Here is a 142,249-nt window from a genome sequence, read left to right on the forward strand (position 1 = left end):
TCCTTTGTGCGTAGCAGTGTATCGTGTCTTTCGTGAGCGCGTGTGAAGCCTCCAACACGCGCTTGAACGCACGCTCGCAGGGTAAACCATCGAACCGACCAGCATATCTAGTTTGAGGTACTAAAAAAAACGGTAGCCGTTTGGGCCGTTTGTGTCGCCGCGATCCCAGCCAACGACCGACCGAACCCCCGTGAGTTCGGATGTGTCAATTGATGTTTGTGCGATTGATCAGCTTCATGTACCGCCATCGTTTCGCTTAATTGATTCGAGCGCTGTGCGTGCGTACGCGGCATGTCGGTCGGTGCGTTGAGTGCGTCGTTTTTTTTTCCGTCCTTTTTTTCCACCCTAAATGCCTCCGCCACCGAACCGTGCCGTGCAGTTTAATGATCATGATCGCGGATCGATCCATCTCCATCCACTTCGTGAGTTGTCAGCGCACGGTGGCCACTTAATGGGTGCTTGAAGGATGCCTCTTGGCATGATCAATCATAAAGATGCTGCCGTTAAAGGCGTGTATTACCATTGCGTTGATCCGCATGCGATCGTTGCGTTGTGTTCAGGTGAAAATCGTTTACTCTGTCGCACTGCTCGACCAGCAGCAAAACGAACGCTAACGATTGTATGTAAAATATGCGCATGCTCATGAGAAAACAGCTCAACTGATAATGGGTTAGGAAAATCTCTGGTTTGTCTTGTAGCGTGTGTGTAAGATAGAACACGACATCTTAGGGGGTTAAAATTCTTCACTGCATTGTACAGTGATTGCACTAAACATCCAGCGAGCAAACCGCTGTCAGGCTGGAATGCTCGTAATTCTTGCGATCCGTTAACTAGCCTCGTCTAACCAAACCGTCCTTCCATTGGGTTTCGTTTTGTCCGAGACGCCACGAGCGCAATCCCCTGGTTAGCGAGAGCTGTCCGTGCTGTCAAAGTGTGCCTTCTGCCTAGATTCATCGCCCTCGCCCGCGACGTTGCGTTTAAGCGATCTAATCTATTTCACTATTTCAATTATGCAAATTGCACTTTTATCGACCACGATCCTGCCGCCCCGTGTCCAGTACGCTTTCTTGGCTGGCACCGCCACTCCTGCGAGCGCGTTCCGAACGGTCAAGCCGACAGCTGGTGGGAAGGAATAAATTATGTTAAATGTCGATATATTTCTCTATTAACCGGTCCACTCCCGGTGCTGGCCGCTGCATGACCTAGCGGGGATGCCTCCCTGTGCGGATCCCAAAATACTGCACGGAACGATGCCACACCGATGTTTGCCGTTAGCCGCCGAAGCCGGCCAGAGGTTTTTTTTCTCTCCGCTCCAGCAGCGTGTATATTCATCGCACATCGTCCCGTCACTTTGCGGGGGCGTTTTACGGACGCGCCTTCGATGGGCAATTGCCGGTTGAGCCGTGCGCGTCTAACTAGACACCGGGCGTACTAAATTAAAATAGATGTTCATTATTTTGCTCTACGGCCGACGCAAGATCGGCGGACTCTGGCGGTCCCGAGTTCATCGCAGCGCCTGGGAAGAAAGTACGAACCCACGCCTTGCGGTTGCAAATTGCAGATTGCCTTGCGGGATAAAAACGCACGCTCGTATTGATGCGCCAGGTACGGCGTGATTTGTGAATTTCGCAACCCCTGACAAGGGCCGCATAAACGTGAGCCCTCGTTTGTGTGGTGAATGGAATGAAAAATCCACCTCGCGAAGGGAGACGAACGAAATATCGTGCCACAAAATGTTTTTTTATGAACTCAAAGTTCTTCAGAGTCGCCTGAACTTCGATGCAAACCGATGGAATGCTCCATCGTCCCCCATCAGGCTTTATGACACGCATCTATCAACAGATTTGGGCTTCATTAGGGATCGGGATTTTAACGGTCGTGTTTTATGCGCATGCCATGCCCCGCTCTGATACGTCTAGATGTGGTGTTAATTTTCCCTGGAAGCTCTCCCCAAGGGAGATCTGCATCGGCCAGCGAAGGGCAGGCGGACGGTTTTCGATCGATGCACCGTGAATTGAAGCTGCATTGGGGTGGAGTTTATGAGGGCGCGTCCCGTTAGACCTCCCGGTGGTCGATGATCATCTGTGACCTCATAATTCGTGTGGCACCCAAGATGGGTTCTGTAGCGGGAATCGAGCTTCAATTTCTGCAGTTCTACTTGCACCCACCGTGCGTCGCGGTCGCATCGATCGCACGCCACCATTTCCTTCGCGATCGTGTACCATGCTTATGAACGGACCGACGGGTAGAAGCGACAAAAAAAATAAGAAGCTGTAATAAAACTAAACGAAGTGTGACGGAAGTGGACGCTGTGGTGTCGGCCAGGATAATAAAATACCGTTTTATGGCGAATGTCGCGAGGTGCTTTTTATCACATTTTATTATCTTCCGCAAAGTTTCTAATGATGCGACCATCACAGCACTATGCGGGACTGTCCGCGTGTTGAAGGTTCTATGGCGTGAGATCGTAGCAATGAAGGTGTTGCTTGCGGTAGTGTGACCTGAAGTATTGACGTGTTTTTTCTCCAGCTCTTTGCTATTACCTTTTTATGGCTCCCGAGGATATATTATCCTAGTTCTGGTTTGATTGTTTTTATACGTATATTGTACGTTTGAATTATATATATATGTATATAATATATATATATATATATATATATATATATATATATATATATATATATATATATATATATAATATAATCTATTCTACATTAGCTTAATATAAATTAAATATAATCTATTTCTTCATTAGCTTTATCGTATATTCTTCATAAGTGTATAAAAACATCTGAATTATCAATTATCAAACAATAATTATTACAACCATCATCGAACCATACACGATTTCATGTAAAATAAAGTGCTGTTTTGCCTTTCCTCTACGCGTGTCCATTTTGTCATGTTTTATTGGCAGGTCAGGTTTTTTTTACCTCATATCGATATTTTTTATTATCTTTATTAATATTGTTATTTTGCTTTAATTCAATCAATTTCTCCCCATTGTTTACTCTGTCGGCTGTTATGCGTTACATTTCATTTTCATACCACACGCTCATGCCACACCTCGCGCTCTACACCATACTTCCAACATCGACGTATCTGTCGATACGTCGGTTTTGCTTTCCTCTCACCTTCATTTTTCCACCCCAGGCGGCTAAATGACCGCATCGAAGACGATTAAAACGCTCGATAATTTGCGAGCGGTTGGGCGGGCAGTGGGAAAAACGAGGAAATCGGCCTGACCTGCCGCGAAACCCTGACCATCGGTCGGATCCATTCGTCCGCCCCGGGGCACGAGGTGCAGGGAAAATCGTTCCTCTTACATAATTGATCGGCACCGTTTGCAATTTTCGGCAGCCACGGTAAGGTCATTGGACGAGCGAGCGTACTTGGGTTGGGTGGTTTTTTTATGCTTTTCGTTTCTTTTTTTTTCATCATACATTCGTGGCTCGTTTTTTCTTGCGATTCTGCTGCGTTCAATCGTTTATTATTCCCCGCGTAGCGTAACTTTCGGCAATTTCTTTCATGGTTGCCGCACTGTGCACCGGCAAATCGATCTTGAAGCTTTGGTTTTTACTCAAGATACCGCCCGGTGCCGGCAACAGCTCAAACGCACCCCGAAGATCGATCTGAAGGCCGGTACTGATCAAACACCGGCCGCGAACATGTTGTATCACACCATCGCTACGCCAAACTGTGTCATTTAGCATAGACCATCGCCCGTACGAACATTGTATCTATTTTCGGTTCTATTTTCAGAAATGGTTTGTTGATTTTGTCTGCACGTGCAGCAAGTGCATGTTATAATTTAGGAAATTATTGTAGCACACTGTCTGCTGTCAGCATACCCATAATATACGATGGGCTCTGGAAACAAGATGTAATTACTGGCACATTGTAGCAATTGAAAATGTTTGTATAGTTTTTTGTCGCTGATGATCTGCATCTTCTCCATAGCAAATGGTTCGAAGCTATACGTTCGAATCCTATTTCAATTTGCCAAACCAGTTCACCTTTCCATGCATGGTTTTTGCAACTGCCGTGCGCTTGTTCGATAAATTTAGACTAGCTAATCGGCACCATGCTTCAGCATTTGGAACGCCTCTTTTGCAGGCAAGGCGGTTGCCATTCCCGTTCATTTCTCAACGCGTGGCTTGGCACTGGCCGCGAAAGTGTTCCGCAGCCCAACTGCAACGGGAACGTTCTTCGCGGCCAGCCCCTAAATCGAACAATCGTTTGGCCTGTCGGGAAGCGTAACACGAAACCAGTCGCGAGTGAAAGGGAAACCAAAACTTAGAAGCAATGCTGTTCACAGTTTTGACAGTTTACGCTTGGCGCTTGTTGATCGACGTGTGAAACAAAACAGACTCTCGTTTTGGAGTATGCTGTCAATAGTGTCCGCCGACGGTGCGCGTTGTTCTTCAATTCTTTCAAACAACGAAGCGAGGGCAATTTCTTGGAGGGCCCCCGAGGTGGCAATCTTGTAGCACTGAGATGGTACTGCAGCCCTCGGTTAGGGTCTGGTGCCGATATCGCCTAACGCCTAATGGACGCAAGCATGAATGTTTCACACGATCGTCAGTTGGTTTTGTTTTTGCTTTCGAGCACTTTAAAAGAATCGCTCGGAAGTATGATCTTCTGGGGTCGGCTATCGTGACCGAACGTGATAAACTCGTGCCATGTGTTCGGGATCTGAGCCATAAGCCAAGTTCGCCAGCAGCTAGTGCGATTATCCTACAGCATCCAACCTCATAAGCTGCGTCGGCGGACACGCACTTCATAATGTGGACATGTAAACTCAAGCGTGTCGCTCGCAGTGTTTACTATTGCTTTAGTGACCTCAGCGACGGTTAAAAGCAGAGTCAAGGTTAGTTTGCTCACCACTCCGGTCAATGCTTACGATTTCATAAATCCTCCGATTCTACGCTATCCATATATAATTCGTCGAGCGATGCTAACCCTAGGGCGATAGAGGACACACCATCTGTTGGCCGCATTTTCCAGGTCCCTATTGGGCCGGCTTGGTGTTATGATACACTTTTAGCAATCGAGCTAGTAAAACTGCTCAAACCCTATTCTAATGGGTGCACATGTTGGTTGGTGTGGATCTTTGAAAATGGACGCTTCCTGTAGAACGACGTAGAACGTTCGCGATGTAGCACATTGCCTAAGCAGCAACATTGCTTCCCTATCCGCCTCATGATAAAGCTCATTTGGCAGGAAAACATTAAAAAAAACTCAGTTTTAATTAACGCAACACATGATAAATGGTTCACGTGCTGAAGCCGATCGCGGATTTGATCTAGATTCCATCATTATGCAAAGCAAATCGCGCCATTGAATTTGAAACATAAAACTCAATCCGGTCTGCGGGTTGTTGATCCTCGCTAATGTAAGACCATAAGTCAAATCCCGTGCGTTCGCTTTGGCATAATCTTGTCAGTGAATTTTGGGAAAAGTTTAGCTCACCAGCGAAATCTCTGCTAATGATCACACCAATCAATTAGCGTTTCCGGGCCACCGAAACAAACATTCATAAAACGAAACAGCAGGCGCGAGAGCGAGGCGCATGAATCATAGATCTATTCTATGAAAGGTTCCTGTGTTTTTTTGTGTGCCGTTGCTAAACCTCAGATCAGTTGTACGTGACTTTCCGTGGTTTCGCACTGTCGTCTTTAACAAGTCGAGTGCGCACCTGGACGTCCCGACCGCGAAGTGGTGTGCAAGGATTTGAATAAATGGCCGCGCTGCGGGAAGCACTCCAAAAGTTGGAGCTGTTTTTTTGTAGCTCTTTTCCTTATTTTTCTGCATTTCATTCATACAGTTTTTGGCGCTCCGTCAATTCATTCAAACACTAGCGCGATCGAAACGACTCATTCACATTGGACCGCTGAGCGTAAAAATAAGCACTAACTATATGTCCGGTGACGGGTGACTTGGTGGGTGTAGGCCGCGATGACGGCAGTGGCCCATGAATGGTGACATAAAGGAAGCTCCAGCGGAGTGGTGTTACTGATCGTGACCGAAGAAATACGTAAGAAAAGAGAAATAACACATCGATGGTTCGAGTCGCAATCATTAGAACACACCAAAACGCCAGAGAAACGGAGAACCACACAAAAACATATTTCACAATGTTACCTAATTGGTTGGTGGATGGATTAACTGGGCTTTCAATTAATGTGGCGATCGTCCCTATGTTCGTTGGACATTGTTAGCTTGATTGGAAACAGCGAATGTGGGAACAATCAGCACGCGATATCTGTAATGGTTTCTTTTTTGGCTTTGTTGAAATGCAGCAGTTGATCATTATTGGTGAATAATTTCCGATAGTATTTGCATGTCGTTCAGCTCGCAAACTTTGTATCATTTTATTTACGCAAATATGACGCATATGTTCAGAAAATTGTACCTTCTGCTATTCATGCACTTTGCGGCCTAAAATAGCCTATATAATGCAGCTTTTTTTTGCGGTCGTGAGCAACGGCAATACTAGAGCCCTAGAACGCCGGCCTGACTTCGTGGTCGATTTGCACGGCAATACCATAAGCCTATCTACGTTTCGTTCCATTTCGCGTTGCGGTTTTGCCGGTTCATCGCTTTAAGCATCATTTATCGGGAGCTTCACTCACAAAGCCAACGTGAAAGGTTGCGTCCGCAAAAAGGGTCATCCGAGGGTACACACCGCGTCGCAACACATTTCTTAATGGTCCCAATCCCGCCGACGAGAGATGCTAAACTCTAGATGCGCCAGGCAAACGCTGTTTGACTCTTTGCGTAAATCCTACCACACAAAGCGATGTCCTGTTGGGACGTCACCGCGATCGGCTTTCGCTGTTCGTATCATCCGACCAGCATTCGAAACCGCGAAATGTCGACCATGCTGGGCGAGTTTGCTGCGATTCGCAAGTTCTGGCCAAGTTCGCTATCCCTGCCCAATACACAGTAAAGCAGGCTGACAAACCCTCCGTGAGATCGCGCTCTGTTGTGTTTTCGCTTTCGCGCGCATCCGCCACCCTCACCATCCACCATCCACCCTTATACGACGCGCTTTCCGGTTACGATCCTGAGCCGGCGCGCGCGCGCGCGCTCTTGAAAAATGAACTTGAACTTGACTGGCGCTGGCGCTGGGAAGGCGCACTCGCGGCAAGCGAAACGTCAACGCACTCGCACACCGGCCCGACCGTCGTCTGGGTTGACCATGAAAATTTCACTCGCGATCGTGTGCGATCGTTCGACCGGTGCGCGCTTCAAGGTTCGATTTGTCGGGCGGAGGATGAAGCCGCCAGGAAGGAGCGAAAAATCTCGCATCTTTACGGAAACCGCCCTCCGCGCAGTGGCTGCGGCTGTGTGTGTGTGTTCGTTCTAATGCCGTGGTTCGCTGGGGCGCTCGCACAGATAATTGATTATTAATTGGCGCGGAATCGGTTTCTTATGTTGCGGACGCAGGACGGAGCACAATGGCTGACGCGCCGGCGTGGGACGTTCAAAAAAAAGGGCGCCCAAATCGCGCTCGCGGGCGAATGTTTTCTGGCACCGTTTGCTTTTTCCTTCCCTTTTTTTTTTTTGGAGGAGGGCGATAGACGCCCGGCGGGCATGCGATCGCGTGTTACTTCATTGTAATTCTTACCGCGCCGAGCGCTCCGAGCGTGGTCGAGTTTCTGTTTGTTTATGCCTTTGGCCGCGAACATATTTCAGGGCGCAACGGCGATCTCAATAACAGGCGATGGATCAATTAGAACGTGCCGCCGATTCGCCCTTCTCGCCGGGAAGCGGATCGTTACGAATCCCGGGCCCTTGCGGTGTGGAAAACCTTTCGCCTTTCCAAAAATACCCCCACGCTGGACAGCGGGAACCAGCGGGCTGGATCTAAACAATTCGAAACATTTTTCGACAAAAGCGGGCGGGGTTTGTAGTCGTTTCTCGGCACCAGTTTCACCATAGCAGAGCTTCCCAATTTAAGACGATGACGTCTCGGCCGGTCTCCCGTCGTGGTGGGGGTAAAATTTTGCTCTTGGTTGGGTCGACCTACTACCAACTACAACAAGGAACAAGTGGCGCCAAATTGAGTGCGATCGGGACGAGTGTTGACGAGAGTTTCCACACGCACCGCTGGAAGAGAAACGCGATCACGAGCCACGAGTAGCTATCAAATTGCCAACAGTGGGGTGGTAGTTCGTGATATTGTTCGCAGCCAACCGGCTTGCATGATGGCATTGGATTCAATTTCTTCTAATTATGAATCGTGATTAGACGATTGCAAACTGCTGTGATGAAACATGGGGTTGTTTTCACCTTGCAGTCATTTATTGGAAGTGTCGCCATCGTAAGTCTGCACAATTAAATCAAAACGAAAAAAATTCGAAGTACAAAATTCGTCTAAAATTCATACTGAATTCTGCCTTTAATCCTTGGTGACCTACATCAACTCAGTCTGCCCTAATTAAAACCTATTCGCTAATATTCCTTGTCGTGTTGCTCACACAACACGGCTCGATGAAAAATGATTCCGAGATGCAAATGTATCCGCCAACATGAATTATCCTATTAATATGCGATGAAAGATTTCGCTAACCTGCCACCGGTTGAAAATACGCAATTGCACTTAAACCGAACCATGCTCTCCTGTGTTGCGAGGACAGTTGTTTATTGGATGAATAATGAAGACGCTTGTCCCCATTTGGAGCAAGCAAAAGAAAAATCCATGGAAAGTACGTTTCCACGTCATGGGAAAGATTTCACCGAATGCTTCCTGTCGTGGCCTAGACCTTTCCGTTGCCGATGGTCCTTTGTTGTTGTGGCGACGTTGCAGTGGTTTTCTTCACCGGGGGAAAAAGACATTTTTCCGCTGTGAGTCTAGCTCTCACACAAGCTTCACCGACGCTACGATGAGGGGACGTTTCGGACACGCTCTTGGGTCCTTTGAGAGGATCGTGAATCGCGCAAAACTGTGAATCGTGGAAAACCTATTTTCGTGAACCTTTGCTTGTGCACCATAGTCCGCGAGACCGAGTGTGGGTGGATGTGCTAAAATGGGGAACATTTCGGATTCGAATGGATGAGTTTCCACGGCATCGCCCGGACGGTTTGCTCAGCTTCGTCCCAATTACTAAGTAGAGCATGAACGGGGACATTTTCTTTTTTCGCTCATTTGACATGCGGATTTGACCTGCACTGAAATCAATTTCCTCCTATATGACACACAGTGGGGCGATATCGTATTTATTCCACATTTTTGATGGTCGTGTTTTTTTTCTCTTCTCCATATGTCTTTGTTTCAGCTCCTTATAATCGCGTGGAAAGCGACCAACCGCCGGCCTACGAATGCAGAAAGCGGCACCAATAATTAACAGCAGAGTGAAGACGGAATCGAAACGTTCGCCACATCCGGTGACAGAGTGGACAGTTCCTAGTGTCTTGCTGTTCCCGATCGGGTCATGCGAAAAGTGACGCTTGCCAGTGTTTCGTTGCGATATTTTCGAGGGATCCGCGTGCAGAAAATTGCTTCCACTGTGGCAAAGGTCGCCTCTGAGTGGCATTGAATCGCGTCACGACCCGCGCGGAGAGTGAGTTTAGTTTTTCTCCTATTCAATAATCTCCTTCGATGGGAGCTTCCCGTCGTCCTTAGTGAGTGCAGTTCTAGTGTTAAGTGGCATTCCTGAGTGTGTGCGTTTGTGTGTGTGCGTGTGCGTGTGTGTATATGCTAGCGTACTCGCTGTAGTACGCTGCTATTAGTCCCGTTTGGCTCCGGCGTCCGATTGCCTTACCCGTGGTAGTGATGACCACCCGGTGGCACTCGATCAGCAGGAAGATCATCTTCCTGGTCCTGATTTTAATTATCGCGAGCATCGCCGCCGTGGTACTGCTGGGTTTCGTTATGAACCCGTCGGAATCTTCCGCGTCCGACAGCTGGCACCATCGAACCCCAACGAGGTCGCCGAATGAGACGCCACCGAACGATGCAGCGCCAGGTGGCAATGATACCTTCAGCGGTAAAGGTAAGCAGATGCATTTTCAACTAATTTAAAAGGATGCAACTAAGTTGTTATTTTTTATCCTTTTTGAGTCGTTCACTGCGGGTAGCAAGCTAAAGTCAGAAGTGATGCCGAATAATGTTGAATAGCTTCAGCCAGCGCTGGCCAAAGAGACATTGACATTGAGCTTGAGTTAAACAAAACAACATAAGCACGCGCTCGCTTGGTCACAAACTCTTACACATAACGAGACCCGCCCGACAGGTCACAAAACGTCGTTGCAATCAGCGAAACGCAGATCTTAAAGGACCGCATTTAATTGCATTTCCTCCTGACAGCGGGCACTTAACGGCGATTTTCAACCTGTCGCCGTCGAGCCACAGGTTTCCAACGTCTCAACGTGGCTACTATTTCGTCCAGCTCCGGTGTCGCTCGCCCGAAATCACTCATCGCGCGAACCATTTATCTTCCAAATGCGGCCCATTCCAAGGGCTGCGGCTTGACAGTTTCCCCTTGCGGATCGGTCCACGGTCGGCATCGATGTCTTCCGCGTATGCTCGAAGCCATTAGTAGCACAAACAGTGAGCCCGCGACTTGATTGGTGCAGTTTCCCGGCGTACTCGCACGCGGTGCATCGTGGTGACTGATTTATGCGGCAGGGATATACGTTTTATTTTTTTTTCTCTCCTTCTCTCATCCACAATCATCCTACCCACCGCGTGTAGCGTAGTGGGGTATGCATCTGCGGTTTATTTAATTTTTTTTTGCCAGCATTCCTTCGCTCATGCCTGCAGCGTACTCTTTCTCTAACACCATCGCCGAAGGTGCTTCCACTATTCCGTTGCCTTCGGAACCGGCCAACGGCCATTCCTGGGGCAGCACGTTTGCGTGACGGAGCATCATTTTATTGATTCATTAATCTCAATCAAACCGTCAATCTTCGGTCATTTTAGACGCGCACGTCGGTCGTGATTTGAGCAATCATACAGCGAAAAGGGAAGAAACACGAAAATCAACAACCAGGCGTAACGTAAACAGAATATAATCAGCAAGCCACGGATCCAATCATACCAGCGATCGATAACGGCTCAAATCCCGAACCTGTGACTTCCTTGCACGCAAATTTTTGTTGCGATCTGCCGTTGCATTGAGGAGGAAAAAAAATCTAAGCTAATCATCTCTGCAAACTGCAATAAGGAAGTATCTCTTCACCAATGCTCTGTGTAGTCGCAACGTGAAGCAATATTTTTTCGAACGCTCAGAGTCAATGGCTCTTACGAGAAGGATATCGCCTTGTTTTGCCTCTAAGATCCATGGAAAACTGTAGAATAACGAGCGGCTATTTCCAAACGGATAAATTGGAGATGCTTTTTGTGTGTGCGAATTTTCTGCCCATTGCTGCATCTCCTGGGCTGCTTGTGAAGGATCGTTAACGAGAGCGAAAACAACATTAACAACCAAACAAAGCAGCACTTGGCAGCAAACCACGGTCAAGCGCAAGTGCAATTGCAGTTTCTCAAAACGGCTTGAAATTTCCTCCACAAAAAAAAGCTTCCCATTGGCTTGCCGCGGTACGTCCCAAAGGAACGGCCAAACAATGATAAACATTCCTTACCAAGCCGAAAGCGCGTTTCGTGTTGACGTGACGCTCTGATTTTGCAACGAGCTCGTATCGTTTCGAAGATTCGTGCATCATTAAAGCATCATTTTCGAACCCTTCGGCCATGCGCGGATGTTTCCTGGGCTGTAAAGTAATCGCCAAAAACGGCGCGTAGTGGCGAACTGCATTCTTTCGGTTCCTCTCCACCTGTTTGCGTACGTCCGTTCCGTTTAAATGGGCTTTCTTTTCTTCGCCACCAGCGGGGATAGGGTAAGAAACGTATTGTGTATAATATTCGTTACCATTCCGTCTTGTGCAGCTCAATGTTGCACAGTTGCAAATTGCTAAAAAGCAAATCAGCAGTTTGTTATCTCTACCGTTTGTTGCTTGTAGCATGCTAAGCAGCGGACGATGTTTCGTTTAGCTTCAAAAGAATGATGTTCTTATATCGATTTAAGTATTACCATCAGTATGCAGGAAATCTACTCAAATGGATTTTAAGCAAGAACACAAGAAAAAAGACTACATTTCAGCGTGAACCTAAAATACAGACGGTGGCTCCATTCCTTTTGGGATATTGTTAGGACCTTTGCACACTGAACATATTTTGCATGTTTTTAAACATAGCGCTGCAAATGGGGCTTAATATATGTGATTCGAACGTCCGGACATAATTGCTAATAACTGTCATTATGTTATTTCAAACAAGCCCATGTTTAAAAAAGAATGTTCATTCTGTGTAACTATTTCACAAGGAATATGTTCTTAGAAAAAGATCATAATACGATCATTTGTGCCGGCCAAAGATAATACCACCATCTTGGGTATAGTTTGGCATTATACAAAATTCTTATTTTTTTTCTCTTGGAGTAAATTTAAGGTATCCAAAACAGATACCGAACAATGGAGACCCTGGGGCTAAAACAACCATGAATGTCACGATCGTTGAGAGCTTCGCGATGTATCTGGAAAACTGGATTTTCATTTAAAATTTTTATACCTAAATTGAATGTTAGCCAAAAGTGGCGATAGGTTAATTATGTATCCGATATGCGGCAAATGTTTGTCAAGTTAATGATGGACACTTTTCGTTTCTCTTATCATTTCTTATCTTCGTATTCTTATTATATTTAAGGCGCTTACCATGAGTCAAATAACAACTAAAAATTGTTTTGAATATATTTCCCACGCGCACTTCTGTCGTCGGGTTGTATCGCATTCGGCTGCACTTTCCATTATCCACGTGCTGATGTTCTTCACGCAGTGATTTGTGCAACACCTACCAGTTCACGGTTCTCCAATTTCCGGTTTAGGCGAGTGATTAAAAGTCTAAACCACTATTTATCACCGCTAGCAGCAGTGCCGTTGTCCGCTGCATGCTACTCCCAGCATGTGATCCGTACTCCTTATTGCCATGTGGTCACTAACGCCGCTCCGAGCACTGGTTTTCGAGCGGAAATTGGTTTTGATTTGTTTATCTTTCGCTTGGAGGTAAGCTGTGAGCTTTCTCTTTGTGCACTTCCCAGTAGCTATCTCGATAGCGACGCCTGGTTCATCTCTGCTTTGCCGTAAGTCATATATTTGGTTTCTGAGGTTTTGATTTAAGGCGGCGTAATTTAAGTCTGGCCTGCTTCAACGATGGTGTGGATTATTGGAAAATTGCTCACCACATCGGGTGCTTCGGATTTCATAATCCGGCCATGTGGAGAGTACGAAAAAAAATGAACATTTCTCCCTTGCCTTTCTAAGCGAACACCAAACACGCCCGCTCGATCAATCGTTTCATAATCGTTTGATTATGGTAAACTACATTCCAACAACACTGCTTCTTTGCAAACCGTTCCAATAGCTGTTGTGGCAGAAGCACAAGTTCTATGAAATCGTAGGAAAAATGTAGGAGCACGGGGTTTCAATCAAACCAACCATTACACTAAACATCTATGTTGGCAAAACTATGTCGATTACAATATCAATTGCCTGTCGTCTGAAAACAATTTACTCGCTTTGCTGTCTTTCATCAGTACGGAACTTCACTGGTAGGAGGTTTACTTCTGCATGGAAAGCCTTCTCAATTCGTATTTCATGTTTCATTAATGAATAGCATTCGTTTTTGCTAGCGTATGTGTCTTTCTCTACGAGTGCCTACTGCTGATTCGGCAGCATAAGCATAATCCTCGTATTTGGCTTGTATCGTTTCAATCCTCTTCGACTTTTTGCGCACTTCGAATGAGTAGCGTCTGCTTGGTGTTTTGTTTTTCTTGCCGTCCACAGCTTTTATCGATCGCCTCAGTTTTGGTTGGGATCTTGTGGTTTTTTTTTCGATGGTTCAATACTTGGAGCGTCGGCTTCTCCAGCACCACCGATTGTGGCGACGGTGAAATTTGAGCCTATTTCACAATGCCAACGTCGGTCATGTTCGGGGCTTGGCTAGTAAGGTATCATGTGTTACAGGCGACTAGCAGCATTAGATTGGAACGGTTTATGATGCTTCCGTCAACTAGCTAACACTCACCGCTGTGACAGTGTATTTCATGTGACATTTGGCTTTTTTCTACCGGAGTCGTGATCTTGAAAAGCTTCCGAGAAATATCCCAATATCTTTGTTTTAAATGTCTAGATGAATACATTAAAATATGATAGCTATATTATCTATATATTTCAACGACTTACTACTGCAAATTGTACAGAGTCCCATAATTATTTCCAAACAACGAATGAAATTTTGTTCGATAAAACTTCAACTAGTTTCGTTTCGGTTGAAGCGGTTTGCACTCTTAACCCCCATTGTCAATTCAGCTGCCTACAATCGCTCGAGGCGATAAAATCGATCAATCGATCAAGCCATGATGTAATTTTCGCTTCAAACCCATAAAATTCGACCATCAACAACCAACGCATCAGAATCATTCGATCCCCCCCCACCCGAAGATGAGCTCATAACTTTCGCTCCGAGGATGCCGCACGCTCCCGACATCTAATGTTTCGTACTCTTAGCGGAGAAGACCACCAACGAGAGTGGTTCTGTGCAAGCAAATTCCAACCCGTTCTACGCGCGGAGGTGTCGAAGGCAGAACCTCACCACACATGTGCCTGGCAGGATTGCAAGAATTCACACTTCACAAAACGCCCTTGTCAAATGGCAAATGTCAGATCCGGGCACCGTGAGCCATCAAGAGGCATCAATCCAGTGAACGAACACGTAAATAAACAAGATCAAACGGTCGATATTGCGGAGGTCGCTGCGTTGCGTCCGCCTCCGGTATGTGGAGGTCCGTTTTTGGAGGTGGCGATATAGGCGAAATCTTCAGCACTTCAGCCATCCATATATTGCACGTGAGGGGTCGCCATTGGCCATTGCTTAGATCCCAATCTCCGCACACGACCGGGTCCGTGGGGATACGAGGGGTGGGAGAGGGGGGGAGGCGAAGAGAAGAAACATAAAAACCTCCATCTCGGCACCCGCGTGCGGTATCCGTCCGTTAGACGGCTCGGCAACACAAATCATTCCACGCGCATCGCGCGCCCTTAAAAAAAACCGGTAAGGAAATATGCCGTACGCCCAGCCAAACGCGAGAAGACCCACGGCGATTCCTAGCGACCGATTAGCTCGCCGGTGTGTTGCTCTCGCCGGTGTACAATTATCACTTTGCAGAATTTATCGATTGACAGATGGTAATTTATGGAGCGTGCGGTGGAAACTTCCCGCCAACCAACCACAGTGGCTAAACCACCACCGTTACCGGGTGCGCGCTCCGGTAGTTTGAAAAATGGTTCGCACAACGCAAACGGGCTACCTCTTGGAGCCTGCGAGCCTTTCAAGCGGCGCACAGAAGTCACGCCAACCACCGTCGTTACCACCGTCGCCGGGCAGTCTGCGCCTACGAAAAATCGAACGGCTTGGAATCCCTGAGCCCGTCCGGACCACCGGCTAATCCTCGGCTTGTCGACTCGCGCTGGAATGATAATTTATTACCGGTCTCCCGTGCACCGCGAGCTGCACCGGTCGGGTGCACCAACGCGATGCTAGATATGCCCACCGATGGTTGAGGAGCCGCGTTGTAACTGCGCTTCTATCGCCTTGAACTTTGCTGGTCCAAGCGTTAACTCTTGCGGTTGCAACGAACGAAGCGTTCCGGCGGTATCTATCGTGGGTTTCGTTGAAAATTGAAAATTAATTTTAATTTCAACATTACTAGCTCTCGAAGGGTTCAAACCCATCCCCAATGGGCAGTGGCTGCGAGCAGAGCGAATGAAAAATGCGTCCACTTCTGCTTTTGCCCTGACCACCACGGACCATGTTAGACGGCCGTTAATTGCGATTAACAATCAGATGTCTTCTATCGATTTGGTGCAAGCACGTCCCAACAACGACGGCTGTTACCGCGCCCTTACTCGGCTGTAAAGAGATGCTGATCAGCAGTGTCTGGTGCAGCTAGGGCATGCGCTCAGCTCTGCGTAAAAGCGCCACCATGCGACGGGAGTCAAATACTACCTACTGCAGACGATCGAGCTTCTAACTCCCGGGCGTCTAACCCAGATCGTGATAAGCGCACCGCGCAAGACCTGCTTCTGGCCTCCATGCTGGCGACGTTCGTTATAGTTCGAGATTATTTATGTCTCGGTTGTTTCGCGCCACGCACACCCAACCCTGTCTGGGTATGTCCCGTGGGGTCATTACGATGCTACACCGTACTCTGCCGAACGTCGACAGCATGGACTGTTGCTTTTCGAGCTTCACCTCCACAGATCAGACCTCACTGAAGCTCGTGTATCTGAACCAGATTAGCGGGCACGGGGACCATGCCCTGTGACTCGTTGGGATTCCAACGTGCCCCGGAATCTCGTTAATCCAGGGCACGACCAGGGGCCGCATTAGCACGCGTGACTTAAGCGAGAAAGTTCGTCCAGCATGTAGCACGCCTGGTGCTGTTCCATCGCCCTCTCTACACTGCTGCAAGAGGTTTGCAGACGTGCACGCCGGCGTGCTGGAAAGCGGAAGAAAATCGCTGACCATCGCTAAACTGCCTACGGTGCAGTTGCAGCCCGCTAAGCGTGTAGATAAACCTCCCTGGCATCGTTTTCCCTGGCAACGGCTCGCGAACCCACTCGGTTTGCGCGCAGTTTGTTTTCCAATTTCCGCCACCACAACGGTGTGTGCAGCGTTGCAGTTTTCCGCGCTGAAGTAAGTTATCAAAATAACGCACGGAATTTATGGGACGATTGCGTCGATGTGTCCGGTGTTTGTTGGGGTGAGCGTGTTGTATCACAAATTTGCAAACCCGGCTACTGGGTTGGACTTGCGCCATAACTCGCCCACCGAGAGAGCTGCCATTCGGTGGGCGTCTCCATTTTCTACCACCATTTTTTTTGTGTGTGCTTTCGATCGGCAAGATCGGCACCTGCATGTAAGCTGACAAGAATCAGACCACCACGGGGTTGAGCTTTGTTTTAACAGCATCCATCGCGATGTCGCTCCTGCCGCGGTTGCTTATTTGTGCAGGTGCGGGAGAGATAACACGCTCCAGTGTCCGTTGCAAATCCGGCCAGAACTTTGTGTTCTAAAAACACAGCTGCAGCATGACTTCATCAAGTTATGATATCTGCGAAACCGGGCGCATTCCTCTCCCCGGTCTAGAGCTCCAGCAGAGCAGCAACATGCTCTACCAATCGCTCGACGAAGTTCTACGTTTTCAAACGACCGACCCAAGCGACGACGCGCCTGTTCCTTGGCCTTAATTGGTTATTGTTTCTCGTCTGGCCGTTTCACCGTGCACCAGTTAGGGCCGTGCTTCCATTGGATTGAATTCGACGCTTTATAGCACCGTAATCGGGTTGTAGTTTATTTTACGAGCCAATTTATAACCGTTGCTTGTCGCCCTGATTCAACTAGGATGGGTTACCATCCTATCCTCCTGTCTCTGTCAGGAATCACTTACGAGGGGCGCGTTCGCATTCTGATCGCATTCCGTAATCCCGCAGCCGTCTCGGCGGCGGCGTCGTGCCAAAAGGTGGACAATTTGCACCTCATTTCGAACCGAGCAACCAGAACGAGCTTAACGCGAGCCTCCCGGCGACGCGGGCCGCCAATCTTATCGAAGGCGGGCCAATTTTCCGGTAGCCCCGGGAGCTTATCGACTGTGGACGGTGAATAATTCCGCCTAAGCGCCCCGCATCATGGGCAACAATCAATCTAGCTTTCTGATCCGATTAGCGTGGTTGGTGTGTCTTCCGGTAAGCGGCCTACGGCGCTTAATTGATATCACCTTCGCATGGAGCGCCGCGCGTAGGCATGAGCTTACCCAAAGGCGGCACTCGAGCGAACTATTAACGTTAAATCCTCCTTTCCGGCGAACGGATCGGTTTATGAGTGAGAGAGGCGTTGTCGCGAAATCGTCACGCTTGGGGTGTACGAAAAGCTCTGCCAACATCGCGTTTTGACCGGGCAAGTACACTACAAGCCAAAAGTGAGTTTTCTTGTCGTGACAACCGTGAGAGCGCCCAACAACCGATTTGCCGTCAGATCCCGAGTCCCTATTGGGTTTTGTTTGATCACCATGCGCAAACACAGCACCACGGCAAGGCTAAGCTGCGATGCGTCGAATGGTGATTACGATCGTGGACGAAGCCGCGTGGTCAAATGGTGCAAATCCTTCGCCAAATTGCAACCTGTTGACAATCGGCAGACCGCTTTGGCCCTTTTACCTTTTATGCCGCCCGGGGTCAGTACGGGGGCGATCGTAGCTAATGGATTTATGGTTTGCTTTGCTCGCGATCGAGTGGAGGAGTCAGCAGGATAAGTGTGAAAGATTAGCGGCTGTTTATTGTTCGCTCCGAAATGGGTGAGCTTTGTCGCGATGGCGGCATGAACTGGGCGTTAGTAGGATTTATTTTTACAGAATTGTCGAGAAGATGTTCACGAATACTGAACGGTGACGTGTTTTCTTTAGCCATTTTGATGAAACCGAAGTGTAGGTTTTGATTCATTTAGGTTTTAAATTGTCTTGCAAATTTATACTTTGTTGCAAATTTATAATTGAAATAGACTTTTTTTCACAAAACTTTAAGTAAAATCGTACAAATGAAACCATCCTAAACGTTCGTGCTGCACCGTAAAGTGCATTCTTAAGCTTGTACAACGTAGACATCCAGACATTAGCCATCCCACTTGCATCCTCTGCCGTCCACCAGACGCTGTCGTTCGAGCGCATGATTGACGATCGTCTCGTTTCCCGCGCAAGAGTAGCACATCTCGCGTTTTTGCTAATCGATCAGCGAGCTTGTTTCTGTCTCATCCGCATCCACGTTCCCTAGACGGCCGACACTTTCCCACAGACATCGCAACCTGGCTTAAATCACGTTTCTGGCTTTACTTTTGTTTTCGACGCATTAGTGCGGCGCGCATCCTTAAGTGGGGTCCTGCCGCCGCAACGCGCTGTGAACTGGCTTTGTACTGTCTAAGAGCACGGCATACACGACGATTTATCAACCACGGCACGTTCGTGGTACGTTTGCATAGATGCCGGGCATGGTACAGCGCACGCTACAGAAAAAGCCGGCACAGTACAGTGCACAGGATTTGGCCGGTTGCGTGGGGAAGAAAATTTTCACGTAAAATTAGCCGCAACTGGAGGACGCGCTCCAATGACAAGTCTAAACATTTATCTTGCATTCCAGCGGTCGGGGGCTCTCTGTTACGTTCGTTTTCGATGCCTGTATCGGGTTGTCTGGCAGAATTAATGGGTTGTTGGTCGATTTGCGCGTGAGGATGCAACGCATTCATCATTACCCGCTGCCGAAGTGGGCGAGTTTTATGGAAAAGTATTCAATAACAGCTCATAAATGTCAATTTGTCTTTAGCGCGAAGAAGAAGTTCGCACTACATCAAACAATGGATGGCTCTGGCTGGACAAACATGCTCGTAACATTATTCATAACAGTATGGAAAGGAACCACGAATAATGAATGGGTTTTTTTAAGGAACAATGCTGATGCTCCGGAAAGTTCGAGTATTTCAGATCGCTTTTTTTTTGTTGCACCAACATGGTTACCTGATATGAATCGCTGCATCGATCGGGTCGCTATTTTGCATAATGATGTCAATCTATAACAAATTGCGGCTCGAATCGTTTAAGACAAAATGTTTCGTTGCCGAGCCATCCGAAAACAAGAAATCAGCCCCCGTGTGCTCGAATCTGCAGCAACGATCTGCATAACAATTAGTCGGCGGGATACCTCTGGAGCGTTTTGCCAATGACCGTTGCGGTGTGTAGCTACCCTGCAGTATTAATGCACTCAATCGGATGCATTAATTAGGCTCATTGAGAACCTCCAGTCGCTCTAATTAAAACAGAACAAGATGCTATCGCGTTTGACATTTTTCAGCTACCACCCGTAGAGGCTTCGAACACGGAGCTCTGATTTCAATGTCAAACACATATATTTGGCCGATCATTTTATTTATTATCGCAAAAGCAAAGGACAAAATAACCATATATTACTACTCGCGAAGGCTATAAACACGGTGGCAGAAAAAATTAACATTTGCCACGATCTCATGGAATCGCACGATTCGTTTGCAAAATTTTAAGGGCGACATATTTTCCGTATCCTACGTTTTCCTTCTCAAGACCATGAAGAGCTCACGGATCGAGGTGTGTTACTTGCCAAGGAGCGTCTCATTCACGACAAAATTTCCTACCCAGTCAGGCCCAACCGACAACGTTAGGCAGCTAGCGTCAGGTTTCTTTATGCGTTCGGTTTGCAGAACACCTTGACATCGGCACACTGCAATTGTGCATAAACTTCAGCGCAATCTCGAGAATTTTCAATTGGTTCGAACGTTTTGCACAAAATAAGTGAACCAAAACGTGATAACTTCATGCTATCTTTGGATGATCGTTCAGGCCAATGCCACCGCACCTACTTCGATTTACCACAAACCAGCTGCAATAGTTGCACACATTCCTGCCGGCAGTACTTACATCAATCACGGCGCCATTAATGTCAGTAAGAATTTATTATTCAATTATCGGAATTAGAGCTACTTGATGCGGTTATTTATGGCCACCGGAGTCAAAGCGCCCGATCCGGAGCGTGGCAAAAGCCTTACGGTACGATTGAATGCAGCACGAGATTAAGTGCACGCACCGCCTGAGAGACGTGATGGGTCTTAACACTTCCACATACTACAACCGCCAGTAAATGTGTCGATCGCGAGCGAAGTATCAGTTATTAGCCAAGGGGTCCTGCTAGCTACACTTTCAAGTGCCCACTTAATGATCGACTTCTCTTTCCGACACCGAGTGCAAAAGCAACTCCTGAAGCTCTATGTTACACTCATTTCTGCTGAGAAAGCTACAGGTAGCCATGAATTATATTTTTTAATGGTGACTTTAGAGTTATAGATTTTTCGTTACTACCTCATGCATGTTGGAGAAACCACACGTGCTAGCATATGAACGTAACAATTCAGTATAGAGTCACGATAGACAGCAACAGTGTTTACCTGTCAGCCGCTGAGTGGTAGTCCTGTTGAATTGTGTATTAGATGTTACTTGGAAAGAGATTTATAGACCTAATTTTCTTACCACAATCTTTCCCTGGGAGAAATCAGAACTTGCATCAACGTTTTTGTTGGAATGCAACTAAATGGCTTTGCGTAGAAAGACAAACGATCCTTGTTTAGAGAAGAGAAATTAAGAGATTGGATGCGGACGGTCAAAAAAATTGTTTCAAGATAACGAATCCGTTTCATTAGCATTTAGGAGTTAAATTAGCCATACATCACATTCGGTCCCTATTTTACTATTTTAATCAGCCTGTTAGCTGTAGATTGAACGGCCGTGAAAGTTTTTCCATTTTCGTTTCCGCTCTTGGATTTGGTTTGGTGCAGTGATGGTTCGAGCGTTTGGCTCGGTTAGGTTAGAGTTTTATTTTCTACTTAGTAAAATATAGAGCATGCATCAGTTTCGGATCTCCTTCTAAATAAATCTTCTCATTCTCTGTCTTCTGCAGGTACGTACATTGCAGTAGCTGTCCCATGGTCTTTCAATCGGAACACATTCAAGGCTATCGTGGAGCAATATTACCAGCTGTCCTAACTGGTCCCTTTCATCAATAATTCTATAAATTTACACAGCTGTCCTTCGTTGTTCGGAAAACTTCTAACAGGCAACGACTCATGCTTGTTTTGCTTCCACAGTCTCTAATGGTAATGTTGATTATTTAAGCTTCTTGCGAGTGTCGTTCGCGTGTGATCGATCGTCCTGTCTCGCCTTTTAACGAGTCAATTACGCCAACATATTTGCATTCGTTGCGCCTATTGGTGAATGGCTGAGGTGACTGGATGCATTTAGAACTTTGCCTTGCTTCCCATAAGGTAGCTCATGGGCTATAAACCAACTAGATAGTTGAAAGAGTCCGAGTTGAAAAGGGATTCTGTGCTCGGAGCACCGGACACCATTTTTGTGACGAATATAATTGGCAACCTCGGCATGCTTACGGAAAACATATCGCAGTTGATTTTATGCCATAATCATGTACTGTTACAAATGTCGATTTCTAAAATATCTTTCAAACTTGGCTATAAACGAGAAAATAGTGTTTTAAATTTGTACCATTTACGTATAATATGAACGTGCGAAACCAACAAAATGCTACATCGTTTGACTATGTGTTGCATGTTTTGAGTTGCAAACGTGGTGTGCAATTATGCACGATAATGTGATTTATTTATAGAAGCAAAGCGTGAATGACTCTCTAAATCGACGCAAAGTCGACGTAATTCTCCGACATTGAATCATCGTTTGCATAAAAATAGAACCGCTTTTCTACCAATCGTGGATGAGACACATGCAGCATAGCTCATGTTGCTACTTCGTCCAATTCGTTTGCTGTACCAAGAGAATGCACTCCGCGAATGTGGTGCACTCTAATTAGCAAACTGAATGACTGATTGTTGTCTAGCAATTGAAGTTCACTGCTCCCGACGTCCTTCGACAAGTTGCCTGTGCGTGCTGAGTTGCATCGTATTGACTATCAATGAAATGAATTGCATTTGGTAACTCAAGCAGGCTTTCAATAGCTGCAAATTTGTTACCTTTAAACTCGACGAATCAACCTTGACCTTTGCAGTTGGATCGGCAACGACTACCACGGAATTTGGCAATTCGATCAGAAACAGAATGCAAGCAAGCATGCTATAAATTGAATTCAAATTAGTTGCAATTTTGTATATCCTCTACCGCTTAATTTTCATAAACACAAGATCTAATTCAAATGGAAATTGAACAAAAATTTGTTCAATTATTCATTTATTTATTGAATTCTGCTCATTTTTTTTACATTTTCAAGATGCTTTGTAAGAAATGTTCATAAATAGTTCAATTGTGCTTGCTTAGTTAGCAAAAACACACTTCTTGGGAAGGAAGAATTTGACGGTCTTTGTGACCGACTTGTTGCTCATGTCCGGGTTGACACCCTTGCGGATCTGTTGCTTGAAGAGCTGAGCAGCGGAATCGGTAGCGTCACGGCAGTGCACATCAACGTATTTCTGGATCTTCTCAGATGTCTTGCACTGAGAAGCGCAAGTCGGCAGAGCACGGTTGGTGAAGCAGATCTTGCCACCCTGTTCGATGTACTGAACACGGTGCTGCATAGCGCACTCCTTTTCGGTGTACTGCTGCTTCTCGAAGAAATGCTCACGGTGCTCCTCCTCCGAGGACGAAGAGTTGGAACTATCCGATTCGTCCGATTCCGACGACGACGATGAGTCCGACAGATCAAAGTCGTTGTAGTAGTAGCTGTAACGCTGACGTCCAGCTTCCTGCTCGCTGATAACGTTGCCGTAGTAGTACTGGGGCTTAACACAGTGCTCCTGAGCCTTCTGGTGGTACTCGGTGTAGAACGCCTGGGCGGGTCCGCTGCAGTTCATGCCGGTGAGGGCGTATGAGGCAGCAAAGTATTCGGGCTTGCGCATGACGCACTGGTCGGGGGTGATGAAATCGTCCTCTCCCTCGCCGTTGTTGGTTCCGCAAAGACCGACGAAGTTGTTGAAGTACGACTGGTCAGCGAAGAAACGCGCACGGTATCCGTCGAACACGATCTTGATGTCGTCGTCGCGGAAGCTGATCTCCAGCTCGTTGCCAGGGAGAGCATACACGCGGATCAGCGGCTGATCGCCACCATCATCGTTGGTGTACATCTCGACGGCGTACTTCTCGTGGATCTGCTGGGGCTTGCCGTTGATGTAAACCATCGGGAGCTCGTGTCCGTGAGGAACGATATCGATGTTGTAGTCGTTCTGCTTGTACTGTCCGAGGATAGCCTTCAGGTGGAGCTGGTTATCTTCTCCGTGGCGAGCCAGAATGGTGATCTGCTCGTCTTCGCCGAAGCCGTTCTTCCAGTTGTACTCGTAGTCAGAGTTCATGAAGTGAGAGTCCTGGGCATAGAAGTAGTAGTCGGGCTTGACGGTGTGCAGCACAACATGCCAGCAGTTGCCGAGCTCGTAGTCGTAGGTCCTACCGTCGAAGGTGTTGACGAACTTGTTCGACACAACGCAAGACGCTGGAATGTAATGGTATGGATAAATCATGTTATTCCCGACGTTCTGTCATTGTCATGTCACAGGGTTGTGTTACTTACGATGGTAGTTTCCGCGGTAAGCGTAGTTGAACATACGCTCGTAGTAATCGAAGTCAGGATGGATGGAGAAGAAGTAGCGGGCGTACTCGCTTTCGATGGGGTAGTTCTGGATGGCGAAGCTACGATCGTATCCGTAGAAGGAAGCGTTGTAGTAGTCGAAGTACGGAGCCAGCTGGAAGTCGATCTGGAACTGGTTGTGCTTGCCCTGGTAGAAGTAATCCTCGCTCCAGTACGGGAAGGAGAAGTAGCGCGCGTAGTCGAAGAACTGGTAGGTCAGGTTCTTGGCGTAGTTAGAGACATCCTTGTACTCAAAGTTGAACGAGTACTGGTCGAAGTATCCGGCCTGGCGGGTGGCGTTCTGGCAAGCGGGCAGCTGGAAGTATCCCTTATCCATCTGCTGTTTACAGCTCTGGCCAACCTCCGAGATGCGCAGGAAGTGACGGTAAGGCTCAGACTGGATCAGCTTACCCTTCATGGAGACGTGAGCTCCTCCCTGGCACTTCTCTCCGTACGACAGTTCCCAGTTCATGGATCCGATCTTGTCAAAGTTGAGGGCGTTCAGGAAGTTCAATTTCGGCAAGTTCGGGTACTCGTTCGTGGCCGAGAAGCACATCTGGAATTGCTTGCCCGAGAACGGGATGAACTCGTAGAAGGCACCCGACGAAACGTACGGGCTGAAGGACAGGAACATCAGCAGGCGCTCCTTCTCGTCGACCGGACTGTCGGCGTAAGCAGTGGTGAACACAAACTCGGCCTTCTGCTGCTGGCCCTCGAACACGACACCAAAGTCGAAGACATTGACGTCACTGTTGCGGATGCCGGCTCCAGCGTTGCGCATGAACTGCTCCTGACGACGCTGGCTTCCAGCGTAGTAGACGAAGGGCTGGGCGTAGTTGAACTCGTTGTAGTATCCGGAGAATCCGTGACGACCCTTCGGGTGCTTCACGTCGGCGGTCTGGAAGTCCTGGTCGTAGTCGGCCTGCTTGTGCTGCAGAACGAACTTGACGTTCTTGACGCTGGTGCGCTGCGCGTCGTAGTACAGGTTCAGCTGATGGTAGTGGTAGGTCTCCGAGGCGAACGGATAGACCAGGGCGGACCAGTAGTCATGCTGCTCGATGTGCTTCATCAGGTAGGCGTAGTCGATAAAGTCCTTGTCGTACTTGGCCTGGAAGCGCAGTGCGACACCGGTCATGCTGTGGCCGAAAGACTGCTCGAAAGACTTGGTGGTCTGCTCGCGATCGTGCAGGATGTGCACGCTCGGCTGCTCGGCCATCGGGCGCAGGTCAGTGATGTCCTTGTAACCGGTGTACGGCCACGAGCTCATGTGGAACAGCAGTGCGTCCTTCTTGGGTTCAAGCGGCTGCACGTTCACTTCGAAGTCATTGTTTTCGAAGTCAAAGCCAAAGTCGAAGCTGAAGGGCAGGTATCCCTGCAGCTTCTTCTGGTAACCGGCAACATAGCGCTGGTGGTCGAAGGGCGTGATGAAACCAACCTTGGCGTCAACCAGGCGAGAGTAGCCCATGTTCACGTCCGCGGATCCGTTGAACCAACGCGGCATGTGGATGAAATCGTCGTACTCCTTCTCGGGGTATCCAGTCGGGGTCTTGTAGATGCTTGGGTGCGTAGTGGCGGTCGCTTCGAACTCGAATTTCACCAGCGTCGGCGTCTTCAAGCTGTACGTGAACGGCAGACCGGTCGCCAACGGGAAGGCCATGGTGACCACATTCTGCTGGTAGAACTTGGTAACGTTGTACGCGAAACCATCTTCGAAGTCTTCGAAGTACTTCTTCACCAGGCTGGGGAACTGCTCGATGGTCTGGTTGTTGAAGGCGAAGAAACGCTCACCGTTGAAGATCTGGAACATGAACTGGCCCTCCAGCTCCTCAGCCTCCTCGGGGTCGATGTTCAGCAGCTTGGCGATGCGGGTGGTGGACCACTTCTGGAACTCCTCCTGGTTCTTGTTTCCGAACTGCTCGTAGTAGTCGTTCTGGTACTTGTGGTTCTTGCTGTACTGGCTGAAGTAGTCCTTGAACAGGGCCGGGTACTGCTTGTAGTACTTGTAGTAGTAGTCGTTCGACTTGTATTCGGCGTGCTTGTTGTAGGAATCGTACTGCTTGTCGAGCAGGTCGAAGAACGTTTCCATGCTCGAGATCAGGTAGTAGAAGGTCGAGAAGCGCTTCAAGCCACCCATGTTCTTACGCAGGTGGAAGAAGAAGCCACTCGGGACGTAGTGGTCGTCGGCAGCGATCTGCGAGAAGTACATACGGTACGACAGCTCCAGCTCCTTGAAGGCAAAGTCGCGCAGATAGGTTCCAGAGTACTGCAGGCTGAAGTCACGCGGGTTCAGGTGCTTGATGGCGGCCTGGGCATTCTGGGAGAACTCGTAATCGTCATCGAACTCATCAGCCTCGGAGGCGCTCTCCAGAGCGGTCTTGACAGCGGCACGGACATACGTGCTCGGGTCGTAGTGGGTCTGCTCAGCCATACGCTGGAGCATGTATACCGGGGGCTTGGTGCGGATCAACAGATACACTGCAGCGCAACGCACTTCATGGGCGTCTCCGGTGTTCTGGTACACCTTGAACAGCACGGAGCGAGCCAGACGCGGATAGTTTTCGACCAGACGATCGAAAGCGACAATGAAGGCCAAACGCTGGAAGTGGGTCACCGGGATCTTGCCCTCCAGGTACGGTTCAAACACGTTCAAAATTTCGGGGTGGCCCAAGTGGCCCAGGCAGCGGATGTACACCTGCACCTTCACGCTATCTCCGGCCTTGACGGCTTCACGCAGCTGGTGCGAGAACCACGGCACAACCTTGTGGGCAACGATCTTGTAGTCGGCGTCGGACAAACGGCCGAAGCTGTGCACCGGGTAGTAGTTGTAGGCCGAACGGTTGTTGACCTGGGCGCGGTTCAGGAAGTCACAGTACGAAATGAGAGCCGTCGTGTTCAGGTACTCCTGGTGCTGCACAGCGTTGGAAGTCACCAGCAGGAAGTACTCGTGCATGAGGGTCTCGGTCGGGTAGCGGATGGTCTTGGGCAGGGTGGCAACAACGCTGGCGGCTTCGTCTCCACGGAGTTTCTTCTCTTCGATGAGCTCCTTGATCACCTTGAATGCAGGCGGGGTTCCGGCCTGAGCCAGAGCGTCACGGAAGGTGTTCCACGCATCGACCTTCTTGGCGAACGACGCGCTGTGGTTGCTGCCTTCCTCGCGCTCCTTCTGCGAAACGAACAGCTTCTGGCAGACGTCATAGATGTCCTGGTAGTGCATGGTGCGCAGAACGCGAGCCAAGATGGTGAACTTGTTCAGGGTGTTCGATTTCGGGACCTGAGAGAAGTCCTGCATCTCGTCGGCGATCTCGTAGGCCAGCTTGTAGGCATAGCGAGACGTATCGACGTTATGGGCGTACTGCACGCTGTAGCCCTTGTATCCGGTGAAGAACGGCAGGAACGGAGTCTGAGGAGCCTCCTTCATGCTCTCCGGGATGGGTTGGTAGAATTCTTCGCTGCTCAGCGAATCCGAATCGGATTCGGAGCTGCTGTAGAAGTCGTGCTCATCGGAATCCGAGGAGGAGCTGGACGAACTGGTGGACGAATCATCGGAGCTAGACGAGTCAGATGCGGTGTCATTCTGCTTACGCAGGCGGTACTGATCGCGCTTGTACGCCTCGTAGTACTGCTTCTCCTTGTAGGCGTTCAGATCACGACGGTTGCGGTTTCCGCGACGCTCGACATCCTTAGCCTGCTTCTTGTACTGTTCGGCGGGGCTGATCTTGAAGTTTTCTTCCTCTTCCGAGCTGGAGCTGGAGTCCGAAGAGCTGGAAGACGAGTCAGAGTCGGAGGACGACGACGAAGACGAGGAATCGTCGGTCTCGTTGGCCGGGCGAACGAAGTTCTGCTTGTCGTGAGCCATGTTGTAGCTGTACACCAGATCGACAAACACCTGACGATCGTCAGCCGGACCTTCTGGGTACTTGTTGTAGGGCGTGATTTCGTTGAGAGTCATGTTCACCTGAGCGTAGACCATGGCCTTCTGGGAGTTGACCAGGGACGGGCTGACGACAACCTTGTTGACAGTGGACACCGACTGGATGGTGTAGTTGTACCAGTTTCCAGTCAGGTACATCTGCGAAACCTCCGACTTGCTCATGATGTTGCCCATCTGGTTGGTGTTCGGCTTGAAGTCACTGAAGCCGCTGAATCCGAAATGATAGCCCATGCGCTGCTCGCAATGGTCGAAGTTGCGGGTCTTCACGACGTGGAACACGTGCTGGTCTTCCTCGAGCCACTGAGGCTGGGGAACCCATTCCTTGTGGGACTGGAAGTGGAACTCCGGGACGGCATTCACATCATAGAGGGTTTCACATTCGCCGGTCACCGACGGTTCCATGGTCTTGAACACACCGGTGAGAGTGTTGTTCTCCGGGAACTGGTTGAACTCCGATTTGATCACATACGCGCCCTGAGTGTCCAGCTGCAGCTGGCTAACCCAAGCCTTCATCATGTTAACCTCGTGGTTGGGGACAGTCTTCTCCACGTAGAAGCCCTTGACGGCTCCCTTGTTGTAGTAGATTCCGAAGGGCTTCGAGCTGAACGGCATCGGCTGCCATTTCAGATTGAAGCGCGCCAGTTCGGTACGGTATCCGCGGGGCAGATACTCGTTGAACGCGGCGTACATCGGACGGTCAATGTAGGCGACGACGTAGTTGTGATCCTTCGGGCGAACCACAAGGTAACCGTGCGTCACAATACCGGTCCAGTAGTCCTCGAGGTCCGGCAGGGCGGTCATGGTCTTCGACGTCACGTTGTACACATACTCCCGGTTCGGTTCCCAAGCGCCAAACTCGAAGCCGGTCTTGTTGAACGGACGGGAGTACGGGAACTCATACTCGTACGGGTATTGGAACGCCGCACACAGCCCCACTGCAACACAAACAACAAGGAGTAGGGATTAGTTATACTTCACTTCAACACTTTTTCTAGCACTTTTCGAATTTTGCACTGATCCTTTTACGGCTGATGACTAGCACTTACCGAACGTGAGGAGAAGTAACTTCGCGATCATGGTTCGGTCGGTCTCAGATGCCCGGATATGCTTTGATTGCACTCCGAAGCTCGAATGTACCTTCTGCAGCATCCTGGAGTAGATTTTATACCTGATTTTTGCTGACTGCACATTTTTCTTATCTGTGACCTGATTCAAAGAAGCTGCGCGTTTGATTGTTTAGAAATTGCCTACTTTACAATCTCACTATCAGTGCCTCAACGTGATGCCTCGATTAACGAATTAAAGCCAATGCTTGCATATGGTTAATGAAAAGCTATGGAAAACATATTTTTCATAGAAGTTTGCTGCGTTTCTTAACATTTTTCGATTCAAACGAATGTTTTGCGTAGTTTTTTTTAATGTCACTGGCATTTTGTCTTTTAATTTTCATCCCTGTATGATCTTTTCATTTTCGAATGATCTCATTCATTGTACAAACCCATACATTCCAAGATCTTGAAATAAGGTTGATCTGCTAGCTCTCTGCTTTAAGTCTAACAACATTTTCAGTGTATCTGTGCATGGGTATTATGCGCATCATCTGCTTAAAATAGCTCCCAAATGCCAGGGGTAGAGTTCTCTTGAGCATTTTCCTGTCCACGCCTGCGCATGAACCTGAACCATGCTCTGAATCGGGAAATGTGTCGTGCATCCTCTCAATCTCTTTTGTTGCCTGTCTCGTATTTTCTGTCGTTGGCTTTCCTGTTCTATCACGTTCAGCGAGATTTTTCTCGACGCGCAAATTTAGTGTATTCGAGTTCGCATAGCATAAAAGATTGGTTTTTATCGATACTGGGTGTTTGTGACATTTCATAAAAATATTTCTAAAAACGTTCTAGTTACATATCATTCAACATTGTGTGACAAATCTAACTCCTTGAGCGAGTCCAGGTGTACCATCCGCGCAGCGGTCATCGCAACAGCTGTTCAGTGATAACAAAACGTGATAAGAAATCATCTCGGTCGATGGCCTAGCTGATTGCAAAGATCGAGATCAATCTTCGCTTATCAATATTTCGTACGACCATTGGCTACCAGCAATTCCGATGGCATCCGGTTCAGAGGCTCAGTTTGTGCAGTCGCTTGATGAAATGCTGCAATGTATGATCTGCTATGATCGTGTCAACGACCCTAGGCTTTGCGCTCAGTGCTCAAAATTGTTTTGCCACTCCTGTCTGCGCCAGTGGCTGCAGAAAGCACTAAGTGAAAATGGCAATCCGGCATGTCCTAATTGTAAATGTTCGGGTCAAATTGAAGACTTTGTGCCCATGCGAGACGGTAGCATGATAGGCGCATGTAAAGCCTTCGTTGACGAGAACATTGCATCGGATCGTTCGGACGTCGATGCAACACAACTAGAGCACGCAGACGCGGAAAAGGTTCAGCAGCGGCTGCGTAAGCTGCTGCTAGAAACGGAAGCAGTGTACATTGAATCCGAACATCGCGTTACGCACGAACTCGAAAAACAACGCACACTGTTTAACCAAGCCAAAAACAACCTGATCAAAACTATAAACATCATGGTGCAGCAGGAGCTGAGAGAGATACATCAGCAAGGCAATAAAAAAATTGCCGAGATCAACGCATGGGAAGATATTTTGACAAAAAAGTTAGATAAACACCAGCTTACACTTCAATCGGTGAAGCAAGCTGTCGAGCATGATTCGCCGGAAGCTCTGGTGCCAAAGCAAGTTGAGCATGAGAAGACATGTAAAAAGCTTTCAGACGATTTGAAAGGGATCTCACTCAACGTCAAACCACATACTTTCAAATGGTAATCCACTAATACGCGACTTTCATATGCTGTCATGTGTTGTCATGTTGAACCACTCTTAGTTTTGGCTCCGCAAGACTCAGGTTCTTCAGTTAATTGATCTTCCTTATCCACTCTACTTTATGTCGCAGCCATTTGATTCCCGAACCTCTAACATGGAAGTATGCCGTTCATAAATATTCAACGGTGCGACGTACGAACGAAATTCAGTATTCCGACTTTGTGACAGACGAAATTGGCAACGTATGGCGGCTAGAGGTACATCCGAACGGGTACGACGATGCCAAAAACACTTCGCTCAGTATTTTTCTCCAGCTGTACAGCGGCATCGAGGGACAGTATCATTACTCGTTTGAGCTCCTCAGCATCACTGGTAATCATTACTACGAGGATGAAACCTATTTTGAGCTACGAAAAGGCTGGGGCCAAAACCATTTCATCGATCTCAAGTCACTGCAGGAATCGTTCCTAGTGGACGATGGGTTTGAGCTGAACTTTAGCATTCGTTCTCTGAACCTAATCGACCAATATGAAAAAATGAAAAAGCGTGCCGATCTGTTGGCAACCGAAGTTGAGCAGCTGAAAAAGTGAGTTCTCTGCCAAAAAGATGCTCGCGTCTACCAGGTTAACGTCGTTTATTATCTTTAGGGTGTCTAGGCCAGATTGTCTGGCCCAGGTGGTCACCCTGCGCAATGTGGTGGAAGCAACAAAGTCTGGCACCTGTCTTTATTCGGATGTTCTTAGCGACGATCTCGGTGGACGCTGGCGGCTGCAAGTCTACCCGGGTGGCAATGGTGAATGCAAGGGTCAATTTGTTAGCATTTTTCTCGAGCTCTGTGCAGGCATTCCTAACAAGTAAAGCACTGGATTCAAAATGGGTGTGTCAATAGCCATAACCTCTAACTTCGTTCCCGTTCATAGGTACGAGTTCACCGTCGCGATTCTGCATAAAAATGACAAAAAAATTGTGAGAAAAACTCTCGAGTACTGCATTCAACCGACGCTACCCTTCGGTTGGAAAACGTTTCTGGGTCGCGAAGAGTTTATCAACAGTGGGTACATTCAGAAGGACGCGCTTTCCATTTGTCTCACGATCAAACCACCCAGTGCGTCCCACAAAATCAACTATCTTCGACAGTATTTTGAGCAGACCCCAGACGCTGGCGTGCGCCAAGAGCCAATGATCGATGTCAGACCTTCAACCTCGCAGGAACCGTTTGAATCACGGCTACGAAAAACTTCCATTAGTTTCGTTAAAAATCTTTTCACTAAATCGTCCAGCACTGATCAACAATGAGATCATATGTAGCGTGAGACAAATGTAATAAATAAAGGCCATCGCTTACAGGTTGTAGCTTCATTCATAACCTAATCATCACATGCACCTAGTCTCATGTGTTTGAAGTCTATGGTGATAGATCGTCCACGTGAGAACTATTATGGCGTCATCATCACGCCCACCGTCTTGATTTCATTAAACTTGTTCGTACGGTTCTCATAAGACTCGCTATCATTCACTACGTTCAGAAATACGTATGCGTGTTGAAAAACGGCAAGACGGTGGTAGAACGTGTTTTTAAACGACCTGTGGAATCTGAGAAGCGTAGGCATCTTAGGCGTCACGATTTTTGGCTCCTAATACGCCGTCCGCCCTCAGACGATACTTAATCATCAGTACGGCGTCTGTAATTATGTCGCAACTTATGTCCAAATCGATCACGATCGATCACCAACCAAAATATGGTGCCGATAGAGCGATGTACAATGAAAGATCGGAAAGCACACGGCTAGTGGTCGTTTGGGTTTGCAACTTTCGTTCAAAGCAGAAGACGTTTTTTTTCTCTCAATCCTCGAACTGTTATTATTCTAATGTTTGGCCTGCCTACGATAATTCACAATGTATGGTCGTAATTTTGTGTTTATTCTCATCGTGTGGTATAATCAAAACGCAAATGGTCACGAAGGGTTGAAGAATTCAAAATATATGATTTACAATCCATACTCAATTCTAACAATTTCACCTATCATTACCTCCGAGATATTTTGCAACTGGCTCTGGGCCACAATTCTCGTTCCTCGGGTGGCGCCATTGTTTTTCGATGCAGTAGAATAATTTCTTTTATTATTCCACGAATTGTATCTGTCAATTCTTCATGCATTGACATTGACAGCGGCACGGAAAGTGAAGCGGGTACGGCTGGTCAGCTATGAGCACGAATCGCTTCATCTGCTCATTGATGTGTATGCAAATCAAATGTTTATTTCCACACGGCCATAATTCCGCACCGCACATGGAACGGGGCGGACGGCTAATCCGACGGTCACAACTCGATCATAAATCAGCCAAGATATACGTTTGGCAGCGCATACGATCTTTGGCAGCTTTGGTATAGTCACGAACTGCGACGTCGAGTGTCACATTCGTTCGATTCTGCCCAGAACTTGCTAGAATAGCGGTTCGTTTCCTGAAACTCGCCCGTCGTTTTGCGCTAATGCATCGCGTCTTGCGTGATTTACTGACCGACTTTCCGGGTGTCGAGAAAATCACGCCATACCACCATCGCTCAGGCAATCAGTGGCTTGGCGTCTGAACCGTACCGCTTGGCCTCGAAGCTCAGACCCTGGGGACTGTTATTTCATTTCCTAGTTTTAGTTTCTTCGAACAATTTCCGCAAACCATCCGCTCAAACCGTCCCGGGAATTTTCCGATTCCTCCGGGAGCGACAATCGTAGCCCTTGGTGCCAAGATCCTGGCTTTTGGTGCCTCGCGCAGAAGCAAATGACAGTGATTTGTGGTATAATTGCATCCGTTTATCGTGCGCCTCCGAAGTGACACACAGTCCTACTTAGAATCGGCATCGATCTGCAAGCCCCATAGCGACACCTGTGCAGCATCGCTGTCCATGATTGGCAGCATTCCCGAGACGTGGCGGCTCGATTAGTGGCCCATTATCCGTATTAACACCCAGATCTGCACAGCGCAGTGTAATTATCATTATTTTCTCCTGCATCAACTGCGGCTTCATTAACCGCATCGGTAAATGCCCGCGTAATGCTTCCTGCTCCAAGTGAGCCAATATGAGCGGTTCCATGAACATGTTCTTCCCCGGGCATACCGAAGTGATCGGCAGCATCAAGTTATTTATCTGCACGCCAGCTTGGACGCTGTCCATTCGGCCGTTCATTCCTGGACGTTGTCCTACGTTCGGTAATTGATACTTCGACTTCGATGCCTCTCGAATTGGTTGATCTTTGAGTGCAGGACCTCGGTTCTTGTGGCCTTATCAGATCGAAGTATTTAAATGTGAAAGCAATCTTCAAGCCATGCGAGAGCCGATAATCGGAATCGATTAGTGTCGATTATGAGGTTGAAGTGAGCACACGCGAAGTATTGCTACGCTTCTTATCTGATCGGGTTCATGGGTTAAAGCCCAAGCGTCCCCAACGATTAAGCGTTGGCTAATTTTGGAGTTGATATGATCAATATCATGATTCTTGAAATCCAGCTACCAAAAGATCTTTTCTTTCTTCCGTTTCTTTTAAGGGAATAGCTCAAACAAAAAACCGAAGACTAAGAATGTGTATTCTATCATGAGAAATTTTAAAAGACTAATTAAATTTCCCTACAGTAGTCTGCTCGACTGTCTGTCAATCAATTTCACTCATCCAGCGCAATAAACTCCCGTTAGCAATGTCAAATGGCAACGCCATCCTCTTGTGGCTCGATGCAGAATGTGTAGTTGAAAAGGAAATCAGCATTGATTCGGGGCGCCAAGAAATCACCGATGGCGACAGCAGGACTTGACGGACTACTTCCGCAATCCTGAGCACATTCCTTTCGGTAGAGAGAGAGAGAGAGAGAGAGAGAGAGAGTGTTACGCCAAACAGAACAATTTTTCTTGACTGTGAATCTTCATCCCCCAGAAACACAAACTCACCCTGGCCACGAGGGCATAAGGTTAAATGGTAGCAGCATAGCGTTTCTCCGCTGCTATCGCGGGAAACCAAACAGAAAGCTACCATTTGTTTGCAAATATGGCTAATGTGTGAGCTTCTCTTTTCCGGCCAGTGCCCGGCGGGCTTCGACTGCTTCGACTGAGCTTCCCGTCCATTATGAAGGGCTGTTCGCTGACGCATCGGTTACCTCGCTAAATCAATAATGGTACTGATAAACGAGCGGCGGTAAAGAACAGACCGATAAAAACAAGAGACATTTAAATTGTCAAGAATCCGTCGTGGCGCCATTCAGTGTGGGGCAGTATCGAGCAACAAAGCGGTTCGACAAGTGGAGCCTGCTTACTACGAGAATGGACGGCTTTTCTGCCCCATGGAAAGGTGTTATAGAGTAAACAGTCCAACGGGTAGCGAAGCACCTCATATATCTCGCCACCCATGGTTCGATAGCTGTTGGCCCGTTCCCTGCAGCACGTTGGGCTGTTGATCCGGGAAGTCCACACAAATGCAATCGACCGCGAAAGGATGGCTCTTAGCGGCACTGCTGCATCGTGCACCGGTCGCGTGCAAACAACGGCGTGGGTCAAGAGAGCAGCCCACAACGGTAGGGCAAGTTAAACAAGCGATCGCCGATCGTAGGCAATAAAATGATCGTAAAAAAGGCAAGAGAAAAAAATGCTATCTGTCGAAGAACAAGAGAGGAAAGCGATATGAACGAGGATCGAGAATCGAGCACACGTACAGGCAGATACCGGCACCCTTCGGCGGGCGGAAGAGAAAACAAATCAGTATCAATTAAGTACAGCCGCACGCCGATAAGCCATTAACGCAATTAGCATAAACAATATTGGTTTTCGATTTAACAAGCTTACGATCGGATGCAGCTGTCGCGTTGTGGTGGAGTGGTCATAGCAGCAGCAACAGCACCATCTTGCACCCCTTGGTCGTTCGACGAGATCGCAAAGTGTGTCGCTTGTTTTGCCCGCAGGTTATGGGTACTCTGGTTTTGATCATTTTAAAATTTCTGCTGCAAGGGTAGGATGAGCATTTGTGATTTTATTTCTTCGAACGTGCAAAGAATTTGATTGATTTGATATAAGAAATATTGGGAATAGAAACATTCGCATTTTTCAGAGTTTTGAATGAATGTCGAGAAATTTATTCGATTGCAGTTTACCGATAAATATTGAACAGCTATATACGTACATTTTATTTTGTCCCTTTCGAATTCAATACGAGGTATGAAGCATTTGATTACGTTATGTATGCTTTAAACGTTTTGTATTTAAACGTGTCTAGAAGGATGCCAAATAAGAATTAATAATATTACTTCTACTTACCTTAATATTTATTGGTACTAAATGAGTGACCTTTCATTTTTCCAATGCCACAAAACTCTAGTCCTTGACATATGTTAATATTATTTCTCGTTAAATCCACCAATCCAGTCCACCTTGTTGAATACCAGATAAGAAATTAGATTAGACTTTCTCATGAAATTTAAATAGTTTTCATGGCCCTTAATATAATTTTTCATACATGTTTCACTCTTCATTTTCAAATATATTACTCTTCGAAAATCTTCACGTATCTCACACACCCAGCTGCTCATGGAGCACATAATCAAGAGGTTAATTAATTTTCAACTCTATTCATTAATATTCAACAACCTGTCAGCTCGTCTGACTCAAACCTATTAAGTACAGCCGATGAATGGATATACTGCTGTCGTCCAGCGCGTCCTTGTACACTCGGGTTAAGTAGGCAGCAGATTTTGCTTTCCATTTATATATATGACGCTCATAATAATTCCGCCAGATATCAGTAAGTTTGCAATTCATCTCAAAGGCTCTACACTGGCTTAGTTTCTGCCTTATCCAGTTCGTTGCATCATTTTAATATGCTTTTCGGATTCATTTACAACGGTTTGTGCCAGAACCATGGCGGATGGTGAGAACTCAGCATCGACAGCAAGCACATTATTACGGTGCTATTTTCGCTCTTTTCTTATTTTCACTCCACGTACGATTGAGAATGCAATTACGCATTCTTGTGGAATGCACGCAGACGCCTGATCATCGGCCAGCGAACCGTGATAAATTGAAAATATTAAACGCAGCGCAACGTTTAGCGTTTTAGCAGCGCTTAGCAAAATTATTCACCCCAGGAAAAATGCCCCATTCGTCGGTCCCTCGGGAAGGCGATCAGAGAAAAGCCCATTTCGCAGAGCTTCTTTCCGCCTCTTCCCAGTCGCGGTAGGGCTCACACGCGCCCTATCCTATGACGATGGTGGGTGGGCGTGATGAGGTCGGTGTGTGGGAGCTGCCCTTCTTGAAAGGCTAGAAAGCAAAGGCACGGCTACGGCCATTAGCATGGTTCTGCCGTCGGGCCGCGTAGAACTGTTGTGAAACCGAAGCCGAGACACCCCATCACCTAGCCGGGCCACAACTTTGACCCGCAGCAGGAACAGGAAACTCGGACGATGGAGCGAATGTGGTTTAAACACGGGCTCAAATAAACACGGCCAAAACGGGGAAAATCTATCCCAAGAAAAACGGTGCATTGCTTATGCCGCTGAGCATATTGTTTACGGTACGGTTCAAATGTTGTTATGGTAATAACTTAAAATGCATACAACGCTGCATGCCATTTACTCCTCCTGGTGCCGCATTTCGAACCGGTTGCACGTTTTGTTCCACATTTTCTCGGCCCATCGCTAACGCACAAGTGCAATCGCTGGAGGAGTCGCAAGGCTTGAGGGTGGTGTAGCTCGTGAAAAAAATAGGCAAACCACTAGCCCGTGCTTGGAACCGTGTCTTGGGGTCCCATCGGGACGCTTACCCATAATCACGCACCGAGAATCCCATCCGTTCGTGTGGGTGAAGAACAATGTATCAATTTGCTTTTAAATTTGAAACCATCAATCGCCGCCAGGACCCCGCCCCATTGGTTGAGCGCTTCGTGTAGCTGTTCGATTATTCGCACCAAATTAGCATCACGCTTTCTTTGGCTTCGGCATGATGCTAACTTTCGTCATGGGCTTAGCAAAATACATTCCTGATGAGAGATGCCAGAACACATCATCGAAGGACTGTCCATATGTAGATGGAACACACTAATGGTTAGGAGTCGTTATAAGAGCCGTACTAATGGACTTGTCTCGTGTAAATGGATAGAACTCTACGCTTGTATAGAATGTGAAATTGACACCCTTTCGCACTCACTCAGTCGGATACATCGTTTCAATGAATAAGCTAGTAAGCTGGTGCATTTTCATATTACTTCAACTGATCTTAATTGCAACTGCTTGCGTCTGTTAATATGCGCTCTTCATTTCAATAATGAAAGTGCCTATAAAACTTATTTTCATTAATACCGTCTGCATTTTACCGCCTGTACGCAAAGTTGGATAGCTGCAATTTAATTCCTATAAACCTGCTTAAAGCCATTGATTCGCCACCAATGACTCACGAATAAATGGCCAGCCCTTGCAGTGTAGCAGCCCACCCACGGCGTTTAGCCATGTTATTTGCTTCTTTTTTGCAAATGGCTACTTTCACACTAACGATTTGACCTGGCATTGACAGTTTTTCTATATAATGGAACTTGTGTGTTTCTTGGTCTCATAAACTACCTTCTATCATCTTCTTTAGTCATTAGCAACAGTCTTTATGTTTGATTTATGTCTACGTCCACTGTCGACTGTTGTTTTATTTTATTACTATGCATGTTATCCCGCATCGGATGTGAGCTTCCCCTGCAATGGGCTCTAGCTAGTTGCGATGAATTTGTTGCTGCCAACGCAAGACCACCCAGCAGCTTTGCTCTTGTCGTCCTCCGTTTGTTGTTCCATCGGTGGTTTCCGATCAAATGCCGAGACAATTCAATTTGAATGCATCATTAAGCATAACTTTGCCTGCCAACCACCACCCAGGGTGCCCATTAGTGCGCCGCAGTATGGTTTTGTCTTCTGATTGTGATGTTTGTCTTTTTCCTAAGCCAACCATTCGATTGTTGAGACTAGTACCGAAGGTATGCTTCAAAGTGGCATGAATTCCTGTTCATGCGATCCATTCAAGCGACTGTTCCCCTTTCGCAATGGTTCGCTAGATGCGACAGACGCGTAAGCAAAGGAATGGAAACCATTCTGTGGTCGGAAATAACCACAGACTTTCAACATGATGGTAATGTGCATATTATGCTAATGATCATGTTTGTCTAATTGTTTATTGTTTGCTCGCTTTTCGACGAATGCTAGTAAGCTGTAGCTATTTAGTTGCAGGCGTGTCTGCTGGTCTACGACTGAATTTAATATTATCACTGATCATTTATTTTTAAAATCAACATAGTTTACTTGTAGTATGATGATACTGATGTCCACTTTCATGCATGCTAGATTAAATTGTCTAGGCTAATGTCGCGAATTTCACTGCCGTAAACTATTTCAAAATGATGCATAAAAATGCATCGAACACTACTGTACCATCTATTTTGAAGAATATATTTCTCTCACATGAAATAAAACGAACGTCTCTGATGACAATTTGTTATGGATCCAATGCATTTTTGCACTGCTTAATTGACACTAACGCCAATCCATTAGCGTTCGTTTAGATAAAAGACGTAATTAAACAAACACTTCTATCGTCTGTGACACAATAAAAAACAAAGATCCACCTCAATGCATTTGAATCCGTCGCGGAATGCACTTTTATCTTAGCGGCAATTTGCCAATTGTAATGCAGCCGCACGAAGATGAAAGAAACGATTAATTTAACTGTCCAGCTTGTGCCTAAATTGGCCATTTTTCGCTTGCACTTTGATCGGATGGACGATTTTTCATTTCAAAACGTATTTTTTTTTTCATCCTTTTGTGCAACTGCCGTGGTTTTATACGAGACGAACTTAATCTCGTCGGGCCGGCCCGCTGAACCAACCACCGTATAAGGATAGGGGTGGGCCGCATAGCTTTGCTTAATTTCAAACTTCACTCCCGGTGAATGATAGACCGTGATGGTGTTTTAATTGAGTAATGTTATTACCGCTTCTTCCTTTTACACAAGGCGCCCATTGCCGTCAACGATGATAGCTTGGAGTTCAGCGCCTCTATCGTCTGCTTTTATTCTTCGTCCTGCATGCCCCTGGCAATAGTGCTGTTGACCTCTTGTGTCAGCGCTTAGATTTGAAGAGAAATAAAAAAAACGACAAAAGGCTCTTCTTGTCAGATTCCTGGAAGATTAGAGCACCTAATCTGAACGTGAATGCACAAGATATGTTCGAGCGAGAGCATCTTTTGCCATCAGCTATTCTCTTTCGGGCAAGGGAACACAGTTTGAAAGCAATGCAAGGTATCTTCTTCTGTTTTTTTTGTACATCGACGTGCGGGCCTCGTTGTCAGATGAGCTGTGAAAAGATGCTAATCCGCACATATATTCTCCTTCTGTGGTCTTGTTCTTTGGGATTCTGCATTCCACTCGTTCACGTTTGGCGTGCGAATCGGTTTATGAAAGCTGCGAAAAACAGAATCGCCAAACGTTACACAAGAATGTCTATGCAGTCTTCAATCCGATTCATTCTTGCCTCTCCTTTAATGGTCGGTACGCTTAAAGCGCTCCCAAATGCGGCGACCTACATCAAATCCATTAAAAGGCTTGGACAGCCCGTGTCGAGTCGTAAATCTCACCTTTTTCGGTTGTTTATTCTTATTTAAATTATGTGCTTATCATACTATCTTTCAAATGAATCATGCGACATGGAAAAGGTTTTTGATTCAAAAATATGCATCACCGTTGCACTTGCGCCAAAAAGTGTATTTTATTTTGTATGTTGTGAGAAACCTCTATTTTACCAAAAACAAATATATCATTTACATCTTGTTTTTTTTTTACAGAAACTTCTACGAGGGAACCCACGGTGCAGTTTCCCGGAGCCAGCGAGGGCAGCAATAGCACTAGAATAACATCATCAGTATCTGATGACCACATTAGAACCAATAGTATTATTAGCGATAATCTAGACAGTAACGATACGTCTCGAACGGCCGAGTATGTGACGATTAAAAAAGTTCTGCGACCCTTGCACCAAGATGATTTGCTGTATGCAGCCAAAGCAGGTGAGTTGATCCAACAACTACTAACTAAATATCCCTATGTTGTTTCATATCAAACAAGGACACATGTTTAAATTCACGAATTAAATTCATCAAATTTACGAATATCAAACTACAACCACTTAGCGGTCTTGGTCGTCTCCCAATTAATATAAATTTATACCAATATTTTACATACTTGTCAGAATAACAACAGCGGTACTGTAACCGCAAATGTTTTCTCCATCAACGAGAAATAGCATTTGCAAAGTGTTTCCATCTTTCGGATCGCAACTTAATAATAACTCCGTGTGCTTCGTTTTGCAGATGGTTCCGACGGGATGGAGACGGGTGCGTTTCGAAGTTTATCATCGAAAATATGGGATCCTCATCCGGAGTACATATTTGATGCATTCGGTACTACCATGCATTTGAAACTGTGGCACGACAGAGAATTTATTCCGAAGGATTTGAAGGTAACCATGTGTCAGACGTTGAAAAAGAAGAATGTAGCAGTGTTGGGTTTTCGCTAAGTTTAGCAGAAAATAAGTAACGTCCTAACATGCCAGCTTAGCAATTGCTGCCACTGTCTCGACTCTCATCACTGTTTACGTTGCGTAAAACTATTCATAACCATAACAAGCTACCATGTGCAGCAAAACTGCAACCAAACCCAGACCACCGGATGCGGTTTTACGGTGAAATGTGTAAAACATTTCAACGATCTGTTTATTATTAGCAAGAATGTTCCCTCCCGAGCGATTGGTAGGCGATAGGCATGAAAACAGATCTGGAACAGTTCCAAAAATCAACAAAACCTCAGTCCGCAGAAACATAATTAACATCACCATGTAACTTAGTGAAAATTTGCAAACCCTTTGCTACATTGCGGTTAACTTTTATCGATTTTCTCCGCACAGGTGACTCACTTTTGGCACAACGAAGCATTGCGCAAACCAGAGGATCACGACGAGGCAAGCTTACTACAGGGTTGTTATTACACCGGATCCGTCGTCGGCGACACGAAATCCTCCGTGCGGGTCTCACTTTGTGAAGGAATGGTAAGTAAATGCATAATTCAAACAAACGATGCTACCCGTATATTGGCTTTGATATCTAATGTTTCAAGATAAGCATAAATTACATTGCTGCTGTTGTCCTTGGGATTGGCGGAACTCAATATAAAATAATTCCAAATTGTTGGCATCTATTTTTATCCGATAAGTGGTGAAATCTATTTCCAGCAACTGGGTAGCAAAACTGTTTATGCTTTAGCTCGACTTTTAAACCACCATTTCAGGTGGGAGAGCACGATGAGCATGGCTACATGCGGCAATTTATTGCGACCATTTACGCCACATTCCAGTTGCACGGCTGTTCGCTTATCATGCTGCTACACCTGTTAAGCAGCTCAACTGGCGCTTCAATGTTTGTTTACAATTTGCAAATCCTATTTTTGCTTTTCCGTCGGCACAACTCCTTCCTACAAAACCCAGCCTTCGTCACAAGTCGCTCGTTCCTCGCCTTGTCTGAAACACCCTCATGTTTGCCACTGGACTGCCCTTGGTAACTGAAGTAGCCACTTGATCAATTGATAGATTAATGGCGCACTGAGCTATTGTATTTCCCAGTATTTTTTCTCCCTTTCACTCAGATATTTTAATAAATTTTGCATGGAAAAACATATCGATTATCATTTGCCTAATGCCCTAAGCTGCAAATTTATTACATTTCAAAAAATTAAATGCTTTGTAAAATAGGTTTCGTTAAACTGAAAGAGGAGGGATTAATATTTCCAGATGGCTACGAAAATAACTTATGCGAAAAACGTGTGGTACGGTAGGTCAGGCGAAAGTGCTTTGCAACGAGTGGGAATTCTATTTCTAAAAGTTGAGTTCACAATCACCTCCAAAAACCATTTTTATCATTACTGCTTATTCATTTCATGTCAACGAGCTAAACAGATATGAAAAAAAACAACACTGCTGTTCAATTCTATGCATAACTGACACTCATTTCTAAACATGTCTACGTTTTTACCAGTTATACTAGAATGCTACTCTCGAAATCCGGCCACCCTTGAACTCTAGTGCTTTTCAGCTCTATTGTATGACCTTATGCATGGATTGATTCTCTCAGAGTGCCCTTGGAAAAAACAGATGTTTTCTGTAATACAAACCACTTTCTCTGGTAACGAAGAACTGCTTCGGTTCTCTTCATCTTCAAAAAATCGTAAAGATGAATGCGAATTTTCAAAAAAATAATACAATGACAAGGCTATCGGTAATTTGGTCAAGTAACATCAGATTTCTCAGCGATTTTTTTATTTCGCTCATAAGGTGGAATACGTGTATAGCGAGCCAGATTTTCTTATCGGCAATCTATTAACATACTATTTTGAGTGATGCAAGTCTAAAAGCATTTTTTTTTTCAAAATATATTTTATTATAAATACTCCTCGATTTTTTTACATTTTTTCTGAATGCTTGATTTTACAATTTGACGTATTCTTTGGGTCCAATATCATACGCTAGTTCTCAGTAGACGTGCACGCACTTCTTGGGAAGGAAGAACTTGACGGTCTTAGTGACCGACTTGTTGCTCATGTCCGGGTTAACGCCCTTGCGGATCTGCTGCTTGTACAGCTGAGCCACGGAGTCGGTAGCGTCACGGCAGTGCACATCAACGTACTTGGGAACCTTTTCTTCAGCCTTGCACTGAGAAGCGCAAGTCGGGAGGGGACGGCTGGTGAAGCAAATCTTGCCACCCTGTTCAACGTACTGAGCCTGGTGCTTGACGGGGCACTCCTTTTCGGTGTACTGCTGCTTCTCGAAGAAATGCTCACGGTGCTCCTCCTCCGAGGACGAAGAGTTGGAACTATCCGATTCGTCCGATTCCGACGACGACGATGATTCCGAGGAGGACGAGTCCGACAGATCAAAGTCGTTGTAGTAGTAGCTGTAACGCTGACGTCCAGCTTCCTGCTCGCTGATCACGTTGCCGTAGTAGTACTGGGGCTTAACACAGTGCTCCTGAGCCTTCTGGTGGTACTCGGTGTAGAACGCCTGGGCGGGTCCGCTGCAGTTCATGCCGGTGAGGGCGTACGAGGCAGCAAAGTATTCGGGCTTGCGCATGACGCACTGGTCGGGGGTGATGAAATCGTCCTCTCCCTCGCCGTTGTTGGTTCCGCAAAGACCGACGAAGTTGTTGAAGTACGACTGGTCAGCGAAGAAACGCGCACGGTATCCGTCGAACACGATCTTGATGTCGTCGTCGCGGAAGCTGATCTCCAGCTCGTTGCCAGGGAGAGCATACACGCGGATCAGCGGCTGATCGCCACCATCATCGTTGGTGTACATCTCGACGGCGTACTTCTCGTGGATCTGCTGGGGCTTGCCGTTGATGTAGACCATCGGGAGCTCGTGTCCGTGAGGAACGATATCGATGTTGTAGTCGTTCTGCTTGTACTGTCCGAGGATAGCCTTCAGGTGGAGCTGGTTGTCTTCGCCGTGGCGAGCCAAAATGGTGATCTGCTCGTCCTCGCCGAAGCCGTTCTTCCAGTTGTACTCGTAGTCGGAGTTCATGAAGTGAGAGTCCTGTGCATAGAAGTAGTAGTCGGGCTTGACGGTGTGCAGCACAACATGCCAGCAGTTGCCGAGCTCGTAGTCGTAGGTCCTACCGTCGAAGGTGTTGACGAACTTGTTCGACACAACGCAAGACGCTGGAATGTAATGGAATGGATAAATCATGTTATTCCCGACGTTCTGTCATTGTCATGTCATTGAGCATTGGGTTGCGTTACTTACGATGGTAGTTTCCGCGGTAAGCGTAGTTGAACATACGCTCGTAGTAATCGAAGTCAGGATGGATGGAGAAGAAGTAGCGGGCGTACTCGCTTTCGATGGGGTAGTTCTGGATGGCGAAGCTACGATCGTATCCGTAGAAGGAAGCGTTGTAGTAGTCGAAGTACGGAGCCAGCTGGAAGTCGATCTGGAACTGGTTGTGCTTGCCCTGGTAGAAGTAATCCTCGCTCCAGTACGGGAAGGAGAAGTAGCGCGCGTAGTCGAAGAACTGGTAGGTCAAGTTCTTGGCGTAGTTAGAGACATCCTTGTACTCAAAGTTGAACGAGTACTGGTCGAAGTATCCGGCCTGGCGGGTGGCGTTCTGGCAGGCGGGCAGCTGGAAGTATCCCTGATCCATCTGCTGTTTGCAGCTCTGACCAACCTCCGAGATGCGCAGGAAGTGACGGTAAGGCTCAGACTGGATCAGCTTACCCTTCATGGAGACGTGAGCTCCTCCCTGGCACTTCTCTCCGTACGACAGTTCCCAGTTCATGGATCCGATCTTGTCAAAGTTGAGGGCGTTCAGGAAGTTCAGTTTCGGCAAGTTCGGGTACTCGTTCGTGGCCGAGAAGCACATCTGGAATTGCTTGCCGGAGAACGGGATGAACTCGTAGAAGGCACCCGACGAAACGTACGGGCTGAAGGACAGGAACATCAGCAGGCGTTCCTTCTCGTCGACCGGGCTGTCGGCGTAAGCAGTGGTGAACACAAACTCGGCCTTCTGCTGCTGGCCCTCGAACACGACACCAAAGTCAAAGACATTGACGTCACTGTTGCGGATGCCGGCTCCAGCGTTGCGCATGAACTGCTCCTGGCGACGCTGGCTTCCAGCGTAGTAGACGAAGGGCTGGGCGTAGTTGAACTCATTGTAGTATCCGGAGAATCCGTGACGACCCTTCGGGTGCTTCACGTCGGCGGTCTGGAAGTCCTGGTCGTAGTCGGCCTGCTTGTGCTGAAGAACGAACTTGACGTTCTTGACGCTGGTGCGCTGCGCGTCGTAGTACAGGTTCAGCTGATGGTAGTGGTAGGTCTCCGAGGCGAACGGATAGACCAGGGCGGACCAGTAGTCATGCTGCTCGATGTGCTTCATCAGGTAGGCGTAGTCGATAAAGTCCTTGTCGTACTTGGCCTGGAAGCGCAGTGCGACACCGGTCATGCTGTGGCCGAAAGACTGCTCGAAAGACTTGGTGGTCTGCTCGCGATCGTGCAGGATGTGCACGCTCGGCTGCTCGGCCATCGGGCGCAGGTCAGTGATGTCCTTGTAACCGGTGTACGGCCACGAGCTCATGTGGAACAGCAGTGCGTCCTTCTTGGGTTCAAGCGGCTGCACGTTCACTTCGAAGTCATTGTTTTCGAAGTCAAAGCCAAAGTCGAAGCTGAAGGGCAGGTATCCCTGCAGCTTCTTCTGGTAACCGGCAACATAGCGCTGGTGGTCGAAGGGCGTGATGAAACCAACCTTGGCGTCAACCAGGCGAGAGTAGCCCATGTTCACGTCCGCGGATCCGTTGAACCAACGCGGCATGTGGATGAAATCGTCGTACTCCTTCTCGGGGTATCCAGTCGGGGTCTTGTAGATGCTCGGGTGCGTAGTGGCGGTCGCTTCGAACTCGAATTTCACAAGCGTCGGCGTCTTCAAGCTGTACGTGAACGGCAGACCGGTCGCCAATGGGAAGGCCATGGTGACAACATTCTGCTGGTAGAACTTGGTAACGTTGTACGCGAAACCATCTTCGAAGTCTTCGAAGTACTTCTTCACCAGGCTGGGGAACTGCTCGATGGTCTGGTTGTTGAAGGCGAAGAAACGCTCACCATTGAAGATCTGGAACATGAACTGGCCCTCCAGCTCCTCAGCTTCCTCGGGGTCGATGTTCAGCAGCTTGGCGATGCGGGTGGTGGACCACTTCTGGAACTCCTCCTGGTTCTTGTTTCCGAACTGCTCGTAGTAGTCGTTCTGGTACTTGTGGTTCTTGCTGTACTGGCTGAAGTAGTCCTTGAACAGGGCCGGGTACTGCTTGTAGTACTTGTAGTAGTAGTCGTTCGACTTGTATTCGGCGTGCTTGTTGTAGGAATCGTACTGCTTGTCGAGCAGATCGAAGAACGTCTCCATGCTCGAGATCAGGTAGTAGAAGGTCGAGAAGCGCTTCAAGCCACCCATGTTCTTACGCAGGTGGAAGAAGAAGCCACTCGGGACGTAGTGGTCGTCGGCAGCGATCTGCGAGAAGTACATACGGTACGACAGCTCCAGCTCCTTGAAGGCAAAGTCGCGCAGATAGGTACCAGAGTACTGCAGGCTGAAGTCACGCGGGTTCAGGTGCTTGATGGCGGCTTGGGCATTCTGGGAGAACTCGTAATCGTCATCGAACTCATCAGCCTCGGAGGCGCTCTCCAGAGCGGTCTTGACAGCGGCACGGACATACGTGCTCGGGTCGTAGTGGGTCTGCTCAGCCATACGCTGGAGCATGTATACCGGGGGCTTGGTGCGGATCAACAGGTACACTGCAGCGCAACGCACTTCGTGAGCATCTCCGGTGTTCTGGTACACCTTGAACAGCACGGAGCGAGCCAGACGCGGATAGTTTTCGACCAGACGATCGAAAGCGACAATGAAGGCCAAACGCTGGAAGTGGGTCACCGGGATCTTGCCCTCCAGGTACGGTTCAAACACGTTCAAAATTTCGGGGTGGCCCAAGTGGCCCAGGCAGCGGATGTACACCTGCACCTTCACGCTGTCTCCGGCCTTGACGGCCTCACGCAGCTGGTGCGAGAACCACGGCACAACCTTGTGGGCAACGATCTTGTAGTCGGCGTCGGACAAACGGCCGAAGCTGTGCACCGGGTAGTAGTTGTAGGCCGAACGGTTGTTGACCTGTGCGCGGTTCAGGAAGTCACAGTACGAAATGAGAGCCGTCGTGTTCAGGTACTCCTGGTGCTGCACAGCGTTGGAAGTCACCAGCAGGAAGTACTCGTGCATGAGGGTCTCGGTCGGGTAGCGGATGGTCTTGGGCAGGGTGGCAACGACGCTGGCGGCTTCGTCTCCACGGAGTTTCTTCTCTTCGATGAGCTCCTTGATCACCTTGAATGCAGGCGGGGTTCCGGCCTGGGCCAGAGCGTCACGGAAGGTGTTCCACGCATCGACCTTCTTGGCGAACGACGCGCTGTGGTTGCTGCCTTCCTCGCGCTCCTTCTGCGAAACGAACAGCTTCTGGCAGACGTCGTAGATGTCCTGGTAGTGCATGGTGCGCAGAACGCGAGCCAAGATGGTGAACTTGTTCAGGGTGTTCGATTTCGGGACCTGGGAGAAGTCCTGCATCTCGTCGGCGATCTCGTAGGCCAGCTTGTAGGCATAGCGGGACGTATCGACGTTATGGGCGTACTGCACGCTGTAGCCCTTGTATCCGGTGAAGAACGGCAGGAAGGGAGTCTGAGGAGCCTCCTTCATGCTCTCCGGGATGGGTTGGTAGAATTCTTCGCTGCTCAGCGAATCCGAATCGGACTCGGAGCTGCTGTAGAAGTCGTGCTCATCGGAATCCGAGGAGGAGCTAGACGAACTGCTGGACGAATCATCGGAGCTAGACGAGTCAGAGGAGGTGTCATTCTGCTTACGCAGGCGGTACTGATCGCGCTTGTACGCCTCGTAGTACTGCTTCTCCTTGTAGGCGTTCAGATCACGACGGTTACGGTTTCCGCGACGCTCGACGTCCTTAGCCTGCTTCTTGTACTGTTCGGCGGGGCTGATCTTGAAGTTTTCTTCCTCTTCCGAGCTGGAGCTGGAATCCGAAGAGCTGGAAGACGAGTCAGAGTCCGAGGACGAAGACGAAGACGAGGAATCGTCGGTCTCGTTGGCCGGGCGAACGAAGTTCTGCTTGTCGTGAGCCATGTTGTAGCTGTACACCAGATCGACAAACACCTGACGATCGTCAGCTGGGCCTTCTGGGTACTTGTTGTAGGGCGTGATTTCGTTGAGGGTCATGTTCACCTGAGCGTAGACCATGGCCTTCTGGGAGTTGACCAGGGACGGGCTGACGACAACCTTGTTGACAGTGGACACCGACTGGATGGTGTAGTTGTACCAGTTTCCAGTCAGGTACATCTGCGACACCTCCGACTTGCTCATGATGTTGCCCATCTGGTTGGTGTTCGGCTTGAAGTCGCTGAAGCCGCTGAATCCGAAATGATAGCCCATGCGCTGCTCGCAATGGTCGAAGTTGCGGGTCTTGACGACGTGGAACACGTGCTGGTCTTCCTCGAGCCACTGAGGCTGGGGAACCCATTCCTTGTGGGACTGGAAGTGGAATTCCGGGACGGCATTTACGTCATAGAGGGTTTCACATTCGCCGGTCACCGACGGTTCCATGGTCTTGAAGACACCGGTGAGAGTGTTGTTCTCCGGGAACTGGTTGAACTCCGACTTGATCACATACGCGCCCTGAGTGTCCAGCTGCAGCTGGCTAACCCAAGCCTTCATCATGTTAACCTCGTGGTTGGGGACAGTCTTCTCCACATAGAAGCCCTTGACGGCTCCCTTGTTGTAGTAGATTCCGAAGGGCTTCGAGCTGAACGGCATCGGCTGCCATTTCAGATTGAAGCGCGCCAGTTCGGTACGGTATCCGCGGGGCAGATACTCGTTGAACGCGGCGTACATCGGACGGTCAATGTAGGCGACGACGTAGTTGTGATCCTTCGGGCGAACCACAAGGTAACCGTGCGTCACAATACCGGTCCAGTAGTCCTCGAGGTCCGGCAGGGCGGTCATGGTCTTCGACGTCACGTTGTACACATACTCCCGGTTCGGTTCCCAAGCGCCAAACTCGAAGCCGGTCTTGTTGAACGGGCGGGAGTACGGGAACTCATACTCGTACGGGTATTGGAACGCCGCACACAGCCCCACTGCAACACAAACAACAAGGAATAGGGATTAGTTATACTTCACTTCAACACTTTTTCTAGCACTTTTCGAATTTTGCACTGATCCTTTTACGGCTAGCACTTACCGAACGTGAGGAGAAGTAACTTCGCGATCATGGTTCGGTCGGTCTCAGATGCCCGGATATGCTTTGATTGCACTCCGAAGCTCGAATGTGCCTTCTGCAGCATCCAGGGGCAGGTTTTATACTTGATTTTTGCTGATAATAATTTTCTTTCATCGTCTAATCAGTTTGGCGAGATTCAGCAGTTTATTGACTACTAGCGGAATCAGGCTTTTTTATTACTGCTATCATGTTTAGTAACTTGTTCTTATCAATATTTTTTAACGGCCGTTCATCTTTTTCTATGTTACATTTTTTATTATAGTTAACCAACATTTTTACTTCTTAGTTTCTAAAAGTTTTTACAGTATTTAATGCAATCATGGTACATGCATAATACGATATTACTGTATATAATTGGTAAAATGTTCATGTTGATTTGTCGAACAAATATTTTAAATTATTTTTATTAGCATATATTTAATTACAGTTTTTGATGGTTTATCTTACTGTGTGTATTAAACGAGTTACGCTAGTCATTTTTAATAATCATTTCGCTATTTTATAATCTAATGTAATAGTTGATTGACTCAAGCAAGAGTTGTTGACTAGGCGGGTTACATTTTTAACACCGTTTGAGATCATCAACCTTCTTGTATTATTTAGCTCATCCACATTCCGCCGGCGCATGGGATAACGATTTGATTAGTTTGTGTCGTTAATCTTGATTGAGAGATTATATTCTGCTTAGTACCTTTGTTTATACAAGATGTGTTTCAAAGTAGCTTCGTTGCTGATTGTGGTAATCAATGAACTAACATGTTGGTGTTTTCAAATAAGTCGGAAGATCTTTTAGCTCTGTGCAAAAGTAACTTAGAGACTGCATAAAAGTACTCGCTTTTTGCAATTATTTGAATATTTTGGGTTTATTTCAATGTATCAGTAGAAGTTCGTTAATGTCAATTTCATTACATTTTATGCATGGCATTACATTACTTCTCTTTGGATATGGTAATTAATACCAATACAATCTAACGACAATTGGCGCTTGACAATTCATTGATAAAAATAATAAGCGATTTTTTAAAAAGTGAAACGCTAACAGAAATATTATGTTGAGCTCGTTTATATTTTTCTTTTTTTACAATCATTGTTGACTGTGCAAATTTAATCCCATTATACAATTCATTCATATGATTCGTTCGTTATTTGTTTATTCATCTGATTCGTGATGTTTAGATTTTCATAAAAACTAATTCATTGAGAAATCAAATGGTTTTTGCTGTGAGCAAAGACATTTTTAGAATGTATTTATTGGTCATTGTTGATTTGGTTTAAATATAGTTCTCTTGCATTACAATATTTTCTATATGTGTTGTTATGCAAGCTTTATATGCGAGTATGCTGTAATTTTTCTTCGTAGGTAACCAATCGTTATATATAAAAACATTTATTTGTTTACACAATTTATTCACGTTGATTTTTGCTTATTTGTCACATTGTCATTGATCTTGTCATTTGTTATTAAATATCAATGACAATGTGTCATCTGCATTAAAGTATTATTTAGGATCATTCGTCAGATCAAAATATTAAAAAAGTTAGTTAAATACCAAAACTTTACCTATCTTGGGCCAATAGTCAGCACCAACAATAGCATTTAAGTTAAATTACGCGCAAGGGTTCTGGCAGCCAACCGGTTATATTACAACCTGAGGAAATTTCTGTACAAAAAATACCTGTCGCGACGACTGTTTCTGCAACTATATTAAAAATTTTAAGTTCCCGTACTGACATACACCTCTGAGACATGGACTATGTCTAAAGCCGACGAAACCCTCTTAGACGCGTTCGAGAAGAAGATGCTCAGAAAGATCTTTGGCCCTGTATGTGTGGAAGATACAATGACAAGCTCTACGAACTGTATGATAGCCTCACTATCGTGCAGAGAATTAGACTCGCCAGGCTCCGATGGGCTGGCCATGTCATAAGAATGGCACCGGACGACCCAGCCCGTAAAGTTCTTTTAGGCTGTCCATATGGACAGAAGGAGCGTGATATTCCCAAACTGAGGTGGAATTATGGCGTGGATGCGTCCACCAAAAAGGCCAGGATTAGCGATTGGTAAACGACGGTGCTCGACCGCAAGCGGTACCGGTTTCTCTTTGAGCAAGCCAAGCGCGTTAAGCGGTTATAGCGCCTGATAAGTAAGTTAAATACCGTCAACGTCGGTTTTCCGGCATGCTTTATATATTTTTGTACGTTTCAAAATGATACTGAATTACAATATTGGTTCAGATGAGCAAGGACTTTCTAGCAAGAAATCATCTATGTGACTGTAATGTAATGTGTAACTCAATCAATTCCTTATACAAAACCGTCTTCGTCAATTAAGACTGTTATTTTCTTATTGTACCATAAACGAATTTTTGTTTAAATGCCCTAATATGTTATTATAAAAAAACAACGGAAATTGATTCATCAACATAAAAAATATAAATAATATAAAAAAATTATAAATACATAAATTTATTACATTTGTTCTGAATGCTTGATTTTACGATTTGACGTATTCTTTAGGTACAATATCATCTGCTAGTTCTTAGCAAACGTGAAAACCCTTTTTTGAAAGAAGAACTTAATGAATGTCCAACTCAATCAATTTCTTGTACAAAACCATCTTAGTCAACTAGGACTGTTATTTTCTGATTTAACCATGAAAGAATTTTTATTTAAATGCTATAATATGTGATTATAAAAAAAAAACAAATGATATTGATTCATCAACATAAATTTATTATAAATACTCCTCGATTTTTTTACATTTTTTCTGAATGCTTGATTTTACAATTTGACGTATTCTTTGGGTCCAATATCATACGCTAGTTCTCAGTAGACGTGCACGCACTTCTTGGGAAGGAAGAACTTGACGGTCTTAGTGACCGACTTGTTGCTCATGTCCGGGTTAACGCCCTTGCGGATCTGCTGCTTGTACAGCTGAGCCACGGAGTCGGTAGCGTCACGGCAGTGCACATCAACGTACTTGGGAACCTTTTCTTCAGCCTTGCACTGAGAAGCGCAAGTCGGGAGGGGACGGCTGGTGAAGCAAATCTTGCCACCCTGTTCAACGTACTGAGCCTGGTGCTTGACGGGGCACTCCTTTTCGGTGTACTGCTGCTTCTCGAAGAAATGCTCACGGTGCTCCTCCTCCGAGGACGAAGAGTTGGAACTATCCGATTCGTCCGATTCCGACGACGACGATGATTCCGAGGAGGACGAGTCCGACAGATCAAAGTCGTTGTAGTAGTAGCTGTAACGCTGACGTCCAGCTTCCTGCTCGCTGATCACGTTGCCGTAGTAGTACTGGGGCTTAACACAGTGCTCCTGAGCCTTCTGGTGGTACTCGGTGTAGAACGCCTGGGCGGGTCCGCTGCAGTTCATGCCGGTGAGGGCGTACGAGGCAGCAAAGTATTCGGGCTTGCGCATGACGCACTGGTCGGGGGTGATGAAATCGTCCTCTCCCTCGCCGTTGTTGGTTCCGCAAAGACCGACGAAGTTGTTGAAGTACGACTGGTCAGCGAAGAAACGCGCACGGTATCCGTCGAACACGATCTTGATGTCGTCGTCGCGGAAGCTGATCTCCAGCTCGTTGCCAGGGAGAGCATACACGCGGATCAGCGGCTGATCGCCACCATCATCGTTGGTGTACATCTCGACGGCGTACTTCTCGTGGATCTGCTGGGGCTTGCCGTTGATGTAGACCATCGGGAGCTCGTGTCCGTGAGGAACGATATCGATGTTGTAGTCGTTCTGCTTGTACTGTCCGAGGATAGCCTTCAGGTGGAGCTGGTTGTCTTCGCCGTGGCGAGCCAAAATGGTGATCTGCTCGTCCTCGCCGAAGCCGTTCTTCCAGTTGTACTCGTAGTCGGAGTTCATGAAGTGAGAGTCCTGTGCATAGAAGTAGTAGTCGGGCTTGACGGTGTGCAGCACAACATGCCAGCAGTTGCCGAGCTCGTAGTCGTAGGTCCTACCGTCGAAGGTGTTGACGAACTTGTTCGACACAACGCAAGACGCTGGAATGTAATGGAATGGATAAATCATGTTATTCCCGACGTTCTGTCATTGTCATGTCATTGAGCATTGGGTTGCGTTACTTACGATGGTAGTTTCCGCGGTAAGCGTAGTTGAACATACGCTCGTAGTAATCGAAGTCAGGATGGATGGAGAAGAAGTAGCGGGCGTACTCGCTTTCGATGGGGTAGTTCTGGATGGCGAAGCTACGATCGTATCCGTAGAAGGAAGCGTTGTAGTAGTCGAAGTACGGAGCCAGCTGGAAGTCGATCTGGAACTGGTTGTGCTTGCCCTGGTAGAAGTAATCCTCGCTCCAGTACGGGAAGGAGAAGTAGCGCGCGTAGTCGAAGAACTGGTAGGTCAAGTTCTTGGCGTAGTTAGAGACATCCTTGTACTCAAAGTTGAACGAGTACTGGTCGAAGTATCCGGCCTGGCGGGTGGCGTTCTGGCAGGCGGGCAGCTGGAAGTATCCCTGATCCATCTGCTGTTTGCAGCTCTGACCAACCTCCGAGATGCGCAGGAAGTGACGGTAAGGCTCAGACTGGATCAGCTTACCCTTCATGGAGACGTGAGCTCCTCCCTGGCACTTCTCTCCGTACGACAGTTCCCAGTTCATGGATCCGATCTTGTCAAAGTTGAGGGCGTTCAGGAAGTTCAGTTTCGGCAAGTTCGGGTACTCGTTCGTGGCCGAGAAGCACATCTGGAATTGCTTGCCGGAGAACGGGATGAACTCGTAGAAGGCACCCGACGAAACGTACGGGCTGAAGGACAGGAACATCAGCAGGCGTTCCTTCTCGTCGACCGGGCTGTCGGCGTAAGCAGTGGTGAACACAAACTCGGCCTTCTGCTGCTGGCCCTCGAACACGACACCAAAGTCAAAGACATTGACGTCACTGTTGCGGATGCCGGCTCCAGCGTTGCGCATGAACTGCTCCTGGCGACGCTGGCTTCCAGCGTAGTAGACGAAGGGCTGGGCGTAGTTGAACTCATTGTAGTATCCGGAGAATCCGTGACGACCCTTCGGGTGCTTCACGTCGGCGGTCTGGAAGTCCTGGTCGTAGTCGGCCTGCTTGTGCTGAAGAACGAACTTGACGTTCTTGACGCTGGTGCGCTGCGCGTCGTAGTACAGGTTCAGCTGATGGTAGTGGTAGGTCTCCGAGGCGAACGGATAGACCAGGGCGGACCAGTAGTCATGCTGCTCGATGTGCTTCATCAGGTAGGCGTAGTCGATAAAGTCCTTGTCGTACTTGGCCTGGAAGCGCAGTGCGACACCGGTCATGCTGTGGCCGAAAGACTGCTCGAAAGACTTGGTGGTCTGCTCGCGATCGTGCAGGATGTGCACGCTCGGCTGCTCGGCCATCGGGCGCAGGTCAGTGATGTCCTTGTAACCGGTGTACGGCCACGAGCTCATGTGGAACAGCAGTGCGTCCTTCTTGGGTTCAAGCGGCTGCACGTTCACTTCGAAGTCATTGTTTTCGAAGTCAAAGCCAAAGTCGAAGCTGAAGGGCAGGTATCCCTGCAGCTTCTTCTGGTAACCGGCAACATAGCGCTGGTGGTCGAAGGGCGTGATGAAACCAACCTTGGCGTCAACCAGGCGAGAGTAGCCCATGTTCACGTCCGCGGATCCGTTGAACCAACGCGGCATGTGGATGAAATCGTCGTACTCCTTCTCGGGGTATCCAGTCGGGGTCTTGTAGATGCTCGGGTGCGTAGTGGCGGTCGCTTCGAACTCGAATTTCACAAGCGTCGGCGTCTTCAAGCTGTACGTGAACGGCAGACCGGTCGCCAATGGGAAGGCCATGGTGACAACATTCTGCTGGTAGAACTTGGTAACGTTGTACGCGAAACCATCTTCGAAGTCTTCGAAGTACTTCTTCACCAGGCTGGGGAACTGCTCGATGGTCTGGTTGTTGAAGGCGAAGAAACGCTCACCATTGAAGATCTGGAACATGAACTGGCCCTCCAGCTCCTCAGCTTCCTCGGGGTCGATGTTCAGCAGCTTGGCGATGCGGGTGGTGGACCACTTCTGGAACTCCTCCTGGTTCTTGTTTCCGAACTGCTCGTAGTAGTCGTTCTGGTACTTGTGGTTCTTGCTGTACTGGCTGAAGTAGTCCTTGAACAGGGCCGGGTACTGCTTGTAGTACTTGTAGTAGTAGTCGTTCGACTTGTATTCGGCGTGCTTGTTGTAGGAATCGTACTGCTTGTCGAGCAGATCGAAGAACGTCTCCATGCTCGAGATCAGGTAGTAGAAGGTCGAGAAGCGCTTCAAGCCACCCATGTTCTTACGCAGGTGGAAGAAGAAGCCACTCGGGACGTAGTGGTCGTCGGCAGCGATCTGCGAGAAGTACATACGGTACGACAGCTCCAGCTCCTTGAAGGCAAAGTCGCGCAGATAGGTACCAGAGTACTGCAGGCTGAAGTCACGCGGGTTCAGGTGCTTGATGGCGGCTTGGGCATTCTGGGAGAACTCGTAATCGTCATCGAACTCATCAGCCTCGGAGGCGCTCTCCAGAGCGGTCTTGACAGCGGCACGGACATACGTGCTCGGGTCGTAGTGGGTCTGCTCAGCCATACGCTGGAGCATGTATACCGGGGGCTTGGTGCGGATCAACAGGTACACTGCAGCGCAACGCACTTCGTGAGCATCTCCGGTGTTCTGGTACACCTTGAACAGCACGGAGCGAGCCAGACGCGGATAGTTTTCGACCAGACGATCGAAAGCGACAATGAAGGCCAAACGCTGGAAGTGGGTCACCGGGATCTTGCCCTCCAGGTACGGTTCAAACACGTTCAAAATTTCGGGGTGGCCCAAGTGGCCCAGGCAGCGGATGTACACCTGCACCTTCACGCTGTCTCCGGCCTTGACGGCCTCACGCAGCTGGTGCGAGAACCACGGCACAACCTTGTGGGCAACGATCTTGTAGTCGGCGTCGGACAAACGGCCGAAGCTGTGCACCGGGTAGTAGTTGTAGGCCGAACGGTTGTTGACCTGTGCGCGGTTCAGGAAGTCACAGTACGAAATGAGAGCCGTCGTGTTCAGGTACTCCTGGTGCTGCACAGCGTTGGAAGTCACCAGCAGGAAGTACTCGTGCATGAGGGTCTCGGTCGGGTAGCGGATGGTCTTGGGCAGGGTGGCAACGACGCTGGCGGCTTCGTCTCCACGGAGTTTCTTCTCTTCGATGAGCTCCTTGATCACCTTGAATGCAGGCGGGGTTCCGGCCTGGGCCAGAGCGTCACGGAAGGTGTTCCACGCATCGACCTTCTTGGCGAACGACGCGCTGTGGTTGCTGCCTTCCTCGCGCTCCTTCTGCGAAACGAACAGCTTCTGGCAGACGTCGTAGATGTCCTGGTAGTGCATGGTGCGCAGAACGCGAGCCAAGATGGTGAACTTGTTCAGGGTGTTCGATTTCGGGACCTGGGAGAAGTCCTGCATCTCGTCGGCGATCTCGTAGGCCAGCTTGTAGGCATAGCGGGACGTATCGACGTTATGGGCGTACTGCACGCTGTAGCCCTTGTATCCGGTGAAGAACGGCAGGAAGGGAGTCTGAGGAGCCTCCTTCATGCTCTCCGGGATGGGTTGGTAGAATTCTTCGCTGCTCAGCGAATCCGAATCGGACTCGGAGCTGCTGTAGAAGTCGTGCTCATCGGAATCCGAGGAGGAGCTAGACGAACTGCTGGACGAATCATCGGAGCTAGACGAGTCAGAGGAGGTGTCATTCTGCTTACGCAGGCGGTACTGATCGCGCTTGTACGCCTCGTAGTACTGCTTCTCCTTGTAGGCGTTCAGATCACGACGGTTACGGTTTCCGCGACGCTCGACGTCCTTAGCCTGCTTCTTGTACTGTTCGGCGGGGCTGATCTTGAAGTTTTCTTCCTCTTCCGAGCTGGAGCTGGAATCCGAAGAGCTGGAAGACGAGTCAGAGTCCGAGGACGAAGACGAAGACGAGGAATCGTCGGTCTCGTTGGCCGGGCGAACGAAGTTCTGCTTGTCGTGAGCCATGTTGTAGCTGTACACCAGATCGACAAACACCTGACGATCGTCAGCTGGGCCTTCTGGGTACTTGTTGTAGGGCGTGATTTCGTTGAGGGTCATGTTCACCTGAGCGTAGACCATGGCCTTCTGGGAGTTGACCAGGGACGGGCTGACGACAACCTTGTTGACAGTGGACACCGACTGGATGGTGTAGTTGTACCAGTTTCCAGTCAGGTACATCTGCGACACCTCCGACTTGCTCATGATGTTGCCCATCTGGTTGGTGTTCGGCTTGAAGTCGCTGAAGCCGCTGAATCCGAAATGATAGCCCATGCGCTGCTCGCAATGGTCGAAGTTGCGGGTCTTGACGACGTGGAACACGTGCTGGTCTTCCTCGAGCCACTGAGGCTGGGGAACCCATTCCTTGTGGGACTGGAAGTGGAATTCCGGGACGGCATTTACGTCATAGAGGGTTTCACATTCGCCGGTCACCGACGGTTCCATGGTCTTGAAGACACCGGTGAGAGTGTTGTTCTCCGGGAACTGGTTGAACTCCGACTTGATCACATACGCGCCCTGAGTGTCCAGCTGCAGCTGGCTAACCCAAGCCTTCATCATGTTAACCTCGTGGTTGGGGACAGTCTTCTCCACGTAGAAGCCCTTGACGGCTCCCTTGTTGTAGTAGATTCCGAAGGGCTTCGAGCTGAACGGCATCGGCTGCCATTTCAGATTGAAGCGCGCCAGTTCGGTACGGTATCCGCGGGGCAGATACTCGTTGAACGCGGCGTACATCGGACGGTCAATGTAGGCGACGACGTAGTTGTGATCCTTCGGGCGAACCACAAGGTAACCGTGCGTCACAATACCGGTCCAGTAGTCCTCGAGGTCCGGCAGGGCGGTCATGGTCTTCGACGTCACGTTGTACACATACTCCCGGTTCGGTTCCCAAGCGCCAAACTCGAAGCCGGTCTTGTTGAACGGGCGGGAGTACGGGAACTCATACTCGTACGGGTATTGGAACGCCGCACACAGCCCCACTGCAACACAAACAACAAGGAATAGGGATTAGTTATACTTCACTTCAACACTTTTTCTAGCACTTTTCGAATTTTGCACTGATCCTTTTACGGCTAGCACTTACCGAACGTGAGGAGAAGTAACTTCGCGATCATGGTTCGGTCGGTCTCAGATGCCCGGATATGCTTTGATTGCACTCCGAAGCTCGAATGTGCCTTCTGCAGCATCCAGGGGCAGGTTTTATACCTGATTTTTGCTGATAATAATTTTCTTTCATCGTCTAATCAGTTTGGCGAGATTCAGCAGTTTATTGACCACCATTGAGATCATCCTTTTTGTTACTATCATAATGACTAATCTATCGTTATCAGTTCCAGTGAATAGTATGGAACCCGTAATATACTGGTTTCTGCCATAAAGCTGTATTTGATTGTTTTTTGTTTTTAGGGATTTGGTGTGTAATAATTTTCAATACATTAAAAAAATAATAGAACACGTAATATGTTTATAATTGGAAGTTTTTGGTAAATTTTACATATTCTATTTACTATTACTTTCCTCGTTAAACATTATCGTTTTTAAAATAAGTTATACATACTTGATCTTGAAAATTTTGTTGTATATTTTTACATTTTTGCAAGTATTATTATTAACACTTTTATCAAATAATAAAAGTATGCAAGCTACAAATATACGAGATACAAAAAAGCTGCCCACATGATTCCTCTCTCAAGGACAATATTTCTGGTATTTCGATAAGAAAATGTCCGTGCATGAAAATGCACCCTAGCATAAATCTTTGCCGAGACAGACGAAGTAACATCATTGTTTTGATTTATTACCGGAGTAAAGGCTAATTGCAAGTACTCGGCTTCCCGTACGCCCCTTATATATCGTATGTTCGCCAGCTTGTACTTTTTCTCTTCACCTCCTTTCATAAAAAACAATCTCACGATACACATCGTTGGTTTGCCGCTTACGACTCCCGTGGGTGTCATTGAATGTCAAACTGCATAAACAGCCCCATTCAGACGATTGGGTTATGGTGTTAGCATGCACATTACCTTTGGCAATCACCATTTACGACAAAATTTGATCTCTTCCGTAATAAACCTTTTTCCCTCATCTATCTGTTTGTCATTTCCAGCACGGCTACATTCAGACCTCTAACGGATCTTACCTGATTAATCCGGAGAAGAACTCATCGGACAACGATACCAATATCTTACACCGTATTCAGCGGCTCATGACGGACACGCTCAGTTCTGGATCAAACGTACGAACAACGGTTGACGGAACTGGCACACCGGCCGAGGATTGCGCCGTTCGAACAGACCATGAAGCTGGTAAGTAGTCAAGGTAATAAGCTCCCTCACTTATCTTCCCAATTGTGTATGACAGTTCTAGTAATAGCGGTAATTAAATGTGTGTATTATGAAAAAAAAATATTAGAATACATCAGTAAAGCATTTGCGTAAAATCTAAAGCTTTGATCTATGCTGCAGCATGAAATGTTAGTCAAAATAGCTATGAAACATGTTACAGTCGCTTCAGTATGTCTGGCTCTCTGTCTGTTGGTCTCTTTGTTCATCTCTGACTCTGACGCTTCTGAATGAATCCTATTGCACCATTCACAAGTAGCAACAACAGCTCTATCTCATACAGTTGTTGAAGTTTTGCTGGCTCGCTGCAAGTGCATTTAAGTCAGCGTACGTGCCACCATACTGTTCTCATTTTCATTCACATCCAGTATCAACGGTTGGAGTGAAACCGCTCGGTCAGGAGCTCCTGTAATGAGATCGTTTCCATCTGCAACTGCAAACGGTGCATGTAGCCGCCGCGCATACTGGCGCTTCCCACCCATACGTAAAGCTGCATCAGCGGTGATAGCGCAGCTTCCGTCGGTTTCGTCGCACGGCAGAGCATGATTGATTACGTATCATTTCAAGTACATCAAACTGTGGTTTCTGCGCCACGAATCGTATGTCGCTAGCAACGGCACCATACGTTTGGAAAGCTCCCGAAAGGAAAGGTACCTTGTAAGAGCTGGATACGAGGTACAAGACGTCCATAAATCATGTACAATCTGTCAACAATTTATCGAGTCAGTCATAATACAACACACACGGTGTGGTGGTAAAGCTGGTGCAATTTTCTTCTCGCAGTATGCACATTCTCAGCGCTTGCAGAATCACCCTGGGCCTTAAAAACGCCTTCTCCATCAACCGCTGTTTAAGTTTTGAAATCCCGCTCAAAGAATTGGTATGTTTGCTTCTTCACAACCATTCGAGAAAAATGTGTCACGTCACGTAATACCTTGATGATTCGGTTATGATTAATTTGCATTCATATGCCCCCTAGTGACTAATGTTATGCTTCTAAAACGACCGATCTATAACGAACACGTTACAGTTCTCACATGAAACCAATCCAGTAACCGGTATGTCACGTGTACGTCCATAGAACCCGCCACCATTAAGACTTAAGTTGTCACAATTCGTAACGGTTTCGACCATTGGATGCAATAAATCGTTCTGTCCGTCGAATTATCGACGTTTGCACGTCGATATCGCTGGAAAAGCTGCGCTCAAACGAGGTGTCGAAATACCGCGTCGAGATTCATTGGCAATCGAGCAGCTGCAGCCATCCAGACGGCCTCCCGAACGGTTGTCTGTGTCCGGGGGCCGCACACCGACAGCACATTCGTTATGCAATTCGCGCACGGCTACGGTGCGTGCGGATCGATTGGTGTTGCAAAATTCTTCCCGCATCCGCCAACGATGCTCATTCTGCTCAGGTGCGACATTGCGCTTAATCTCAAATCAGCAACGCAACGATCGAACTCAGGACCTACGGTCGCAAGAATATGGCCCACCGATTCACCCTGTTACGCGGCCCGCTTATAACTGGCAGCAGAACACGGCAAACAGGTATCACAACATGCATTGCTAGCTCATTAGTTTGTATCACCTCCGCCGATCGTACGATCGAGTGATCGATATACCACACACCAAGGAGTTGCTTTTTTTTCTGTTTTCTTTTTTTGGAGGGGGGCGAATGTTTGGACTTGAGCTGGAATTCTTTCCATCGCCTCTACCGTCGGGCTTCTGCTTTCGTTGCATCGTGAAATAAAGGCAATCTTCTTAAACTAGGAGAGTATTACTCACCCACAAACATCGGGCGGAATGTAACAGGACTGGCTCGGAATGCAGCACTTTGTTTACACCAGCTATCGCCACCATTATCATCATCATCATCATCATCATCATCTACCCTCGACAAACTCTTGCCCTCTATCCGTTTTCCATCGCTCTCCGTTTCTAATACACTCGTTTTGGACCTCTTCTATGTTTACCAAACATTCAATGCTAACGGCCTCGTGGTTCTGTAGATTTTCGTATTTGCGCTACCTCGTACCTCCCGCAGGTTTAGACTCGCATCGAAACTCGCGTGCCTTCGGTATCCTTTATTATGCTTCCGACAAACCCCCGTACGTTCTCCGCCAGACGCATTTCGCTAGGAGTGATTGAGTGAGTGTCCAAAACCTCGACAAACCTTTTGCGCGTCTAATCTACTTTCGATGGCAGACGGTATTTCTTTTAGCTATTATTTCACGATCGACTTCTTCATGTCGGCAACCTGCAGCAATATGGTGGAAATATTGGGTAGTTTTTGGTAACCGCTCTGGTGGCGGTAATGAACATTAGAGAAGAGGCTGTTTAAATTTGGTAACTGTTGGTTTAAATTTTGTAATCCCAAAAGATAGCACTGGTCTGGTCGTCTACATTCCCAAACCCGATTACGATCGGCACTCCATCAGCTCGTGGTTTATATCGCAGTACTCTACATTCCATTTTCAACCAAACATTCATCGCTCTATCTACAACATTGTAGCGCCGATGGGAAAAACTCCCCCAGTTTTAACCTTTCTCCAGCATCAGTTCGCTAGGATCGGGCCACAGTCTAGACGATGGGAAGCCCGAGAGAGAAATGGTAGTTATCATAATTAAGCTAAGAACGCCCTCTCTGTGCGCCACCCTTTGACGGTTCCTGCGGTACGCCCCACCACCCATCACCAACTCCCTCCCATCCGCCAACTGCGGGTTTGCGGGGTGGCTGAACAGCAAAACAGTTGTCAGCCACCCAAGCCGGGCGGTGCCAGGCGAGGCGTTCCATTACATGGCGCAGATTATCAGCGACATGATCGGGCGCAGCCAATTTATGCTTATTTTTTAATTTCGACCCCGCGGGCGAACTCCTTCCGTCCCGAGCCGTTCGCGTGGTCCTCCGCTCGCTTCCGTCGTCACCGGGACCAGATGCAGATAATCGACCGATAACCGCAAATCGGCATCCCGCGGCACTGGGCGGGTTGTTTTGTCTTGCCTCACGATCGCACCCTTATTTGCGCCCTCCCACCCCCTCATGCTTCGTGTCGCGTATGTAACGGGAAGTTTCCGAACGTCGATCGTAGGTGAATCTGATTCGAACATCTTAATCAAGCTCGGATCTAGCGGAAAGATCTCCTTTCCCCTTGCTTGCTGGCTAACCAATCAGCAGTTTTGTGTGGCTTGGCAGCAATCAGCTCAACAAGCATGGCCTGTCGTGAACTTGCGCAGTCTTTGTGTGCAGATGATTTTGTTAAGACAAAGCAACCATTTCGAACTGCTCTGTGAACAGTGTGTATCGTATTGTAAGAGAAGTTTTTTGTTTATTTGTTATCTGTGGTTATTAGTTGAAAAATTTCTATTCATATATTCTAATATATATTTTTAATTCGATTTATTTCGATTTTTCTCAACTAACTACTAGCTTAACTGTTATTGTTTTAGAAGAATTCCTAAAATTTACTTATTGCACATACTGTGGTGTGATGTGTGCCTGCTACGAACATGATTTATTGCACACGAGTTTTTACGCCTTCAATCAGCCTGCGCTACCACGTAGTTACCCAGACATGCTGGCGGCGTATTTGCATAAGAAGATTAAATGCCTTCGCCTCGCCCGCCATGAATTGTCAGACCGTCACGAGCCCACGCAACGTCTCGTGCTGAGCAGTGCGTTTTCATTCATGCCGTTCGGTTTCACTGCAGACGTTTATATTCGTTTCAAGAACCAACCCTCCAGGATACTGCACCTTCTCGCTTCTCGTGTCTTGCTTGCAACTCCAACCTCGTAGATCTCGTGATTCGCGAAACCTAGTCATTTGCTATCATTTAACTTTCCCTACCGCAAAGTTTCCGGCTCTTCCTTCATTACGGCCCGGGCAGCTCATCCCGCACGTCAACGCCACTCGACCATACCCGGCTCCCCATCATTCCAAGGGCTGACGAATGGTGGTGGGCCATATTTCTCGGCCGATTTTGCACGCTTATGTTGTGCAATTTGCATACTGCAATGGGCATTGACGTGCACGCGCGAGAGAGTGAGAGAGCGAGAGGATTGCTCTTTTACATCGCCGTCTCACACTTTTGCTTGGCAGCCGAAAGCCATTATGCTGAGGAAATAGGGTTTCCACCCGTGTAGGAAGCTGCATCCTTACCGACGCCCACTCGTCGCGTGAGGGTGCGTAGCGATGATCTACCCGCGCACATAAAAAGGAAGCATACTCATTTCATGCTCCCTACGAACGGCTCACCTAGCTGCAAATGGTTTCGAATGTGATTGCTTCGTTAACCTAGACCTGAGTTTGTCAGTGCTATTTGACTGGGGTCGGTCGAAGCTTGCGTAAAACCCCCACACGGTGTTGCTTGTAGCTCAGCATGTGTATAAACTAACTCCTTTTATGAACTCATCAGTTTTAAGTTTAACGTGTGCTAATAAGGCCATATAGTACTATCGTAGTCTTCCTAAAAGCCCCTTTTGTGATTTTGTTTAAATGGAAAATCAACAAAAACCATTTTCCCCGTCAACCAAACCTGAATGCTCAGTATTGACCCACAACTCCTTCAATTGATCGTCATTTCCTTCGGCCAACAGATAGCCTGATTTTATTTGCGAATCAATCCCATGACCATGCATGCAACGAGCCACCCATTCAAGGCATCCACCGAGGTCAGCTGGCAGGATGGCCTTTTCATAATTTTCACCTACGTATATGCCTTGCGCATGACCCACCAACTCGCGCCTCCACGTGTCAATCGCTCAAAGCCCTGCCGTGGGACGCGTTTCGATGCGCCAATCGCGCACGTCCCTTCGGGGTGGTTTCATCAACGGCCCCACAACGCGCGAAGAAGGGGCGTTTAGTTACGCTTGTCAATCATCATGCTGATCAGAGCGAACCCAGTCGGCGACACCGGCGACAGAGCAGCATAAACCCCGTGCGTCTGTTAGAGCGACAAAAATTGATAAGCAAACAAATTGCGCTACGCTGGAACCAATTGGGCTGAACATAGCGCACGATCACGCGCTAGGGGTGCGCGTTAGGGGGTCGCTTTCGATCATCGGCGTTCGAAAATTTGCCAGAACGAGACGAGCGAGGCATGTGCGCCGCAGCACGCCTAGATGATAAGTCAAACACGCTTCATCCAAATCGCCGCCGATCGCCTGTTTCGTTCCGTTGACCGGATGGGGCATGAAGATGTCTTCCACCCCGAAAACATGACCTTCGAAACATGACGGTGTGGCGCATCGACCGGGTGTTGCTAGCCGTTGGGCAACCCTTCGCCAAACCAAAGGGTTATACCTTTGGGGGAGACCCAACCCCACGTTTAAAGGCAGCCCCGGTCTCGCACGGGGCGCTGTTTCACGATCGCTGTTGATAGGCCGTAAATGTTAAGGTTGATTAAATAAACCTGCTCGAAGGGCTGCGGCTCACGTTTGCCACCTGTGATGGGCCGCAACCGATGGCTATCAGCACCTTCGCTCTGGGTGAGCATCTTCCCCTTTCCAGCTTCCCTGCGAGCATAAGGGCGACCCTTTCGTAGCACTGAGTCGCTTACCGGCGCAAGGTGGCCTTTTGCGCAAGCGCACGACACCGTTCGGTGACCGATCAAATCGCATACCACTGGCAGAGGGGTTCCCTGTGTGCAGGGAAACGGCCACAAAACCGGAAAACATAACACCAAACCTATCAGTACGTAATTCATCGGCCGATTATTAAATCTCGCCGCGCTAATTGATGATAAAGTTAGCGTCTTCGAGCGTCGTTTGTTATTTAGATCTGCCCGAAGCGGGCTTTTCTGATAGCAAGCGAGATGGGCAGATGGGTTTGTCTGTCCTATTTGGGCCTTCCCAAATCGACGGAATGTATCCTCCTGCAAGGGAGCTCGCTTCGGCAGGCTCATCAACCAACAGATCGATCTGTCAAGCCGCTGCCACGGACGTATCGATGCGAGAACGTGTTAAAAATTAATTTTATACATTTTTGGAATTCTCGTGCACGATCTCGGGTTGAGGCGATCGTTCGCGCTTCCTTCGGTCGCTGCCTTGTAAGGAATTTCATTCACGACAGGTACCTACCGCACTTCCACCGTCGCACACGCGATCCTTCGCCGCCCCCGAATGTGACGGGGTGTCGTAGAGTGAAACATGAAATCTAATTATGTAAATTGCCTGCTAAAAACTTTGACTGACGTGTAACAACAGTGTTCCCGGGGTATGTTGCTTTTTTAGCCTTCCTGTGTGCTCCTTCACGTGGTAAACGTTTTTTTTTTGCGAACTGCTTGGGTTGCTTCTTCCTACTCCCTGGTTAGTGTGCCCCTTCCGTTGGAGAATAGCAAACGAAGAAAAAAACAAACGAATGGCAAATGAAACGGCACTGGTAAACTTTCCGGCACTGTTGGCGAGCAGCGAAAATTCAGAACGTGCCACAAACAAACTGGTTTCCACGAATTCTATGATTGATCGAACCTCCCCTGGTCGTCAAATGGCCGGCCCCTCCGTCAGGCGATCGACGGTGTGATCGTGCCCCAAACGAATCCCGTTCGTTCGAGTGCCTTGAAAAGGATAAAAAAAGGGATAAAGGAGATTGCCGCCTGCGCCCGGCTACCAGCTGGCACACGAACAACATCTCCATTAAGCAATAGCCACGCGCTATAGCCGCGGCAATAGGCGAAATGGTTTCACCACGTTCCTCTGCCACGAATGTCACTCAAAATGGGCGCAATCACTTTGATGTGTCAATGATCCAGAGAGTGGTGCAGAAGAAAAATGCATTACTGATACGAAAAGGATAATATTTTATTTCATTTTTGGTGTGCTCATTTTAGTTCTTCAATGTAGAGTTCTTAACCTACATCGTTAGCAAACGAGACGTTTATTTAGCTCGCAATTAAGATGATTTTTTTAGCCGCCTCCTGCGCATAATCCTCGATTGTACGCCCCGTCATCTTGATCATCATTCATCGCATGATCTTGAACTACTTTCGGCGATGATTACTGCGACCGTGAATTTCCGCCCTGAAACATGCGAATGAGATCATTTAGAGAACTAACGCGTCTGCTCTCGGTTTCGTTTCCACACGCGCGCGTTCTTCTTCAGCGTGTCGCAAAGCCAATGCTCGGCATTTTCTTTCCACCATCGGTGTCCCACGGGGACTCGTCCCATTTAGCGAACACATTACCCAAATCCACCTTCTCCTTCCGACGTCATTCGTTTTTCCCACCAAGCGCATGTCGCGCATGTTGAACCATCGGTACGGAGCTCCAAATTAACTGAATCAACCTCCTCACTTCGCGTTTTTTTTTTGTGTGCCGCCATCTCATTCTTCGCGACCCTCCCGGCACTCCGCCAAGGTCGAGTTCGCGGTTCGCGAACTCTTTCGGCAATCAAGATTAATGAACCAAAATATTGGTCCCTCGCCAACGGTGACGCACACGATGGCGGCGAGTACGAGGGTTTGGGTTGCGAAATGGCTTCTTCTTCTTCTTCGTTTTCGTTTGTCACGCGAAAGGACCAAACCTGCTCACAGCTAAGCGCTGACGTACTCCGTCCATCAATGAACGGCTCCGACGTTTTAAGACGACACGGAACGGTATCTCACGCCACCGCACGGAGCAGAAGCTCAAATCCGCCGAGCGGAACTCTAACAACACCCGCAAACAAGCCACCGGCTCGAACGGAGACAAATGTCCCATTCTTACTTCCGCGGCATGATTGCGTAATTTCTCGCAAGGCCGTTCCGCGAGTGATGAATTGCTTTATTTGCTTCCGCCATATTGCGGACCGTTCTGCCGTCCGGCGATGGCAGATCCTCGACGATCCTCCCTCCGACGATCCTGCCATTTAAGTTGCTGCCCTCCCGTTAGCGTCCGCATTCGCTTCCCTGTATCAACACTTCTCGCTTGCTGATAGTGTTTGCCCGGTGCTTGGAGAGCCAATAAGCGCTGGAACAAGTTTGTTGACCGCTCCAATGTAAACAGCGCCAGGTTACTGAAACAAAAATCAAACCCTTACCCATTCCTGCCTCGGGTGGGATCAGCGGCTGTTAATCCCGCGCGATCGAGGCGGCCGTTGCATGGTTGTTGCATAAACAAAATCTCATAATAATCGATGCGATTTGAACTTGATTGCAATTTGTCTACCCTCCTGCCTTTGCAATGAACAATATTTCGTTCCCATGATTCACGCTTAACACCTATTCCTCCTGAGGCAAGCTGGGCTGCGCTCTATCTCTCTTTCTTTCTCTTTCTCTAGCAGGCAGTTTAATTTACTCGCCAATGAACTGGCGCATAAATCGTTCACACCTCCGCGAGCCGACAAATGAAAACATAATCTAACAGCCCTGATACAAACGATCTTGCCGCGCTTCATTTCAGCCCATTAAGCACGGGTTTCAGGTTGATGTACTTGGAGCGCTCCGCTCGCAGCTCGTAAAACAAATCGCCCTTAAGCCGGATCGCACTCATGACAAACGAAGGGAAGCTCATCCCACACGCCCTCGGTTTTGGGTTATGTAAAGCGAGCCTACACCGAGCGTAAGCACCGCAGTTGACAAACTGCATCGCACGAAAGATGCGAATGCATTAAACCGAACCTCCCAAACACTAAGTGCGCCCATGGTTAACCCGTCTATCCAAGTGCACAGAGCTCGCCGATCGTTTATGGGGGCTGCGGTTTTACGCGCGTCAGTATCGCACCTACACCTTCGCATCGGTGGGTAGTGCATGTAAAAACTGAACCACGGTGACACAATTTCCACGCTGCATGAACTTTTGTAGACACAGTTGGCGCACGTTTGTTTGACTTAGGATGTGCCTCTCATTTTTTCTGATCATTGGTCAGCACGATCGCCTTTATGTTGGTTTTATGTGCTTCGAACTACCCTGTTTTGGATGTGGAGATGCAAAGAAAACTGATTTTTGTGACTGCTTCTCATCGACGAACAATTTGCTAAATCATTCTAAAGCGCGTGGGTTTTATTTTTTTTAGTATTTATTTTCCACCTTCCTGTTTCATACATATTGAAATTATCCGCTCACCGACAACCATTATGACCCATAAACCGGTGGGCTAAATTTGACTGTATTTCATGTATTATGGCGTTTATTTTTTCTTCATTCAATCTGCCCTTCCTTTTTTCATGTTTCTCACTTTCATTCACGCTCGTGAATGGCCGCGCAACATGATCTCAAACGAGTACCGCACCCATTGCACGATTCGTGTATGTGTTGTTTTTTTTTTATTTTATTTGAATTTATCTCGCTGTCACAAATGTCCCCCAGGGAGGTTCGATTTTTTCTCCATTCGATTATGCTCAGTTCCTCGCGATGGCACTGTACCGTGGAATGAGTCAGAGACCCCCGGGAACAGGTTGCTTTGCCGTCATCGTGTCTGCAAGCGACGAATTGGTGGCCAGTGGTGGATGCTGCCTGAATCGTGGCACGAAGCAGGCGAAGAGGAAGTTGTTTTGTGGTGGTCGCTATTGAGCACGACTAATTTGCATAAAAACCATCGAAAAAAAACGCTTCTCCCCAACTCGTTCTCTATACCAGAAACAGTGCTGCTGTGAACAAGCTCGGAAGGTATGTTGAACGGGTTTTTTTGGAACCGAAAGAAGAACCGAAAAATGTGCCATTTTATCGATGTTATTCTCATATCAGGCCAGCAACATTTCATTTCTTTCCCGAGTGACACAGATTGAATGAAAATTCCAATAGCTTTGATTCTTTGTAACAAATATGTCTAGTTCATTAGAACAAGCACCCCAGCAGTCTAATGTATGGCAAAAACAAACCCAGCTATACCTAACCCATACGCCAACTGCTTGATAACAAATCGGTTGCTCATTTGCATAGAAGTTAGATGTATTATCTCCATGGCGGTTGAACTCCCTCCACATAAATTTTATTAGATTCTACCTATTAGGTAAGGTCTTAAGATATTTTAAATGCATAACTTACCCGCATTTACATCCAGCGATGTCCTTGCGTTGGTCCGGTTATTCGACCGCGTCAAACTCGCACTCGACGTGCTGAACGAAACCCCATAAAACCTTTAACGAAATGGGCTACATCAAATAATCGGAAAAAAAAACTTTACATCTTGGGCATCGATTTTTGAGCACACGGTTGAGGTCCAGGATAAGCAAATACAAAACGGTGACGAGTGGTGAATCTGCGGGCCGGTTAGTTCTGATTCGTCGTAAAAGCTTCGGTGATAATTTACGAGCGATATTATCCGATAGCTCATTAAACGTCCATCAGAAGCCTCGTCTTGATTTTCATATTCTTGATCTATAACAACTCTTGTGCAATCGATTCAATATCATCGATGGCAAATAGATTAAGCGATGATTTATAACACCCCTTCTTTTTTGAATGGATGAATTGTCCTACCGTTTGATCACATTTTGATAACCAATTAATGTCGTGAAGCATCTGTTTCATAGCATTTTCAAACAGCATGAGCAAACTGTTCTCTTTTCGCTGTTTCCTTTCAAAGCCTTCCTTTAGCAGACATGTGCTAGATATTTGCACCGTACTTCTCATCTCCTGACCTCTGCCGGAAAACGTGAGAAACATAAAATTGGCTGCCCTACGAAACTCGCTTGCAGCAACGTCTTGACGAATACCATATGCTTCGAAAACACGGCATTGCAATTTCCAGATGCCTGTTTTGCTCCCTGCTCTTTCCCTTACGATCCCAGCCTGTTTACAGCGTCCCTTGCATCTATGCTTGTTGTAAAATGCCTCCTCGTAAACTATTGTGGATACACACACCGGCAATGGGTTAATTTATTTCGAACAGATTGCTTTTGCCGTCTATATCCTATCCGATAGGAAAGTAATTGTTGCCCAGGTGGTGTTTTATTATTGAACGGCCGGGCTTCAGCGTGCTTGAAGGCGCTTTTACGCCGCTGTTCGAGCATGGTTTAATTAATTTCAACATCGTTAAACAATTGTACAGCGAAAATGCTTTTCGTTCAAATGGCCCACGCCGTGCCACGAACCTATTTCGTGTAGCGCTTTTCGACAGCGATGGGCGCTTATCGCTATTGAATATCTTCAATAAAGGTGTTTTACAAGCGTTGTTCCTTTTTAGTTATTTCGTATTTTATATATTGAGTCGCCCTTGTGCTCGACGCTTGTAGATTGAAACATGCGACACGAATTTGCCCATTGCAGGCCAACAGAATAACACCGATCGGCGGTGGTAATGGATTAACTTCATGTGATTAATTAAACTGTCGATAAGCTGCTTTCGTTCCTGTAACCATGCGGTATCTGCCTCAAAGAACCGAGCGAACCAGTCTGCTGCAAACGAGTCGTACGGCAAGTGGGGTTCGTGTCTTACTCGCGCGTTCAAGTCTTTTGTGCATCGTGCCCATTTCGATGGTGCAAACATAATGTTTCTTGCACTTTATTTACAGTTTTTTTTAGTACAAATTACACTGTTTTCGTTATTCTGCAGTAGCGAGCAAATTTTCCGAATATTCAAATTTGAAGCATTGGGAAAATTAATTGAACCCAGCACTATTTGCGAAGGCAGTGGACAGAACAACCAGAGAAGCATTGACCGCATTTTCCCACAATCTCATTCAAAAGCCACACAGATCGTTGTCCGCATAACAATGTTACCGTATGCTAATAAGGAAAGGCTCTACATAACCTGCTCACGATCGACAGTCGATCGGTATCTTGTTTGGCGAATGGCGCGTTGATCGGTGCTTTCAATCTCGCTAAATGGGACTTCTACTCTATCATTTCAATTACACCCCAAACAGCCATTTAATTCCATAAGCGCCTGTCAATACCACTGCGTGCCTATTAAAGCCAACAGCGTTCTCATCCCCATCTGGCCGCAGCGTAGCAATTTACACGTTCACGAATCGTTCACCGTCCGCCCAAGACAATGTCCGCAAAATGTTCTCCTAGATGCATCTTAATTATACACCGTGTCAGGTGAGGCCAGTTCATGGTTCAGCTCGCTTGTACCCTTAAGCAGAGGAACAGACACATCGGGCACGGGTTGGTGAAGACGATGACATGAAAAGTCCATTTCAAGGACATCGGCTCCAGTCAATAATCGATTGCTAAGCACCTCAGTAGATAGGATGGGATGGGCCAACGCTTCTTTTTTTATGCTTAGCCCTCCAATCGTGGGCTCCTAGACCACGAGAGAGATATTTTGCAAAGTGTGGACGTTAAGCTGAACGGAGAAATCTCCGAGAGCTTCCTGTTTCACGTAGGAAACAAGAAAATTAACTGACGTTTGAACATGCAAAGTAAGCATGCAAGAATTACCTCGCACATAAGCTCCCACGTAGATCGGGAATGCAAATATTTTCCTCGATCAGCCTGTTTGCATTGCAACGTCGTGGAAGAGCCCTTAAACTGGGTACACGATGCAGACGCTTTGATCGGTTAGCATCGCTGTGATAGCATCCAGCCAGAAGTGTTGATGGTTAACGTCCTCTGGCACTTCGACAGGCAAATGATACCGCGCGCGTGGAAAGCGGTCTTAACATTGCGTGGCACATAAATGATAAATTACCATCGGCGCCTACGACCGGCAAATAGCTGTCTTCCTGGGCTAGTTCAGCTTGGTCTGGCGTGGCAGTGGCAACACGGGGTTTCTTATCGCCCGAAGACGCGCCGCTGTGCGGGTTGTACCACGCTTACCCCCGGCCATCCCTGCGCCCTGGATCGATAAAATGCACGTACCAATTAGCTTAATCACCAATTAAAACCTAATCAATTTCTCCGCCCGGACAGGGTGGCGTGGCAGGCGTGAGCAATGCGTATCAACGACCGTGTCGCCAATTAGCACGATTTATCATAGGACGCCGACATCACGACATCAAATTACGCTCAGTCTAATCGCTGGAATGCCCTCAAACGTAATCCCACCGGCGCAGGGAATGTGGATTTATGTCACACACACGGTGAAAGGGACTATTTCTTTTTATGTTGTTGTTATTCCATCCTTCATCCATCTTCGCCGACAGCTCTGGTGCATTAGCGCATCGAGCGGGGCAGTTAAAGGCCGCACATTTGAGCAACAAAAACGAAAATGTCCCCCTAAGCGCGAATCGCTACGGGGACGTAAAAAATCATCTCACTCGTTTGCTTACGCCCCGCAGAGCAAACTCAAAGACCTTCCTATTCATCTTAGCAGAAGCGTTTCGTCCGCACCGTGTTGGCTTAATAGTGCCGGCGTGTGTGTTAATCATTTCGACGCGGGAATCGTTCCCATTCATCCACATTTCGTCACCAGCCTAAACAGCATTCTTAGCCGCTGCAGGTCGCATAACCCACGAGCATCCGTCGGACCGTGGATGATGCGCTTACAGCGAACGCCCATATACCCTCATTGAGCCTCGAAAAGGCGCTGCAAGGGCAACGTCGACACCACGCCGGCACTATTTATGCAGCGTGTTTGCCGCGACAGGTGACTAATCGTGCGCCTCGCGCAACCCTTCGCGACTTGCGCAACCGCAGCGCCCGAGGCACTCGAAAAAGGAATTCGAACCCGCAGTCTAGCTGGCATCTCCAGACTCCCTGGCGCACTCGAATCAAGCCCCGGTCAACCGACCGACGGGAGATTGACAAGCCGGTTTTTTAGCAAATTCACCGACCCCGAGCAAGCCATCGCAACGATACGCAGGTGTGCGCAAGTGACAAAATCAACACGCACTCATAAATAATCTATCAATCGCACCAGCGGGGCACACACACCGTTGGGACAAATCGGTCGCTCAAAAACAGCCCAACAACGCGCCGCTGCACTTCTGCTCCACTGCAGGACACTGCAGGACGTCTGCCCCACGCGCATGAGGTGTCCGGTTGCTGGCGCGTTTACCCCTTGTGGCAAACAGCCGGCAGCAAATTATCTAACAAAACAAGGCGAGCCCGCAGTCAACGAGCCTAATCGCCGGCGATCGGGGCGGGGAAAGTGACCCACCGGTGGACAGGTTGCTTGGGTGGTTACTCCGTTCGCAGGAAGGGAGGTTTTTTTTTTGTTCCAAATCACCCGGACAGGAGGCGGACAGCTCGTCATACGCTTTTTGTTTTTCTCTCGCCTGCCCAGCGAGTGAACGAGGGAAAGGTGAACCTGCACGCGGATCGCCGGTGTCGGAGATGCTAAGCATTAGAAATCATTAATTTGATTAGCATAATATTTTAATTTTAAAGAGTGCCACTTGGCTCGTGTCGGGCAAACAGCAGCACGGGTTAGAGCGGGTCATGGGATATGGTGCTGTTGCTTTTCAGCCCTCCGGCTTGTGCAACTAGCGCGTGCGGCGGTGTGGCTGCCGGTAAGGCGCTGGCAGGTCGATCGAGCATAACCATAATCGATGCGACATGGCTTTGGGGCTTCTAAAAATAAACAATCCGACAGCAAACACGAGCTTCGAGCTGCTGGCCTGCCGCTTGAAGGGCCTCGAGCTAAATGTCAGCTACGGGTGCCACATTTATCATTTCGCGTAGCTCAATCGACCGTTCTACCGTACTAAGCGCAGGACTTCTTGAGAGAGTAGAGTTGCTTAGTTCTCGAGTGTTTGTACTTCAACACAAGTCTCTAACAACTCACGCGCAGGTCTTCCTCGCCCTACTAATGGTTTAATTTCGTTTTTTTTTTCTCCACTCAGCTGATCCAGGAAGCATCTTGGAATCAACATACCCAAACCATCTAGCTCGGCTTATGCGACCTAAGCGCAGCCTGAATCACTACTCAAACAACGAGTACATCATGGAGGTTATGGTAGTTGTCGACAACAAAATGCAGCGATACCACGGCCGTCACCTGAAGTCCTACGTTCTAACGCTGATGTCCATTGTAAGTAGCAGCAGATAATTTTCTTCCCATCTCGGCATTTAAAACGCCTATTTCCAACCACACGAACGACATGAATTCCGACACTTTCGGCTCGGTCTACTCCGACACCTCCGTAATTGCATGTCGCCGATGCTTATCGATCTTAACCGTACACCTTCAATGAACCGACACCGCAAGCGCGGCAAAGTGTTCGCCCCATGCACGCTCCCGTTAAAAGTGCAGCCTCGGGTGGTAAACGTGTATCGGCGTGCAAAAAAGAAAACACTCACACACGCCGATTGCATCGATCAATTTCCATGTAGATAGATTATCCCATCCAAGCCGTGCTTCCTCCCGACGGTGGATCGTGGTGAATATTTCATCCCTCGCGTATTCAATTACGCACCGTTGAACCTTCGGTAAAGGGCGTACAGCCCACCGTACCCAGCCTACTAGAGCCATCAAGATATCCTGCTACGAGCACCCATTTGCGCTCCCGGTTGCAGGCAACGGAGCGCACTCCCCTTTTTGAAGATCGGGCGCCTGATCGGGAGCCATTTTCCCATGGCAGCCCTACGGCCTGGAGGGGAACCCACGATGCATTCCTGAACAGCCTTCGCTCGTGCATGGAAATTGAATTGTTCTACCGGAATGCGGCGCAAAACACGAGCTACTGCACGCATGGCAATGCAGCTGCAACGGGCACCGGTTTGGCGTGCCGTCGATCGCTTTGCTTATCGAAATTGCTTAATCTTGTGCGTCATAAATTATGCTTCCGTTATTACACCGCCAGGGGAGTCTCCGTGGAGGGGTAGTTTATTAGGTTTTATTACTTTTTTTCACTTTGCCCGCGCAGACACAGTTTTGTTAATTTATGTTCTCCCGTTCATCATTACAGGTTTCCAGTGTGTATGCCGATGCTAGCATAGGTAATTCGATAAAGATAGCCGTGTCGCACATAATGTACATCCATCACGATCTAGATGCACAAAATAGATCCAACTGGAAGGGTCTTGAAGGTAAGTTCCAAGCCGCAGTGACTTAAAACCTCGTAAACGGTGTGCTTTTCCAGCGATTTGAAATATTTCACGCTCGCTGGTCGCGTCACACTTACCTCAAGACCGATGGGGGGCGAGCCTTCGTCGAAGATGCTGATCTTCATGTCACCTGGCCCGCATCACCGTACACACGACCAACCGCCATATTGTTTAACGATTGCGGGCATGTTTTACAACCGCGCTGAAGCGGTAGCATTGGCTCCCTATTTCTCACGCAAGCCCGCAAACCTTTGCGAAGATATCCTTCAGCTTGCGAAACGACGACGACGACGAATGCTCCTTCTCCACGGGCCATCCCTTCGATTACCAATTGCCCCGAAGGGATGATGGGGGTGGTGCGATCCACCCCTGACCCCATGTGAAAACTCTATTACCCCCAGTGTCCCGATGACAAATGGGACAACTCTTGTAAACATTTGTCTAGCTCCGGGCTCTCGCGCAAAACCCACGTTAGAATGTTGCACGCAGCATCAACAGCTGCAGGGTCGCCGGTGTTGTCGAACGTTGCTGCCTTTTTTTTTGCCTTACTTCAAAATACAACCATTGCGCCATTTGCCGCGCCGCTGCGTAAAACAAACTATCCTACCAGGCAGGACGGGGCCTGTTGCGAACCCGGTGCCTTGTTTCGTGCGGCGTGTGAGAATTTGATCAATGCGCCACCGCCGCCGCTGCCCGAAAACCGGCCGCGTGGACTCCTGCTGCGGGGCTCGATGCGGGACCTGGGATGAATATTGTTTGCTGGAAGGTAATTAATAAAGCAGCTGGCCCATGCGCTCCCGCGTCACCGCTGGGGGTAGCCTGGCAAATATTCGAGCTTGTTGCAACCCTAATCACGCCGGCGGGGGTGGCTTAGCAATGCAGTTTCTCTCCCAACGGCTCGTATCTTTCCTTTCCCTGGCCTCGAACCGAACGACACAAAGCATCGTTTAGCTAATCTATCGCGGGTTGGGAGGAAATTAATAAAGCCATTGCTGTCGATGTGCCTTATTGGCGGTTGTTCTCTCATCGCTCTCTAGGGGCGGAGGGGTGATGAGGGGTTGGGAAGGGTTGCGAGGGGTGCCCTAGACTAGAACACCTTACAACAATGAGACACTAACCACTTTTTCTTCTCTCGCCCCAAATGCCACAGGAGTATCCGCCTCCAACATGCTGCAGGACTTCTGTAAATTCAAGCAAACGACCAACTTCGTCCACGACGTCGCACTGTTGCTGACCCGCGAGCAGATCTGCCGCAACCCAGAAGAGAACAACTGCGACACGCTGGGGCTTGCCGAGCTGGGTACGATCTGCGGGAAAACGGCATGCGCCATCGTGCAGGATAACGGACTATCGGCCTCCTTCACCATCGCTCACGAGCTCGGCCACGTGTGAGTATATCTGCCAGAGTGTGGTGGGTTATCCGAGTTCATCCGTTCGCCCGCCCGGTCGATGCACATCCGCAAACGAGTGTCCCTTGGCCAATCCACGCAACACGAGCCAATTACTCATCGGTGTGCGCACCTCCAGCTCACCAAAGGGGTCCCACATTAATCGGATCTTGAGCGCATGACCCGTAGATTGCGGCGAGCCCGCTTACACTTCCTAGACGCGAGCTTGATAAATGGCGTGCGCTTAGTCCCGACCACCTTAGTACAGACCCCTCCGTACACACCGGCTAACCTGGAAAGCAAAAAGGTTCGCGAACCACGCGCCCTACAACGACGCGAAGAAAAAAAAACAAGCTCAGACGGGAGATGAAAAATAGGATGCACAATGAAATTTATTAAATACCATCCCGAACACGAAACCGCGCAATGAAGCGCACGCGTTCCTGTGCAGAACCAACCACGGATGTTTCGTGCCCGTCGACCTGGACCAAGTCGTGATGGTCACGCATAAAGATCAGCAACAAATTGGATCGCTCAGTGGAGAAGTGCCTGGGCGCAAACCGGGCGGGCACTTAATGCCCAATGACCAATTGTGGCGAATAGTGTCGCGGTTCAAGTGATTCCCGGTTGAAGTTTTGCGCAAGCGCCACGATGGAGGGAAAACACGTTTTGCGGAAGAAGGGCCGACTGTTTTATGGGCTTTTGTTCTGCTACCGTCGTCGTCGGGGTGTAGTTAATGGGGTGGCCTGGCACCACCCCTTTTACGAGGCGTTAGTGTCAGCCGGCGCCACGTCCAGCGACACCCGGACAGACAGAAGCGGATCATTAATTAGCTAAGGGCCGCGGATCATGCGCACATTGTAACACACACGAGCGTGATTAACCCGCGACGTGTCGGCGTGGGGCTTGCTGTATGTTCCGGTGGGTGCCCGGTGATTGATACGGTGGGTTTTGGTGCTTCTGGAAAGTGCCAGCCGTTGCTCACCCGACGGACTGCTACGAGATCCTCCATAAAACATCCGAGCGTATGTGTGTACCCGCGACTCGTGGGTTGATGTTGGCAGTTAAGCATAGACAATGCTGATTGTCCACAATTTTTATGCGCTATTTTTACTTCACTCGTAAGCTGCAACAGTAAATTAACCGCAGCAAACCTTAACCGTCTTTTAAATAACCTCAGTCTTTTGTAGCCCTTGTAAAATGTTACCCAACTGTCTCTAAGTTATGTTTCTTTATTGACGAGACCATGAGCTACAACTGTTAGGATGCATTCAATTTGTTTTGAACACTCCCCGTAATCAATAGAATCTTAGACAGTTGAAATGAAGGACAAATTATATGGTATACGGCAGACTACACCCTGACAACAACAGTAACCAATTGCTAGCAAAATAGATATGCAGCATATGGAGCTCCGAAGTGATTTAGCCATTCGCTCATAGCAACAACACACGAACAATCGAAACGCGCACGTGCAATTAGCCTGGCCCCTATAAGTCTCCCGATTATATGTTTTGCCTGCCGCTCGATCGATGCCTCCAGTGCGCTAATTCGCCATTCCCAGTTTGGGCACTCGCGCGCTGAATATACCGATCCCAACCAAAACCGAGAAGTTACCATGCATCTAATCGCCATCCATCCGGATCCGGGTGATTTTCTTGCTCTTTTCTTTCCATTTCACGCTTCGCACACTCATCCGTGATCCGTCGATTGGCCCTCATTCAACCTGCTCTACACAGATTAGGAATGCCCCACGATGACGACAACCGGTGCCAGCGGTACCGTGGCACCCTGCACGGAAACAATCGAATCATGTCACGTACGATCGACCACAACACGCATCCCTGGCAGTGGTCCAACTGTTCGCGACAAATTCTCACCGAGTACCTCGAGTAAGTAGAGCTTTATGGAATGATTACCGTCAAGTAAATGTCTCCCATCGCTTTGGTTTCATCTGTCAACGGATCGAAAGTCCTCGATTCGCACGTCAGAAATTAGTGGAACGGAATCCCCAGGTGTCCTGCTAGATTTCAAACATTCTTCAATCTGTCTGCAATCGAAAGCTGGCCTCCGATACGCCAGAGTCTTCGTGCAGTGCCGCTCGCACAACTCGGCACGCTATAAATTATGATATCGGCAGATTTATCGACGATCAAACGCCTCACGCCGAGAGCGACCGCTGTCTAGCTTGCGATCGTGCCCTAACCGTGGCGGTCCATTAATCGCCAACCCACACGGAGACCGGACCGAAGACATGCTGCCGAACTACCTGATGTTGCCTTTCCACTCAGGTATTAGGAGACGATTTGCCGACTGTCGTAGCGCCCATTCAGGGTTCCAGGGTTTGGCCTTTTTTTATTATGCATCATTTGTGCAGTTCCTTTCTATCGAACAAAAGTCCGCGCACGAATGTTTAGATGGCAGCGCTGGCATGGTGGCATGCAAGGAAGGCACAAAAATTATATACGCACCCGCGGGCTGCGTCGATTTATGGTCGTTCGATAATTAATGAAATTAATTTACTGTCGAAATCGATGGCCGCCCGGGAATAAGCAGCTACAACAATATGAAGAAACGCTGCGGGATAGCCCGAGATCCGCACCACGGTGGATCTAATTCGGCGCTTCGCCTTTCTCTTTGCCTTTGGCCTGAAATGGCTTGTGAGAGGATTGGCAATCGTGAGTTCCCTTTTTCCCGCACGACACAATAACACGTCAACTAGGCGTCGCCTTATCAGAGGACTCTTGGGGTGCCTTGAGTCAATTCATCTGTTTCTAGCTATAAAAAATAACGGATATAAGTAATGACCACACACATTTTTAACTACCCTCCAGGACCAGGACCTCCTATACGTTGTCTGTGATTTTATATAACTAGATAGTTTACTTAGCATTAAAATATTTGAGTTTACGTCAATTTTAGTCAGTTTTTATTTTCCACCTTAGTCGGATTGTGCCTGGAAAAAAAACCATTCACTAAACACCTTAAATATGTTAGTACACCACACAATAAATAATCGGACGGTTATCTGCAATGATGTCGAAATTTGAAAGCCATTCTTTACCTCCCAGTGAGCAGACGAAGTCTTTAAAACCATGTGGAGACATCAAAGTGATTATTAGTACATACATTTTTAACAGAAATAATATCAATCATATAAAAATCTGCTTGTTGTTTTGTTTAAAAAAAACTACTTGCTTTTAGACAACCTTGTTTTATTTTTGCCAATTCCTCTTCGAAGACTCCATCAGACTTTCATTAGGAATCAGACTTTCCTCTTGTCGTCCACACGTGCCCGGTAATGTTTAACTTATAGCTTTGTTCCTGTTACGATTATTATCATCGTTGTTTTGTTGGAAGAAAGGATCAACATAAAGTCACTGGCATATTTATCTTCTTGTGTGGTCCGTCGTACTCTTTTGTAGATAGGCAACATAATGCATGCTTGTTGTACATACGTGAAGTGAAAGTCAACAGCACAAGAACATAACAAAGGAAACCTGAGCAAATGTTCTGACCAAAAACAAAGGCTACTTCTTTGTTATCAATACTTCATCCACGCGGTCGACGGGGTGGTCCCGACATGTTGCGTCCCTTATTGACGCTGTGGCATAAAAGGGCGCAAAAGTGGCTTGATTTATGCCATTCCTTGCTCGGTACAGCCAAGCTTTGGGAGGAACGGGAGTATGCCTTTCACGATGTACATCTTAACTTTTAAACCACCAATGGCGAAGATCAAAATCACGTCGATCGTTTTAACGATAGGGTGAATTTTTGTATATTTGTTCAACACACAATTCAAAAAAAATACTCATATACACATACCTAAATGCATTTTCTCATAGGGTGATTGGGATGATGCGAAGCTCCATGAAACTCTGAGAGACATGATTTATGTTATTGAAGCTTATTAAAAATACATGAAAATGTATTCGATCGTTGTCAATTGGTCAATTACACGCTGTTGCTTTTTGCGTGTTCTTCCACATCCGCAAGAATGCACAATTGTTCCAGAACGACAAGGAGAAGTAAGTCATTATAATGTCAACCTTTGAATCGTAATTGATCATATGGCTCTTGCGGTACAGTCACTCGTGCCGAAGGAGACTACGCACGGGGCATAAAGATGAGGATTTTTGTGCAACGTTCATAAATAACAAGAATGGAACGCCACGACACGACGCTTGCTTACTTATATCGGACATTTTCCTTTCACAATCCTTCCCGAGCCAGTGGGTTGCCGACCACACGTTGGAGCAAGCATGCAAACGGAAAATCCCCTCGAGACATGCGCAGGAATGAAGGAAAATTCACGAAACGAGCTCTCAGACACTCGCTGCCGAACATGGCGAAAGCATGCACTGGGTCATATTTTACTGCTAATCAAATAATTGATCAGCAACGATCAAAACAATCTCGGAGCTTACCTTTTTCGGCAACACGGGAGAGAATTCGCATCAAAAAGGACGAAAACCGTACACTGTCATCCAAAATTGATTGAGGCAGTTGTGTGCGTGTTTTTTTTTTGTTGTTGTATGTCGCCGGCAAGGAAGAAATTAATCTGCAATTGCATTTGTTCGGCTGTCCGGTGCAATCGTGTATCGAAAAAGTGAGAACAAAATAAAACGAAAGCAACAATAAAGCGGTGGAAAGCTAAAGGCCGGCAGCAGCATGTGAAAAGATAAATCACCTTTTCTTACGCAATTTTTCTCGCTTCCTTGCAGCAACAAAAAAAAACCCCAAGCTGCCGAATGACTAAAAGTCGGCGTACGAAAAAGGGTAGCAGAACTTAAAAGGAAGCCCGGCTTTTATCCGGTTGAAATCTTCATCGCGGCGGTTTGTCCGCCAGAGAGTTTGATTTACGCAGGCCAACGACGTGCGTCGTGCAAATATTTTTAACACATTAATATGCACATCAATCTCGCGGGTAAATGGTTTTCTTTTCTCGTTATTATTGCATGCTTACCATCGGAAGCTTCGGAGTTATTTCGTCTGAAGAATGTTGTCAAAATGGAATTTGCAAGAAAGATAACGTTTATTTTCGCCTTGTGGATGCAGCTTTACAACTTCTCATTCTCAAGCCGCTGAGCTTCGTCCTGCTCTTATTCTGGTGTCATGATTGTTGTTCTACTTTGTTTGCTTCGAAACAAGCTTCGAAAGCATAACTGTCACCCCTGTGTGTTATCTTCCGTACATTCGTTCTCCATATTTTCATTCTACCACGATCTTTCATGCGTGCACATATGACTCACTCCGAACAAGAACCAACAGTTCATGTTAATTGCATACAAACTGCGTATCTATTACCATAAAAAGACATGAGCCGGCGTCCGAAAAGGACACTCGATTGCATAGCAAACGTGGGCGAGAATTTACCGGTCGCATTTCGAGCAATTTGGTAGGAATTTGCGAGTCGTGTTTTTTTTTTGTTTCCTTCCACTTTCCCATTTGTTCCTGACTTGAAAGAAGAGAGACAGGAAACATAGATAAAAAGGTATTACATCGTGATGACAGATAAGAGCGCTCCTCGTTGCGGTGAAATGATACCGTCCATCGACTTACGAAGCTGTCTGGTTCCAGGATTAACGGTCACTAAAATGTTAAAATGTGTTTTTTTTTTATATAAAAAATGCCTGTCGTGCGGGGTTCCAACAGGAGAAGTGAAATGTTAAATCCGGCCAAAAATGTTCGCTTGCCACCTGAGCTCCAATCAGCTCCCCTGAGCTCCAATACCTCCGTTTCGCAACCCTTTTTTACCCAATTAGCGCGTCTTGTTCATCGAGAATCAGGTCGAAGAAACACCTCGCATCACGTACTTCTGAACTGTTATTTTAGTAACTTTAAGCCACATTTCAAATCCATACCGCCCTGATGTGTTGGGTGCACTACTCGGACTTTTTACACGGCGTTGTAGATTGCTGTCTGCGACCAGATCACGATTCGTGGCCAATTTTTTAAGTTCAGCTCGTGTCGCGTTTCGGCAAAAGCATTACGCCCATCGCCGGTGGACATTGATTTCGACGGCCAAAGTCGACACGAGCAGTGTGCAATGGCCAGGTCGACGCATGTAACGCGGTAAAGTAAGAGCATCGGTATCCCCTTCACCCGGATGAATGCGACACCAGAGGCGATCAGAAAACTGAAACTGTGCGGCTAATTTCCGTGATCAAAGCTCTCGGTAATCGGGGAGAAGCCTTTTGAGTAATATGAGCCACCCGGGGCAGATGGAATTTTTATTCGCTTCAATTTTCCTGCTTATGTACGACACAACACCACACGGTTGACCGTCGGGACGATAAAAGAAATTGTAGTGTTCGAGTAAAAATAAAAAAAAAAAACAACCAAATGCCATCGATCGTCCTACTCGATCGTACAGCCGTATTAGGCGACGAATGACTTCATCGCCTACCGAGTGTGGCGTTGTGTGCCTGTCCCGAAGGCTTGTTGCCGCGGCGTTGCCAAGGTGCATAATTCATCTCGCCAACCAGCGGGTTGTTTTCATTATCATACCATCCGCGTCCCGAGGAGGGGCTTGAAAGTGAAAAGATATCGAGCTGTGAGCATTTTTTAAATCCCTGTCGGCATGCACGACAAAGGACCAAATTGCAACAAATTGCTGATTGGACGTGCGGTCAAGTAAATGTGTAATTTTTCTTATCATTCGTTTCGATTTACCAGACCTTTTGTGCTATCGATTACACAACCCGTTTATTTTTTCATCCGTAGATGGGCTTACAGTTAGGGAAATCATTATGCGGCTTTCTTTACCAATGTTTACTTATACTAACGAGAGTTTATACTTCTTTGTTAATCCACTACATCGTATAGTGTAGTATTAAGCTTTTTTTTAAAGCTGAAAAATTTCATTTCATCAAAAAAATTCTGCAAATACCAGCTGCAGCAAGTGGTCATTAATCTCGCAGTGTAAGACGTATCATGGAGACATGAAATCATTTTTCATCCTCCTTTCGAATTTTCCGTATAACTTATTCCGCCTGATCATGTTGCTTGTTCATTTCGGACGATGTACAAACAGCACTTTCTAATTCTTTCTACAAGCCCACCTGTGACAGTGCAGCATTTCGCGATGATGACAATCTACTTGTTTTGCGCACACCGTCACACGTAATTTTCACGCAGTATTGGCATACCTTACCGGGACCATCCTGTCACTAGCACAATATCCTGACCGAGCAAGTTTAATGGACCTGCATATGTCAGCTGCAATTATTGCTACGCATCCTCCCGATACCGTTGGCGAGACGGTCCATCACAATTTTACGATTTCCTCCATTACACACCGCATACACAATCGCACGCGAGACTCTTAGGTCTCGCGAGGTCCGTCCCCGACCTAGGGCACGGTAAATTTAAGCGTCCATGACCGGTGTGTACTTATCGGTTGCACAATCCGCGTGCATAACGTCATAAATATTCCAAATCCTGACAAACGAACAGCGCTTTTACGACCGCAATCGAATAATAGCCCGTTAGCCTCCCGCCACTAGTGGTCGATGTGCCAGGAGGCAAAGAACGAGCCATCAAGCGTAAATGCTATAAAAAAAAACAAGTCATTCTACGCCTTGCTCGCAAATGATAATTCTTTGCGATATCGATCCTGCTGTGATACAGCTGCTCTGCATACCAATTCGATCGGGCAGGGAAAGAGTGCCTGCAGTGAAATGTAAAAATGTACAATAAACCCCCCCTATTTGCACAGCAACACCTACGAACAGAACACCTATCGTGGAATTGATTCCGTAAAAGCTAGGATTAGCATAAAGCCCTCTCGGGGTCAAAAATCTCTCGACGTCCTTGATTTTCACGGTTTTGTATTTTTTTACTATTTTTGAATTATCTTCTTGCGAAGGAACAATCCCGACAATTGCATGCAAAATGTTGCTCAGAATGATTTGCTTGCACCAACCGAGATGGACTCGAAGCTGGCGGGAGAAAAGTTCACCAACAACGCGCAGTGCGAGCTGGTATTCGGCAACGGTTCCAAAATTTGCTCCTACATGCCAGTTTGCAACCGGCTCTGGTGTAGCTGGGAGGACGAAATGTCGGGATGCAAAACGCAACACATGCCCTGGGCGGATGGAACCGAATGCAACGAGGGCCACTGGTGCCAGAAGGGCGAGTGTGTTCCCATCAATCGGACGGCGCTGAAGCCGCAAAACGGTGGTTGGAATGTATGGAGCCAGTAAGTAATCCTCTACGGAAAGCAAATCAAAAACTTTCTTCCACCTGCTGTAATTGCGCCGCTCGTTTCTTAACAGGTACAGCGCCTGCTCTCGAAGCTGTGGTGGAGGCGTCCAGAAACGTACGCGAGAGTGTGACTCACCGAAGCCAAAAAACGGCGGGAAGTTCTGTATCGGTTTGCGTGTTGAAATCCACCCGTGTAACACGGAGCCCTGTGAGGATCCGCGGCATAACTTCCGTGACGAACAGTGCCACGAGCTCGACGGGCAGAACTTCGACGTGCCCTCGTTGGAGCCTAACGTGCGGTGGATTCCGAAGTACGGTACGCCCTTAGCCGATCAATGCAAGCTGTACTGCCGCGTACAGGACAAGAGCATGTACTTCTTGCTGCGGGAAAAGGTGATCGACGGTACGCCGTGTACGTTTCCCGAGGACAGCTTCGATATGTGCATCAACGGGCAGTGCCGCAAGGCAGGTTGCGACTATGTGCTGAACTCAGACGCCAAGCTTGACCAGTGTGGGGTTTGCAAAGGGGACAATTCCACCTGTGATAAAGTAAGCGGACATTTACCACCCGAGAAGCACAGCAACTCGCTCAAGTTATCTCACGACAAACCGAGAGAGTTCATCGTTCCGGAAGGATCAACCAACGTTCACATCATCCACGTGGGCTACCGGAAAGAAACGGTTTACTTATGTAAGTATTTGCAATGGGCTCGTGAATCTTCATCATTTTAGCACGCATCCTATTCTCCCGGTAGCTTTGCGGAGTGAGACTGAAATCATCTTTAACGACCCGAGTAAATTAACTTCACATACGAGCAAGCACAGGTTGTTTGCTGGGGTGAGGCTGGAGTATACCGCACACGGAAATCAGGAACGCGTCACATCCACCTTTGGGCGGCCGCTGAGGGAAAAGCTAATCGTGCGACTTGTTGACAAATCGAACAACGATAAATACTCCAACAGCCAGGTGAACTACAACTACATGGTACCCGTCGACCCGTCAGTCAGCAAATATGAGGTTGAATCCTATCAGCACGATTACCGTGTGAAACACAGAACTGACCACAATAGCAACACTATTCAGCGACCACCTGAGACGCAGTACCGCTGGGAAATGACACAGCGGATGAAGTGCGATCAACTGTGCTCTGGCAAGACGCGACTCACGGCCGTATGTGTTAACGCCGATACGATGCAGGAAGTGTCGTCCGACAACTGCCATCAGTCTACGAAGCCCAAAGACGAATCTGCGCCCTGTAACACGGATTGCAAGTTCTAGTATGCATCGTTTTTCTTTTGAGATTAATCGATTACTACTTTAGCCTTGTACATCGCATGATTTTTTTTTGTTCTGGTTTTTTTTTCAAACATCCCAGCTGGGAGCCGGGTAGACCTGAGTGCTCCAGTGCTTGCGGAGAAGGCTTTAAGCAAATCGACTACAAATGCGTTCGACAATACCACTCGAAGCAACGGCCTGATTACGTTGATCAGTCACTGTGTTCGAACTTACCGAAACCAGTCAACACTCCCGAGCCATGTACAGGACCCTGCAAGGATGCAACGTGGATGTTCTCGGCATGGAACAAGGTTAAAAGCAAGCACCACCACTTCCCGGTGAATATTGAGACCATCCTACAGTGTTGCTTATCGGGTTTCTTTCTCTCTTTCTCTCCTTCATATCCTTTCATTCTATTGCTATTTGTGTACTGTCCACCACTACACGTCGATCGCTCGACACCCGGTTCCGGCCACCATCTCCAACAACGTTGGGAATGTCTGTTGTCCGCTTTCGGGAAAATGGACAACTTTTCATATCTTTACGCGCTACCTGATTTACTTAAACATCTTCGTGTTTCGCTGTACTCTGTGTCCGTGTCCTTTGTGCCTGCCTGTGTGCTCGTCTACTGCATTCCGTCCCTCCACCATTGTGATGCCGATTGAGCCACAAACAGTGCTCTTGTACCAATACCACCCAGTATCGCACCGCAAAGTGTTACTCCGAACCGAATCCGGATCGCCATTTCCAGATCGACGACAGGTACTGCGAGGCAAAGGAGGCTAAGGAAGTTATGAGGAATTGCAGTGCAGACGAACTTGAGTGCCCGCGTTGGAATTTAGGAGAACCCACTCCGGTAGCTACCCTATGTCCCTTATCCTACCTTAGCCCGCCTCACCTCGTGCAACATTTATTGCACATTTTTGTTGCCTACCTTTGGGCGCATTTCTTCCTACCAAACGTTTCAATACCCGTTGGAAGCTCATGCTTGTTCAGCTCGTCGTTTTAACTTTCAATCTTTTGATCTTATTTTTGAATGCAATCAAAAACTTTTTTTCTAACTTTTTCAAGCTAAGCTAATTTTTTTTTATGTTTTTCAACAACTGACGGTCAAGCTATTTTTAATAATTTCAAATCCACAAAGTGAACAATGTGCCATAATTTTTGTTCAAACCATCATTCCCATTTTGACACCCACTTTAAATTCCGATTTTGTGGTTTAGTAAAATATATATAAATATATATAAATATATATAAATGAACATGATTGATCGTGTAAAAAGTCATGTCATCCTTCATTTGCACGATACAGATGCGTTGTACATATTGCTGCTTATAACTACGATAAGCGCATAATAGCCATTAATAATTATAAAAAAGTAGTCATGTTAATATCATACGTTTCTTAATATTTGATAAATAATAACTATTTGCTGGCTGTTCAATATGCTTGCAACAATTGATCAATTACATCGCCATTAGACTGTCGTCATTCCCATTGCTTATAAGCACTACTATCTAATCGTTACTACTGTGTTATGTAAATGCTTTTTCTATATTCCCATTTTTACATTGCGTGTACACTTCGAACCCCTTCACCTGCCTATCTGTGTGCCTGTCTAGTGTTCGGTGACTTGTGGCGAAGGCCAACAGGCGTATGCACTGCAATGTATGCTAAGAAACGTTAGCGTTAATGCTGCCTTATGCGGTACCCGGCCAGTAACGGTCATAGTCAACTGCACCATGCCGTCCTGCGAGCGAAAGGTTTGTTGTGTGTTATTGTTGCCTATCTTTCCAACTCTGTATGTTCTTTCGCTTAACTTTGACGCAACCATATGCATCAGACTTCTATGCATTTCTTCTTTCCACAATGAAGCTCTATATTCGGCTGTATAAAAATCTCGAAAAGTGTCGGATGGTTCTCAAAAACTGTGATTTTTTTATGTTTGCTTTTGTTACCTGTTTCGATATTCTTACTCAATGTTTGTCTCTCTGTCATATCTACTCATCAAACTGTTACGTGTTGTCTTGTTGTACTTTCAATTGATGCTATTACACAAGATTTACTTAATTTTCCGATTGTTGCTAATTTATATGGAAAACGTGCCCATCATCAAAACAAAACATAAATCATACTTTTATACTGTAGATTTTTTGTCATTCAATTGTATTTTACAATTTCGGACAAACACTGTGTATAAGCAGAACCACCGAAATACTCCTAAACGATTCGACTCAAAATTTTCCCTCCCTTTTATCTATCTGTCTTCCCAACCGATGTCAATGTGTATTTCTTAGACAATGCCTAACACCCAATACTCATCCTATCGGAACGCGGTACAGCCAAACCAGAGCATGAAAAAGGTCAACTATGCGCCAAACCCGGAGCCCAGTCCGGCACCGCGCGGTCACTGGCGTAACGGTAGCTTTTCGGATTGCAGCGCCGAATGCAAAGGTGGCTTTAAGAAGCGTGTAGTGCGCTGTGTATCCGAAACCGGTCAGACGTTGGACGATCGTTACTGCCCTTTGCCAAAGCCAGCAACCCAGGTGAAATGCGGTAATTTGCGCTGCCCGTTGTGGACCTTCGGTCAGTGGAGCGAGGTAAGTGAACCCCATCGTTTTGATCGCCCGTTCATCCACCCTTGGGAACCAATATCCACATCCAGCGGTCTTCGCCTCAAACTGGGAGTGTTTCGAAAGAGATAGGAGGCGAACATATCCGAAGAGACCTTATCAGTAATCCGAAGTAACCCTGCGGTGGGTTTATCCTACACGAAACCGACAACCAACAAACAGATCCCTTCACCCGACAGATATTTGCAGTGTTGCAGCAAATGCTTTACGCGGCTTGTTTTTAATTTAAAAGCATATATTCATTTTTTCGTATTTTGTGCTTTTTGTTAGCTGCACAAATCTCATACTGCTACATACTCATGCACTTTACACGCACATCTTGTTGAATGGTAGTACATACACACAAAACACGCGTTGATATGCGCAGTCTTTGTACATGTTTTGTAAAAAAAAATCCCTTAATGCATAAACCGCTCCATTAGGCTTCAGCATAATTTACATACCACATCTCACAACTAATTAAACTGAACAAAGTACATTGTACATGAAATTACATCACATCACATAAGTATATAAACCACAAAAAACACACGTTTTAATTGTAAGTTCTTATTCTGTTCTTTCCCCTGTTTGATTGGCTAAGATAAAGTAGATCCGTTTATTACTCACCATCGATGGTATTTTATGAGGCATGTCAGTCACGCATGGATTTGACCCATCACCTTTACTACAGAAGTCGTACAATTAAGCCATTGACAAATGCATCACCAAGTACACACGCATGCGAAGAACCGTCGTACATGCCAGGGAGTTTTCAAATCATGTTTTTACATTTTTATTCCATATCGGGCGTTTGTATCGCACAAATAGGCATGAAGATTTAATTTTCAATTTACCCGAGCCCATGTCCACTCCGCGCAGAACGGCTTGGGGAATAATTAGCAACTAAATTACGCTCCCCTGTATTCGTACAAACTTTATTTAATTGTCCCAATTAAATATCCCTGTCCCTCCAAACAACTAGCCACTAGCAGATCATGGGTTCCTCAATCAATTTTGACTGTGTTTTCTCTTTTAGTGTACTGACGAATGCATACGCTCCCGTCAGGTCCTGTGTCAGGATCATCGCGGCAAAGAAAGCGACCAATGCTCAATGGAAATGAAACCTGCCGCTGTGGAGTCGTGTTGTAATTTTAAATGGATAACTACCGTAAATATCGTCCCAGTGACATGTGTTCTTATTTCCCTTACCTCTAGACTATGTTTCTTTTGTTGTTGTTTTACTTTATAGCTATTTCAACATTATTTTATTTTGTTTTGTTTTATTTTTTTAAATTGATTTTCAATTTCAATCTTTTTTTTTTCTGTCCTAAAATAATTTATGTCTTTTGCTCTATTGTTAACCAACGATAGAGTGTTTGATTGGCAATGTTTTTTATAAAAACGCGTGTCCCTGTTAATTTTTTTTTCGTATCGTTTATTAACGATGAAATTGTTTCTTTCTCTCTTCTCTCTTTCTTTTTCTTTTTCTGTATCATATTTTCCTCATATGCCATGGATCGTGTTTTCTTTTATTTATTTCATACGCAAACGAATAACAACGAACACCACAACAACAATACATCAAACAAACGTTTTGCTACAAATTCGCTCTTTATCGCCCTCATCGCTAATCAAAATGTTTCATATTATAAAACTACGCCAAATCGCATACACCGTATTGCGGCCATATGTCCTTCAATGTCAACCTCAATCGCATCTTAAAACTCAACCTCAACCATTATGTGCCCAACATCGCCACCACCATCCGCCATCGCTTATGGTTCGCGTTCTGTCGTTGCTGTTTCCCGTCCATTGCCGCCTTCCCTACAATTGCACAGTGCTCTGGATCGTGCGATGCTGACGGTCGACGCACGCCGAAACTCATCTGCAAACGGCTGCTGCCAAAGTCGAAAGACAATGAAAAACCGATCAAAAATGGCCGCAAAGTCGACAACAAGTACTGTGCCAACGCTAAACCGCCGACGCCTAGCAAGCTGAAGGGAAAGTGTAACAAACCATGCCCATTCCGCTGGGATACCTCGCCCTGGTCCAAGGTGTGCAGCGTAATTATGTTGTGTTTAGTTTTATTGTTAGAATCGAAAAAAAAGCATTTCCTACGTTTTTATCATACTTCTTCAGCCACATTCTTTGGCTTTGCCTACTTCCGTACGTTAGCATAAAACGTTGATCGGTCGTTATAATAGTTTTTGATTATAAATTAGCGTTATAATACATTCGACTGTTTCGTTGATGTTTTATGGTACACGTACGCTTTCCTCTATTCGACCACGATGTATAACATTCTATGCGATTCTATTTCAGTGTTTCATTTTCTTTCTAATGTTCAAATTGTTTTGTCTTCCCGCCCGTTAATATCTGTCATGTATTTCATATCCGTGTACACCAAAACCCGAACCAAACAACCCACCACACACTTTGCTCACTGCCATTTGATCGTACCGACCTACTACTGGCCATTTGCAATGAATTGGTTGCCTTCCCGCATTCTTTCATGCTTTCTTGTTCTTTTCCTCCAATTCCCAATCTAAACACTCCACTCGATCCTTTACCATCCAAACCGTGCCACAACACATTGGCACTCTTCCTTACCAATCTATTTCCTTGACCCTCTGTCGATCTATCGCATCCCATGCCTCGCTCATATCCCATTAACAATTTTATTTCCATCACAAAAAATTCTTGAAAATTCGGCACGACGAACTATGTGTGCGTGTGTGTGTGTGTGTGAATGGCCCGCGCAGTGTTCGGTTGGGTGTGGCTCAGGAAGGACAGTGCGTAACGTGACCTGCACCAATGGCCGTACTATTTCGCCAAAAGCCTGCGATATGACGCTGAAACCACCCAATACTAAAGTCTGCGAAGTGCTCACTCACTGCCAATGGAGAACTAGGTGGAACAAAGTATGTCTCGTGTATAAAACCACACTTCTAAGTATGATTCGCTCACTTCCGATAATGCAATAAGTTTTCAGTATATTATCTCAGTTTTACGGTTTCCTGTTGGGAAAATTTTGCTGTTGTCAAACAGTGGTACAGTCTCGGAGTGGTTTCTTTTTGAGAGAATTTTTTTTTTTTCTAGTATCCTATATTTAAGCTGTAACGTGACATATACGAGGTGGATAAACATAAATTGAGTATTCGACACCAGACCTATAGGAATAGCCTTATCCAGAACACCTATAAAGTGTATATTAAATTGCTTATGCTACGAAATTAACAATATTCATTGGCGAATTTAACAGCTTTTTTCAAAATCTCATGCCTTTCATGGTCACCAATTTAAAATTTAACGCATCGACACTAGAAAGTTATATAAAGCAGTACTATAAGAGACGTAGCTTTGCTTCATATCAATGTTGGACAAAATCTGTACCTCTGTGTAATGCTTGCATAGAGCTTATTATCACGCCACTTTACGTACTTCACTCAGCCTTTCTTCTCACTGCTGGTGTCTGATGAAGGGAAAAGTATTGGATACGACCGGGCACTTGCGGAATATCCAGCAGAGTAATACTGACATATCGTCATCGTTCGATTGCGATTCGTTTTTTATCAACCAAATTCACTCTCACGCACGCACTCACCCACAACATCTACCAATATTGCGCTCATCCTCATCTCGTGTTACAGTGCAACTGCAAGGGTAAGCAGAATCGAACGGTCAAGTGCTACGACGGGTTGCTGAATATCGAATCGAACCGATGTCCGGAAAAAACGAGACCAAGGAAGTACATTCCGTGCAAACCACCGGCTCACTGCTATGCAAGCAGCTGCCGGGAAGTTTTGCGAAAGCATCGCACCGACGGCGAGTACCTGCTAAATGTCAACGGTACCATGGTTAAGATCTACTGCCACGACATGGCGACGGGATCTCCGAAGGAATATCTGACCCTTCCCTCAGGTAAACTGGTGCCGGACGCAACGATCCGTTTGTCAGGATTACTAACTCAATTTTTCCGCAGGGCCATCGGAAAACTACGCCATCTATATTAACAGGCGGGCGGCTGAGGCGAATAAGTGCAAAAGTAAACGAGCCGACTGGGTAGACGAAAGTATTAGCTACGGTGCGACACACTACCGTAAAATACGACTCCATTTGGCCACACTGCAGGTGCAAACCAACGACTACCACTTCACGAGCGGTTCCGGTAAAAAGCAACTGTTCGGCTCGGCTGGTGACTGCTACAGCAACACTGGCCGCTGTCCGAAAGGCGAATTTTCCATCAACCTCGAGGGCACATCGTTCCGAATTCGGCCCAGTACCAAGTGGGATAAGGACGGTGAGAACGCCGTCATAGACCATCTCATAAAGGTTAGAGATTTTAGCTAACGGTTCCACATAAACTCACTTTTAATCGTTTGATTCCGATTCCGTTTTACAGCTACAGTATCCCTATAAAAAGGTGAGAGCACGCTGCGGTGGATACTGCGGGAAATGTTTCGTGTCACGTGGCACCGATCTCTATCTGGAGCTTGCTCCAGTATCTGGCTGATCGGTTCGCCTGATCACGCTTTCACGAGATTCGAAACCCATGACCTTACCGTGTTAGTGTTCAAGGACTGGTGTTTTCAACGTTCGCGATCATCCTAAGGATTACTTCTGCTAATACTACTGCTGCCACTTCTGCCACGATTATGATTATTACTCCAGCTCCTCCTGTATCTTGGCTACTTACTTGGGACATGCGCTAGAAGCTGCGTGTTCCCAAAAATGCTCTCGTACCGTCCGTTCCCTAAATAGTTATGCTCTAGAATTTTTTCTCGTGTGCTTGCGTGTAGGTGTCTGCGTGTGTACGTTTTCCTTTTTCTTTATCTTAGAAAGTGCCAAAAAAGTGCCTTCCGGTTCGGTCGGCTAGTGTTCGTAACCGGAACCGAGCTGTTCCACGTGCAAACGTCCTGTTTGAAACGCACAACATAATTTCGCAAAACTCCATCTGTAGCCAGGCAATCTCGAGGATTGATTGGCTAAGGGTTCAACCGAAGGTTGGCACGGTGGCAACACTAACGACAGCTATCTTAAGTTCTGTTTTAAGGACCCACCACCGGCGAGCTTATGCCACTTAAGCCGAATCAAAAGAGCTATTTTTTTCTTCCTAGTCCTAAGATTCCTTTTAGTCTAATCTCATTCATCCGATCGTTTTCATATCCGACAGACGTCTCACTGCCCCTTAAACCATCGTGCCATTGGTGGTGTTTGGTGACTAACGTGTTATGCTTCATACAGATTTCTGACGTGCATTCGCTTCAATGCGTTTACGCTGCGAATGACCGCCAACGAAACACCCTCAAAGTACAAACTGAACCGTTTCGCTCCTTTCCATTCCCGGCAAGAATGAACAAAATTAAAGGGAGAGAGAAAATTGTACAAAAAAGCAGAAAACCAACGGAAAATAACACAAAAACAGGCAAACCAATCGAAAAACAAAAATAGCGCTGCAATCAACCTCGAACAGATGAGAACTCGTATGAGCTCTATACCCGAAAAATACTCAATAGTTGTAAAAGTAAGCTAATGAAGATAGCAAGCGAAAGTTAGCCAGAAATGAATTGAGCTGTAAAATGTGTGTTGATGGCTACATTAACACGCCAACTACATGGTTAGCATGTTATGTGAACACTCAATATTAGGCAAATACCACCTTTGTTAAGGCAACCGGAAGTAGCAGTAAACACTTATGACATGGGATTGGTACAGTACAAGCTATATGGTTTTCGTTTGGTTCTTCGCATTCTACTCTGCATAGCTAAGACTAAACCAAAACCGACATTCTGTATGGTGCTTCCTTGTTCTTCATCGATTGCATGTCACAGGTAACTGGTGGCCGAATACGAATCTCAAGCAGCTGAAAAGAGTGCCTTTCCGATATAGTACTACGAAATTACACCTTCAAAAACATCCTACCCTGGCACACTATTTTCCTGTTTTTGTTTGTACCATACAGCTACTAACGTGCTCCGATAGCCCCGTCGAAAATTTTCTTACACTGGCTGGCAGCCAGCCCCAGAGGAAACTCGAATTTCGAAATCTCGAATCGAACTACGCAATCTCACTCGTACTAAAAACTTGACCGTACGCCAATGTGCGGTGTATTTGTGTAGTAGTAGCTAAACTAATTATATGTTTTATTATAAATTGCGATGGACGAAAACTGCCATATTACTATTAACGAAATGTTTTCCTCGCAAGCAGGAAGGCATAGCGAATTGTTCAAGAATCATTAATCGCAGCGCGAGGCATGAACGTTAACAACGAAAAAAAAAATAACAAAAATCCTGATAATTAGTCGAACGGAACTGTGGTACGGATCTGTTTCACCATAGCCCGTAAGCTAAGTTGTTGAACGATTTAGAAAGAGATTTCTCTTTCTTTTCTTTCTCCCTTACCTTCTCACTCTCTCTCTCTCTCTTTCACACACGCTCTTCATGCATCTAAGAGATTTGTCCTAAAGCTCTTCGGATACTAACAACCCACGGATCCTTTCAGTATGTATGTAATCGTTGGTCGTTTAATATGTTTAACTGCAGTTTAAATGAAAACCGAAAATTCTAAGCCATGAGTCGTGATAGATGATGTTGCAAGTATTAATAAAGAAAAAAACATAGGATCAATTTAACAGAGTAAACAACAGACGTGCTCCATGGAACGGCGTAAGGACATAGATTCGGAGAGCATGTATTATAGCAACATGTTTTCTTTTGTTTTTTTTTATTAACGTAATCAAACAATATTAAGATAAAGCGTACTAAACCAATCGAACTTATTTATTACACTGCCGCTTAAACTTAAATAACGCAAGAGTTGAGAAACCTATAAGTGTCAATACCATGTAGAACAATGCTATACAATCCATTATAAGGTGTATTGATATGATCGGTACCGGAAAAAGCAAATTTTGTGTGTCGTGTGCTGATTGAAAAGATTCCCTAGGTTGCTAATGGTAATGGTCATTGATGTGAGAATATTTTATCCTTGTGGTTTGTTATTCACCATTTTATTCCTTTTTCTATCGTGTCGCTTTTGCAATTTATCACCTTTTCATGATGAGAGGCATACATGTATACTGTAAATAAATTGTAATGCATAATATGATCAAAGTTTATTAATGATAAGAAAATCCTAGAAACCTAATTACTGACAATGGTCAGCCTAAACCAACCGCAAAATGTTGCCAACGGAAGCCGACAACACAGAAATGCCACAATTTAAGGTGAGAACAATTTACTATCTTTATTGTGTTGTGACTGCATACGTTTCGTACTGCAACTCTGTTCTGTACTGTAAGCTATAGCCATTTTCTTGTATTTTATTACGCCTCTTGTTGTCAACGCGAATTGTTAATTTAATAATTTGAACAAAATCTAGAAGCAGTCGTGTAGACCCGCAACAACAGTGATAAGCAAGGATAATGCTAAGAGCATAGCACGTAACTATTATATTGCTATTTGTAAGAATCCCCGTATGTGGCCAATGTTTAAAAGCAAATATCTTAAATATAAAAGTCTTTTACTAAAACTGCTTCCGTCTGGGTGTTATGCACTCGTTTCTCACTGTAGCAATTAATTGTTGCATTTAATATAAGTATTCAAGCATGTATTTATAGGTAAAAAAAATATTGATTTTCAAATGTACCATTTAAATACATCAAATTTAATGTTGACGTGTTTTTGATACTGGATCACTTCTGATGGCACTAGAAAATGAGTGTATCTCTTCGATTTGAAACTATTTATCCGAATTTATCATATATTTTTTTATACATTAATGTGAAAAGGTGAATGAGCCGTAATATATATTATTTGCCATAGAAGACCAGCAAAATTTTGTGTATGGTTTAAAGTACGATGCTTTTAATATTGTCAGTTGCTTTTTACTAACGTTTTTGGCCGTACCGGTTTAGCAGAGTGGGAATAAGGTCAGTGACAACCTTAGAGCAGTTTCCAGCTACATCTACGGAATGAGCAAAATTACAATAAAAAATCCATTTTGCTCACTTTGTCACTGAACGAACAACATTTGGTAAGGTGACTCCGTGGCATGCGACAAAAACCACGAGTTATAACCCTACGGTCAGGAATGACGCATGTTCTCAACGACACCGGCAGGGAAGCAACTAATGATATCAAACCCAACCGACCAGACGGAAACGTGTACGACACGGAAGACGGCAGCAAAAAAGGTATGTAAGCAAGATCATTTAAAAGTTCGTCTGTAGTGCAGTTTTATCTCTTGTAGATGTCTACTGGAGATTCATTCTAACCCAGGCAAATTCGCTTAATGGCACGTATACGAGAACATGCTATTTTAAATCGAATTCAAATGCTTTTATTACACTTCTTCTTCGAGTGTTCCAGAGTCACCAAAATGAACGTGCGTGTGTTAATGTGGCTAAGATGCAAAAAATAAGTCTTAAAGCAGTTACTTTTGTATGGTACAACTTCGCCTGAGCCAGTGATAGAGGCACAATCAGCAATCATTCCAGTCTGCAATACAGCATCAGTTAGTGCGGTTCCACTTCCCCGGTCAGTTCCAGAACCATGAAAGCCATCCAGTTTGCCAACGTCGAGGAGCAGTATCGAAAGTACGCGGATGAGTTGCGTGCGTCCGATGTGCGAAAATTGGACGAATGGTCCCGCACGCAACCACATTTGCCGTCGATTACCGAGCTAGAGTTGATTCTTTTTCTGCACTCGAACTATTACGACCTGGAAGCGGCACAGCGTACGATCGAAAGCTATTACAGCTTCCGGGCAAGCAGCAAGAACTTGTTCGCAAACCGGGACCTCGAGAAAGGCGCGATTCAGATGGCCATGGATGTGCTGTAAGTGGAACGAATTTGTTAGCATACCGCTCTTTTGATAGAATCCCCATTACTATTCCAGAGATTTGGTCGTTCTCCCCGATCTGACCCCCGAAGGTTACCGGGTGCTGCTAGCGAAGATCGTTGATCCGGATGCAAGTAAATTTTCACTTGGCTCTATACTCACATTGCAAGTATTCCATGACCTCACAGTATCGCAAAATAAATTCTTTATTACCACTGCTTTTGCTTATTTTCAGTGCGTGCATGTGCGTGGATATCTTGCTCTGGGAGGAAGGATGCAACAATGGATCGATTCTCATAATCGATATGGACGGCATACATCTGGGTCATCTACCAAAGCTGGGCATATTCACGCTTAAGGATTTGCTATACTACGTTCAAGAGGCACTTCCGATTCGGCTAAAGGGACTGCATCTGGCCAACGTGGTGCCATTTATCGATCGCATCATGACAATGATCAGGCCATTCATGAAGAAAGAGCTGCTCGAGATCTTTCATCTGCACACCAGCATGCAAACGCTCTTCAAACATGTTCCGCAGCATCTTCTACCGGTCGACTACGGTGGCTCTGCACGTGCAAGGAAAGTGTTACGAGGTATGCTGGATCTATGCAATCGCTATGCCATGTTATAAATTTTTTTCTTTTTATTCCTTTCTTTCTGATCAACCCAAAAAGATGAATTGTACAACCACACCATCGAATGTGGGGACTTTCTCGCCGGCTACGACCAACTGAAACGTGTTGACGAAAGCAAACGAATTCCCAAAGCGCGCTCAATGACCAATTTCTTTGGGTTGATTTGATCGTAGGGCATCAAGGCGAATAGCAATATGAGATTCACAGGCCATTGGTAAAATGCATAATTGAACTATATGGCTACAATTTTTTCTTTTGAGAAACTACATTGTTTTAGTTACTTCAATACTAATTAACTGTATTCATGATACGGAGGTACAAGTCAAATCGCTAAACGTTCTTATGATTTAGAGTTTCAATTTAATTCGTTCTTCAAGTACATTTATATGAGACATCATGATGACTTATAATTCTAACCATGGAGAAAGTCTAGAAAGAAATTAGGAGAAAAGTAATTTTTTTAATTAACAATCACTAAACTGAGAAGTTTTACCTTTACTTTATCACATTACAGTCTATCATTATGCTATGATAATTATTCATTCATTCATTATATGCTCCGTAAATGCAAATTGGGTTTGCCTACTAGTTTATAGAACAAGGAGATTTGAGCAATTTGAATAATATCGATAAACTACCACCCTTGAGATATATCGATAACTATTGAGCAAAACTTCCCAATACAACTACGTGCCTTTTATTTTAGGATTGTGAATCCACACATTTCTACATTACATAGTGTCTTATACGAATCGCATTGTTCTAAGTAGACTCTCATTAAGCGTCTTATCTTGCCAGTCATAATTTAGTCGCAGTATTTTGCTGGTCATAATAAATTGTGTTCTTAACTAATAGTAAATAATAAATTTCTGTTGCTTAAACCACTGTTCTCCATATCATTGGGCATCTTTTTATCACAAAACTGTACGAAAATAGTGAGATGATCAACCTCGATGTCCAACTAACTAGACCGCATTATTCCATAGTGCAGGCAATGGTCACCCCCTACGCTCGCCTGGTACAAAATATAGTATTTTGTCCTTGTTGCGCTCACGTGCTGCACGTGTTATCCGAAATAGTAATCTTTAAGACCATGGCGCACGTTTTTTATCAGCAGTGCCAAATCTGGCGTCGTTGCGCGTGGTTCTGGCGCACGTGGATTTCACAAAATTCTATCGATAATTCTGATCGGGAGGATTTTCGACGACGGATTTTGAACGCCAAAAGCGACAATTTTGAATTCGCTAGTAATAAGAGATCATGCGTCGAAGAGGTTGCAGGTGCCAGCCAGAGTAATGTTATCAGTACATATCGTCGATCTTTCTGCCGCATGATAATCAGCATCCCATCTCATTCGCTCTCGTTTGCTATCGATCACAACGTTCTAAGCACACTGCAGCATCTTTTTGAGCGTCTTATCTTATCGGTCATAATTCGGTCGCAGTATTTTACCGGTTATAATAAATAATGTTGTTGCATACATTAAATCCATTTTCGATACAAAACAAAGCAGCAAACTGTGTGCGATAAATTTCTGTTATTTAAACCACTGTTCCCCATATCATTGAGCAACTTTTTATCACAAAACTATATGGAAATAGCGGGATGGTCAAACACGGTGTTTAACTAGCACGCATCACTCCATAGTGCAGGCAATGGTCACCTTCTAAGCTCGCCTGGTACAAAATATAGTAAGCTTGTCCTTATTGCGCTCACGTGCTGCTCGTGTTATCCGAAATAGTAATCTTTAAGACCATGGCGCACGTTTTTTATCAGCAGTGCCAAATCTGGCGTCGTTGCGCGTGGTTCTGGCGCACGTGGATTTCACGAAATTTTATCGAAAAATTCTGATCGGGAGGATTTCGACGACGGATTTTGAACGCCAAAAGCGACAATTTTGAATTCGCTAGTAATAAGAGATCATGCGTCGAAGAGGTTGCAGGTGCCAGCCAGAGTAATGTTATCAGTACATATCGTCGATCTTTCTGCCGCATGATAATCAGCATCCCATCTCATTCGCTCTCGTTTGCTATCGATCACAACGTTCTAAGCACACTGCAGCATCTTTTTGAGCGTCTTATCTTATCGGTCATAATTCGGTCGCAGTATTTTACCGGTTATAATAAATAATGTTGTTGCATACATTAAATCCATTTTCGATACAAAACAAAGCAGCAAACTGTGTGCGATAAATTTCTGTTATTTAAACCACTGTTCCCCATATCATTGAGCAACTTTTTATCACAAAACTATATGGAAATAGCGGGATGGTCAAACACGGTGTTTAACTAGCACGCATAACTCCATAGTGCAGGCAATGGTCACCTTCTAAGCTCGCCTGGTACAAAATATAGTATTTTGTCCTTGTTGCGCTCACGTGCTGCACGTGTTATCCGAAATAGTAATCTTTAAGACCATGGCGCACGTTTTTTATCAGCAGTGCCAAATCTGGCGTCGTTGCGCGTGGTTCTGGCGCACGTGGATTTCACAAAATTCTATCGATAATTCTGATCGGGAGGATTTTCGACGACGGATTTTGAACGCCAAAAGCGACAATTTTGAATTCGCTAGTAATAAGAGATCATGCGTCGAAGAGGTTGCAGGTGCCAGCCAGAGTAATGTTATCAGTACATATCGTCGATCTTTCTGGCGCATGATAATCAGCATCCCATCTCATTCGCTCTCGTTTGCTATCGATCACAACGTTCTAAGCACACTGCAGCATCTTTTTGAGCGTCTTATCTTATCGGTCATAATTCGGTCGCAGTATTTTACCGGTTATAATAAATAATGTTGTTGCATACATTAAATCCATTTTCGATACAAAACAAAGCAGCAAACTGTGTGCGATAAATTTCTGTTATTTAAACCACTGTTCCCCATATCATTGAGCAACTTTTTATCACAAAACTATATGGAAATAGCGGGATGGTCAAACACGGTGTTTAACTAGCACGCATCACTCCATAGTGCAGGCAATGGTCACCTTCTAAGCTCGCCTGGTACAAAATATAGTAGCTTGTCCTTATTGCGCTCACGTGCTGCTCGTGTTATCCGAAATAGTAATCTTTAAGACCATGGCGCACGTTTTTTATCAGCAGTGCCAAATCTGGCGTTGTTGCGCGTGGGCCTGGCGCACGTGGATTTCACGAAATTTTATCGAAAAATTCTGATCGGGAGGATTTCGACGACGGATTTTGAACGCCAAAAGCGACAATTTTGAATTCGCTAGTAATAAGAGATCATGCGTCGAAGAGGTTGCAGGTGCCAGCCAGAGTAATGTTATCAGTACATATCGTCGATCTTTCTGGCGCATGATAATCAGCATCCCATCTCATTCGCTCTCGTTTGCTATCGATCACAACGTTCTAAGCACACTGCAGCATCTTTTTGAGCGTCTTATCTTATCGGTCATAATTCGGTCGCAGTATTTTACCGGTTATAATGAATAATGTTGTTGCATACATTAAATCCATTTTCGATACAAAACAAAGCAGCAAACTGTGTGCGATAAATTTCTGTTATTTAAACCACTGTTCCCCATATCATTGAGCAACTTTTTATCACAAAACTATATGGAAATAGCGGGATGGTCAAACACGGTGTTTAACTAGCACGCATCACTCCATAGTGCAGGCAATGGTCACCTTCTAAGCTCGCCTGGTACAAAATATAGTAAGCTTGTCCTTATTGCGCTCACGTGCTGCTCGTGTTATCCGAAATAGTAATCTTTAAGACCATGGCGCACGTTTTTTATCAGCAGTGCCAAATCTGGCGTTGTTGCGCGTGGGCCTGGCGCACGTGGATTTCACGAAATTTTATCGAAAAATTCTGATCGGGAGGATTTCGACGACGGATTTTGAACGCCAAAAGCGACAATTTTGAATTCGCTAGTAATAAGAGATCATGCGTCGAAGAGGTTGCAGGTGCCAGCCAGAGTAATGTTATCAGTACATATCGTCGATCTTTCTGGCGCATGATAATCAGCATCCCATCTCATTCGCTCTCGTTTGCTATCGATCACAACGTTCTAAGCACACTGTAGCATCTTATTGAGCGTCTTATCTTATCGGTCATAATTCGGTCGCAGTATTTTACCGGTTATAATAAATAATGTTGTTGCATACATTAAATCCTTTTTCGATACAAAACAAAGCAGCAAACGGTGTGCGATAAATTTCTGTTATTTAAACCACTGTTCCCCATATCATTGAGCAACTTTTTATCACAAAACTATATGGAAATAGCGGGATGGTCAAACACGGTGTTTAACTAGCACGCATCACTCCATAGTGCAGGCAATGGTCACCTTCTAAGCTCGCCTGGTACAAAATATAGTAAGCTTGTCCTTATTGCGCTCACGTGCTGCTCGTGTTATCCGAAATAGTAATCTTTAAGACCATGGCACACGCTTTTTATCAGCAGTGCCAAATCTGGCGTTGTTGCGCGTGGGCCTGGCGCACGTGGATTTCACAAAATTTTATCGAAAAATTCTGATCGGGAGGATTTCGACGACGGATTTTGAACGCCAAAAGCGACAATTTTGAATTCGCTAGTAATAAGAGATCATGCGTCGAAGAGGTTGCAGGTGCCAGCCAGAGTAATGTTATCAGTACATATCGTCGATCTTTCTGGCGCATGATAATCAGCATCCCATCTCATTCGCACTCGTTTGCTATCGATCACATCGTTCTAAGCACACTGTAGCATCTTATTGAGCGTCTTATCTTATCGGTCATAATTCGGTCGCAGTATTTTACCGGTTATAATAAATAATGTTGTTGCATACATTAAATCCTTTTTCGATACAAAACAAAGCAGCAAACGGTGTGCGATAAATTTCTGTTATTTAAACTACTGTTCCCCATATCATTGAGCATCTTTTTATCACAAAACTATATGGAAATAGCGGGTTGATCAAACACGGTGTCCAACTAGCACACATCACTCCATAGTGCAGGCAATGGTCACCCCCTACGCTCGCCTGGTACAAAATATAGTAAGCTTGTCCTTATTGCGCTCACGTGCTGCTCGTGTTATCCGAATTAGTAATCTTTAAGACCATGGCGCACGTTTTTTATCAGCAGTGCCAAATCTGGCGTCGTTGCGCGTGGGACTGGTACAGGTGGATTTCACAAAATTCTATCGATAATTCTGATCGGGAGGATTTCGACGACGGATTTTGAACGCCAAAAGCGACAATTTTGAATTCGCTAGTAACAAGAGATCATGCGTCGAAGAGGTTGCAAGTGCCAGCCAGAGTACCACGCTACATGTATTGGATTGCCCCTCCCAAAGTTATCAGTACATATCGTCGATCTTTCCGACGCATGATAATCAGCATCCCATCTCATTCGCTCTCGTTTGCTATCGATCACAACGTTCTAAGCACACTGTAGCATCTTATTGAGCGTCTTATCTTATCGGTCATAATTCGGTCGCAGTATTTTACCGGTTTTAATAAATTGCATTGCTGCATACATTAAATCCTTTTTTGATACAAAACAAAGCAGCAAACTGTGTGCGATAAATTTCTGTTATTTAAACCACTGTTCCCAATATTATTGAGCATCTTTTTATCACAAAACTATATTAAACTAGCGGGATTATCAAACACGGTGTTTAACTAGCACGCATCACTCCATAGTGCAAGCAATCACCTCCTACGCTCGCCTGGTACAAAATATAGTGGCTTGTCCTTGTTGCGCTCACGTGCTGCTCGTGTTATCCGAAATAGTAATCTTTAAGACCTTGGCGCACGTTTTTTATCAGCAGTGCCAAATCTGGCGTCGTTGCGCGTGGTTCTGGTGCACGTGGTTTTCACAAAATTCTATCCATAGGCCACCATTTTCGGAATGATTTTGAATCCGTACTTGGTTAGGAGGATTACCTGGTCAGGAGGCACGCTGCTAATTGGGAGGATTACGACGACGGATTTTGAACGCCAATGTAACACATATATTTATGGAGAATCTATGCATGCTCATAAAAAATGAAGGAATAACAGTGCACAAGGCAAATGAGGAAGAATAAATAAAAAACGCACGAGCACTGCACGGGCAAAACTGTGAAGGGGTTAAAAAAAAGCCAGAATTTGTCGTCATAAACACCCTAACTATTGTATTTCATATTTTGCAATGTTTATGAAACACCCTGTAGCATAAAATACGAAAATCCAAAGAAATCAACCCGATGCTATATACAGTAACCAGCTGAACAGAAACTTTTCTCTCTCGCTGCTGCGCTAGAAAGTTTTACTCTCTCAATCTTTTTTCCCCTCCATCTTTCGGACCCGCCGGACGTGTTTTGCGTTTGCTCGTGCTATTTTGTGCATTATCCGGCGCGAGTTCTTCCCCACAGCAACGAAAGTAACGCGCCTTCCCCGTGCTAGTTTGCGTAAAAAAATCTTCTGCAAGTCAGCTCGTGATTACGGATGTGACAGAACCTCCATGTGCCGGGGAAAGAAGTGCGTGCTTTGCCGTTTGCGTATTTGTGTGTTTCTTGGCGGCTGAGCCTTCCGAAACGGTGCGACGATGGCGCTAATGCACACGGGTAGAAGTTGTTATTTTTAATCCCGTTCTCCCGTCAAGTTCCGCCATGGTTTGCATCTGACAGGTGAGCACGATCACGGCCGTCTCCATAGCTACGCGGTACCGCTAAAAACATTGCGCGGTGTTGCTGGCTGTCATCGCAAAACCAAACCCCGTCGAAGGCGAATGTTGATTAGTAATCAGTTTATCAGTGGAAGCCGTGCGTGAACCAAACCAACTGCCAACTCCAGGGTGACGATAGGGCGCAAGGGTGCGATTGATTTCGCGTTCGAACGGCGCCAGCGTAGTGTGTAGTAGTGTTAACGATGGTGCACCATCCTGTGAAGGGCACCACCGCATTTCGGCCGTAATTTCGGGCATTGCCGTCCCGCACGCTTTTGGCTTGCCCTTGGTGCTTGGTGGGACCGTTCCAAAGGTCACCCCGTCACTGTGCTCGTTTAGGGTGGCGTATCGCACCGCGTGTTGTTGTGTATCTGCTGCATCTCCGTGACGCTATCGCGTGGGCACGTGTGAAATCACAAACATCCTCCAGCTCCAGGATTAACCACAAAAAACAGACCCACATTGGCGCTCGAACGACATCAACCGACTCACCGCGGGTGGTGCCTACTTATATAATTTTTTGTCACCACACGAAGGGATTTGCGCGTAAGTAAACATTGTAGCAAGATGTTAGCAGATCTCTTTTCGTTAGCAAAAGCGGTCGAACCGTGCACAACCGTACCGTGTACATGCGGCGGTTTCTCCCTTTTAGTCCGACTCATCGTGTCGTTTCTACACCACCGCTGCTGACACACGTGACGTCATTGGCGCGAAGTGTTTAACACTGGGGGGGGTGGGGGGTGGTGGGCGAGAGTGTCGCTCACAAACCACGCGGTTTGAAATGCCGTCACACAATCACGCTCAAATCGTAGCAGGCGGGCTCTCTCGCGTTTTCTCCCACTTTCTATATTGGATGGTGTTTTGGTGGAGCGTTTTCCAATTTTCGAGTTTCCCAATTATGCTCAAGTTGCTTCAGCCACTTCTGGTAATGATAATTGGTTGCATGGTGACAGACGATGTCCCTAAAAGATGTCAAAATCAGGCGATGTTTATATTTCTCGTTTCCCATATTCATTCACGGGCATGCGTAAATTCAAGGTCGTCGACTGGCTCTCGTTTCGCTCAGCATGCGCTCTCTCTCTCTCTCTCGCTCCCACACACTCTCGTTTTGCTCTCCGATAAGCGAAGTAATCAATGGAAAAAGGGGGTTTTTGGGGAAAATGCGGCTTGTGGGAGGGGTCGTGTCGAAACTGTTTACATTCGTTTTAGATGGAATTGTTGATGATTCGAAAGGGCCGTTTTAAATTGGTCCGTTTACATCAATTTGTGGCTAGTTTTATCGCGCTGTAACCGCGAGTATTTTGCTACCGCCTTACAAACATGAGAATAATTTGCACTAATCGCGTTATCAGCGGGAAATGAAGTTTGATAAATAATGATTAAACACGTTTCCATTAAACGAACGCACTAAGAAATATCAGCAAGGAATATGCCCTTGGAAAGTAATGCACCAAAATAGCCCTTTTAATTCATATTATACGTTTTTATTCAACTGCATTTAACTCGTGACGATTGCGCTTCATTCGACAGAAGATTTAAACAACAAAGACTGTGCCGGAATGGAGGCACGCCAAAATGAAAACAAAATCTTCTCTGCTCGCGGTTCTCGTTCTGCCGCTTCATTTCATGAAATATCTCGACACTAATTTATGCGTTCCTCACGAGAGAATGTGTTTCCTTTCCGCCTAGCTTCCCAAGGAGCAGCCGACGATGGGACGTTAGAACCGGCCCACCCAATTATACGTCTAAAATAAATGCGAAACGATCGCGAAACGTACCTTGCGCCAAAATCGCGCTTTTGCAACAATGTTGCCACCCGTGGTGCTTGGTGGGAGACACACCCGCACACACACACACACAAATTATACACGAAAACAGCACTCTCGTGCCGCGTGCACGAGGGCCCCCTTGCATTGAGCACACGGACGAAAGGAACGGCCGAGGGAAGTCCTGTTTTGCGAAACGCTGTAAATCGAGACGGCTTGCAATTGCAACCTCAGCAGCAAACCTGCATTTGGGGGGGTCTGAAACGTTTCCAAGGGAGGAACAATTTGGCATTCGAGGTCGAAACGCTTGATTTTATTTTTGACAAAATGTTTGTCTACCACATACATGCAATGCGATTTTCTCCATAACGCACTAACCGGGAAACAATGTAAAAGTATCGCTGCTGTCGCTGATAGTTGGGTACGTTTGTAAATCACAAACATTCAAGCGCGACATCCCGCATCGATTCACCCGCTTATCAGTTTTGTAACCAAGGGCTAGCCTTGAGTTGATCGAATAAAATACGTACAATATTGCGACACCAGACCGGCCCTTGTCAATGCAACTCCTTCCCACGTTCGGTAACGTTCCCACCCTGTCATCCGGCAACATTGTAGCCGCGAAAAAAAAACACATTTACAAATGCAAAACAAATGCAACGCTCCATCACCCTATGCGGTTCTATGGATGTTAATGCGCAACCCGCAAATACGCGACCATTGTCCTTCAGGAGCTAACATGCGACAAACAGGAACCGAGCTCGTGCTTATCCTCCGCCGCTCGGTCACCAAATCGTTGAAGGGCTGGTGTCAATCGCCTGTCCCAACCCGAAAAACCGCAGCCCTCTGATGGTTCGCTTATCAGCAGCAAAGACCCGGTCGGTTGCGTGGTCCTGAGACCGGGTGTAATTACAATGCAAAAGATACGCAAAGATGCTCATCTGCAAAGAGGACTCCACTGCTCTTATCGGCCGCCGGAATGGCCATCAAATCATATAATGGTTTTACAATGCGCACGCCCGTTCGCGTGCGTGTGATAATAGCAAAACGAGAGGGTTGTTCACAACATTGTTGCATCACATCCCCACGACCAGGCATCATCCGGCGGGCGAGTGATCGATCGAATGCTAGCGATCTAGAAAAGCAATGACGCAAGGTTAACCTCACAAAAAAACGCTTTAATTGAAACGACGCTCACTATTTGGCCTCCTGGAATCGGCCAACCCAGCACAAAACATGTCCCATGCCCGCGAGAGAAGCTCACCCGATCGCCATTTCACAACGGACTTCCGCCAGCCCGCCAGTCGGTGTATGCTAATTGGGGGCAATAAAGATACAACCCGGCGGCGCCCCATTAGCGAGACGAAACCGTTAAGATCTCCTCCTTCGAGAGCCTTCAGCCGGCGAGCAGTTTTCGAGGGACATCCAGCACCCAGTGCAGTGTTTCGTGTGGCTTCAACACGCCGTACAAGTGCCTCTGGACTGAGCTGGAAGAGTGATTGTTTGACGGAAGAAAACAAAACAAAAAACAACAAATGTAAATTCGATTTCCCTCACTGAGGGTTTTTCCTTCCGAACCCTTTTCTCGAAGCATCTCGGGGTTGTTGAAGGCACGATGTAAAACGCGTGGAAAGCGGGTGCCCGGCATCGATGGTGTGGCAAAAGAGAAAAGACAAAAATGGCACACAGATAAGGCAACCGATCAGCCGACGGAATCGTGTGCGTTGGTTTCGGTGATGGGTGTGATGTTGGAATGCCCGTTGCACTTCAGGACACAAGGCTTTTAATTGTCTGAAGAGGGCTTATCGTGCCGGAGATCGTCCACCGCTGTTGGGTGTCTGTGATTGCACTGGAGCTAGGGGGGTTTTAAAATAAAGCACACACACCGGGTTAAAGCCACCCTTTCGAGGGTGGTTTTGGTTTCCTATTTTCTCGGTTCGCACTTCAAGCAATCCAGAAAGCGGCACCGAGAGAGCCACCGCGAAGAGTGGTGCCACCGTATTTGCGATCACATTAAATATATGCCCCCGTTGCCATCGTTCCGCTTTTAAAACGACAAACCCACCGCTAAAGGACCGCTCGGGTGGACCTCCAGAAATGGCTCCAAACACTTGACCAGAAACCCACCCCCCACGAAACCCAGACCTGATGTTCCTTCGCCAGCGGCAGGATGGTCTTTTTGAACACGGGCAGCTGTCTCTCTCTCTCTCTCGTTCTCGCTTTAAAAACGCCACCCTTCGAGTGTGTGTGTGGGGTGGCTTTTTTCCACAACAAGAGGGAAACCTTCCCCGTTCAATTTCCGTCCGTTCAGCATATAATGCGCCAGCGTGCCATCCACCGGCCTGGCAGTCGTTTAAATCGGAATCGACCGCTCAGAAGGCGGAGCAGCTTTAATTAGACGTTGTTAACGTTTGGGCGCCGAACGAAGGTGGTGATTAGTCTTCTGAGCAGAGCCTGTCCGTTTATTACCCCCTTCCGAGCCCTTTTCCTGGTGGTTTTTCTCTTCCTTTCGGACCTCAGAGTTCATTAATCGTGTGTGTGTGTGTGTGTTTTTCTACCTCTTTTTGCAGCCAAACCCCTCGTTGATAGGCGATCACCATGGCGTCCTCGTTCGGAGTGTGGGATTATGTCGTGTTCGTCGCGATGCTGCTGGTATCTGCCGGTATTGGGGTGTACTATCGGTTTTCCGGTGGAAAGCAAAAAACCAACACGGTACGTATGAGCTTCTTTCGGGAGGAGGAGAGGGCGATTTTTTTTTCTCCAAACCCAAGTCATCACATAGGTCTCAAACGTTAAGACCCCCTACGACGAGGATGGCCCACCAATCAAACAACCAAAAAAACCTCAAAACCTCGATCCGAACATTCCAGCGGAGTGTGAAGGGGGTAGTTGAGGTGGTGGGAAGGAGGAGGGAGTGAAAAACAACACCCCCTAAACAGATAGAAAAAGAAAACATGCCCACTTTCCGGGTGCGGAATCGTACGATCTCCGGCTGGACTTTGGACCGACCCCTCCATCCACGTGAACCTGCACAATTAATTTCATTCTCTCTCTGTCTCCCTCGCTTTCTTTCTTTTTTTCCCCAGGAGTACCTGCTAGCTGACCGCAACATGTCGATTTGGCCGGTTTCATTCAGCCTGATGGCAAGCTTCATGTCCGCGATCACGCTCCTCGGAGTGTCCAACGAAAACTACCAGTTCGGGACGCAATTCGTGTCGATCAACCTGTCGTACGGATTGGCCACTCCGATCGCGGCCTACCTTTTCCTGCCGGTGTTTTTCCGCCTGCAAGCCTGCAGCGCGTATGAGGTGAGACCACCTGATAATGTCCTTTTAAAAGGCACACGCACTAATGATCGCGTTCCTTTTTCATTATCATCCTGGCGGCAGTACCTGGAAAAGCGGTTTGGGAAAAAGACCCGATTGGCCGCCTCGTTGGCCTACACGCTGCAGATGATCCTGTACATGGGTATCGCGGTGTACGCACCAGCCCTTGCCCTCCAAGCCGTCACCGGGCTCGATCAGATGTACTCGATCTTCGTGATCGGTGGCATTTGCACGTTTTACTCCACGATCGGTGGCATGAAGGCGGTCCTGTTCACGGACGTCTTCCAGTCGGTGCTGATGTTCGCTGCCATCTATGCCGTCATCATCTGTGCCGCCGTTAAAGCGGGTGGACTTGGTCCGATTTGGGAGGCCGCTTCCGAAGGTGGCCGGCTTGAGATCTGGAAGTAAGTGTTAGCGCGAGTGCGCGAGCCTTCATCCACACCGTACTCACGTTACTCTGGTTTTCTTTCCTTTGCAGCTTCGATCCGAACCCAACAACCCGGCACACCTGGTGGTCGCTAACGATCGGTGGCATGTTCACGTACCTCTCGCTTTACGCCGTTAACCAGACCCAGGTGCAACGGCTCAAGACGGTGAAGGACCTCCGATCGGCACAAAAAGCACTCTGGCTGAACTGGCCCATCCTGTCACTGCTCAGTCTCAGCACGTCGTTCAGCGGTTTAGCGATCTACTACTTCTACCGGACCTGTGACCCATTACGGCAGGGCCGGATCTCGGTTCGTGACCAAACGATGCCACTGTTCGTGGTGGACGCGATGGGCGATCTGCCCGGACTGCCGGGTCTGTTCGTGTCCGGTATCTTCTCCGCCAGCCTGTCCACGGTGTCCGCCGCCCTCAACTCGCTGGCCGCCGTCACACTCGAGGACTACCTGAAACCGCTCTATCTGCTCGTGAAGCGCAAACCACTCCCCGACCTGCAGTCCAGCTTCCCGAGCAAGGTGATGGCGTTCGTGTACGGGCTCATCTGCATTGGGGTCGCGTTTCTGTCGCAAAAGCTCGGTGGTGTCCTGCAGGCGTCCCTCACCATCTTCGGTGTCGTCGGTGGACCGCTGTTTGCGCTCTTCTCTATGGGGATGTTTACGACCCGCGCAAACCAACGGGTGAGTGGCCATCACGAGATGCCTCGATCGAAAGGTGGTTCGAAGGTCCTTATCCAATTCCTTTTTTCTTTCTTTTCATATGTTCCACTCCACTAGGGCGTGATAACCGGTCTGATCGTAGGCCTGTCGTTCTCACTGTGGACGGGTTTTGGCCAACCTCGGCCACCCCTAAAAACACTCGATTTCTCCGTCGAAGATTGCTCTGCGTTCGGGGGCTACAACCAAACGAGCCTCCCACTAGCGATGGCCCAACGGGCCGCAGAACCACGTGACGACTCCGACTACTTCTATCTGTACCGGTTGTCCTACCTGTGGTTCAGCGTGCTCGGATACCTCGTGACGTTTGCCGTCGGATACGGCACCAGCCTGCTGCTCCGTTGGCTCGGAGCTCATGGCACCGAACGCATCTACCTCGACGAACAGCGGGTTTACCTCAACACCGACCTCTTCTCGCCGCCAGTCGCCCGTGCCATGAAACAACGGCTGGCAAAATACATCGAAAACGGTGGCGATGTGCGTATGACGTCCCTAGACTGTTTGACGTGACGTCCAGTCGGAGCCCTTTAGGCCCATTTTTGTTCCCCCATGGTTCCTTTATCACGTACTAATGGTTCTGTTGGCTTTTCTCTTCCCCCCCGCTACTAACTGCCTTCCTGCCTTGCCATTCCTGTACCATCCTGGATGTGGCGGTTCGCCTGCGCAGATTGACGCCACGACAGCGAGCCAACACTCGACCAGTGTGCAAATGCCCACGGTTAGTAAATAAGCCAACGCCATCGTCACCACGTGGCCACGGTCCAGTCCAGCTGAGCAGGACCGACCTGGACCTGGAATCGAAGTCTTCCATGTTTGTGCGCACAAACCCTGTGCGTACTACACAAAAACGATACCAAACGGCTCGGCTACACCCCGTGCCAACACCTGCAAGTGGCGCGGAACGCTACGAAGCTGGCCGTAAGTGGCTTCCTCTACCGCCTAGGTACGAGCCAGGACAAACAAAGTAGGATGTAAGCTTTAGGAACAAAATGGCAGCCAGCTGCCGCAAGTACTTCATAGTGCTACAGTGCGATCGTTACTGTGTAGGTAAAAGTGGTATGTATTTCTAGAGCGCCGTGTGTATGTACGTGTGTTTATGCGGTGAACAGGGCAACGGAGTTGCCACCCCATAGTGATATGTGAAGCAGCAGATCGAGCGCTTGAAACGATACCAGGCACTACGCTAGAGTTTATTAGATAAAATATACACCACGTGCAGGAGCCCGACAGCCATTGCGTTAAGGATAAAAGTCACTTGCGTGATGAGAAACACCCTGTTTGTAGCAGCGTTCGTTCAGTTTCAGTTCAAGGATTCAAGAACGCACACCGTGTTTTACGCCCTTTTGGCTTGTGGTTTATTGCTGAAAGAGATAACGGCGAACAGCCATTCGTGGACGGCTATGGTGCTGTGGCTGGTGGTAGCTAGCCCTCATCCGGAAGCCCCACCAGGCGCTAGTGAATGCGTGCGTTTAGTGGGTTGAGTATCCGGCCGACCATCAGCGCCAGGTCGAGCTCTTTGTCCAAGATGCAGAACAGAAACGGATAGTTAACGGCCATCTCGACCGGGTTCTTGTACAGCGACGTGAACCCTGCAAGGTAACAGAGAAGAAAAAAAAAGATCAATGAGCAGGGAAGATCAAGAAGCAAGCCAGCAAAACACGGATGTAAGTAGAATCACACGCGCCCGCGCGCGTGCACGAATGATGGCAACCACGCATCAGGGCAAGCATGTTGGGAAAATGGCACTAGACAATGGGACGCCGCACGCCCTGCTCCCGACGACAAAGGGAGCGAACACAAGGCGACAATTACAGCCACCGGTCATGCAGAAACATAAAGTGCATCTGCTGCGTGCATGTGCCACATTCTCGTGACGTCGCGCGCGTTACATAATTACGCTTGAGCTGCTGCAGCGAGTGCGTCCGGATGTTCACGTTGATCGATTGTTCGATGTGCTTCGCGTAGATCATCGGGTCGTCGGTCATGAGCGAAAAGTCCGCCCGCGACGGCTCGAAGATGTCGTTGATACCAAGCTGTGGACGAGACGAGACCAACACACTTTAGCTACTGGACGAAACTACTGCAGCTTCCCGCGGAACCCTACATTTTGGAGATCACTCGTCAGGATGATGTTTCCTTTGAGGTTAAACTTCGGAACGATCGTCTTCACCCAGGTCGGGCTCATCTGTTCGGTGACGTCGCGCAGGCTCGGCACGTTTTCACCGATCTGCAGCAGCTTCAGCACGTTCCCGAGCCCAAACTCGTAGTCCGGCAGCACGATCAGCAGCTTGTAGTCCTCGGAATCCAACTCCAGCTCGATGACGGTTGACTGCAGCCGCTCGACGTACGCGTACTGCAGGATCGTGTTGTACACCTTGTACGGTACCTTCACCGTGTCCGTCTCGGAGAGATAAAAGTTGTGCTCGATCGTGTCGTCCAGCAGGCGGTACGCGTCCGGTTGCTGTAGGAACGGATTGGCACGGTTCGAACCGGCTGCCGGGAAGGACACCGATGGGCCTGAGACGGAGAAGAGTGGCGGTGCACCGGTCGTCACGTCCTGCAGCAGGAAATTCTGCAGAAAACGCTGGTGGCTGACGATGTCGATTTCGTCCGGTTGGCGTTTGGAGCGCAAGGATCGTCGGCGCTGAGATGAGGATGATGATGCTGGATGTTGCCGTCGCTGGAGCAAACGTTGGCCACGTTTACGGAGGTTACGTCGACGCTTTTCTCCACCAGTTTCTTCCGTCGGTGCTACCGTCTCATCGCCATCGACTGGTGCAGTCGTTTCGGTGACCGTTTCTTCCGTCACTTCGCCATCCGTCGAAGGTTCGTCCGTTGGTGTTGCTTCGGAAGATGCCACCACCGTGGTGCTGATCGTCGGTTCGGTCGTCGTCACCTCATCGACACTCTCGGTACTGGAAGGATCGTCTGAAGTCGGTGTCGCCGTGGTCGTCAAGGATTCCACCGCTTCCGTGGTGCTGCTAGGATCGTCTGGTGTGGTCGGCAGATCACTTGTCGTTTCCTGCGAGTCCATCTCCATCGTGGTCATCGTGGTTGGGACCGGCGTAACGGTGGAAGTATGCATCCGCATCTCCGGGATGTTCTCGAGATCGTACCCGTAAAACTTGAGCACCGATTCATACTCCGGTCTTGGACAACGAAAGCAAAAAGAAACCGCCCCATCAGCAATCAACATCCAACCGGAAAAAGGACGACACACTGGAAAGGATTCACTGGACCTCACCTGATGGTGATGTTTTCGCTGCTCAAACTCAACCCATTCAGCAGGTTCTCCTTCTGGTAGAAGTAACTGCGCAACCTCCGGTGAATGTCACGGTAGCCCACCCGCAACACATCCTTATCGTACGGTGCAACCAGCTGTTCATGCAGCTCACCCGCACTCCGACCAGCTGCACCCTCGTACAACGCCACCAGAATGCTCGCCAAGGAACACGGCGAGAAGGCGATGTTGTTCCGGTTACCTTTCGAATGCTGATGCAACACACGAAAGCCCAGATGATTCGTCCTGTCGATCATCGCCTCCAGTGGTGTCACCTTCTGGTGGCGCGTGTCCTGCTGCACCACACCAGCCTGATCCGGTTGCTGATTCACCGCCGGACCGAAGCTTTCCTCCGTACCGAAGCTCAAGCTATAGAACTGTGCCCCAACCGGGCTCTGGTACGTCACGATCATCATCACCACCATCGCCGTCACGATCGCACTCAGCGCGGCCATCCCGATCCGGACCCTTTTTCCGTGTGCGTTCGTTATTTGCTTTCCGTTAACCCAAGCGCGAGATCAATGACCCTCTCTAGGCTTTGCGATGCTTCCAATGGCCACGGATATTAATCCACTCGCTCGATATCAGCGAAACAAAACGCGTGTGTTCTCGAGGCGATTCATCAATCGCGACGCGCTTCACATCGCAAAAGCCGTCGTCGTCCTGCGCACCGAAAAAACCTCAAGACCGGACGCTTCGCGAAACACGTTTCCCAACGAACTAACTCGTTTCGCGCCCAGGTGATCATCTTTTATAAATCGCAATCCCCCAACCCGAGAACGGACAAAAGAATGCTCCACCGGCGGCTTGGGCGGGAAGAAGAGCCACAGACCCGGCCGAACTCCCGCCTTTTTTCTTTCTTTTTTCGTTTTGCTGCCGTTGCTGGCACACCTTCCCTTCGGGTCGCGTGATCTTGTCTTGGGTGGTGGCGTTAGGGGTTGCCTTTTTGTTTTTTTTGTTTGTTTGTTCCATCCACATCATCGAGGTCCGCTTCGGTGTTATGCTTCTCCGGATTGTGAAGCATGCGCAGCATAAACGAAAGTGTGCCGGCACCATCGCGGCAGGTGGTTTCTTTTTTGTTTTTTCTTTCCTCCCCGGGAACGAACCGATCTGAATATAGGGGGAACTTCTTGAGGCCACCCATCTATTCTGGGGGGTGGAAGTGGGGACTGGTTTTATGTATTGTCATGCTCCACCAGCATAATTCGCAACGCCTCGCGTTTATGAGTTTCGATTACCGGGCGCGTTGTGGGCGATACGCAACCGATCGGGAAGGGTAGGCGTATTGATTAGCCGGTGCATTTTCCGGCACCATTTTTGGAGAGGCCCCATCGTGTGACCGTCATGTACTACGCACTTGAGGAAACCGCGATCCTAATTTTTCCTTTGACCTAGATTTGTGCCAGGGACAATTAATCAATATATCCGAACAAATACATCCGCTTCTAGGGTGATGGCGAGGGCGTTTTGCTGTAGGTCGCACAAACATATCGGGTGATATATGTGCTTTCTGGCTGTTTTTTTTTTACATCTACATTGAAGCTATGCTGAATTTGTAGCTTTAATTTCCTTCATTTGTAACATTAGGTTAGGGTCGGCTCGGACGCCGATGAGTTATATGTTATATCTTCCTTTGTTAGGCTCGCTTAAACTGCTTTCCTTAAACGAAATTGTGTAATAGAAAATTAGTAAACAAATTACCCTACTTTCCTTGTAATGATAATGTAATAGAAAATAAACAAATATACATACTGAAACCACGTGTACTAGATTTTTTAATTCTATGCAATTGCGTTACATTAAAAATCGGCACGACAAAAGCCATGTTTACATCGTCTCTCAATTAGCAATTTCGTAAACAAATCCGTCTCGATCCCCTAACGTGAGTTTCTGAAGCTCGGATTGTAAAACGCCGCGATCAAAATGTAGCCTGTTGGGCATCCTGCACTCCTGTTACTTTTCGTTATCCGGCGACTATTCAGAAAATACAGGGTGATCCATATGTTTTATTTTCACCTGTCGATTTAAAATATTTTATTATAATAAGTTTTTCAATAAATTAGTGTTAATTAAAGTAAAAAAGCAGCTCATTATTTAAGTAGAAAAACTCAATATATAGTAAAAAATAATATTTAATATATTTTAGTAAAAAACTCAATATATAGCCTCAATATATACAATATATATTTTTTGACAGGACCCTGAAAATTGGACCCATCGATTGGTGACATTTATAAGCAAATGGGTTTGCTCAAAGGTGTCTTGTTTACATGGTAAAGTTAGATACTGTCGAACAAATTTCATCGTTAATATAATTTTTCGCCAGCAGATATTTTGGTAATAATGTATTCAAAAAATGGGGGGGTATATATTGAATTTTTACCGAGCTTTTATCCATAAATATATTATACATTATATAATATTAATAATAAGCAATCTCTGGTTTGTGTTTTTTTCGATACCGGCAATTGTCATTCCATCGTGCTGACAGATCGCCTGATTGACATTTATAGCTGACGCCGGTAACTGTCAATACCCTCAAGACGCTCGCGCGCTTTACTCATTTTTTGTTGAATTAACGTTGTGGCAAGACGTGTTGCGTGTTAATGGGTATTTTGCATAGAAAAGTTGTGAAAAGCAATCTAGTGTCATATAAAAGTTGTGAAAATCTGTTAGATAGAAAAGTCGTGGAAAGCAATCTAGTGGAAAACAGTGTGATCTAGTGAAAACAGTGTGATCTAGTGAAAACTGCGTGATCTAGTGGAAAACAGTGTGATCTAGTGAATACAGTGTGATCTAGTGAAAACAGTGTGATTTAGTGAAAACAGTGTGATTTAGTGAAAACAGTGTGATCTAGTGAAAACAGTGTGAAAATGGTGTCCGTTAAAACAATTCGCGAGCAGTTCGATGAGCTGGGTATCGAACCATCCGATGAAGTGGTTTACAAATGTAAGCGCTCATCGTAATTTCAAGAATCATGCATGAATCTGTTACAACATTCATAAATCTTAATTATATTCCGTTTTCTTTGCAGGCATAGAAATATGCATCAACAACGACGTGGATGACCCGGTTGAATTCGTAGAGCAATGGATGGCTTACAGTGTTTCGAAATTGAGTGGTGCAGAACCAACCGACGCTTACCTCAACGACATGGAAGCATACGAATTCACGAAAAAATCGCGGTAAGTAAATTGTGGCAAGAGATGTTGTATTTTATTGAGTGTTTTCCATAGAAAAGTTGTGAAAAGCAGTCTAGAACAGTGTGAAAATAGTGTGCGTTGAAACTATTCGCGTGCAGTTCGATGAGCTGGGTATCGAACCATCCGATGAAGTGGTTCACAAATGTAAGCGCTCATCGTAATTTCAAGAATCATGCATGAATCTGTTACAACATTCATAAATCTTAATTATATTCCGTTTTCTTTGCAGGCATAGAAATATGCATCAACAACGACGTGGATGACCCGGTTGAATTCGTAGAGCAATGGATGGCTTACAGTGTTTCGAAATTGAGTGGTGCTGAACCAACCGACGCTTACCTCAACGACATGGAAGCATACGAATTCACGAACAAATCGCGGTAAGTAAATTGTGGCAAGAGATGTTGTATTTTATTGAGTGTTTTCCATAGAAAAGTTGTGAAAAGCAGTCTAGAACAGTGTGAAAATAGTGTGCGTTGAAACTATTCGCGTGCAGTTCGATGAGCTGGGTATCGAACCATCCGATGAAGTGGTTCACAAATGTAAGCGCTCATCGTAATTTCAAGAATCATGCATGAATCTGTTACAACATTCATAAATCTTAATTATATTCCGTTTTCTTTGCAGGCATAGAAATATGCATCAACAACGACGTGGATGACCCGGTTGAATTCGTAGAGCAATGGATGGCTTACAGTGTTTCGAAATTGAGTGGTGCTGAACCAACCGACGCTTACCTCAACGACATGGAAGCATACGAATTCACGAACAAATCGCGGTAAGTAAATTGTGGCAAGAGATGTTGTATTTTATTGAGTGTTTTCCATAGAAAAGTTGTGAAAAGCAGTCTAGAACAGTGTGAAAATAGTGTGCGTTGAAACTATTCGCGTGCAGTTCGATGAGCTGGGTATCGAACCATCCGATGAAGTGGTTTACAGATGTTAGCGCTCATCGTAATTTCAAGAATCATGCATGAATCTGTTACAACACTCATAAATCTTAATCATATTCCGTTTTCTTTGCAGGCATAAAAATATGCATCAACAACGACGTGGATGACCCGCTTGAATTGGTAGAGCAATGGATGGCTTACAGTGTTTCGAAATTGAGTGGTGCTGAACCAACCGTCGCTTACCTCAACAACATGGAGGCATACGAATTCACGAACCAATCGTGGCAAGTAGCTAAGCTAGCAAATACCATTGGTGGAAGTGGAAAAGTAGTAGTATCCCCCGCTTTGATTCCAAATGCCTGCTTAACACCAAAGGTAGGGGAATGGGAATTCAACATTTTTCTTTCATAGATTTTTGTATACAAAATCACCTCTTATTCTCGATTTTTCATGTACAGTTTGTAATATTTGCACAGGATTTGGGGGAAAATCAGACGATGCATGTTACAGATGCATGCGATACAGTTTTATGTTGATCCTCGATTCATACTTCAACAATTTCGGCGTGAGCGGCAACATACGCAGTTAAATTAGCATCTTATTTATTGATGAAGTTGTGGATTTTTAAAACCGATGTTCGGAGTATCCCTTTTTTAAATGATCATTATTTATATATCATTATATTATATATCATTCATTATATATATCATTATGATTCATTATTATTCAAAACTAATCTAATTTAAACTAATATCTTATATATACCTTACAAATTTATATATATTTTTTTATATAAATTCATATATTCATAACTAACTAATTATAACTAATTTACATGTGATGACATAAAGTTCACTTGTATTATTTTACTTCATAGTATACAGTTGTATGTTGATCCTCGATTCATACTTCAACAATTTAGGGGTGAGCGGTGACATATGCAGTTAAATTAGCATCTAAATTATTGATGAAGTTGTGGATTTGTAAAACCGATGTTCGGAGTATCCCTTTTTTAAATGATCATTATTTATATATCATTATATTATATATCATTCATTATATATATCATTATAATTCATTATTATTAATAGCTGATCTAATTTAAACTGATATCATATATATATACCTTACAAATTTATGTATATTGTATTATATATATTTATATATTCCTTACTAATTATTCATAACTAATTTACATGGGATGACATAAAGTTCACTTGTACTATTTTACTTCATAGTATACAGTTGTATGTTGATCCTCGATTCATACTTCAACAATTTCGGCGTGAGCGGCAACATACGCAGTTAAATTAGCATCTTATTTATTGATGAAGTTGTGGATTTTTAAAACCGATGTTCGGAGTATCCCTTTTTTAAATGATCATTATTTATATATCATTATATTATATATCTTTCATTATATATATCATTATGATTCATTATTATTCAAAACTAATCTAATTTAAACTAATATCTTATATATACCTTACAAATTTATATATATTTTTTTATATAAATTCATATATTCATAACTAACTAATTATAACTAATTTACATGTGATGACATAAAGTTCACTTGTATTATTTTACTTCATAGTATACAGTTGTATGTTGATCCTCGATTCATACTTCAACAATTTAGGGGTGAGCGGTGACATATGCAGTTAAATTAGCATCTAAATTATTGATGAAGTTGTGGATTTGTAAAACCGATGTTCGGAGTATCCCTTTTTTAAATGATCATTATTTATATATCATTATATTATATATCATTCATTATATATATCATTATAATTCATTATTATTAATAGCTGATCTAATTTAAACTGATATCATATATATATACCTTACAAATTTATGTATATTGTATTATATATATTTATATATTCCTTACTAATTATTCATAACTAATTTACATGGGATGACATAAAGTTCACTTGTACTATTTTACTTCATAGTATACAGTTGTATGTTGATCCTCGATTCATACTTCAACAATTTCGGCGTGAGCGGCAACATACGCAGTTAAATTAGCATCTTATTTATTGATGAAGTTGTGGATTTTTAAAACCGATGTTCGGAGTATCCCTTTTTTAAATGATCATTATTTATATATCATTATATTATATATCTTTCATTATATATATCATTATGATTCATTATTATTCAAAACTAATCTAATTTAAACTAATATCTTATATATACCTTACAAATTTATATATATTTTTTTATATAAATTCATATATTCATAACTAACTAATTATAACTAATTTACATGGGATGACATAAAGTTCACTTGTACTATTTTACTTCATAGTATACAGTTGTATGTTGATCCTCGATTCATACTTCAACAATTTCGGCGTGAGCGGCAACATACGCAGTTAAATTAGCATCTTATTTATTGATGAAGTTGTGGATTTTTAAAACCGATGTTCGGAGTATCCCTTTTTTAAATGATCATTATTTATATATCATTATATTATATATCTTTCATTATATATATCATTATGATTCATTATTATTCAAAACTAATCTAATTTAAACTAATATCTTATATATACCTTACAAATTTATATATATTTTTTTATATAAATTCATATATTCATAACTAACTAATTATAACTAATTTACATGTGATGACATAAAGTTCACTTGTATTATTTTACTTCATAGTATACAGTTGTATGTTGATCCTCGATTCATACTTCAACAATTTAGGGGTGAGCGGTAACATATGCAGTTAAATTAGCATCTAAATTATTGATGAAGTTGTGAATTTGTAAAACCGATGTTCGGAGTATCCCTTTTTTAAATGATCATTATTTATATATCATTATATTATATATAATTCATTATATATATCATTATGATTCATTATTATTCATAGCTGATCTAATTTAAACTAATATCTTATATATACCTTACAAATTTATGTATATTGTATTATATATATATATATTTATATATTCATAACTAATTTACATGTGATGACATAAAGTTAACTTGTATTATTTTACTTCATAGTATACAGTTGTATGTTGATCCTCGATTCATACTTCAACAATTTAGGGGTGAGCGGTGACATATGCAGTTAAATTAGCATCTAAATTATTGATGAAGTTGTGGATTTGTAAAACCGATATTCGGAGTATCCCTTTTTTAAATGATCATTATTTATATATCATTATATTATATATCATTCATTATATATATCATTATAATTCATTATTATTAATAGCTGATCTAATTTAAACTAATATCATATATATATACCTTACAAATTTATGTATATTGTATTATATATATTTATATATTCCTTACTAATTATTCATAACTAATTTACATGGGATGACATAAAGTTCACTTGTACTATTTTACTTCATAGTATACAGTTGTATGTTGATCCTCGATTCATACTTCAACAATTTCGGCGTGAGCGGCAACATACGCAGTTAAATTAGCATCTTATTTATTGATGAAGTTGTGGATTTGTAAAACCGATGTTCGGAGTATCCCTTTTTTAAATGATCATTATTTATATATCATTATATTATATATAATTCATTATATATATCATTATGATTCATTATTATTCATAGCTGATCTAATTTAAACTAATATCTTATATATACCTTACAAATTTATGTATATTGTATTATATATATATATTTATATATTCATAACTAATTTACATGTGATGACATAAAGTTCACTTGTACTATTTTACTTCAAAGTATACAGTTGTATGTTGATCCACGATTAATACTTCAACAATATAGGCGTGAGCGGCAACATACGCAGTTAAATTAGCATCTTATTTATTGATGAAGTTGTGGATTTGTAAAACCGATGTTCGGAGTATTCCTTTTTTCAATGATCGTTATTTATATATAATTATTTTATATATCATTCATTATATATATCAAAATGATTCATTATTATTCATAACTAATCTAATTTAAACTAATATCATATACATACCTTACAAATTTATAATTATTATATTATATATATTAATATATTCATAACTAATTAATTATAACTAATTTACATGTGATGACATAAAGTTCACTTGTACTATTTTACTTCATAGTATACAGTTTTATGTTGATCCTCGATTCATACTTCAACAATTTAGGCGTGAGCGGTAACATATGCAGTTAAATTAGCATCTAATTTATTGATGAAGTTGTGGATTTGTAAAACCGATGTTCGGAGTATCACTTTTTTAAATGATCATTATTTATATGTCATTATATTTTATATCATTCATTATATATATCATTATGATTCATTGATATTCATAGCTGATTTAATTTAAACTAATATCATGTATATACCTTACAAATGTATATTTATTATTTTATATATTTTAATATATTCATAACTAATTTAAACTAATATCATATATTATATATATTAATATATTCATGACTAATTTAAACTAATATCATATATATACCTTACAAATCTCTTTACAGCAACAACATCACATAAGGGTTTGAAGGAGAGAAAGAGCGAACAATAACGTTCCATAGTTTGTTTTTTTCACGAGCGCTTTTGCTCATTGATGCTTGCGCTTCCAGGCGTTACATCGTATGAGGGTTTGAGGGAGTAAAGGAGCGAACAATAACGTTCCATAGTTTGTTTTTTTCACGAGCGCTTTTGCTCATTGATGCTTGCGCTTCCAGGCGTTACATCGTATGAGGGTTTGAGGGAGTAAAGGAGCGAACAATAACGTTCTATAGTTTGTTTTTTTTCACGAGCGCTTTTGCTCATTGATGCTTGCGCTTTCAGGCGTTACATCGCATGAGGGTTTGAATGAGTAATAGGGCGAACAATAGCGTTTCATAGTTTGTTTTTTTCACGAGCGCTTTTGCTCATTGATGCTTGCGCTTCCAGTCGTTACATCGCATGAGGGTTTGAGGGAGTAAAGGAGCGAACAATAACGTTCCATAGTTTGTTTTTTTCACGAGCGCTTTTGCTCATTGATGCTTGCGCTTCCAGGCGTTACATCGCATGAGGGTTTGAATGAGTAAAATAGGGAACAATAACGTTCCATAGTTTGTTTTTTTCACGAGCGCTTTTGCTCATTGATGCTTGCGCTTCCAGGCGTTACATCGCATGAGGGTTTGAGGGAGCAAAAGGGCGAACAATAGCGTTACTTAGTTTGTTTTTTTCACGGGCGCTTTTGCTCATTGATGCTTGCGCTTCCAGGCGTTACATCGCATGAGGGTTTGAATGAGTAAAATAGGGAACAATAACGTTCCATAGTTTGTTTTTTTCACGAGCGCTTTTGCTCATTGATGCTTGCGCTTCCAGGCGTTACATCGCATGAGGGTTTGAGGGAGCAAAAGGGCGAACAATAGCGTTACTTAGTTTGTTTTTTTCACGGGCGCTTTTGCTCATTGATGCTTGCGCTTCCAGGCGTTACATCGCATGAGGGTTTGAATGAGTAAAATAGGGAACAATAGCGTTTCATAGTTTGTTTTTTTCACGAGCGCTTTTGCTCATTGATGCTTGCGCTTCCAGGCGTTACATCGCATGAGGGTTTGAGGGAGTAAAGGAGCGAACAATAACGTTCCATAGTTTGTTTTTTTCACGAGCGCTTTTGCTCATTGATGCTTGCGCTTCCAGGCGTTACATCGCATGAGGGTTTGAATGAGTAAAATAGGGAACAATAACGTTCCATAGTTTGTTTTTTTCACGAGTGCTTTTGCTCATTGATGCTTGCGCTTCCAGGCGTTACATCGCATGAGGGTTTGAGGGAGTAAAGGAGCGAACAATAACGTTCCATAGTTTGTTTTTTTCACGAGCGCTTTTGCTCATTGATGCTTGCGCTTCCAGGCGTTACATCGCATGAGGGTTTGAATGAGTAAAATAGGGAACAATAACGTTGCATAGTTTGTTTTTTTCACGAGCGCTTTTGCTCATTGATGCTTGCGCTTCCAGGCGTTACATCGCATGAGGGTTTGAGGGAGCAAAAGGGCGAACAATAGCGTTACTTAGTTTGTTTTTTTCACGGGCGCTTTTGCTCATTGATGCTTGCGCTTCCAGGCGTTACATCGCATGAGGGTTTGAATGAGTAAAATAGGGAACAATAACGTTCCATAGTTTGTTTTTCTCACGAGTGCTTTTGCTCATTGATGCTTGCGCTTCCAGTCGTTACATCGCATGAGGGTTTGAGGGAGTAAAGGAGCGAACAATAACGTTCCATAGTTTGTTTTTTTCACGAGCGCTTTTGCTCATTGATGCTTGCGCTTCCAGGCGTTACATCGCATGAGGGTTTGAATGAGTAAAATAGGGAACAATAGCGTTTCATAGTTTGTTTTTTTCACGAGCGCTTTTGCTCATTGATGCTTGCGCTTCCAGGCGTTACATCGCATGAGGGTTTGAATGAGTAAAATAGGGAACAATAACGTTCCATAGTTTGTTTTTTTCACGAGCGCTTTTGCTCATTGATGCTTGCGCTTCCAGTCGTTACATTGCATGAGGGTTTGAGGGAGTAAAGGAGCGAACAATAACGTTCCATAGTTTGTTTTTTTCACGAGCGCTTTTGCTCATTGATGCTTGCGCTTCCAGGCGTTACATCGCATGAGGGTTTGAATGAGTAAAATAAGGAACAATAACGTTCCATAGTTTGTTTTTTTCACGAGTGCTTTTGCTCATTAATGCTTGCGCTTCCAGTCGTTACATCGCATGAGGGTTTGAGGGAGTAAAGGAGCGAACAATAACGTTCCATAGTTTGTTTTTTTCACGAGCGCTTTTGCTCATTGATGCTTGCGCTTCCAGGCGTTACATCGCATGAGGGTTTGAATGAGTAAAAGGGCGAACAATAGCGTTACTTAGTTTGTTTTTTTTTCACGAGCGCTTTTGCTCATTGATGCTTGCGCTTCCAGGCGTTACATCGCATGAGGGTTTGAATGAGTAAAATAGGGAACAATAACGTTCCATAGTTTGTTTTTTTTTCACGAGTGCTTTTGCTCATTAATGCTTGCGCTTCCAGTCGTTACATCGCATGAGGGTTTGAGGGAGTAAAGGAGCGAACAATAACGTTCCATAGTTTGTTTTTTCACGAGCGCTTTTGCTCATTGATGCTTGCGCTTCCAGGCGTTACATCGCATGAGGGTTTGAATGAGTAAAATAGGGAACAATAGCGTTTCATAGTTTGTTTTTTTCACGAGCGCTTTTGCTCATTGATGCTTGCGCTTCCAGGCGTTACATCGCATGAGGGTTTGAATGAGTAAAATAGGGAACAATAACGTTCCATAGTTTGTTTTTTTCACGAGCGCTTTTGCTCATTGATGCTTGCGCTTCCAGGCGTTACATCGCATGAGGGTTTGAATGAGTAAAAGGGCGAACAATAGCGTTACTTAGTTTGTTTTTTTTCACGAGCGCTTTTGCTCATTGATGCTTGCGCTTCCAGGCGTTACATCGCATGAGGGTTTGAATGAGTAAAAGAGCGAATAGCGTTCCATAGTTTGTTTTTTTTTTCACGAGCGCTTTTGCTCATGGATGCTTGCGCTTCCACAGATGCCTAGATGCACAGACGCACGTACGCACACACATACAGAGAGAGACAGAGGCACAGGAGCACTAAAGCACAGAGGCACAGTAGCGTAGACGCACGAGAGGCACAGAGATACAGGAGCACAGTTGCATAGAGGCACAGAGAACAGGAGCACCGATGCATAGAGGCACAGTTTCACAGAGGTATCGGGTGCACTGGATTGTACACTGGTATAGTAAAACTGATGCATAGATGTACAGCGGCACTGATCGACTGATGTCCACAGATAGCAGAGAGGCACTGATCGACTGATGCACGGATGCCGAGCCACCGATGCACTGAGGCACAGATACACACATGCACAGAGGCACAGTAGCGTAGACGCACGAGAGGCACAGAGATACAGGAGCACAGTTGCATAGAGGCACAGAGAACAGGAGCACCGATGCATAGAGGCACAGTTTCACAGAGGTATCGGGTGCACTGGATTGTACACTGGTATAGTAAAACTGATGCATAGATGTACAGCGGCACTGATCGACTGATGTCCACAGATAGCAGAGAGGCACTGATCGACTGATGCACGGATGCCGAGCCACCGATGCACTGAGGCACAGATACACACATGCACAGAGGCACAGTAGCGTAGACGCACGAGAGGCACAGAGATACAGGAGCACAGTTGCATAGAGGCACAGAGAACAGGAGCACCGATGCATAGAGGCACAGTTTCACAGAGGTATCGGGTGCACTGGATTGTACACTGGTATAGTAAAACTGATGCATAGATGTACAGCGGCACTGATCGACTGATGTCCACAGATAGCAGAGAGGCACTGATCGACTGATGCACGGATGCCGAGCCACCGATGCACTGAGGCACAGATACACACATGCACAGAGGCACAGTAGCGTAGACGCACGAGAGGCACAGAGATACAGGAGCACAGTTGCATAGAGGCACAGAGAACAGGAGCACCGATGCATAGAGGCACAGTTTCACAGAGGTATCGGGTGCACTGGATTGTACACTGGTATAGTAAAACTGATGCATAGATGTACAGCGGCACTGATCGACTGATGTCCACAGATAGCAGAGAGGCACTGATCGACTGATGCACGGATGCCGAGCCACCGATGCACTGAGGCACAGATACACAGAGGCACAGAGGGATAGACGCACGCACGCACGCACACACATACAAACAGAAGGACAAAGCGAGATACAGATAGAGAGACACAGACACAGACGCATACACGCACGCAGGCATAATAATTTTTTGTTCTTTAAAGGGTTGGATCCGACGCCTCCTGAAGGCTACTATAGGCTCTCCTCCCCAACTCCTACTCAATACGTCCGCGACGTACAGAACGGTAACTTGTCGTCTAAATATCCAAGCTTGGGTATACGGGGAAACCCACCCCCTTGGGCGGATGGACGATAAGGCTGAATTGAGAGGGGGATTAGACTGGTACTAGCAAGTAGTTCATCCCTGAGCGTCTGTTCTCCAGGTTAGGAGCGGCGCGAACCAGCGTCTGTTACCCATGTCAGGGGCGGCTGTACATTTTGTCTTGGCATCCTACGAGACGTAAAACAGCTAGGATGCATTGTTTCACCGACGACGAGCTAGCTGAGCTGTATGGTTAGCCAGATATCCTGAGATATGGAGAGACAATGAGAGACAGAGAGAGACAAAGAGAGGCATAGAGAGACAGACTGTGACAGAGAGAGACAAAGAGAGGCAGAGTGCAATTGATCAATTTTTAAAATCAATTATAATTGAAGAGAGACAACAGCTATTAATGACAAATTACAACAACAACAAACAAATTAATGTTCAGAAAGGATCAACGAGAATCTAACATCATAACTAGTAGGGTATGGACCCCGAAAAGATGTAGATGGCAATGCAAAAGGTATTCAAAGGGACGTAACAACTATACGTTTATTTTATGGAATTGGTGAAGAATTATTACTTGCAGTGATTTGAAGTCGAAATACATCATATTAACTGACTCAAATATACTGAAAAATATCACAAATTTTAACAGTTATTTTTTTATAGAAAGATTGTTTAGATATTGATTCCGAAGGCTGACTAGAAATGAACATATATAATGGATATTTTCAAAACAGGCGCTTCTTTCGTGCGCGGCACTAAAACGTAAGATCTTTTCACACCAATTTCAATTTCACCAACGCGCACGTGGCCATGCTCGACCATCTTGGCCGTATGGGACACGTTTTCCGACATCTTGTTACGCACCAGCACGAACAAAAGTCTCCGTCATCAGAACGACGATGCGCTGATCTTGTTCGCATTCTCCAGATCCCACTTTGTCGGAATTACGCCCATAACGTATAGCTTCTTCAGCAGCAACGCATTCATTTCCGTCCGAAACGAAAATAGTATTTGCTATACAAGCCACCTCACCTCATAACATAAGCCAACGGATTTTTTACACAGTTCAGAGACCAACGTGGGTTCCGGAAATTTTGAAATGCCGAGATTTATCCATTCTAAACGAATAACGTTTGAATACTGATAGGCATCCTTGAAATTATGTCTGGTTAAAATAAAAACGTAGGAACTTTATTACTCTAATCAATTTAACTACTGATTTCTTCGATTTGCAAGTCACATGATTTTATTTACTAGTTGAATAAATATAAACAAGACACCGTTGAGCTAACCTATTTGTTTAAACATGTCTTAAACAAGTTGTTATAAACCATTTGAAATAATCACATCTCTTTGATAAACACATTTCCCTGCGATCCAAGTTGATTTAACTTTCAGATCCTCATCAAGTAGCACAAAATCGGCATCTGCTCCATACTCCAAAGTTCCCTTTTGATTCTCGATGCCTAAACAACGAGCAGGATGAAGCGAAGCAGCTTCTAATGCGTATTCAATAGAGCAACCTAAGATAGAGGAAAGAACATTGTCTTTATAAAGCTGAAATAATTGTTAGCATACATCCTTACTAGAAGCTTTTTTGAAGAAACGAATGCATTCATCCATTGGTGCAATGCTACCGCAAAGTGTGTCCGTACCGGCAACGTATGCTCGTCCAGCACGAATTTCAATTTCCATTTGACCAATACGATGACGGCCCTCAGCCAATCCCATAGCCGATATCGCGTCCGTCACCAAGATCAACCCATGGGGATGGGTTTTATAAGCAATGCGCAGAGCAGCCAGATGCGTATGAACACCGTCCGAGATTATACCGAAGTAGACAAGTGCATCCTTCGGGATGATATCGGTAGTTAGTAGCCCAACTAGACCTGGATCATGATGGTGGAACTGAGCGGACAATTTGTTTTTTACTTTTATCCCAGCTATTGCCCACTGTGCATAGATAGGTGATTGGAATATCAGGATTTTTCTTTCATAGATTTTTGTATACAAAATCACCTCTTTTTCTCGATTTTTCATGTACAGTTTATAATATTTGCATACGATTTGGGGAAAAATCAGAAGATGTATGAAAAATTTAAAATTTTTGAAAATTTCGTTTTCTTCAAATAATGTTCTTCGTGTGTTGCTAATAGCTGTAATTCATAGTGTAATGTAATTTCTAATCATATCAGCTATACTCTCTGTGTTAAAAATCCATGCAAATTGTTTGACAAGTATAATGAAATTTGTTTTGTATATTTTCCAATGCATTTTTAAAGTATATTCTTAAATTTCTCTTCAATTGTTTTCATAATTATTTTATACATTGTATAATTTTAATAATAACCAAACACTGGTTGGTGTTTTTTTTATAAAACCGGCAATTGTCATTCCATAGTGCTGCGCTCATCGTAATTTCAAGAATCATGCATGAACCTGTTATAACACTCATAAATCGTAATCATTTTCCGTTTTCCTTGCAGCCATAGAAATACTATTGGTGGAAGTGGAAAATAAGGAGCATCTCCACGCTTGGATTCCAAAATGCCCAAGATTACTACTTACCGCAATGTGGATTCTATTGAACAAAATGTAATGGAAATGTACGGCTGCTTAACACCAAAGCACAGTGGCCACTCCCATGCAAGCACCAGGATTAAAGTCAAGCGCCATTATTTACCACAAAATTTGATTGAAAAGTACAATTTGATTTTACTGCAAACGATATATGATCAGTTTTTGATAATTTATGCCCTTTTTCATATTAAAAATCCTTAAATAAGTTTTTTCATGTATTCTAACGCCTGTATGTATGCAATTGCGAAACGTTTCGTTATATTTAAACTAACTGATCGGATAAATTATATTATTTTTCACGAATGCAAAGTCACAAAATAATTTAATTAATATAGTAGTAAGAAAAAAATAGTGTAACATGTCATTTGAAAAAAATTCAAACATTCGTTTTTCTATTTAAAAACAAATCTAAAAAATTTCAATTAAATATCTCCTTTTGCTATGAAATAATAGTGTTATTGTAAATACAGTCCCGTTCAAAACTGTTTACATTTTAAACTTTCATCGAGACAGCTCGCCGTGTCCGACGATGTCCGATAGCGTAGGTCAACGACTCTGGAAAACACAAATTGGTCGCTCATTCTTCTAGCTTGGTCCGAATGGTGGACACGCGCCATAAGAGTAAAGCGTGCGAGCGTCTTGAGCGTACTGATAGTTACCGGCGTCAGCTACAAATGTCAATGAGACGCACTGTCAGCATGATGGAATGACAATTGCCGGTTTCGTAAAAAAAAAACACCAACCAGTGATTGCTTACTCATCACAATCGTTCTTAACATTTCTCTAGCGCCATATACTATCCGAAGTACTCCTTCAGTAGTGTTGTGAAGCTTTTTGTGACACAGTTTTCTGTTCTGCCTACTTTGGGTCTACGCTAGTGTAGCAACATTGTTGAGAAAGTGGAAAAGATCGACGTTTATAAAATATGTCTGATAAAGCGCAGTATGTTCTGCCTAATACGCAGCCGATCGTGGAGCTTGAATGTGCTAGCGCATTCAATAATCTGACCGAGAAGGAGAAACAATATGCTCATTTTTTTAGCAAGGTAAGAATCGTGTCAAAGTAGATGTTACTGTTGGTTAACATGCTATTTCACATTGTTGTTTTACAGGCCTCGTGGGTTGGTGGATTGATAGCCCTGGTGCAATCGAGTCCAGAATCGCCACTTATTTTTTCGTTATTACATCGGATTTTTTTAGCCGAAACCGTAGACAATTTGAAACAAGCTGCCCTTGCTTCTGGGATATCAGTAGATGAATTTACCGTAAGTATTTGCCAAATTAAGAAGAAACTGCAGTTATCTTATCTGCTCAGTTTACCTGTCTGGAGCAGTTGTAAATACTAACAGCCGTTGTCGGATTTGTTTTATTTGTTGCTGAATCTAGGCATTTCTTGTGTACGCTTGTGGCTTTCTGGCAAATGCTGGTAACTACAAGGGCATGGGTGATAGCAAGATCGTGCCAAATATTGACGAGGAGAAGCTCGAACTTATCATCAAATGCTCAGCCGCCTACAAGGCAGATACGGAGCTGATTGAATCGCTTTGGAAGCGCATTAAGGTGCCTATTTTTCTATTGACGGATCGCACGAAAACACTGGGCCTGTGTGATGTCGGGGTAACTACTTATTTCTCGAGCAATGTTACTCATGATGATACTGAATTGATCAGCAAATGGATGAAAAAGCATAAGTTTGAGGCATATATTTGCCGTACATTCAAAACGGTTCAGAATGGAAAAACGGTTTACGATATTAAGCTCGCTTCGAGCGAAGATGGCGAAAAAAAGGGCCTTACTCAAGATCCAGAAGAATTTGAAGGATGCATTTTTAAAATTACGCGAGGCGATTACAAGGAGCTGATGCAAATGGTGGCTGACTGGTTGGAGGAAGCGAAGAAGCATTGTGCTAACGACAATCAAAAGAATATGATTGAAGAATACGTCAAGAGCTTCCGCGAAGGTAGCCTAGATGCTCACAAGTCCGGTTCTAGATACTGGATCAAGGACAAGGGACCAGTAATTGAAACCTACATTGGTTTTATCGAAACATACCGTGATCCGGTGGGACAGCGAGGAGAATTCGAGGGTTTCGTAGCTATGGTAAACAAGGAAATGTCAGCTAAATTTGGTACTCTGGTTTCGAATGCCGAAAACTTTATCAAACTGTTGCCCTGGGGTGAAGACTATGAAAAAGATTTCTATTTAAAACCGGATTTCACTTCGCTGGATATACTAACATTTGCCGGATCGGGTATACCATGTGGTATCAACATTCCGAATTGTAAGTATTAAAATACTGAGGAGAAATATATTATAAATAAAAATGTCATCAATTATCGTATTTTCCATTTGCAGACGACGAAATTCGTCAAGATGAAGGATTTAAGAATGTAGCCCTTGGCAACGTGCTTGCCAATACAAACAAAACGGATTCGATACCTTTCTTGTCTGAGGAAGATCAGGCTCTGATGAAGAAGTACAAGGGAGCTGCCTTCGCTGTTCAAGTGGGTCTCCACGAACTTCTCGGTCATGGGAGCGGAAAGCTTTTGCGTTTGTCCGAAGCAGGCGAATATAACTTCGACATAAAAAAGTTGAAAAACCCGCTAACTGGGGAACCTGTTGATTGCTGGTACGAAACCGGCGAAACTTACGATTCGAAGTTTAAATCGCTTGGCTCTTCGTACGAAGAATGCCGCGCCGAAGCTGTTGGGCTCTATCTGAGTCTGGATCGTGAAATCTTGAAAATTTTTGGCCACACGGATGAACAAGAAATCCAAAACATTATCTATGTCAACTGGCTGCTTCTTGTTTGGGGTGGTGTCGGTGTGTCTTTAGAGCTGTACAATCCGACGCTAAAGACATGGCTGCAGGCGCACTATCAAGCTCGGTTCGTTATCATGAAGGTGCTTTTGGAAGCAGGAGAAGGATTGGTTATCGTAGAAGAAACAGAGAAGGACCAAAATCTATTGTTGAAGTTCGATCGCAGCAAAATTGAGACGGTAGGAAAAGAAGCAATTCGACAGTTTTTACTGAAATTGCAGTTCTACAAATCTACCGGCAACGTTACGGCAGCAACTGAGATGTATAATCACTACTCAGAGGTCTCGGAAGAAGGCTCCCATCCATGGGCTAAGTGGCGCAATATTGTGCTGCTGCACAAAAAACCAAGAATGATTTTCCTTTTGGGTAACACAATGTTAGATGCAGATACCGGCAAGATGGTACTCAAGACGTATGAAGCCAATTTTGAAGGCTACATTCAATCGTGGACGGAACGCTTCCCTGACGTTAAAGTCGACGAGGTGCTAGAGCGCATTTACGAGGCCGATAAACATTATTTTGAGGGACTGTATTAGCCACATATGTTAAGCTACATGATTAACATTAAGATACGATGGCCTCACTTGAATAAAAAAACACATGAATTTGTTATGTAAATGTATTAGAAATGGTATTATTTTAGTGTTGTAGGTAAAAAAATTACCTTAGTATATACTACCAAACTTGATTGAGTTATTAGCGTCTTAGCTAACTTCGTCCGAGTGCTGAACTATTCAATATTATGGCATATTATGTTAGGTCAATTTGGAATGTTTTCATCTGGGTATTTTTCTTGTAAGCGGCTGATTTAAATAACTTAGATCAAGAATAAATTACTAGCACAAGTTTAAAATATTGAATAAATAAATAGTGATGATTTTTGATACATGGATTGGGCATCCTTTGGAAAGGCAGTTTTTTCTCAAGCTGACCGTGGTTAAGGTTTTCAAATTATTACGCTAGAGAAGGTTCTCTTTGTTTTGAAGATGTTAGCCGAGTCGTTTGACTCGCTGATCGCAAAAACATTTTGTTCGTTTTTTTGTCACTCTCTTTTACGTTCTTTAGCTTAATCACATAGTTTTCAGAGTGCCCTTCAGGGCGTTTTGGATTGCCGAAAACATAAGTAGATAAACTTTCATGCGGATAATCCGTATTCAAAATGTTAACAGGATGTAAGTTAAGCAGCTTGAGGTATTCCAGAATGTGTTGATTTTGTTCTCTAATTTCTTCAAGTGCATGTATAGGAAAATGTTTAAACCTATAAGCTTGATAAAAAAGAGCAATTAAGGAACAAGCCAAACTTAATTGTCGCATAAACCACCGATAGTAGTCAAGAGAGATTGTATCGCTTACAATTTTATGCTTATATAGAAATAACTCGACACACATGCACAGTAAAAAAACTACCAAGAGCAGGCCTCTTGCACTGGCAGTTCGTTTAATAGATGTTAATATCAAGAGAAAAGTAAGATACGAAAAGTAAAATATTAATCCATCCACAAATGCATAACGACCAACAATCCAGCGATGCAACTGATGGAACTCGTGAAATAGCTCCTCTAGCACTAGCGAATGTTGTACGGTGGATTGTTTCAGATCGTAGGTTAGTGTTTCAAGCGACGATTTAGATCCTTCCAGTGTAAGTGACAAATTTCGACCGAGGATCAACAGTTCTGCTTGAATATTGTATTGCTCGTGTAACTTCTGCAAAAGCACATTCTGCAGACCGTACACCGTTTCTAACTGCTCGGTAGCTGCTTGGGAAAACGTGAACAATCGATTTATCATTTTTTCCGTCTCGTGATGCCATGCAAGATTTTGTAGAAAATAACACATGCTTTGTGCTTGCGTGAAGAACTCGGTATAGACGGCAAAATTTCGGTCAGACATTTCGCTCATGCAAAGCCGTTTCAGAGCTTCAGTTCTTTCGGAATGGCACTCGAGCGTTGTTCCTTGGCCCGACATTATCATGAAACAGTTGGTGAAACGAAGAGCAATATCAATATGTACCGAATCTGAGAGTAGCCTGCAACCGTCCTGCAAGAAATCCAGCGCCTCCATCCAACATGCTCCATACTGGGGAAGAATGGTTTTTTCCTTTAAAGACTGATAAAAAAGGTGATAGTTATTTACCCAACTTTTACTGTATTCGATTATGAGTTTTACTAACCTGAAGATGTTTTTTACCCTTTTCTTCGAAAGACGCCAGAGAATTTTTGCTAAAATGCAGCTTGGTGTTTGCGGTGCAACATACCACACAAATAATAAATACACCAAATAAAATCAGTTTTGTATGCATTTTGTAATAACTGTTGCAAACATGTGCTGATGATCACATCTGCGATAGCAAAAATGTAGTTAATTATCACAGTATGACAATGATGATCATTCTACAGTGATATCATGACCGTCGGTCGAAGACTGCGATTAAGGACGTTCTGCTGTAATTGTCTGCGAATAAGGACGTTCTACGTTCAGTGCGCTTAGCCAAGTAAAATGCAAGGAAACCGTTACGCTGGTGCCGCCCCAGGCATATGCGGTAGATGACGTTTCGAGTGTCATTGAGATGCATTTGGCTGCGTTCTGCTAACGTCCCATCTTTTTACTGATTCAATGATGATAAACAACCAGTCCGATAATTCAAGAAAATTGACCAGATTCACATGTGTGTGCATGTTGCACTTCTTTATTTATATTGGTAAAAAATAACGCCAACTATTACGCTAGTTACACTTTTTATTATATTCAACAAAAGTATCATCAAAAATCGTTAATATCGATGGGTTGCGGGGTCAATTCTGTGCATCGATGTAATTAATGTTTGACAACCATTTGTAAAGCATCAAATTGATCATTCCTACGCTTTAAATACTGAGACACGTGGCCTAGAGTGCTGCTCTTTCAAATTGTATGCAAAAGTATAGTAAAATGCAAATTTTACTTCGAGTTTCGTCTCAGCTACTCCCATAAACCACTCGAGAAACTCCAGTAAAGCTTCCCCAAAATACGTTGTTGTATTTATTGCATTTATGAACTTCCTATAAGCCTTTTTAGAGGAATACTGAGATTTGATCAGATATCCATGAGGAACACTTGAGTTCCCAAAATAAACACTAAAACTTTTTTTTGTACTTAACTTAAAATCCCGAAAATAAGCCACAAAAATCTAGGGTTCCCATAAGAATTTCCATTGATTAATTCCAGTAGTCCTTTGAAATCGAAGACTTTGTATACATTCTACACTATGCCTCGGCAGTTTTTGGTAACTTCCAATAAACTTCCTAAAAGTTTTGGAACAGGTTTTGCTTGTTATTCCCGGATAGTTGTCTCAAAGTGTGGGATGTGTTCAGGGACATACAGAGAGGTTCTCGAAAGATTTCCAGGGATTTCACGGGAATTTTCTGTAAATTTTTTTAGATTTTCTGTAACCTAAACATTAAATCATTGTGGGGATATTTTGAATTAAAAATAAACCAATTAAATATATAACAAATAAATTTACATTGATGTTCAAATGACCTTCTTTACTAAATACCGTTTTATTATCGAAGATTATAATGTTTGTTTATTTAAAAATACAAAAAATTAATTCAAATCGTGTTAATGTTCGCAGGATAGCCCACTGTTTTCAATCACTCTCAGGTACCCGTATTCTGACAGTTCCTCGCCAGGGCTGCTGCATTGCCCATGTAGCTATTTGAGTTTGTTGCCTACGACGGCAATGCGGGGCTGAGAATAACGCCGTCACACGTAGAAGAACCAGCACAACCCGAGACTCGCAGCCGAGGGCGTAGTGTATTGTGAGCATCAACATCGCAGCAAAGCTCGTCCCAGCTTTATTTAACGTGTTTTCACCGTAGTGCCGGTCAACAGTGAGCAATTTAAGAAAGAAACCCGTGAAGTTACCATGTCGTCTTTCGCGCTTCGATTGGCCCCCCGGTGGCTAGCCGGCAAATCCTCCCGCCAACTTCTAGCCGGGGCGCAGAAAAACACTTTCTTCACCTACTCGAACCAAATATCCCAGCCGCTGGAACGCGAGCCGAAGTACACGACGGCGGAGGAAGCGGTTAAAGTCATCAAATCAGGTAAATCAGTATGTCACGGTGGAAGAGTCGAAAACACGACGGAAGAAGAGGTCAAAAGCAAATCAGTTCGTGACAAACTCGTTTAGCAGACTGGGGAGGGGGGAGGGGGGGATGCGTTCCGCAATTGACGGTGATGAGACGTTAGGGACGTAGGCAACCGAAGGCCAACCCACATTCGTTCGCGAACTGCGTCGGATCCGTATGAATTAATCGGGCGCCGTTACGCAACGCCGTGTTTATTTCGCCTGCTATGATTTCGAAGCCGTGCGTACGAATGACGTACTACCACGATATTACTGCCACCTACCTATACCAATGCCATCGACCTCCCCGCGGCGAGAGTTTCCCAAATTTATCAACATCATTTTCACTTTCATCCATCAACAGTTTATGCCTATCGGACTTGGCCGAATTTCGGTGGTGTCAATGACCATTGTTGATGTAGATTCTCCTCGAGATTTGTGTGTAATGCATGTGTAAGCCTTGTCCTTCGTATCACCATTTCAAATTATTATCAGCAGTCGAAGGCCGTCGTCGAGATGTTGTACTCTTTCCTTTATACAAATCCGTGCTCTTTTTAGTACGCGGAAACAGAGTCCAATGTTGGTGTTCGTCCTCCGGCAGTTATAGCACCAACATCGCTTGGAGTGCGATTAGCAATGAATTTGGACTTTGGTCGAACCTCGCTGCGCGTGTTTGTTTCCTGTAGCCAAGGGAGATGATGCGTTTGTATAGCTTGCTGTGATGTTGACACATCTTCCCGGACTTTTCTGCTAGTTTCGAAGAAATCGTTAGTACAATCCTTTATATGCTTCGACGACAAATGCAATGTCTTCAATGCAGCCTTTTACGCGTCGCAATTATCACGCACGCTATACGTAAAACTCAATTCGCACACTCGGGTAGCGCAGAATAGCATGCAAATCGCGTTAAGTGCCGCCAGGCCAGGCGCTAACTCGAGCATAATTCACGTGGGGGACTCTAATTGCAGGACAATTCAATTGACACCCACGTACAGGAGAGTTATTTATCAGAGAGGCGCCTGTTTGCTTACCCTTATCCAAACCAATTCGCACACCGGAAGCGGCTCCGGAATACGAAAAACTGCCAGATGGTGCCTGATGCATGTAGAAAAGATAAAAGCGCCGCAATCCTGCGTCCCACGAAGGTCAATGTAACGAGAATATGAGCCAGGAGTAGGTTTAAAATTAAAAAAAAATCACACCTACACATTGCATAAACATGTGGGAGGAGACTATTATGGGTCAAATGTGATCGGGAATGCTTCCTTGCCCTTGACGCACAGTGGTGTCGCGACCCCAGTTTTGGATGGGCCAGGAATAGAACCAAAGAACGTGATTGCTTTTCCTCCCCTTATCTTTTTTTGTTGTTGCTTCGGTATGTTACCAATCCGGTTTCAAGGTTTGGTTCGAGACGCGAACGTGAGAGAACCCGTCTAGCAAATCGTGCCATGTGAATAAGGTGTACTAAAAAAAGAATAATATCGAAACCAGTTTTCGTTTCCAAGTTGCATTTGCTCAAACGGAGATAGTAAAACAGTATAGCGAACGAAATACGAAGCATCGAAATTATCACATCAAACATTCAACGGTCCAATTGTCCCTGCTTGAAGTTCATCTACGTCAATCCGTAAATTTTACTATTTGATCACTCGTTAGTGTGCCCATTTCGGTCGCGATCCAAGGGCTGCAATCATTACGATATCTCCCGTTGACTAGTTGACCCACTCACGGCCTTTCTGGTCATCAAATGGAGCCTTCTCATTTTAATTCAACCAGCGGTCACATGCAATGCAATCCGCATCGTTTCATTACGAGTTGCATTTGTTTGGGAAAAGGCATACGAATGCGTTTGTATTGCTGCACGCACACACGATCCGTTCATCCGCTTGACCATGCGCTACTCCCATTGCTTTCCTGCTTCTCCGAAGAATTTTGTTTAATTATTCAACGACAATGTCTTCGGGTCTCAGTTGGCATGGGTAGAAAATCAGTCTCTTATGCTAGTTTTGATCCAAACCGGCGGTCCGAAAGCATCACAAACTCCAGAGAGAGGTCACTTTCAGACGTGCGATAAACTGATCCGACGATAGAATGCCAAGTCAGAATATTTTCATGCTTGTCACAAACTGGCTACGTGAAGTTGTTTTAGCTCCATCACGGTAGATTAACGAGCGTAATGCCATAGCAAAATGATAGCTAACAGTGGTTTCCAGCAAAACTCATGCTTAGTAGGCTATATTACTCGATACACACGGGGAGAGACATGTACTGCGTATAATGGACGGGAAACAGAAATTCACTCCGACGTTCGCAACCTAACCTATTCCAATTCTATTCTGCTCAGCTGGTAGTCCTTGGGAGGTACTAATTGGTAACATCAGCGGAACAAACGGTACAACATAAGTTTGTTCCTCGTTTTGAAGCCCAATGGCGTTGTAGATTCATGGCCAAGGGTACGAAAAATCAACCGTGCGATGTGCCTGAAGTACGGTGGGGCGAAATTTCGTTTGACGCTCTGTAGAGTGTGCTGATTTTAATCAAATTTCGGATCCATCCATAAACGAACACAGATAGACGGTGGCCGGGAATGTTTACAGCCTTGTCTCGCGGAGCAATCAGGAAAAGATAAGATAGAGTTTATCGTAGCCAAACACCATTATGGTCTATTACTCTGTTTGGTGATGTGGGTATTTGTGCAGAAACGAAGGATTCGCTCGGATTTGTTATCCAATTTTGTGGAATCTTAAAGTAAGCCATTGTTAATCGCAATTTTCAAATAAAACTCCTCTTTTGCTTTTACTTTTTAGGTGATGTCGTGTTCGCGCAAGGTGCCGCAGCGACCCCGGTCCACCTGCTCGATGCGATGACGAAGCATGGCATGGACAATAACCTACGCGACATCACGGTAACTCACATGCACACTGAGGGACCAGCATCCTACTGCAAGCCTGAATGCAAAGACGTGTTCCGTTCAAAGTCACTCTTCATGGGTGGCAACGTACGGACGGCCGTAGCCGATGGCCGGGGTGACGCTGTGCCGATCTTCCTGCACGAGATTCCGCTTCTGTTCCGCCGCAAGCTCATCCAGCCGGACGTTGCCATCGTGTCCGTATCACCTCCAGACAGTCACGGTTACTGCACGCTGGGTACGAGCGTCGATTGTGTTCGTGCCGCACTCGAGAACTCGAAGGTGATCATAGCGCAGGTGAACAAGCAAATGCCGCGTACGTTCGGTGACAGCATCATCCATCAGTCGCACTTTGATTATGCGGTCAACGTTGACATTCCGCTGCCCGAGCACGGAGGACACGCGATGTCGGACGTCGAAACCAAGATCGGTAAGCTGATTGCGGAGAACTTGGTTGAGGATGGTGCCACGCTGCAGATGGGCATCGGTAACATCCCGGACGCGGTGTTGAATGCGCTGCATAACCACAAGGACCTCGGTATCCACTCGGAGATGTTTGCGGGCGGTGTAGTCGACCTGGTGCGGAAGGGTTGTGTGACGAATGATAAGAAGTCGTACCACCGGGGCCGCATCGTTGGTTCGTTCCTGATCGGAACCAAGAAGCTGTACGATTTTGTCGACAATAATCCCTTCATCGGTAAGAATCGGGCACGCGTGGCCAACCGCGTTGACAGCGGGCTGTTCATCTGTTGCGAACTAATCCGCTTGCTTTTGAACAGAAATGCTGGAGATCAACTACGTCAACAATGTGGGCATCATCGCGCGGAACCCTAAGATGACGGCCATCAACTCGGCCATCGAAGTCGACCTGACCGGGCAGGTGTGTGCGGATTCGATCGGTACGCGTATGTACTCCGGTTTCGGTGGGCAGGTTGACTTTATTCGCGGTGCCGCCGAGGGCTACGACGGCAAGGGCAAGCCGATTATCGCGCTGCCCTCTGTCACGAATAAGGGACAGAGCAAGATTTCGCCAATCCTCAAGCCGGGTAGGTGATAGATTGTGGCATACTGCCAAACTTCGGATTGAGAGATCACAGCTAATTGCGTGTTCGTATTTGCAGGCGCCGGTGTGGTGACGTCACGAGCCCATGTCCACTATGTCGTCACCGAGTACGGTATTGCCAACCTGTTCGGACGCAGCTTGCGTCAGCGTGCGTACGGATTGATCCAAATCGCGCACCCGGATCATCGCGAAGCCCTCGAGAAGGCTGCCTTCGAGCGACTAAAAACGATGCCCTCACCGAACTAAACGGAACGGCATACACACACGCACATGGCACCCTTCCCCGTGCTACGATCCGCAAATATCAATCGGTTTTAGGGACGCGAGTAAAAGTAACAGCGAACACGAAAGGGTCAAAGGGAGAGATATTTATCATCGACGGTGTAACCGAGAATTCAAAAGCAATGTATGCAGCTTAGTCACTATT

General features: G+C 45.7%; 11 protein-coding genes across 12 annotated transcripts in view; 6 read left to right on the forward strand and 5 right to left on the reverse strand.

Moving 5' to 3' along the window:
• Positions 1 to 22,972: 22,972 nt before the first annotated feature.
• Positions 22,973 to 29,284, reverse strand: LOC128731506 (vitellogenin-A1-like). The gene is made up of 3 exons (XM_053824631.1): positions 29,254 to 29,284; positions 24,220 to 29,142; positions 22,973 to 24,141 (listed from the first exon to the last, which is right to left on the reverse strand). Exons 1-3 carry the CDS (start codon positions 29,282 to 29,284, stop codon positions 22,973 to 22,975), a joined length of 6,123 nt encoding a protein of 2,040 aa, XP_053680606.1.
• Positions 29,285 to 30,312: 1,028 nt separating this feature from the next.
• On the forward strand, positions 30,313 to 32,337 carry LOC128720762 (E3 ubiquitin-protein ligase TRIM37-like). Its single transcript, XM_053814457.1, has 4 exons — positions 30,313 to 31,040; positions 31,172 to 31,627; positions 31,689 to 31,895; positions 31,962 to 32,337. Exons 1-4 carry the CDS (start codon positions 30,313 to 30,315, stop codon positions 32,335 to 32,337), a joined length of 1,767 nt encoding a protein of 588 aa, XP_053670432.1.
• Positions 32,338 to 40,539: 8,202 nt separating this feature from the next.
• On the forward strand, positions 40,540 to 94,185 carry LOC128721568 (A disintegrin and metalloproteinase with thrombospondin motifs 9). Its single transcript, XM_053815338.1, has 25 exons — positions 40,540 to 40,666; positions 40,885 to 41,106; positions 41,410 to 41,558; positions 42,003 to 42,143; positions 60,100 to 60,302; positions 64,043 to 64,054; positions 65,646 to 65,657; positions 73,284 to 73,300; positions 75,026 to 75,168; positions 76,046 to 76,166; positions 77,335 to 77,572; positions 79,312 to 79,464; positions 85,443 to 85,775; positions 85,852 to 86,471; positions 86,536 to 87,058; positions 87,157 to 87,367; positions 87,733 to 87,912; positions 88,680 to 88,820; positions 89,355 to 89,657; positions 90,709 to 90,840; positions 91,511 to 91,726; positions 92,435 to 92,593; positions 93,323 to 93,593; positions 93,655 to 94,004; positions 94,075 to 94,185. The coding sequence occupies exons 1-25, from the start codon at positions 40,540 to 40,542 to the stop codon at positions 94,183 to 94,185; spliced, it is 5,088 nt and encodes a 1,695-aa protein (XP_053671313.1).
• LOC128731248 (vitellogenin-A1-like) lies at positions 43,620 to 49,946 on the reverse strand. Its single transcript, XM_053824355.1, has 3 exons — positions 49,916 to 49,946; positions 44,889 to 49,811; positions 43,620 to 44,803 (listed from the first exon to the last, which is right to left on the reverse strand). The coding sequence occupies exons 1-3, from the start codon at positions 49,944 to 49,946 to the stop codon at positions 43,620 to 43,622; spliced, it is 6,138 nt and encodes a 2,045-aa protein (XP_053680330.1).
• On the reverse strand, positions 52,781 to 59,107 carry LOC128731249 (vitellogenin-A1-like). The gene is made up of 3 exons (XM_053824356.1): positions 59,077 to 59,107; positions 54,050 to 58,972; positions 52,781 to 53,964 (listed from the first exon to the last, which is right to left on the reverse strand). The coding sequence occupies exons 1-3, from the start codon at positions 59,105 to 59,107 to the stop codon at positions 52,781 to 52,783; spliced, it is 6,138 nt and encodes a 2,045-aa protein (XP_053680331.1).
• A 4,042-nt stretch (positions 94,186 to 98,227) lies between the features above and the next one.
• On the forward strand, positions 98,228 to 99,318 carry LOC128721577 (alpha-tocopherol transfer protein-like). The gene is made up of 4 exons (XM_053815349.1): positions 98,228 to 98,511; positions 98,573 to 98,680; positions 98,751 to 99,109; positions 99,191 to 99,318. Exons 1-4 carry the CDS (start codon positions 98,228 to 98,230, stop codon positions 99,316 to 99,318), a joined length of 879 nt encoding a protein of 292 aa, XP_053671324.1.
• A 10,850-nt stretch (positions 99,319 to 110,168) lies between these two features.
• On the forward strand, positions 110,169 to 112,848 carry LOC128731879 (putative sodium-dependent multivitamin transporter). Its single transcript, XM_053825031.1, has 6 exons — positions 110,169 to 110,282; positions 110,657 to 110,878; positions 110,960 to 111,300; positions 111,375 to 112,017; positions 112,114 to 112,530; positions 112,721 to 112,848. Exons 1-6 carry the CDS (start codon positions 110,169 to 110,171, stop codon positions 112,781 to 112,783), a joined length of 1,800 nt encoding a protein of 599 aa, XP_053681006.1. The 3' UTR covers positions 112,784 to 112,848.
• Positions 112,849 to 113,226: 378 nt separating this feature from the next.
• On the reverse strand, positions 113,227 to 116,802 carry LOC128730301 (uncharacterized). Its single transcript, XM_053823340.1, has 4 exons — positions 115,298 to 116,802; positions 114,158 to 115,202; positions 113,951 to 114,086; positions 113,227 to 113,642 (listed from the first exon to the last, which is right to left on the reverse strand). Exons 1-4 carry the CDS (start codon positions 115,786 to 115,788, stop codon positions 113,506 to 113,508), a joined length of 1,809 nt encoding a protein of 602 aa, XP_053679315.1. The 5' UTR covers positions 115,789 to 116,802; the 3' UTR covers positions 113,227 to 113,505.
• A 15,047-nt stretch (positions 116,803 to 131,849) lies between these two features.
• LOC128730628 (dipeptidyl peptidase 3) lies at positions 131,850 to 134,567 on the forward strand. The gene is made up of 4 exons (XM_053823705.1): positions 131,850 to 131,969; positions 132,036 to 132,188; positions 132,310 to 133,204; positions 133,279 to 134,567. The coding sequence occupies exons 1-4, from the start codon at positions 131,850 to 131,852 to the stop codon at positions 134,277 to 134,279; spliced, it is 2,169 nt and encodes a 722-aa protein (XP_053679680.1). The 3' UTR covers positions 134,280 to 134,567.
• LOC128721588 (uncharacterized) lies at positions 134,448 to 136,305 on the reverse strand. The gene is made up of 3 exons (XM_053815359.1): positions 136,258 to 136,305; positions 135,151 to 135,840; positions 134,448 to 134,468 (listed from the first exon to the last, which is right to left on the reverse strand). Exons 1-3 carry the CDS (start codon positions 136,303 to 136,305, stop codon positions 134,448 to 134,450), a joined length of 759 nt encoding a protein of 252 aa, XP_053671334.1.
• Positions 136,306 to 137,499: 1,194 nt separating this feature from the next.
• LOC128721753 (4-hydroxybutyrate coenzyme A transferase) overlaps positions 137,500 to 142,249 on the forward strand; it is a 5,865-nt gene continuing 1,115 nt past the window's right edge. Inside the window, exons 1-5 of one of the 2 annotated variants that reach the window (XM_053815537.1) lie at positions 137,500 to 137,543; positions 137,604 to 137,828; positions 140,659 to 141,456; positions 141,539 to 141,805; positions 141,881 to 142,249. The exon at positions 141,881 to 142,249 is cut by the window's right edge and continues 1,115 nt beyond it. In XM_053815537.1, the coding sequence (XP_053671512.1) occupies positions 137,651 to 137,828; positions 140,659 to 141,456; positions 141,539 to 141,805; positions 141,881 to 142,068 (1,431 nt within the window). In that variant the 5' untranslated portion in view covers positions 137,500 to 137,543; positions 137,604 to 137,650 and the 3' untranslated portion in view covers positions 142,069 to 142,249. Of the gene's footprint in view, positions 137,544 to 137,603; positions 137,829 to 140,558; positions 140,600 to 140,658; positions 141,457 to 141,538; positions 141,806 to 141,880 lie in introns of those variants that run through there. The other variant, XM_053815538.1, reaches the window with a different exon arrangement.

Source organism: Anopheles nili, chromosome 2, assembly GCF_943737925.1.
Source record: "Anopheles nili chromosome 2, idAnoNiliSN_F5_01, whole genome shotgun sequence".
Lineage (NCBI taxonomy): Eukaryota > Metazoa > Arthropoda > Insecta > Diptera > Culicidae > Anopheles > Anopheles nili.

Coding starts and splice junctions, on each gene's coding strand:
- LOC128731506 (XM_053824631.1), bottom strand. CDS start 29,284: ATGATCGCGAAGTTACTTCTCCTCACGTTCG. Junction 29,143..29,253: donor GTTACTTCTCCTCACGTTCG/GTAAGTGCTAGT, acceptor TTTGTGTTGCAG/TGGGGCTGTGTGCGGCGTTC. Junction 24,142..24,219: donor TTACCGCGGAAACTACCATC/GTAAGTAACACA, acceptor ATTACATTCCAG/CGTCTTGCGTTGTGTCGAAC.
- LOC128720762 (XM_053814457.1), top strand. CDS start 30,313: ATGGCATCCGGTTCAGAGGCTCAGTTTGTGCAGTCGCTTGATGAAATG. Junction 31,041..31,171: donor AAACCACATACTTTCAAATG/GTAATCCACTAA, acceptor TTTATGTCGCAG/CCATTTGATTCCCGAACCTC. Junction 31,628..31,688: donor GAAGTTGAGCAGCTGAAAAA/GTGAGTTCTCTG, acceptor TATTATCTTTAG/GGTGTCTAGGCCAGATTGTC.
- LOC128721568 (XM_053815338.1), top strand. CDS start 40,540: ATGTCTATGCAGTCTTCAATCCGATTCATTCTTGCCTCTCCTTTAATG. Junction 42,144..60,099: donor TCTCACTTTGTGAAGGAATG/GTAAGTAAATGC, acceptor TGTCATTTCCAG/CACGGCTACATTCAGACCTC. Junction 76,167..77,334: donor CAACTGGAAGGGTCTTGAAG/GTAAGTTCCAAG, acceptor CAAATGCCACAG/GAGTATCCGCCTCCAACATG.
- LOC128731248 (XM_053824355.1), bottom strand. CDS start 49,946: ATGATCGCGAAGTTACTTCTCCTCACGTTCG. Junction 49,812..49,915: donor GTTACTTCTCCTCACGTTCG/GTAAGTGCTAGC, acceptor TTTGTGTTGCAG/TGGGGCTGTGTGCGGCGTTC. Junction 44,804..44,888: donor TTACCGCGGAAACTACCATC/GTAAGTAACGCA, acceptor ATTACATTCCAG/CGTCTTGCGTTGTGTCGAAC.
- LOC128731249 (XM_053824356.1), bottom strand. CDS start 59,107: ATGATCGCGAAGTTACTTCTCCTCACGTTCG. Junction 58,973..59,076: donor GTTACTTCTCCTCACGTTCG/GTAAGTGCTAGC, acceptor TTTGTGTTGCAG/TGGGGCTGTGTGCGGCGTTC. Junction 53,965..54,049: donor TTACCGCGGAAACTACCATC/GTAAGTAACGCA, acceptor ATTACATTCCAG/CGTCTTGCGTTGTGTCGAAC.
- LOC128721577 (XM_053815349.1), top strand. CDS start 98,228: ATGAAAGCCATCCAGTTTGCCAACGTCGAGGAGCAGTATCGAAAGTAC. Junction 98,512..98,572: donor CAGATGGCCATGGATGTGCT/GTAAGTGGAACG, acceptor TTACTATTCCAG/AGATTTGGTCGTTCTCCCCG. Junction 98,681..98,750: donor CTTGGCTCTATACTCACATT/GCAAGTATTCCA, acceptor GCTTATTTTCAG/TGCGTGCATGTGCGTGGATA.
- LOC128731879 (XM_053825031.1), top strand. CDS start 110,169: ATGGCGTCCTCGTTCGGAGTGTGGGATTATGTCGTGTTCGTCGCGATG. Junction 110,879..110,959: donor AAGCCTGCAGCGCGTATGAG/GTGAGACCACCT, acceptor TCCTGGCGGCAG/TACCTGGAAAAGCGGTTTGG. Junction 112,018..112,113: donor CGACCCGCGCAAACCAACGG/GTGAGTGGCCAT, acceptor CCACTCCACTAG/GGCGTGATAACCGGTCTGAT.
- LOC128730301 (XM_053823340.1), bottom strand. CDS start 115,788: ATGGCCGCGCTGAGTGCGATCGTGACGGCGATGGTGGTGATGATGATC. Junction 115,203..115,297: donor AGCGAAAACATCACCATCAG/GTGAGGTCCAGT, acceptor TCGTTGTCCAAG/ACCGGAGTATGAATCGGTGC. Junction 113,643..113,950: donor CTCGCTGCAGCAGCTCAAGC/GTAATTATGTAA, acceptor GTTACCTTGCAG/GGTTCACGTCGCTGTACAAG.
- LOC128730628 (XM_053823705.1), top strand. CDS start 131,850: ATGTCTGATAAAGCGCAGTATGTTCTGCCTAATACGCAGCCGATCGTG. Junction 131,970..132,035: donor ATGCTCATTTTTTTAGCAAG/GTAAGAATCGTG, acceptor GTTGTTTTACAG/GCCTCGTGGGTTGGTGGATT. Junction 133,205..133,278: donor TGGTATCAACATTCCGAATT/GTAAGTATTAAA, acceptor TTCCATTTGCAG/ACGACGAAATTCGTCAAGAT.
- LOC128721588 (XM_053815359.1), bottom strand. CDS start 136,305: ATGACACTCGAAACGTCATCTACCGCATATGCCTGGGGCGGCACCAGC. Junction 135,841..136,257: donor ATGCCTGGGGCGGCACCAGC/GTAACGGTTTCC, acceptor CAGTCTTTAAAG/GAAAAAACCATTCTTCCCCA. Junction 134,469..135,150: donor GTGCAAGAGGCCTGCTCTTG/GTAGTTTTTTTA, acceptor TGAATAGTTCAG/CACTCGGACGAAGTTAGCTA.